The 144,179-nt window shown below is 48.2% G+C and overlaps 1 protein-coding gene across 1 annotated transcript; it reads left to right on the forward strand.

The window, feature by feature from the left end:
- Nucleotides 1-15,752: 15,752 nt before the first annotated feature.
- Nucleotides 15,753-117,545, forward strand: cnih3 (cornichon family AMPA receptor auxiliary protein 3). The gene is made up of 6 exons (XM_067983941.1): nucleotides 15,753-15,922; nucleotides 49,799-49,867; nucleotides 66,720-66,767; nucleotides 72,425-72,537; nucleotides 113,164-113,307; nucleotides 117,291-117,545. The coding sequence occupies exons 1-6, from the start codon at nucleotides 15,842-15,844 to the stop codon at nucleotides 117,316-117,318; spliced, it is 483 nt and encodes a 160-aa protein (XP_067840042.1). The 5' UTR covers nucleotides 15,753-15,841; the 3' UTR covers nucleotides 117,319-117,545.
- Nucleotides 117,546-144,179: the final 26,634 nt, after the last annotated feature.

The raw sequence follows: 144,179 nt of genomic DNA on the forward strand, positions 1-144,179 counted from the left end.
GTCCCACTACGCTCCAAGATCTCTACACTCCTCCAATTCTGGCCTCTTGTGCATCCCTAATTTTAATCGCTCCACCATTGGTGGCCGTGCCTTCAGCTGCCTAGGCCCTTAGCTCTGGAAATCCCTCCCTAAACCTCTTCACCTTTCTACCTCTCTCTCCTTTAAGATGCTCCTCAAAACCTACCTCTTCAACCGAGCTTTTAGTCACCTCTCCTAATATCTCCTTTTTTGGCTTGGTGTCAAAGTTTGTTTGATAATGCTCCTGTGAAGTGCCTTGGGACCTTTTACTATGTTAAAGGTGCTATATAAATGCAAATTGCTCCACAACCAGCTGCGCCTCTAGCTAAGCTGTTCCAGTACAGTTACAACACTAGCATCTACCTGATAATGTAGAAAATTGCCCAGTTATGTTTTGTCCACAAAAAGCAGGACAAATCCAACCTGGCCAATTACAACCGTATCAGTTACTCTCAATCATCAGCAAAATAATGGAAGGAGGCAACGACAGTGCAATCAAGCAGCATGTACTCACCAATAACCTGCTCACCGATGCTCAGTTTGGATTCAGCCAAGATCACTCGGCTCCAGACCTCGTTACAGCCTTGCTCCAAACATGGACACGAGCTGTATTCCACAGGTGAGGTGAGAGTGACTGCACTTGACATCAAGGCAGTATTCGAGCGAGTGTGGCACCAAGGAACCCTAGTAAAATTGAAGTCAATGGGAATCAGGGGGAAAACTCTCCAGTGGAATGAGTCATACCTGGCATAAAGGAAGATGGTTGTAGTTGTGAGACTATTTGTTGACTGCACAGTGTTCAGCTGTATTCCAATTCCTCAGATAATAAAATAGTCCATGCCCGAATGCAGCAAGACCTGCACAACATCCAGGCTTGGCTGATAAGTGCCACACAATTGCCAGGCAATGACCATCTCCAACAAGAGAGAGTTTATCCACCTCCCCATGACATTCAATAACATTACCATCGCCAAATCCCCACCATCAACATCCTGAGGGTCACCATTGACCAGAAACTGAACTGGACCAGCTACATAAATGCCGTGGCTACTAGAGCAGGTTAGAGGCTGGGCATTCTACAGCGAGTGACTCACCTCCTGACTCCCCAAAGCATTTCCATCACCCACAAGGCGCAAGTCAGGAGTGTGATGCAATACTCTCCACCTGCCTGGATGAGTGCAGCTGCAACAACACACAAGAAGCTCAACACCATCCAGGATAAAGCAGTCCGCTTGGTTGGCAGCCCATCCACTGGCTTATGCATCCAGTCCCTCCACCAGCGCACCGTGGCTGTAGTGTGTACTATCTATAGGATGCACTACAGCATCTCGCCAAGGCTTCTTCGACAGCACCTCCAAAACCTGTGATCTCCACCAGCTAGAAGGACAAGGGCAGCAGGAATATCAGAAAGTTCCCCTCCAAGTCACACACATAAAATCAGAATCATAGAATGATACAGCACAGAAAGAGGCCATTCGGCTCACCGTGTCTGTGCCGGCTCTTTGAAAGAGCTACCCAATTAGTCCCATTCCCATGCTCTTTACCCATTGCCTTATTCCTGCATCCCCTTTCAAATTGTACCATTTTGTTTATATTGCCTCTCTTCATTCTTCCTAACAAAATGCAGCACTTCTGTATTATGGAGACAAGGTACAGAAGCCTCTGGGACTGACAGTCTGTGAGAGGTAACTGTGGATTGGCATGAGGTCAGGCAGAGGAGGATATTGTATTGGGTGTTATTTAGTGAAAGCACTCCGCTGTAAGATGCTGCCTCCTTACTCCGGCCGCAGGTGACTGCTCCACCTTCTCTCCTTCCTGCACGTTCTCCTCCTCGTGGGGATGGAGGGTTCTCGCCCTCCTCTTCTCCATCATCACCTTTAACTTCAGCAAGTACTAATCCTTTCTCCATGCGATATCATGCAGGACACAGCAAGCAACAACTGTTAGAATCATAGAATCATAGAATGTTATAGCACAGAAGGTGGCCATTCGACCCATCGTGCCTGTGCTGGCTCTTTGAAGGAGCTATCCAATTAGTCCCATTTCCCTGATCTTTCCCCATAGCCCTGCAAATTTTCCCCTTCAAGTATTTTTCCAATTCCCTTTTGAAAGTTATTATTGAATCTCCTTCCACCAACCTTTCAGACAGTGCATTCCAGATCATAACAACGTGCTGCGTAAAAAAAAATTGTCATCACCTTGCCTCTGGTTCTTTTGCCAATTACCTTCAATCTATGTCCTCTGGTTACTGACCCTCCTGCCAGTGGAAACAGTTTCTCATTATTTGCTCTATCAAAACCCATCATAATTTTCTGTTCCTGCACCCTCTTTAAAATTGTACCATTTAGATTATATTGCCCCGCCTCATTCTACCTACCAAAATGAATCACTTCACACTTCTCTGCATTAAAGTTCATTTGCGATGTGACTGTCCATTTTGCCAGTCTGCCTATGTCCTCCTGAAGTCTGTTACTATCCTCCACACTGTTTACTACTTTCCGAGTTTCGTGTCATCTACAAACTTTGAAATTCTGCCCAGTATACCCAAGTCCAGGTTATTAGTATATATCAAAAAGAGCAGTGGTTCTAATAAGAACATAAGAAATAAGAGTAGGAGTAGGCCATAAGGCCCCTCGAGCCTGCTCCACCATTTAATAAGATCATGGCTGATTTTTGACCTCAACTCCACTTTCCCGCCTGAACCCTATATCCCTTGATTCCCCTGGAGCCCAAAAATCTATCTATCTCAGCCTTGAACATATTCAACAACTCAGCATCCACAGCCTTCTGGGGTAGAGAATTCCAAAGATTCACAACCCTCTGAGTGAAGAAATTCCTCCTCATCTCAGTCTTAAATGGCCGACCCCTTATCCTGAGACTATGTCCCCTAGTTCTAGACTCTCCAGCCAGGGGAAACAACCACTCAGCATCTACCCTGTCAAGCCCCCTCAGATTCTTGTATGTTTCGATGAGATCACCCCTCATTCTTCTAAACTCCAGAGAGTATAGGCCTATTCTACTCAATCTCTCCTCATAGGACAACCCTCTCATCCTGGCCCCTGGGGGACACCATTGTATACTTCCCTCCAATCTGAAAATCAACCGTTCACCACTACTCTCTGCTTTCTGTCCCTTAGCCAATTTCATAACCACACAGCCACTATCCCCATAATCCCATGGGCTTCAATTTTGCTAACAAGTCAATTATGTGGCACTTTTTCAAAAGCCTTTTGAAAGTACATATACAGAACATCAACCGCACTACCCTCATCAACCCTCTCTGTTACTTCATCAAAGAACTCAGTCAAGCACGATTTGCCTTTAACAATGCTGGCTTTCATTTATTAACCCATATTTTATCAAGTGCCAATTAATTTTGTCCCAGATATTGTCTCTAAAGTTTCCCTACCACTGACATTAGGCTGACTGGCCTGTCATTGCCAGGTTTATCTCTCTCCCCTTTTTTGAACAGGGATGTAACATTTGCAATCCTCCAATCCTCCAGCACTATCCCCATATCTAAGGAGGATTGGGAGATTGTGGCCAGAGCCTCTGCAATTTCCACCCTTTCTTCCCTCAGCAATCTAGGATGCATCCCATCCGGACTGGGTGACTTTTCTACTTTGAGCGCTGCCAACCTTTTAAGTACCTCCTCTTTAGCTATTTTTATCCTAACCAATTTCTCCACTACCTCCTCCTTTACTGTGACATTGGCAGCATCCTCTTCTTTAGTGAAGACAGAAGCAAAGTACTCAGCCATGCCCTCTGCCTCCACAAGAAGGCCAATTGGGGACCAAAAAGGTCCCTAATCGGCCCCACCCCTCCTTTTACTATTTATATGTTTATAAAAGACTTTTGGGTTCCCTTTTATGTTATCTACTAATCTATTCTCATACATTCTCTTTGCCCCTCTTATTTCCTTTTTCAGTTCTCCTGTGTACTTTTTATATTCAGCTTGACTCTATTATTTATTGTGAACCCAACATTTATCATAAGCCTCCTTTTTCTGTTTCATTTTAATCTCTATATCTTTAGTCATCCAGGGAGCTCTAGCTTTGGATGCCCTTCCTTTCCCCCTCGTGAGAATGTGTCGAGCTTGTACCCGAACATTTGCAATCCTCCAGTCCTCTGGCACCACTTCCATATCTAAGGAGGATTGGAAGATTGTGACCAGAGCCTCCGCAATTTCCACCCTTACTTCCCTCAGCAATCTAGGATGCCTCCCATTGCTCATTTGTTGTTTTACCTGCCAATCTTTGATTATAATCCACCTGGGCCAGATCCCTTTTCAAATCACTGAAATTAGCCTTCCTCCAGTTGAGTATTCTCACATTTGATTTTTCCTTGTCCTTTTCCATAACTACTCTAAACCTAATGATATTGTGAGCACTGTTTCCCAAATGCTCCCCCACTGAAGCATGCTCCACTTGTCCCACTTCACTTCCTAGAACTAGATCCGGCAATGCTTCCTTTCTCGTTGTGCTGGAAACATACTGATCAAGAAAGTTCTCTTGTATACATTTCAGGAATTCCTCCCCCAGTGTGCCCTTTACACTGTTATTTTCCCAGTCTGTATTAGGATAACGGAAGTGCCCAAATATCACTACTCTATAGTTCTTGCATCTTTCTGTAATTTGCCTGCAAATTTGCTCCTCTACCTCCTTCCCACTATTTGGTGGTCCATAGTATGCATCCAGTGGCATAATAGCTCTTCTATTGTTCCTTAATTCTAACCAAGTAGATTCTGTCTTTGACCCCTCAACTACATCATCCCTTTCCAGTGCTATAATAGTTTATTTGATCAATACTGCCAACACCGTCCTTTCTTTCCTTCCCTATCTTTTCTGAATATCTTGTAACCAGGAATATTAAATACCCACTCCTCCCCTTGTTACCATATTGGTACCAACGACATTGGTAAAAAAAGGGATGAGGTCCTGCAAGGTGAATTTAAGGAGTTAGGAGATAAATTAAAAAGCAGGACTTCAAAGGTAGTGATCTCAGGATTACTACCAGTGCCACGTGCTAGTGAGTATAGGAACAGGAGAATAGACAGGATGAATGCGTGGCTGCAGGGATGGTGTAGGAGGGAGGGATTTAGATTCCTGGGACATTGGGACCGGTTCTGGGGAAGGTGGGACCTGTACAAGCGTGACGGGTTACACCCGAGCAGGACCGGGACCAATGTCCTCGCGGGGGTGTTTGCTAGTGCTGTTGGGGAAGGTTTGAACTAGAGTGGCAGGGGGATGGGAACCTGAGCGGGGAGTCAGAAGAGAATAAAGTTGAGAGCAGCAAGAGAGGGGAAGACCCAAGGGAAATGTACAATACAAATAGTACAAACAGTTGTTCAAGAACAAGTGAAAGGGAAAAGCGTAGAGCAGCGGAAAGAAAGTGTACTTTAGGCACGACAGATAAAATAAAAACTAGAAGGTGTAAGGCGATTAACCGAGCATCCAAGCTGTGGCAGGGGGTTGGGAACCTGAGCAGGGAGACAGAGGAAAGCGTGTCAGGAAGGGACAGAAGGTATGGAGTAAAAGATAAAGTGTTTAAAAAGGTAAAAGCAGGAACTAAGTGTCACAAAACATATTTGAAAGTTCTTTATCTGAATGCACGTAGCATTCGTAACAAAATGGACGAGTTAACGGCACAAATAATTACGTATGGGTATGATCTTGTGGCCATTACAGAAACATGGCTGCAGGGTGACAACGACTGGGAATTAAATATGCCAGGGTATTTAACAATCAGGAAGGACAGGCAGGAAGGAAGGGGAGGTGGGGTGGCTATGTTAATAAAGGAAGGAATCACTGTAATACAGAGAAATGATATTGGGACAAAGGATAATGAAACAGTTTGGCTAGAGATAAGGAATAATAAGGGGAAAAAAACACTAGTGGGCGAGGTATATTGGTCTCCTAATAGTTGCAACTCTGCTGGAAGAAGTATGAATCAGGAAATAGTCGGGGCATGTAATAAGGGAACAGCTATAATTATGGGGGATTTTAACTATCATATTAACTGGAGTCATATTAACTGGACAAATCAAATTGGGCAGGGCAGCCTTGAGGAAGAGTTTATTGAGTGTATTAGGGATGGATTTTTTGAGCAGTATGTAACTGATCCTACGAGGGGGCAGGCAACCTTGGACCTGGTCCTGTGTAATGAGCCAGGATTAATTAATAATGTCCTAGTTAAGGATCCCCTTGGAATGAGTGACCATAACATGGTTACATTCCATATCCAATTAGAGGGTGAGAAGGTTGGTTCTCAAACAAGTGTACTGAGCTTGAATAAAGGAGACTATGATGGTATGAGAGCGGAATTGATTAAAGTGGACTGGGAAAATAGATTAAAGGGTAAGACGGTACATGAACAGTGGTTATTTCAAGGAGTTATTTTACAACTTTCAAAAAAAAAATATTCCATTGAGGAAAAAAGGGTGTAAAAGAAATGACAGCCATCCGTGGCTAAGTAAAGAAATTATCCGACTAAAAACAAGGACATATAAGGTAGCCAAACTTAGTGGGAGGATAGAAGATTGGGAAGTCTTCAAAAGACAGCAAAAAGTAACTAAAGGATTGATTAAGAAAGGGAAGATAGATTATGAAAATAAATTAGCAAAAAATATAAAAACAGATAGCAAGAGTTTCTATAGTTATATAAAAAGAAAAAGGGTGGCTAAGGCAAATGTAGGTCCCTTAGAGGATGGGACCAGGAAATTAATGGTGGGAAACATGGAGATGGCAAAAATGCTGAACAAATATTTTGTTTCAGTCTTTACAGTAGAGGACACTAAGAATATCCCAACACTGGACAAACAGGGGGCTCTGGGGGGGGAGGAGCTAAATACGATTAAAATCACTAAGGAATTGGTACTCAGTAAATTAATGGGACTCAAGGCGGATAAATCCCCTGGACCTGATGGCTTGCATCCTAGGGTCTCGAGGGAAGTGGCAGTAGGGATTGTGGATGCTTTGGTAATAATTTTCCAAAATTCTCTGGACTCGGCAAAGGTCCCGGCAGATTGGAAAACTGCTAATGTAACACCCTTATTTAAAAAGGGTAGTAGGCAGAAGGCTGGAAATTATAGACCAGTTAACCTAACATCTGTGGTGGGTAAAATTTTGGAGTCTATTATTAAGGCGACAGTAGTGGAACATTTGGATAAACATAATTTAATAGGACAAAGTCAGCATGGCTTTACGAAGGGGAAGTCATGTCTGACAAATTTGCTTGAGTCCTTTGAGGACATAACGTACAGGGTGGATAAAGGGGAACCAGTGGACGTAGTGTATTTAGACTTCCAGAAGGCATTCGACAAGGTGCCACATAAAAGATTATTGCTCAAGATAAAGAATCACTGGATTGGGGGTAATATTCTGGCATGGGTGGAGGATTGGTTATCTAACAGGAAGCAGAGAGTTGGGATAAATGGTTCATTCTCGGACTGGCAACCAGTAGCCAGTGGTGTTCCGCAGGGGTCGGTGCTGGGTCCCCAATTCTTTACAATCTATATTAACGATTTGGAGGAGGGGACCGAGTGTAACATATCAAAGTTTGCAGATGATACAAAGATGGGAGGGAAAGTGGAGAGTGAGGAGGACATAAAAAACCTACAGGGGGATATAGACAGGCTGGGTGAGTGGGTGGAGATTTGGCAGATGCAATACAATATTGGAAAATGTGAGGTTATGCACTTTGGCAGGAAAAATCAGAGAGCAAGTTATTATCTTAATGGCGAGAAACTGGAAAGTATGCAGTACAAAGGGATCTGGGGGTCCTCGTGCAAGAAAATCAAAAAGTTAGTATGCAGGTGCAGCAGGTTTCAAGAAGGCCAACGGAATGTTGGCTTTTATTGCTCGGGGGATAGAATATAAAAACAGGGAGGTATTGCTGCAGTTATATAAGGTATTGGTGAGACCGCACCTGGAATACTGCATACAGTTTTGGTGTCCATACTTAAGAAAAGACATACTTGCTCTCGAGGCAGTACAAAGAAGGTTCACTCGGTTAATCCCGGGGATGAGGGGGTGGACATATGAGGAGAGGTTGGGTAGATTGGGACTCTACTCATTGGAGTTCAGAAGAATGAGAGGCGATCTTATTGAAACATATAAGATTGTGAAGGGGCTTGATCGGGTGGATGCGGTAAGGATGTTCCCAAGGATGGGTAAAACTAGAACTAGGGGGCATAATCTTAGAATAAGGGGCTGCTCTTTCAAAACTGAGATGAGGAGAAACTTCTTCACTCAGAGGGTAGTAGGTCTGTGGAATTTGTTGCCCCAGGAAGCTGTGGAAGCCACATCATTAAATAAATTTAAAACAGAAATAGACAGTTTCCTAGAAGTAAAGGGAATTAGGGGTTACAGGGAGTGGGCAGGAAATTGGACGTGAATTTAGATTTGAGGTTAGGATCAGATCAGCCGTGATCTTACTGAATGGCGGAGCAGGCTCGAGGGGCCGATTGGCCTACTTCTGCTCCTATTTCTTATGTTCTTATGTTCTTGTTTGAGCCAGGTCTCTGTTATTGCCACTATGTCATAATCCCATGTGGCTACTTGTGCCTGCAGTTCACCAACCTGATTTACCTCACTACATGCATTTACTCACATGCACTCCAAACCTATCTTAGCCTGCCTCGCATTTCCCCCCTATCTGATCCTTCATATTTATGAACTACTCTTTATTCTAATGCTGTTTGTCCCTCCCAGTCCTGTGTCTACCTTATATCTCCTCTTTAATGTTTCATCCTGATGCTCCTCCCCCGGCCAAATTAGTTTAAACCCTCCACCGCAGCATTAGTTAACCTCCCCGTGAGGACATTGTTCCCAGCTCTGTTGAGGTGCAACCCGTCCATCTTGAACAGGCCCCTCCTGCCCCAGAACTGGTCCCAATGTTCCAGGATTCTGAAGCTCTTCCTCCTTCACCATTTCTTTAGCCATTTGTTAACCTTCTGGAGAGTCTTGCCGTACTGCAGGGCTTCACCAGGTTTATCCAGGCTCCTAAAAAGAGACTTCAGAACACCCGTGGTCTGTCCTATTAAAGTTCTTATAGTCCCATGGCCGCATCATATTTATTTTTCCCCCTCTTTCTGCAGATGCTTTTTTGGAGTCATAAGCCATGACTGCAAAGGGTATCCATGATCATCAACCAACCATCCTGATACATGGTTCTGACTCATCAAGGCTGGTGTAAGAACACTGGGCCCAGTATTCTGACAAATATTTATTAAGATACCAGACAAATCTGCAATCCTTTCTACTTACCCCCCCTGTCGAGGATTTCCCGCACAGCTTAGGCCAAGGAATGAATGATGAACAGATTTGGCTCGCTGAACTCTTTCACATCACCCAGTTCGGATTGAATTCACGTTTACCTCACTGAGTTCCAGTTAGGATACCCGTCAGCTACTGAAAGAATGAATAAACCCTTTCTTGCCAAATCATCAAAGAAGAACAGACAACAAGCCATACAGTAACAATCATTTATAAATTTCCAAATCATGATTAAGTAAGGATATCAAGGGATATGGAGCAATGGCAGGTAAATGGAGTTGAAGTACAGATCAGCCATGATTTAATTGAACGGCAGAACAAGCTCGAGGGGCTGAATGGCCTATTCCTGTTCCTATGTTCCTATTAGCAATACGTAACATTGAGTATGCAAATAATTCATAGCTGAGGTAAACTAACAAAATGAATAACAGGGGCTATAAAGTCAGTTCAGTGGAATCACAGTAATTCAACATTAACTTAGTTGCTGATTATCAATATATAGTGAAATGTCTGAAACTGATATAAATGGGTGAGCTTAATTTGGGATTAAACCCCTTAGATCGCTGACAAGTTAACAGATAGATAGTCTATTGGACAGGTTAGAGTCTATGTGCTGGTGGTTAGCAATGTTTTCAGAACTTATATGACCTTGCCCTTATGAGCTGCCTTGTTGAGCTGGTTGCTCGCCTTCCCCTATGATGGTATTGGTTTCTGGGACGTTGGGGTGATGAGCCTCCTTCTGGAGAGGTGTCACCCATTCCTCTCAATTCCTCTGCTCCCGGTAAATACACCTTACACATTGGTAACTGTAATCGGACTAGCTGGCTTAAATCTCACCTTTCTTGATCTCGGGAAACTGGTACAATTAAGCTTTTTAAAAAATTCATTCTGGGGATATGGGCATCGCTAGCAAGGCCGGCATTAATTGCTCATCACAAGTTGCTTCTAAGATGTTGGTAGTGGGCCTTCTTCTTGAACCTCTGCAGTCCGTGTGGTAAAGATGCTCCCACAGTGCTGTTAGGAAGGGAGTTCCAGGATTTTGACCCAGCGACGATGAAGGAACGGCGATATATGTCTAAGTCGGGATGGTGTGTGACTTGGAGGGGAACTTGAAGGTGATGGCTTTCCCATTGTTCTTCTAGATGGTGGAGGTCGCGGGTTTGGGAGGAGATGTCTAAGGATCCTTGGCGAGTTGGTGCAGTGCATCCTGTAGATATAGAATCATAGAATCATAGAAGTTACAACATGGAAACAGGCCCTTTGGCCCAACATGTCCATGTCGCCCAGTTTATACCACCAAGCTAGTCCCAATTTCCTGCACTTGGCCCATATCCCTCTATACCCATCTTACCCATGTAACTGTCCAAATGCTTTTTAAAAGACAAAATTGTACCCGCCTCTACTACTGCCTCTGGCAGCTCGTTCCACTCACCACCCTTTGAGTGAAAAAATTGCCCCTCTGGACCCTTTTGTATCTCTCCCCTCTCACCTTAAATCTATGCCCCCTCGTTATAGACTCCCCTACCTTTGGGAAAAGATTTTGACTATCTACCTTATCTATGCCCCTCATTATTTTATAGTACATACTGCAGCCACTGTACGCCGACGGTCGAGGGAATGGATGTTTAAGGTTTAGGATGGACTGCTGATCAAGTGGATTGCTATGTTGAGCTTCTTGAATGTTGTTGCAGCTGCACCCATCCAGGCAGGTGGAGAGTATTCCATTACACTCCTGTCTTGTGCCTTGTCGGTGATGGAGGGGTTTTGAAGAGTCAGGAGGTGAGCCACTCGCCACAGAATACCCAGCCTCTGACCTGCTCTAGTAGCCATGAGGTTTATGTGGTCCAGTTGAGTTTCTGGTCAATGGTGACCCTCAGAATATTGATGGTGGGGGATTCGGCGATGGTAATGTCATTGAATGTCAAGAGGAGGTAGTTAGGCTCCTTCTTGTTGGAGATGGTCTTTGCCTGGCAATTGTGTGGCTCAAATGTTACTTGCTGCTTATCAACCCAAGCCTAGATGTTGTTCAGGTCTTGCTGCATGTGGGCATGGACTGCTTCATTATCTGAGGAATTGCGAATGGAACTGAACACTGTTTAATCATAAGCGAACATCCCCATTTCTGACCTTATGATGGAGGGAAGGTCATTGATGAAGCAGCTGAGGAAATTTGGGCCTAGGTCACTGCCCTGAGGGACTCTTGCAGCGATGTCCTGGGGCTGAGATGATTTTTTTTAAAAATTCGTTCACGGGATGTGGGCGTTGCTGGCAAGGCCAGCATTTATTGCCCATCCCTAATTGCCCTCGAGAAGGTGGTGGTGAGCCGCCTTCTTGAACCGCTGCAGTCCGTGTGGTGACGGTTCTCCCACAGTGCTGTTAGGAAGGGAGTTCCAGGATTTTGACCCAGCAACAATGAAGGAACGGCGATATATTTCCAAGTCGGGATGGTGTGTGACTTGGAGGGAAACGTGCAGGTGTTGTTCCCATGTGCCTGCTGCTCTTGTCCTTCTAGGTGGTAGAGGTCGCGGGTTTGGGAGGTGCTGTCGAAGAAGCCTTGGCGAGTTGCTGCAGTGCATCCTGTGGATAGTACACACTGCAGCCACAGTGCGCCGGTGGTGAAGGGAGTGAATGTTTAGTGTGGTGGATGGGGTGCCAATCAAGCGGGCTGCTTTATCTTGGATGGTGTCGAGCTTCTTGAGTGTTGTTGGAGCTGCACTCATCCAAGCAAGTGGAGAGTATTCCATCACACTCTTGACTTGTGCCTTGTAGATGGTGGAAAGGCTTTGGGGAGTCAGGAGGTGAGTCACTCACCGCAGAATACCCAGCCTCTGACCTGCTCTCGTAGCCACAGTATTTATATGGCTGGTCCAGTTCAGTTTCTGGTCAATGGTGACCCCCAGGATGTTGATGGTGGGGGATTCGGTGATGGTAATGCCGTTGAATGTCAGGGGGAGGTGGTTAGACTCTCTCTTGTTGGAGATGGTCATTGCCTGGCACTTATCTGGTGCGAATGTTACTTGCCACTTATGAGCCCAAGCCTGGATGTTGTCCAGGTCTTGCTGCATGCAGGCTCAGACTGCTTCATTATTTGAGGGGTTGCGAATGGAACTAAACACTGTGCAGTCATCAGCGAACATCCCCATTTCTGACCTAATGATGGAGGGAAGGTCATTGATGAAGCAGCTGAAGATGGTTGGGCCTAGGACACTGCCCTGAGGAACTCCTGCAGCAATGTCCTGGGGCTGAGATGATTGGCCTCCATTGACCACAACCATCTTCCTTTGTGCTAGGTATGACTCCAGCCACTGGGGAGTTTTCCCCCTGATCCTCATTGACTTCAGTTTTACGAGGGCTTCTTGGTGCCACACTCAGTCAAATGCTGCCTTGATGTTGAGGGCAGTCACTCTCACCTCACCTTTGGAATTCAGCTCTCATGTCCATGTTTGGTCTGGCAGAACCCAAACTGAACATTGGTGAGCAGGTTATTGATGAGTAACTGCTGTTTGATAGCATTGTTGACAACTCCTTCCAGCGTTCTGCTGATGTTTGGGAGTAGGCTGATACAGTGGTAATTGACTGGGTTGGATTTGTCTTGCTTTTTGTAGACCGGACATACCTGGGTAATTTTCAACATTGTCGGGTAGATGCCAGTTTTGTAGCTGTACTGTCACAGCTTATCTAGAACTGCAGCTAGTTCTTGAGCACAGGTCTTTGGCATTACAACCGTGATATTATTGGGATCTGCATACTTTGCTGTGTCCAGGGCATTTAGCCATTTCTTCATGTCACGTGGAGTGAATCTAGTTGGCTGAAGACTGGCGTCTGTGATGGTGCGGACCTCGCGAGGAGGTTGAGAAGGATCATCGACTTGGCACTTCTGGCTGAAGAAGGTTGCAAAGGCTTCAGCCTCATCTTTTGCACTCATGTGCTGTGCCCTGTAATCATAGGGGATGGGGATGTCCATGGAGCCTTTTCCTCCCATTAGTTACTTAATTGTCCACCACCGTTCATTAACTGGATGTGGCAGGACTGCAGAGCTGATCCATTGGTTGTAGGATTACCTAGCTCTGTCTATAGCATGTCGTCCTTTATTGTAACTTCATCAGATTACGACCTCATTTTCAGCTGCGCCTGGTGCTGCTCATGACTTGCTCTTCTACACTCCTCATTGACGCAGAGTTGATCACATGGTGTGAAGGTGATGGAGGAGTGAGGAATATGCCAGGACATGAGGTTACAGATTGTGGTCATATACAATTCTGCTGCTGTTGATGGCCCACAAAATCTCATGGATGCCCAGTTTTAAGCTGCCAGATTTGTTTTTAATCTATCCCACTTAGCACAGTGATAGTGCCACATAACACGATGGAGGGTGCCCTCAGTGTGAAGACGGGGCTTCGTCTCCACAAGGACTGTGCGGTGGTCACTCCTTCACATACTGTCATGGACAGATGCATCTGCGACAGGTAGATTGGTGAGGACGAGGCCAAGTAGGTTATTCCCTCGTGTTAGTTCTTTCACCACCTGCCACAAGCTCAGTCTGGCAGCTATGTCCTTCAGGACTCGGTCAGTGGTGGTACTACCGAGCCATTCTTGGTGATGGACATTGAAGTCCCCCACCCAGAGTACATTCTGTCCTCAGTGCTTCCTCTGAGTTGTGTTCAACTTGGAGGAATTCTGATTCATCAGCTGGGGGAGGGCAGTCGGTGGTAATCAGCAAGATGTTTCCTGGCCCATGTTTGATCTGAAACCATGAGACTTCATAGGGTCAGGAATCAATGTTGAGGACTCCCAGAGCCACTCCCCCCGACTATATACCACTGTGCCCTCACCTCTGGTGGGTTTGTCCTGCCAGTGTGACAGGGCATACCCAGGTATGGTGTTGGAGTCTGAGACATTGGCTGATAGATATGATTCTGTGAGCATGACTATAGAGTCATAGAGTCATAGAGTTATACAGCACGGATAGAGGCCCTTCGGCCCATCGTGTCCGCGCCAGCCATCAAGCCCTGTCTACTCTAATCCCATATTCCAGCATTTGGTCCGTAGCCTTGTATGCTATGGCATTTCAAGTACTCATCCAAATGCTTCTTGAATGTTGTGAGGGTTCCTGCCTCCACAACCCTTTCAGGCAGTGAGTTCCAGACTCCAACCACCCTCTGGGTGAAAAAGTTCTTTCTCAAATCCCCTCTAAACCTCCCGCCTTTTACCTTGAATCTATGTCCCCTTGTTATAGAACCCTCAACGAAGGGAAAAAGCTCCTTAGTATCCATCCTATCTGTGCCCCTCATAATTTTGTACACCTCAATCATGTCCCCCCTCAGCCTCCTCTGCTCCAAGGAAAACAAACCCAATCTTCCCAGTCTCTCTTCATAGCTGAAGCGCTCCAGCCCTGGTAACATCCTGGTGAATCTCCTCTGCACCCTCTCCAAAGCGATCACATCCTTCCTGTAGTGTGGCGACCAGAACTGCGCACAGTACTCCAGCTGTGGCCTAACCAGTGTTTTATACAGCTCCATCATAACCTCCTTGCTCTTATATTCTATGCCTCGGCTAATAAAGGCAAGTATCCCAGATGCCTTCTTTACCACCTTATCCACCTGTTCCGCTGCCTTCAGGGATCTGTAAACTTGCACACCAAGATCCCTCTGACCCTCTGTCTTGCCTAGGGTCCTCCCATTCATTGTGTATGTCAGGCTGTTGCTTGACTAGTCTGTGGGACAGCTCTCCCAACTTTGGCACCAGTCCCCAGATGTTAGTGAGGAGGATTTTTTCAGGGTCGACTGGGCTGGGCGTGCCTTTGCCGCCTTCAATGCCTGGGTCTGGTATATATAGTTGGGGTTTGGGCTCTCACTATGGTCGGTCTATTTGAGGTGTGTCCTCTCCCTACGGTAGATTTATATGGGATGATCACTCTCTTTCTCTCCATGGTACCAATCCCTCGTTGCTTTGCTGTTCCATGCGGGGACTGCCTGTCTGTGTTTCCTTCTGCTTGTAGCCAATGAGTTGAGTATTGGTGAGAGAGGCGGGCAGGGGCTGCCGCTGTGAGATGGGGAGGAGCAGCAGCTTCATATGGGAGCTGGGGCTGGGGATGGTGTTGGGGCTGGAGCTGGAGCTGGCAGCGATCACTCGCTATCTCCGCCTCACTCCGTTTTCCTGAACCGAGAGGAATTGGATCTCCTAGTTTGAGTTTTATTTTATTTATCTGGGAAAACGCTGACCAGGAATAATCCGGATTGACAAACTCCCAAAGTGTTTCTGTGAAACGGATTTCGCTGTTTTCAGACTCTGGAGAGCTGAGCCCTGGAACTGACGAGGGTTGAAGTGAATGTTTTTGAAACTATGTAAAGGAGTCGGGATCAGACCGGGACTCAGAGGAGAAATCGGTGGAAGTTCCGAGTGGAAATTAAACCTGCGATGTCTGGGCACAGGAGCGGATATTGGCGGTGATCCCTGGAGGAGAATTTCTCGCTGTGGGATTTGCTGTCGGCTGTCGGATTGGGACTGGGATCCGATGGGAATTGGGGCAATTTGGATTGGGGAAGATTATGGCGTTTACATTCGCTGCCTTCTGTTACATGCTTTCTCTGGTCCTCTGCTCTTCTCTCATCTTCTTCGCTATCTGGAACGTAAGTAGGAGCATAATCGGTGATTCTTGCTGAGAGAGAGATTGGGGAGAGAGAGAGGGGGGGGGAGAGAGAGAGAGAGGGGGAGGGGAGAAATACTGGGGAGAGAGAGAGGGGAGAGAGAGAGAGAGAGGGGGGGGGGGGAGAGAGAGAGGGGGGGGGGAGAGAGAGAGAGGGGAGAGAGAGAGAGGGGGGGGGGAGAGAGAGAGAGAGGGGGGGAGAAATACTGGAGAGAGAGAGACCGGGAAGAGAGAGGGGGGAAGACAGAGAGAAGGGGGGGGGGAAGACAGAGAGAGGGGGGGGGAAGACAGAGAGAGGGGGGGGGGAAGACAGAGAGAGGGGGGGGGGGGAAGACAGAGAGAGGGGGGGGGGAAGACAGAGAGAGGGGGGGGGAGGAAGACAGAGAGAGGGGGGGGAAGACAGAGAGAGGGGGGGGAAGACAGAGAGAGGGGGGGGGAAGACAGAGAGAGGGGGGGGGGAAGACAGAGAGAGGGGGGGGGAAGAGAGAGGGGGGGAAGAGAGAGAGACTGGGGGAGAGAAATACTGGAGAGTGAGACCGGGGAGAGAAGGGGGGCGGGGAGAGAAGGGGGGTGGAGAGAAGGGGGGGGGGAGAGAGGGGGGGGGGGGGAGAGTGAGACCAGGGAGAGTGAGACCAGGGAGAGAGAGAGAGACTGAGGAAGAGAAATACTGGAGAGCGAGAGGGAGACTGGGGAGAGAGAGAGACTGGAGAGTGAGACCGGGGAGAGAGATACTGGGGGGAGAGAGAGAGAGACTGGGGAGAGAGATACTGGGGGGAGAGAAATACTGGAGAGAGAGAGAGAGAGAGGAGAAAGAGGCTGGAGAGTGAGACCAGGGAGAGAGAGAGAGACTGAGGAAGAGAAATACTGGAGAGTGAGAGAGGAGAAAGAGGCTGGAGAGTGAGACCAGGGAGAGAGAGAGACTGAGGAAGAGAAATACTGGAGAGAGAGAGAGAGACTGGGGAGAGAAAGAGACTGGGGAAGAGAAATACTGGAGAGAGAGAGAGACTGGGGGAAGAGAAATACTGGGGGGAGAGAGAGAGACTGGGGGGAGATAAATACTGGGGGGGGGGAGAGAGAGACTGGGGGGAGATAAATACTGGGGGGAGAGAGAGAGACTGGGGGGAGATAAATACTGGGGGGAGAGAGAGAGACTGGGGGGAGATAAATACTGGAGGGAGAGAGAGAGACTGGGGGGAGATAAATACTGGAGGGAGAGAGAGAGACTGGGGGGAGAGAAATACTGGGGGGAGAGAAATACTGGGGGGAGAGAGAGAGACTGGGGGGAGATAAATACTGGAGGGAGAGAGACTGGGGGGAGAGAAATACTGGGGGGAGAGAGAGAGACTGGGGGGAGAGAAATACTGGAGAGAGAGAGAGAGAGACTGGGGGGAGAAATACTGGGGGGAGAGAGAGAGACTGGGGGGAGATAAATACTGGGGGGAGAGAGAGAGACTGGGGGGAGATAAATACTGGAGAGAGAGAGAGACTGGGGGGAGAGAAATACTGGGGAGAGAGAGACTGGGGGGAGAGAAATACTGGGGGGTGAGAAATACTGGGGGGAGATAAATACTGGGGGGGGGGAGAGAGAGACTGGGGAGAGAGAGGCTGGGGAAGAGAAATACTGGAGAGAGACTGGGGGAGAGAGAGAGAGAGACTGGGGGAGAGAGAGAGAAAGACTGGGGGAGAGAGAGAGAGAGAGACTGGGGGGGGAGAGAGAGAGAGACTGGGGGGGGGAGAGAGAGAGAGACTGGGGGGGAGAGAGAGAGAGAGACTGGGGGGGAGAGAGAGAGAGACTGGGGGAGAGAGAGAGAGAGACTGGGGGAGAGAGAGAGAGAGACTGGGGGAGAGAGAGAGAGAGACTGGGGGAGAGAGAGAGAGAGACTGGGGGAGAGAGAGAGAGAGAGACTGGGGGAGAGAGAGAGAGAGAGACTGGGGGAGAGAGAGAGAGAGAGAGAGACTGGGGGAGAGAGAGAGACAGAGACTGGGGGAGAGAGAGAGACAGAGACTGGGGGAGAGAGAGAGACAGAGACTGGGGGAGAGAGAGACAGAGACCGGGGAGAGAGAGGCTGGGGAAGAGAAATACTGGAGAGAGACTGGGGAGAGAGAGAGAGAGACTGGGGGAGAGAGAGAGACAGAGACTGGGGGAGAGAGAGAGACAGAGACTGGGGGAGAGAGAGAGACAGAGACTGGGGGAGAGAGAGAGACAGAGACTGGGGGAGAGAGAGAGACAGAGACTGGGGGAGAGAGAGAGACAGAGACTGGGGGAGAGAGAGACAGAGACCAGGGAGAGAGAGGCTGGGGAAGAGAAATACTGGAGAGAGACTGGGGAGAGAGAGAGAGAGACTGTGGGAGAGAGAGCCTGGAGAGATTGGAGGTGGGGAGACTGGAGGGAGAGAGACAGACATATTGGCAAAAGAGAGAGATGAAGAGACAGACTGGAGGGGAGGGACTGGAGAGAAAAATAGATTGATGGTGAGATAATTACTGGAGGGGAAAGAGAGTCCATGGGAAAAAAAGAGTCAGACTGGGGAGAGAAAGTTAGGGAGAGACCAGAGGGAGAGAGAGAGAGAGAGAGATCATGGAGAGGTAGAGAGATTGGAGGAGAAAGGGAGACCAGGGACAGGGTGGGAGTGAGACATTGGGAGAGGAGCCTGGAGAGAGACTGGGAATAAGGAAAGAGAGATGGGATGGGAAAGGAGAGAGAGATTTGAGAGAATGAGATGGAGACTACGGAGAGAGTGAGATACTGGGGAGATGAAGAGATGTAGACCGAAGGAAAAAGAGACAGACGAGCGGGAGAGTCCGAGAAAGACTGAGAACAAGAGGGGGAGAAAAGGCAAATGAAACAGAAAACATTTGAGACAGAGAAAAGAAAGGCAAAGAAATGAAGGCAGAAGAAGAAAAGGGGAAAGTTATAGAAAGATTATACAGGGTACAATCCATTAATCTCCATTATCAATAAAATGTAATTTCTGGCTGGTTAATGATGGTGAAATGTGTTATTGTGCAGGACAGCGCAATTGAGGGAGTGTGAGGCAGTCGGAATAGCCTTGTGTCAGTAAACCCTGTCCAAGCAGAGAGATACTGTGAGGAATCAGCCCGGTGTCTTGTGTCAGTAAACCCTGTCCAAGCAGTGTGATACTGTGAGGAATCAGCCCGGTTTCTTGTGTCAGTAAACCCTGTCCAAGCAGTGTGATACTGTGAGGAATCAGCCCGGTTTCTTGTGTCAGTAAACCCTGTCCAAGCAGTGAGACACTGTGAGGAATCAGCCCAGTTTCTTGTGTCAGTATACCCTGTCCAAGCAGTGAGACACTGTGAGGAATCAGCCCGGTTTCTTGTGTCAGTAAACCCTGTCCAAGCAGTGAGACACAGCGAGGAATCAGCCCGGTTTCTTGTGTCAGTAAACCCTGTCCAAGCAGAGAGATACTGTGAGGAATCAGCCTGGTTTCTTGTGTCAGTAAACCCTGTCCAAGCAGTGTGACACAGCGAGGAATCAGCCCGGTTTCTTGTGTCAGTAAACCCTGTCCAAGCAGTGTGATACTGTGAGGAATCAGCCCGGTTTCTTGTGTCAGTAAACCCTGTCCAAGCAGTGAGACACAGCGAGGAATCAGCCCGGTTTCTTGTGTCAGTAAACCCTGTCCAAGCAGAGAGATACTGTGAGGAATCAGCCTGGTTTCTTGTGTCAGTAAACCCTGTCCAAGCAGTGTGACACAGCGAGGAATCAGCCCGGTTTCTTGTGTCAGTATACCCTGTCCAAGCAGTGAGACACTGTGAGGAATCAGCCCAGTTTCTTGTGTCAGTAAACCCTGTCCAAGCAGTGTGACACTGTGAGGAATCAGCCCGGTTTCTTGTGTCAGTATACCCTGTCCAAGCAGTGTGACACAGCGAGGAATCAGCCCAGTTTCTTGTGTCAGTAAACCCTGTCCAAGCAGTGAGACACTGTGAGGAATCAGCCCGGTTTCTTGTGTCAGTAAACCCTGTCCAAGCAGTGTGACACAGCGAGGAATCAGCCCAGTTTCTTGTGTCAGTAAACCCTGTCCAAGCAGTGTGACACAGCGAGGAATCAGCCCGGTTTCTTGTGTCAGTAATCCCTGTCCAAGCAGTGAGAATTGTAAACAATTTTACAACACCAAGTTATAGTCCAGCAATTTTATTTTAAATTCACAAGCTTTCGGAGGCTACCTCCTTCCTCAGGTGAACGATCATTTCCACATCGTTCACCTGAGGAAGGAGGTAGCCTCCGAAAGCTTGTGAATTTAAAATAAAATTGCTGGACTATAACTTGGTGTTGTAAAGCAGTGAGACACAGCGAGGAATCAGCCCGGTTTCTTGTGTCAGTAAACCCTGTCCAAGCAGTGAGACACTGTGAGGAATCAGCCCAGTTTCTTGTGTCAGTAAACCCTGTCCAAGCAGTGAGACACAGCGAGGAATCAGCCCGGTTTCTTGTGTCAGTAAACCCTGTCCAAGCAGTGTGACACTGTGAGGAATCAGCCCGGTTTCTTGTGTCAGTAAACCCTGTCCAAGCAGTGAGACACTGTGAGGAATCAGCCCGGTTTCTTGTGTCAGTAAACCCTGTCCAAGCAGTGTGACACTGTGAGGAATCAGCCCGGTTTCTTGTGTCAGTAAACCGTGTCCAAGCAGTGTGACACAGCGAGGAATCAGCCCGGTTTCTTGTGTCAGTAAACCCTGTCCAAGCAGTGAGACACTGTGAGGAATCAGCCCGGTTTCTTGTGTCAGTGAATCTTGTCCAAGCAGTGAGACACTGTGAGGAATCAGCCCGGTTTCTTGTGTCAGTAAACCCTGTCCAAGCAGTGTGACACTGTGAGGAATCAGCCCGGTTTCTTGTGTCAGTAAACCCTGTCCAAGCAGTGTGACACAGCGAGGAATCAGCCCAGTTTCTTGTGTCAGTATACCCTGTCCAAGCAGTGTGACACAGCGAGGAATCAGCCCGGTTTCTTGTGTCAGTAAACCCTGTCCAAGCAGTGAGACACAGCGAGGAATCAGCCCGGTTTCTTGTGTCAGTAAACCCTGTCCAAGCAGTGTGACACTGTGAGGAATCAGCCCGGTTTCTTGTGTCAGTGAATCTTGTCCAAGCAGTGTGACACTGTGAGGAATCAGCCCAGTTTCTTGTGTCAGTAAACCCTGTCCAAGCAGTGTGACACTGTAAGGAATCAGCCCAGTTTCTTGTGTCAGTAAACCCTGTCCAAGCAGTGAGACACAGCGAGGAATCAGCCCGGTTTCTTGTGTCAGTAAACCCTGTCCAAGCAGTGTGACACTGTGAGGAATCAGCCCGGTTTCTTGTGTCAGTATACCCTGTCCAAGCAGTGTCACACTGTGAGGAATCAGCCCGGTTTCTTGTGTCAGTAAACCCTGTCCAAGCAGTGTGACACAGCGAGGAATCAGCCCAGTTTCTTGTGTCAGTAAACCCTGTCCAAGCAGTGAGACACTGTGAGGAATCAGCCCAGTTTCTTGTGTCAGTAAACCCTGTCCAAGCAGTGAGACACTGTGAGGAATCAGCCCAGTTTCTTGTGTCAGTAAACCCTGTCCAAGCAGTGTGACACAGCGAGGAATCAGCCCAGTTTCTTGTGTCAGTATACCCTGTCCAAGCAGTGTGACACAGCGAGGAATCAGCCCGGTTTCTTGTGTCAGTAAACCCTGTCCAAGCAGTGAGACACTGTGAGGAATCAGCCCAGTTTCTTGTGTTAGTAAACCCTGTCCAAGCAGTGTGACACTGTGAGGAATCAGCCCGGTTTCTTGTGTCAGTAAACCCTGTCCAAGCAGTGTGACACAGCGAGGAATCGGCAAGTCTTTGTGTACACGTTTAACAATAAGGACTGAGACAATTAATTCTAGGAGTAGGTGGGAGAATAAAACTCGATATGTGACAGAATATATATCATGCACTGTTGAATTATATATAGGTACAGTGTAAGTATGTACATATAGTCCCACTTGCAGGTTGCGGGAATTGGGTGAACTGCTCACAATCCATGAATTCAACAGTATACATTTTATGTATGGAATAACTCATATTTTATGTCATATAAAAATATTAAATCAGCTGTTTACATTTTAAATTGATAGAATTCAATAGTATATATTTTATATATGTAGAATAAATCAACAGCGTACATTTAATATCTAGAATAATGTATATTTATAAAAAAACGTGTATTTTATATAAGGAATGCCATCTTTTTGATTTTGAAATCTATTGTTCCTGAGAAATGAAATACTAACATGCCCAGGGTTGCTTTGGTTTACCTGTCACATTGTGTAATGTTGAGGTTTGGGATTCAGAAACATTTGGTGACATTCATTCTGTGCTGCTTTATATCACAATCGCACTCTCCTGACACAAAATAGCTGAAATATTAAACCACCTTCCTATCTATTTCATACTCCTTGTCCCATTTATGGAAAGCTGTTCAATGTATTTAATGTGTGAGGGAATTAGAGCGCAAGGTGAAATCAGGATTGAAACCCTCTCACGTCTGGTCTAAATGGACCTGACCTGTGCTGGGATTTTTTTGGGGGTGGGTGGGGAGGAATCGTCAAATCAGAGAGACAGCAGCCCTGGGAATTTCTCCTGATTGTCAACACGCAGCACTCCCAGGTCGGGTATATCAGCACAAGTTAAGGTGCAGGGTAAAGCTCTTTCCGCTCTACCCCAGCAACATATCGTAACCACAAGTCTTCAACTGCACCAACATAACATAAAGAAAGAACTCGCATTTATAGAGCTCCTTTCACAACCTCATGATATCCCAAAGCACTTTACAACCAACAAAGTACTTTCTTGAAGTGTAGTCACTGTTGTAATGTAGGAAATGCAGAAGCCATTTGCACATAGCAAGGTGCCATGAGCAGCAATGTAATCAGATATTTTAGTTTTTAGTGATGTTGGTTGCAGGATAAATATTGGCCTATGATACCACTCCCTCAGTACTGCACTGGTCTTGCCAGCCTAAATTCTGTGCTGAAGTCTCTGGATTGGAGACTGTGAACCCGCAACCTTCCAGCTTAAAGGTGAGGGTGCGACCCACTGAGCCACGGTTAACTCCACCAGATTGGCAGTACTTGTGCTATCGCTAAACAAACAGCCAATTTTATCATCATGTGGTGGGCACTTCTGTAGCTGCCCCAAGCAAATTCACACAGTTCCCTCACTGTTGGCAGGAATAGGAGGCTTTCATTATTCTGGGCTAGATTTGACCCCAGGTCCCAGAGGTGAAAGACCAGTGTCGAACCCACTGCCCCACCCAGTGCTCCAGAGTCCCTGAGTTTGAATCTGAAGATGAACCTTATGAGGAAACTCCTATTTAACTTTTTGTTGTTTCTTTGACCCTGCCCTGGCTGTTTGAGCCGTTTTTTCTGTGATACTCTGCTTTTGTGGATGGGTCTGAGGTGGGGGAACGGAGGGGCAATTGAGGCACGCAGCTTTGATATTGCGCTGAAAATTCTGGCCAGCATTGTGGCGGACAAGTAACTTAGACATCCCTCAAGGCCGAGGGTCCTGGGGACATGCTCTCCAGGAAAAATGTTAAAGGAACAGTGTTGTTGGATTGGGGTATTTTTTCCAGCACCTCGAGCCACCTCAATTCCTGAGACAGCCGCGACAGGCCTGCTGCAAGCAGTCTGTGTAAGCATAGATAATGAGTGTTAACAGGCTATTCAGTCACCAAGAGCATCACAGTCAATCCTGGGCGATCCTGTTCTCACCCAGTATCCAGACACTTGCCAGGAGGAGATCAATGGATAGAGATCAGGAGCAGGAATCCCAGTTGATTTTCCATTCGCTCGTTCAGGGGATGCTGAGGCCAAATATCCAAATAAAAGAAAGACTTGCATTTATCCAACAACAACAACTGGCATTTATATAGCGCCTTTAATGTAGTAAAACATCCCAAGACACTTCGCAGGAGCGTTATATAAGTTCCTTTCATGATCTCGGGACATTCCAAAGTGCTTTTCTGCCAATGATGTACTTTTTGAATTGTAGTCACTGTTGTCATATACGAAACACGGGAGCCAATTTGCGCACAGCAAGGTCCCACAAACAGCAATGTAATAATGACCAGATAATCTTTTTTTTATTGTTTGAGGGATAAATATTGGCCAGGACAATGGGGAGAACGCCCCTGCTCTTCTTTGAATGGTACCATGGGATTTTTTTAAGTCCATCCAAGAGGGCAAATGGGATCTCAGTTTAAAGTCTTATCTGAAAGACTTGTTTCACAGCACCTCCCATACCCACGACCTCCACCACTCAGAAGGACAAGGGTAACAGGTCCATGGGAACACCAGCACATCCAAGTTCCCCTCCAAGTTGCACACTATTCGGACTTGGACATGTATCACTGTTTCTTCAACGTCACTGAGTCAAAATCCAGGATACTCCCTACCTAATAGGACTATAGGAGTACTTTCACTACTGCAGACTGCAGCGGTTCAAGAAGCAGGCCCACCACCATCTTGTCAAAGCAACTAGGGATGGGCAATAAATGCTGGTCTTGCCAGTGACGCCCACATCCCAAGAATGAATTAACTAGTGCTGGTTACATAATGTACTAGTACTGATTATACAAGGTACTAATACTGATTACATAATATACTAGTGCTGATTACATAATATACTAGTGCTGATTAGATAATGTACAGGTGCTGATTATATGATGTACTAGTGTTGATTATATTAAGAGCTAGTGCTGATTATAAAATGTACTAGTGTTAATTATATCACATATTAGTGCTGATTACATTACAGTGCTGATTATACTGGATTGTTTTGACCTTCTTGAGTGTTGTTGCGCTTACACCCACCCAGATGAGTGGTGAGTATGCCATCATATTCCTGAATTGAGCCTTGTTGATGATGGAGAGGCTTTGAGGGGTCAGGAAGTGAGCCCCTCGTCGCAGAGTATCCAGTAAGCGCCTGCTGAAAAGTGTGTGTGTGTGTGTATATAATGGGTAAGGATAGGATTGGGCTCGTTTGGGAAGCCTCCTGTAGTCAAATAGCTGACAAAACACACTGTCAAGGATCACACTTTGAATGATGACTGCTTGGCCCTGGCTGTATGGAACTATACCCTAGCAAGGAATCAAATGCTTTCAGGAGAGAAGGGAAAATTCACTCCTAAAGAAAAGACAAAAATTCAAGAAAAAGAAAGGATTAATCATCATCTGCTTTTATTGTGACTCCTCTCCACATTTTTGTCCTTCTGTGGGTCAAAAAAACCATTCCTTCTAACCTCTAGACTTATTTCAGAAGGCACCTTGTGTAACTGTGTCTGTAAACTGGGTGAATCGTTCCTTGGTGGCCAGGACTGGGTGCAGTGAGTGTAGATTGGAAAGGTTTGGGGATTTTCTGGTCACTGAAGCTGGAGACTGCTGCATAGCTAACACCACCTGGAGCGTTGTTTGCTCAAATGCGAATCAACACACAGACAATCCAACAGCGCTGCCTGTGTGATGCCATATCTAAATAAATGAGTGGGCTTCAGCAGTGAACACACGCGAGAGCTGAGATCAGCAAGTGTGTTGTGTGCTGCTAACCCTCATGCTCTTTCTTAATTTCATTTTCAAGTGCTGGTTTGGCTCAGTTGGTAACACTGTCACCTCTGAGTCAGAAGGTCGTGGGTTCTAAGCCCCACTGGCAGGGAAATGGAGTTAAAATACAGATCAGCCATGATCTAATTGAATAGTGGAACAAGCTCAAGGGGCTGAATGGCTTCCTCTTGTCCCTTTAGAATACAAGGGGGTAGAAGTTATGCTACAGCTATACAAAGCTCTGGTTAGACCACACCTGGAGTACTGTGTTCAGTTCTGGACACCGCACCTTAGGAAGGATGTATTGGCCTTTGAGGGTGTGCAGCGTAGATTTACTAGAATGATACCTGGACTCCAAGGGTTAAATTACGAGGAGAGATTACACAAACTAGGGTTGTATTCCCTGGAATTTAGAAGATTAAGGGATGATTTGATCAAAGTTTTCAAGATATTAAGTGGAACAGATAGAGTAAAACTATTTCCACTGGTTGGGGAGTCTAGGACTAGGGGACATAGCCTAAAAATTAGAGCCAGGACTTTCAGGAGTGAAGTAAGAAACACTTCTACACACAGAGGATGATAGAAGTTTGGAACTCTCTTCTGCAAACGACAGTTGATGCCAGCTCAATTAATTTTATATCTGAGATTAATAGATTTTTGTTAACCAAAGGTATTAAGGGATGTGGGGCTATGGTGGGTATATGGAGTTAGTTCACAGATCAGCCATGATCTCAATGAATGGCGGAATAGGCTCTAGGGGCTAAATGGCCTACTCCTGTTCCTATGTTCCACTGTAGGACCTGAGTACATAATCTAGGCTGACACGCCAGTGCAGTACTGAGGGAGTGCTGCACTGTCGGAGGTGCCGTCTTTTGGATGAGACATTAAACTCGGTCCCTGTCTACCCTCTCAGGTGTATGTAAAAGATCCCGAGGCACTATTCAAAGAAGAACAATGCCCTGGGCAATATTTATGCCTCAATCAAAACCACTAAAAAACAGATAACCTGGTCATTTATCCCAGTGCTGTTTGTGGGACCGTGCTGTGCGCATGTTGGCTGTTATGTTAGCACTTCAAAAGTAATTAATTGTGTGTGAAGCACTTATGGATATGAGCAATGCCATATAACTGCAAGTGCTATCTTTCTATCCTTGTTCTCCAGCCCCCTGTCTTGATGGTGCTGACTCCTCACTGGGATACAGTCCAATTGAGCCAGTGCCTTGCCCAAGTGGGCCTTCTGCATGGAATCCTGGAGTGGTAGAGTTTGCAGCATAGAAGGGGAATCCATTGGGCTCACACAGCCCAGTGCCAGTGCCAGCTTTAATCCCACTCCCTGCTCTTTTTCTTCGTATTTTTTCTTTAATTCCCTCTTAAATATGACTGGGCTTTTTTCAACAGCACTTTGTGGTAATGGATTGCATAGTCTGATAACCCCTTGCATGAAAACATTTTTTCTAACCTGCCCCTTTATACTGTGGCTCAGTGGGCGCACTTTTGCCTCTGAGTCAGAAGGTTGTGGGTTCAAGTCCCACTCCATCTGGGCTGATGCTCCAGTGCAGTACTGAGGGAGTGCTGCACTGTCCGAGTTAGAAAGGTTAGAGAAGGACACATGGTTATAGAGAGATACATAGTTAGATAGAAAGTACACTGTTAGGAAGTAAGCATATGGTTAGAGAGAGGGAGACAGTTAAATAGAAAGGGAGATGGTTAGAGAGAGAGAGAGAGAGAGAGACACGGTTAAAGAGAGAGTGAGAGTGAGAGAGACATGCTTAAACGTTTTATCGTCAGTTGTGGGGAAGCTACTAGAATCTGTCATTAAGGATAGAATGACTGAGCACTTGAACAAATATGAGCTGATCAGAGAGCCAGCGTGGCTTTGTTAAAGGTAAGTCATGTCTGACTAATCTAGTTGAATTTTTTTGAAGAGGTCATTAACCATAATATCATAGTAGGTACAGCACAGGAGGAGGACATTCGGCCCTTCGTGCCTGTGCCGGCTCTTTGAAAGAGCTATCCAATTAGTCCCATTCCCCTGTTCTTTCCCCATAGCCCTGTAAAGTTTTTCCCTTCAAGTATTTATCTAATTCCCTTTTGAAAGTTACTATTGAATCTGCTTCCACCACCCTTTCAGGCAGTGCATTCCAGATCATTATAACTCGCTGCGAAAAAAATGTTTCCTCATGTCGCCTTTGGCTCTTTTGCCGATCACCTTAAATCTGTGTCCTCTGGTTACCGACCCTTCTGCCACTGGAAACAGTTTCTCCTTATGTCAAAACTGTTCATGATTTTGAACACCTCTATCAAATCTCCCCTTAACCTTCTCTGTTATAAGGAGAATAACCCCAGCTTCTCCAGTCTCTCCACATAACTGAAGTTCCTCATCCCTGGCATTCTAAATCTATTCTGCACCCTCTCTAAAGCCTTGACATCCTTCCTAAAGTGTGGTGCACAGAATTGAACACAGTGCTCCAGTTGAGGCCTAACCAGTGTTTTATGAAGGTTTACCATAACTTCCTTGCTTTTGTACTCTATGCCTCTATTAATAAATTGTAAACAATTTTACAACACCAAGTTATAGTCCAGCAATTTTATTTTAAATTCACAAGCTTTCGGAGGCTTCCTCCTTCCTCAGGTGAATGAAATAAAATCCATTAATAATGGATTTAAGCTCTATTAATAAAGCCCAGGGTCCCATATGCTTTTTAACAGCCTTCTCAACTTGTCCTGCCACCTTCAAAGATTTGTGTACATACACTCCGGGTCTCTCTGTTCCTGCACCCACTTTCAAATTGTACCATTTAGTTCCTATTGCCTCTCCTCATTCTTCCTACCAAAATGCATCACTTCACACTTCTTTGCATTAAATTTCACCTGCCACATGTCTGCCCATTTCACCAGTCTGACTATGTCCTCCTAAAATCTGTTACTATCCTCCATATTGTTTACTACATTTCCAAGTTTCGTGTCATCTGTAAACTTTGAAATTGTACCCTCTATACCCAAGTCCAGGTCATTAGTATATATCAAAAAGAGCAGTGGTCCTAATACTGACCCCTGGGGACACCACTGTATACTTCCTTCCAGTCTGAAAAACAACCCCTCATCATTACTATCTGCTTTCTGTCCCTTAGCCAATTCTGTATCCATGCTGCCACTGCCCCTTTAATCCCATGGGCTTTAATTTTGCTAACAAGTCTATTATGTGATACTTTATCAAATGCCTTTTGAACGTCCATATACACATCAACTACACTACCCTCATCAACCCTCTCCATAACTTCATTAAAGAACTCAATCAAGTTAGTCAAACACAATTTTCCTTTAACAAATCCGTGCTGACTTTCATTTATTAGCCCATACTTTTCCAAGTGCCAATTTTGTCCCGGATTATTGTCTCTAAAAGTTTCCCCACCACTGACATTAGGCTGACTGGCCTGTTATTGCTGGGTTTATCCCTCTCCCCTTTTTTGAACAGGGGTGTAATATTTGCAATCCTTCAGTCCTCCAGCACTGTCCCCATATCTAAGGAAGATTGGAAGATTTTGGCCAGATCCTTCGCAATTTCCACCCTTACTTCCCTTAGTAACCTAGGATGCATCCCATCTGGACCGGGTGACTTTTCTACTTTGAGTACTGCCAACCTTTTAAGTACCGCCTCATTATCTATTTTTATTCTATCCAATGTCGCTACTACCTTCTCCTTTACTGCTACAATGGCAGCAGCCTCTGCTCTAGTGAAAATGTATGTGAAGTATTCATTTAGCACCTCAGCCATGCCCTCTGTCACCACAAGAAGATCTCCTTTTTAATGAGGTAGACAAAGGAATGCCTTTGGATGTTTATATGAAGTTCCAGAAGGCATTCGATAAGATTCCACACAAAAGATTATCGGCAAAAATGAGAGCGCAGGGAATTGGAGGTAGCCTTTTGATCTGGGTTGGAAATTGGTTGGGAGGTAGGAGACAGAGCATGGGGATAAAGGGTATGTACTCAAATTGGCAGGATGTGACAAGTGGTGTCCCCCAGGGATCAGTTCTGGGATCTCAACTTTTCACCATATTAATGACTTGGATGAAGAAATAGAGAGTTGCATTTCCAAGTTTGCAGATGACACTAAATTAGGAGGGACGGTAAGTAATCCAGATGGGAGAAAGAAATTGCAAAGCGACATAGACAGATTAAGGGAGTGGGCAAAATTATGGTGGATGGAGTTTAATGCGGGCAAGTGTGAGGTCATCCATTTTGACCCAAGAAAGATAAATCAGAGTAGTTTCTATATGGTGAGAAACTAGGAACTGTAGAGGAGCAAAAAGATTTGGGACTTCAAGTACACAAATGATTTAAAGCCCGTAGACAGGTACAAAAAGCAATTGAAAAGTCTAATGGAATGTTGGCCTTTATGTCAAGAGGGCTGGTATACAAAGGTTTGGAAGTTATGTTACAGTTATACAGAGCCTTGGTTAGACCCCATCTGGAGTTTTCAGTTTTGGACACCGCACCTCAGGAAAGATATATTCATCTTGGAGGGGATGCAGCGCAGATTCACCAGAATGATACAGGGCTACAAGGGTGAAATTGAGGACAGGTTTCATAGTCTAGGCTTGTATTCCCTTGAGTTTAGAAGATTAAAGGGTGACTTGAAAGAGGTGTTTAAAATGTTAAAAGAATTTGATAGGGTCGATAGAGAGAACCTATTTCCTCTGGTGGGGGAATCTAGAACAAGGGGGCATCATCTTAAAATTAGAGCGAGGCCATTTAGGAGTGAAATCAGGAAGCACTTTTTCATGAAATCTAGATCTCTCTTCCAAAAGACTATGGATGCTAGGACAATTAGAGTTTTCAAGACTGAGAGAGATAGATTTTTATTGGGTTTGGGTATTAGGGGATAAGCAACAAAGGCGGGTAAATGGAGTTAAAATATTGATCAGCCAGGATCTAATTGAATGGCAGAGAAGGCTTGAGGGGCTGAATGGCCTCCTCCTGTTCCCATCAGAGAGAGAGAATATGCGCCGACAACTGTACCATATTGAGGGGTCTATAAATTGAAGACGAAAAAGGGAAGATAATTGGTGTGAAAACAGAACAGAAAGCAACCAATTATAAGTGAGTCCTGTGGAGTTTCTGGCCCTGCTTCACTCAACGCTTTAAACAATAATGTTTCAGGGCCAGGCTGACAACCTGTGGCTGAAACACACAGATAACAGGGGCAAATCCACAGGACATCATAAAATAATTATCAGCAATTAGCAGAGCAAAAGTAGCATAGAATTATCAAAAGCAAAATACTATGGATGTTGGAAATTGAAATAAAAACAGAAAATGCTGGAGAAGCTCAGCAAGTCAGGCAGCATCTGTGGAGAAAGAAACAGAGTTAACGTTTCAGGTCGATGACCTTTTAGTCAGAACTGGAAGATGTGCCAGTTCTTCCAGTTCTGACGAAAGGCCTTCCGCCTGAAACATTAACTCTGTTTCTTTCTCCACAGATGCTGCCTCACTTGCTGAGCTTCTCCAGCATTTTCTGTTTTTATTGTAACATAGAATTATCATTTGAGTGGTAGTGCAGTGGTCATGTTACTGGACTAGTAATCCAGAGAATGTGAATTCAAATCCCACCATGACAGTTTGTGAGTTTGAATTCAGTTGGAAAAAAAATCTGGAAATAACAAAAATCTGGTATTGGTAAAAGTGACCACGAAGCTGTCAGATTGTCATAAGAACCCAACTGTGTTTATTTGTGTGTATCTTTCAGAATTGGTACATATGTGTATTTGTTGTGCTAATATCTCCTTGGCCTGGCATCCAGTTTTCTGATTATGTCTCATAGAATGTACAGCACAGAGACAGGCCATTCGGCCCAACAGGTCCATGCCAGTGTTTATGCTCCACACCAGCCGCCTCCTTCCCTACTTCATCGAGCCCGATCACCATATCCTTCTATTCCTTGTGTTTGCCTAGCTTCCCCTAAAATGCATCTATGCTTTAATGTCCTTTAGGGAAGGAAACCTGCTGTCCTTACCCGGTCTGGCCGAACAGCACTGTGGGAGAACCTTCACCACACGGACTGCAGCGGTTCAAGAAGTCGGCTCACCACCACCTTATCAAGGGCTGGGCAATAAATGCTGGCCTCGCCAGCGACGCCCACACCCCATCAATGAATTAAAAAAAAACGTTAGTCGCTTCAACTACTCCATCTGGTAGCGAGTTCCAGATATTAAGCGCTCTCTGGGTAAAGAAGTTTTTCCTGAATTCCCTATTGGATTTATTTGTGACTATCTGATATTTATGGCCCCTAGTTCTGATCTCCCCTGCAAGTGGAAACATCATCTCTACGCCTACCCTATCAAACCCTTTCATAATCTTACAGACCTCTATCATGTCATTCCTCAGCATCATAGTATCATAGTAGGCATGCCCAAAGATATTTTATAAATACATTAAGAGCAAGAGGATAACTAAGGAAAGAGTAGAGCCCATGAGAGACCAAAAAGGTAGCCTATGTGTGGAGGCGGAAGATGTGGGTATGGTTCTTAATGAATACTTTGCATCTGTCTTCACAAAAGACGGGGATGATGCAGACATTGTAGTTAAGGAGGAGGAGTGTGAAATATTAGATGGGATAAACATAGTGAGGGAGGAAACATTAAGGGGATTAGCATCTTTGAAAGTAGATAAATCGCCAGGTCCGGATGAAATATATCTCCGGCTGTTAAGAGAAGCAAGGGAGGAAATAACGGAGACTCTGACCATCATTTTCCAATCCTCTCTGGCTACAGGCACGGTGCCGGAGGACTGGAGGACTGCCGACGTTGTACCATTGTTTAAAAAGGGAGAAAGACCAAGTAATTATAGGCCTGTCAGTCGAACCTCGGTAGTGGGCAAATTATTGGAAACAATTCTGAGGGACAGTATTAATCGTCATTTAGAAAGGCACGGATTAATAAAGGACAGTCAGCATGGATTTGTTAAGGAAAGGTCGTGTCTGACTAACTTGATTCAATTTTTTGAGTTGGTAACAAAGAGGGTCGCTGAGGGTAGCGCGTTTGATGTAGGCCACATGGATTTTAGCAAGACTTTTGACAAGGTCCCACATGGCAGACTAGTAAAAGCCCATGGGATCCAAGGGCAAGTGGCGAGTTGGATCCAAAATTGGCTCAGTGGCAAGAAGCAAAGGGTTATGGTCGACAGGTGTTTTTGTGACTGGAAGGCTGTTTCCAGTGGGATTGCGCAGGGCTCAGTACTAGGTCCTTTGCTTTTTGTGGTATATATCAATGATTTAGACTTAAATGAAGGGGGCATGATTAAGAAGCTTGCAAATGATACAAAAATTGGCCATGTGGTCGATAGTGAGGAGGAAAGCTGCAGACTGCAGGAACATAAGAACATAAGAAATAGGAGCAGGAGTAGGCCAATCGGCCCCTCGAGCCTGCTCCGCCATTCAATAAGATCTTGGCTGATCTGATCCTAACCTCAAATCTAAATTCATGTCCAATTTCCTGCCCGCTCCCCGTAACCCCTAATTCCCTTTACTTCTCGGAAACTATCTATTTCTGTTTTAAATTTATTTAATGATGTAGCTTCCACAGCTTCCTGGGGCAGCAAATTCCACAGACCTACTACCCTCTGAGTGAAGAAGTTTCTCCTCATCTCAGTTTTGAAAGAGCAACCCCTTATTCTAAGATTATGCCCCCGAGTTCAAGTTTCACCCATCCTTGGGAACATCCTTACCGCATCCACCCGATCAAGCCCCTTCACAATCTTATATGTTTCAATAAGATCGTCTCTCATTCTTCTGAACTCCAATGAGTAGAGTCCCAATCTACTCAATCTCTCCTCATATGTCCACCCCCTCATCCCCGGGATTAACCGAGTGAACCTTCTTTGTACTGCCTCGAGAGCAAGTATGTCTTTTCTTAAGTATGGACACCAAAACTGTATGCAGTATTCCAGGTGCGGTCTCACCAATACCTTATATAACTGCAGCAATACCTCCCTGTTTTTATATTCTATCCCCCGAGCAATAAAAGCCAACATTCCGTTGGCCTTCTTGATCACCTGCTGTACCTGCGTACTAACTTTTTGATTTTCTTGCACTAGGACCCCCAGATCCCTTTGTACTGCAGTACTTTCCAGTTTCTCGCCATTAAGATAATAACTTGCTCTCTGATTTTTCCTGCCAAAGTGCATAACCTCACATTTTCGAATATTGTATTGCATCTGCCAAATCTCCACCCACTCACCCAGCCTGTCTATATCCCCTTGTAGGTTTTTTATGTCCTCCTCACTCTCTACTTTCCCTCCCATCTTTGTATCATCTGCAAACTTTGATATGTTACACTCGGTCCCCTCCTCTAAATCGTTAATATAGATTGTAAAGAGTTGGGGACCCAGCACCGACCCCTGCGGAACACCACTGGCCACTGGTTGCCAGTCCGAGAATGAACCATTTATCCCAACTCTCTGCTTCCTGTTAGATAACCAATCCTGCACCCATGCCAGAATATTACCCCCAATCCAGTGATTCTTTATCTTGAGCAATAATCTTTTATGTGGCACCTTGTCAAATGCCTTCTGGAAGTCTAAATACACTACGTCCACTGGTTCCCCTTTGTCCACCCTGTACGTTATGTCCTCAAAGAACTCAAGCAAATTTGTCAGACATGACTTCCCCTTCATAAAGCCATGCTGACTTTGTCCTATTAAATTATGTTTATCCAAATGTTCCACTACTGTCTTCTCAATAATAGACTCCAAACTTTTACCCACCACAGATGTTGGGCTAACTGGTCTATAATTTCCAGCCTTCTGCCTGCTACCCTTTTTAAATAAGGGTGTTACATTAGCAGTTTTCCAATCTGCCGGGACCTTTGCTAAGTCCAGAGAATTTTGGAAAATTATTACCAAAGCATCCACAATCCCTACTGCCACTTCCCTCAAGACCCTCGGAAATAAGCCATCAGGTCCAGGGGATTTATCCGCCTTGAGTCCCATTAATTTACTGAGTACCAATTCCTTAGTGATTTTAATCGTATTTAACTCCTCCCCCCCAGAGCCCCCTGTTTGTCCAGTGTTGGGATATTCTTAGTGTCCTCTACTGTAAAGACTGAAACAAAATATTTGTTCAGCATTTTTGCCATCTCCATGTTTCCCACCATTAATTTCCCGGTCTCATCCTCTAAAGGACCTACGTTTGCCTTAGCCACCCTTTTTCTTTTTATATAACTATAGAATCTCTTGCTATCTGTTTTTATATTTTTTGCTAATTTATTTTCATAATCTATCTTCCCTTTCTTAATCAATCCTTTAGTTACTTTTTGCTGTCTTTTGAAGACTTCCCAATCTTCTATCCTCCCACTAAGTTTGGCTCCCTTATGTGTCCTTGTTTTTAGTCGGATACTATCCTTAATTTCTTTACTTAGCCACGGATGGCTGTCATATCTTTTACACCCTTTTTTCCTCAGTGTAATATATATTTTTTGAAAGTTGTAAAATAACTCCTTGAATGAACACCACTGCTCATGTACCGTCTTACCCTTTAATCTATTTTCCCACTCCACTTTAATCAATTCTGCTCTCATACCATCATAGTCTCCTTTATTCAAGCTCAGTACGCTTGTTTGAGAACCAACCTTCTTACCCTCTAATTGGATATGGAATGTAACCATGTTATGGTCACTCATTCCAAGGGGATCCTTAACTAGGACATTATTAATTAATCCTGGCTCATTACACAGGACCAGGTCCAAGGTTGCCTGCCCCCTTGTAGGATCAGTTACATACTGCTCAAGTAATCCATCCCTAATACACTCAATAAACTCTTCCTCAAGGCTGCCCTGCCCAATTTGATTTGTGCAGTTAATATGATAGTTAAAATCCCCCATAATTATAGCTGTTCCCTTATTACATGCCCCGACTATTTCCTGATTCATACTTCTTCCCGCAGAGTTGCAACTATTAGGAGGCCTATATACTACGCCCACTAGTGTTTTTTTCCCCTTATTATTCCTTATCTCTACCCAAACTGTTTCATTGTCCTGATCCTATGTCCCAATATCATTTCTCTGTATTACAGTGATTCCTTCCTTTATTAACATAGCCACCCCACCTCCCTTTCCTTCCTGCCTGTCCTTCCTGATTGTTAAATACCCTGGCATATTTAATTCCCAGTCGTTGTCACCCTGCAGCCATGTTTCTGTAATGGACATAAGAGCATACCCATACGTAGTTATTTGTGCCGTTAACTCGTCCATTTTGTTACGAATGCTACGTGCATTTGACGATCAGGATTCTTTCCCCTCAGTCTGGTTCAGTAAAAACTGAAGTCGAATACATTTTAAAGTTCATCACAACTTTAATAGCAGGTCTTAGTCTGTAGCTTCAATTCAGATTCCTGAGAGAATCCGAACGATTCTAACAGAATAAGGAGACAGAGACAAAGACAAAAACTCATACCTTTATACAGATCGATAGGGGTTGGAACATCATTAACACAAGAGTCAACACCAATCATAAGCCGGGCACAGGTTGCCATGCGAGGTTACATTATTGCCGGCCAATCATAGATCGTCCATGTGCTGACCATGTTGCTGTTAGACATCAAAGGGGATACTTCGTCACCTTCCAACTTGGAATGTTCTTCCCTGTTCCTTCTGTTCCTTATCTCCCAACCTGGAATGTCTTTCAACTTTGGCTAAGTTCGTTACCTATATTGATCTCCCATAAACATGGAGACATTCAGACCAGTCCTTGAATCACATCAAAGACTCTACATTGATAAGACAATGCAAACCTGCTGACTACGCAAACATATGGCCCAGCAGGAGGCCAGGCCACCTGTACCAATCTCAGTTACTAACTAATTAACCCTTTCTAACCATTTTGCATTCTGCTTCTTTGCCACGTAGGCATTTTAATATTTTACCAAACACTGACCACGTAGGGATTCTCACATTCAGATAAAGAACTTTCAAATATCAACGGCTGAGTGCACTGGATACAGCAAAGGCTATGGGCCCTGACAACATCCCGGCTGTAGTGCTGAAGACTTGTGCTCCAGAACTAGCTGCACCGCTAGCCAAGCTGTTCCAGTTCAGCTACAACACTGGCATCTACCCGACAATGTGGAAAATTGCCCAGGTATGTCCTGTCCACAAATAAAAGCAGGACAAATCCAATCCGGCCAATTACCGCCCCATCAGTCTACTCTCAATCATCAGCAAAGTGATGGAAGGTGTCGTCGACAGTGCTATCAAGCGGCACTTACTCACCAAGAACCTGCTCACCAATGCTCAGTTTAGCTTCCGCCAGGACCACTCGGCTCCAGACCTCATTACAGCCTTGGTCCAAACATGGACAAAAGAGCTGAATTTCAGAGCTGAGGTGAGAGTGACTGCCCTTGACATCAAGGCTGCATTTGACCGAGTGAAGATCTCCAGAGGGAAGATATCAATGGACTGTTCAGGTGGGCAGAAAAGTGGAAAATGGAGTTCAATCCAGAGAAGTGTGAGGTAATGCATTTGGGGAGGGCAAACAAGGCAAGGGAATACACAATAAATGGGAGGATACTGAGAGGTGTTGAGGAAGAGAGGGACCTTGGAGTGCATGTCCACAGATCCCTGAAGGTAGCAGGACAGGTAGATAAGGTGGTTAAGAAGGCATATGGGATGCTTCCAACTTAAATTCCGTCCTTCATGTTTTGGATCCAATTTAAATTTCACCCTTTCTGTTTCGGATCCAGCCGTGATTACGGATATCTCCATGATATTCAGCGTTCCTTGAACCACTGCTCTCACCGCTTCCTGAGATCCACGCTCAACGCCATGTGCCGCCATATGCACACTTTCAACCTCTCTCTTCAGCAGCACCGACTCACGCTTTTTCAGAGCTGTCCTAGTCCGCAGTTCATTTCACCCTTTGCCTCATCCAGTGCTTTAACAAAAAACTTTTTGTCTTCCTTTCAGGTGTCAAGGGCTGCAAGCTTCAACAACTCTTAGATACTAACACTCCTCCTGATTCTTCTTCCCCTTCACTATCCTCTGACCCTATCCCTTCCTCCAATCTTACCCTTTGTCGTGTTTTCACTTCTCTGACCCTGAATGATCAGTCCTCAGCAAAGCCCTTAGCTTCATCCCCTTACGCCTCCACCTCAATGAATTTCGAGCTCGACACAATGCTGAGCTCTTCTTCCGTCGCCTTCGCCTCTGTGCCCGCTTCTTTGGCCAGGAGTCTTCCCCCCGCACAGCGGAGCCTTTCTCCCGTCTTCAGAATTCTTGTTCCACCTGGACCCCTCTCTTGATCTTTTCATTGCGAACTGCCAGCGTGACATCGTCCGTCTCAATTTCTCTACTCCCCTCACTCACTCTAACCTACCTCCCTCTGAACTTGCAGCACTCCGTTCTCTCAGGTCCAACCCTGACATTGTCATTAAACCTGCTGACAAGGGCGGCGTGGTGTTTTGTGGCGAACAGACCTCTACCTTGCCAAGGCTGAACACCAACTTTCTGACACCTCCTCCTACCTCCCCCTGGACCATGACCCCACCGCCGAACATCAAGCTATAGTTTCCCAGACCATTACCGACCTCATCTCCTCTGGAGATCGTCCCTCCATGGCCTCAAACCTCATAGTCCTCCAACCCCGCACAGCCCGCTTCTATCTCCTTCCCAAGATCCACAAACAGGACTGCCGTGGGAGATCCTTTGTTTCAGTCTGTTCTTGCCCTACGGCACTTATTTCCTCCTATCTTGACTCTTTTTTCTCCCCTTGTCCAGTCTCTTCCAACCCACATCTGCGACTCTTCTGTCGCCCTCCACCACTTTAACAGTTTCCAGTTCCCCGGCCTTAACCGTCTCCTTTTCACCATGGAATTCCAGTCCCTCTTCACCTCCTTCCCCCACCAAAACGGCCTGCGGGCCCTCTGCTTCTTCCTTGAACGGAAGCCCAACCAGTCCCCATCCACCACCACCTTCCTCCGCCTGGCTGCATTTGTTCTTACGTTGAACAACTTCTCCTTTGACTCCACTCACTTCCTCTAAATAAAGGATGTCGCTATGGGAACCCGTATGCGTCCCAGCTATCCCTGCCTTTTTGTGGGATATGAGGAACATTCCTTGTTCCAGTCCTACTCAGGTCCCGTCCCTCACCTCTTTTTCCGGTACATTGATAACTGTATTGGTGCCGTATTCCTGCTCTTGAACTGGAAAATTTAATCAACTTTGCTTCCAATTTCCACCCCTCCCTCGTCTTCACATGGTCCATTTCCGACTCTTCCCTTCCCTTCCTCAACTTCTCTATCTCCATTTCTGGGAACAGGCTGTCAACCAATATCTGTTATAAGCCCACCGACTCCCACAGCTACTTTGATTGCACTTCCTCCCACCCCGCTTCCTGTAAGGACTCAATTTCCTTCTTGCATTTTCTCCGTCTCCGTTGCATCTGTTCTGATGATACCACCTTCCACACCAGTGTTTCCGATATGTCTTCGTTTTTCCTCAACCGAGGATTCCCCTCCACTGTAGTTGATAGGGCCCTCGACCGTGTCCGTGCCATTTCCTGCACTTCTGCCCTCACCCCTTCCCTTCCCTCCCAGAACCATGATAGGGTCCCCCTTGTCCTCATCTTCCACCCCACCAACCTCCACATTCAATGCATCATCCTCCACCATTTCCGCCACCTCCAGCGCGATCCCACCACCAAACACATCTTCCCCTCCCCTCCCCTTTCACCATTCTGAAGGGACCGCTCCCTCCGTGACACCCTGGTCCACTCTTCCATCACCTCCAACACCTGCTCTCCTCCCCATGGCACAATCCTGCCTCTTCACCTCTTCCCTTCACACCGTCCAGGGCCCCAAACACTCCTTCCAGGTGAAACAGCGATTTACTTGTACTCCTTTCAATATAGTATACTGGATTCGCTGCTCACAATGCGGCCTCCTCCACACTGGGGAGACCAAACACAGACTGGGCGATCGCTTTGCTGAACACCTCCGCTCTGTCCGCAAGCGTGACCCTGATCTGCCGGTCATTTGCCATTTTAATTCCCCTTCCCACTCCTACTCTGATCTCTCTGTCCTCGGCCTCTTACACTGTTCCAATGAAGCTCAAAGGAAGCTCGAGGAACATCACCTCATCTTTCGTTTAGGCACTTTACAACCTTCCGGACTCAACATTGATTTCAATAACTTCATCCCATTTTTTCGGTCAGCCAGTGCTGGTGATGGTTCTGCTGCTGCCATTTACAGCTACTCCTGACCAATCTTTTATTTGTAAACCTGTCCCATTACCACCCTCCTTGCCTTGCACCATCATCCCTTTAGTCATTTAATCACGTTTGCCCTCTACCCTTTCTCAGACCTTCCCTTTTGTTCTTTCCTCCCCCTCCCCTCCCCCTCTTTCCCTGGTTCTGTACTTGCTTAAAAACTTTAACTCTTTAACATCTTCCAGTTCTAACGAAAGGTCTGTGACCTGAAACGTTAACTCTGTTTCTTTCTCCACAGATGCTGCCTCACTTGCTGAGCTTCTCCAGCATTTTCTGTTTTTATTTCAGATGCTCAGTATCTGTAGTATTTTGCTTTTGATATGGGATACTTTCCTTTATTAGCCGCGGCATAGAACATAAGAGCCTGGAAGTTATGCTAGAACTGTATAAAATACTGGTTAGACCACAGCTTGAGAACTGCGAATAGTTCTGGTTACCACATTACAGGAAAGATGTGATTGCACGAGAGGGGGTACAGAGGAGATTTACGAAGATGTTGCCAGAACTAGAAAATTTTAGCTGTGAGGAAAGATTGGATAGGCTGGGGTTGTTTTCTTTGGAACAGAGGAAGCTGAGGAGAGATTTGATTGAGGTGTATAAAATTATGATGGGCCTAGATAGAGTGGATAGGAAGGACCTATTGCCCTCAGCGAGGGATCAATAACCAGGGGGCATAGATTTAAAGTAATTGGTAGAAGGATTAGAGATGAGCTGAGGAGAATGTTTTTCACCCAGAGGGTGGTGGGGGTCTGGAACTCACTGCCTGAAAGGGTGGTCGAGGCAGAAACCCTTATTGCATTTAAAAGGTACTTGGATGTGGACTTGAAGTGCCATAAACTACAGGGCTAGTGACCAAGAGCTGGAAAGTGGGACTAGGCTGGATGGCTCTTTTTCGGCCAGCACAGTCACGGTGGGCCGAATGGCCTCCTCTGAACCATAAATTTCTATGATTCTATGATTTTGTGTACAGCAGAGGAGGAGGCCATTTGACCCATCCTGCCTGTGCCGGTTCTTTGAAAGAACTATCCAATTAGTCCCATTCCCCTGCACTTTCCCCATAGCCTTATAATTTTTTCCCTTCAAGTATTTATCCAATTCCCTTTTGAAAATTACTATTGACCCTGCTTCCACCGCCCTTTCAGGCAGTGCATTCCAGATCATTACAACTCGCTGCGTAAAAAAAATGTTTCCTCATTTCGCCTCTGGTTCTTTTGCCGATCACCGTAAATCTGTGTCCTCTGGTTACCGACGCTTCTACCACTGAAAACAGTTTCTCCTTATTTTCTCTGTCAAAACCGTTCATGATCTTGAACACCTCTATCAAATCTCCCCTTAACCTTCTCTGTTATAAGAAGAACAACCCCTGTCTCTCCACATAACTGAAGTCCCTCATCCCTGGCACCAATCTAAATCTTTTCTGCACCCTCTCGAAGGCCTTGACATCCTTCCTAAAGTGTGGTGCCCAGAATTGAACACAATACTCCAGCTGAGGCCTAACCAGTGTTTTATGAAGGTTTACCATAACTTCCTTGCTTTTGTACTCTATGCCTCTAATAATAAAGCCCAGGATCCCATATGTTTTTTTTAACAGTCTTCTCAACTTGTCCTGCCACCTTCAAAGATTTGTGTAGTACACCCCCAGGTCTCTCTGTTCCTGCACCCACTTTCAAATTGTATCATTCAGTTCATATTGCCTCTCCTCATTCTTCCTACCAAATTGTATCACTTCACACTTCTCTGTTAAATTTCATCTGCCCTATGTCTGTCCATTTCACCAGTCTGTCTATGTCCTCCTGAAATCTGTTACTATCCTCCACATTGTTTACTACATTTCCGAGTTTCGTGACATCTGCAAACTTTAAAATTATACCCTCCATTCCCAAGTCCAGGTCTTTAATATATATCAAAAAGAGCAGTGGTCCTAATACTGACCCCTGGGGGACACCACTGTTTATTTCCCTCCAGTCTGAAAAACAACCCTTCACCACTACTCTCTGCTTTCTGTCCTTTAGCCAATTTTGTATCCACTCTGCCACTGTCCCTTTAATCCCATGGGCTTTAATTTTGCTAACAAGTTTATTATGTGGTACTTTATCAAATGCCTTTTGAAAGTCCATATACACAACATCAACCACACTACCCTCATCAACCCTCTCCGTTACTTCATTAAAGAACTCAACCAAGTTAGTTGAACATGGTTTGCCTTTAACAAATCCGTGCTGACTTTCATTTATTAGCCCAGACTTTTCCAAGTGCCGATTAAATTTGTCCCGGATTATTGTCTCTAAAAGTTTCCCCACCACTGACGTTAGGCTGTCTGGCCTGTAATTGTCAGGTTTATCCCTCTCCCCTTTTTTGAACGGGGATGTAACATTTGCAATTGTCCAGTCCTCCGGCACCTTCCCCATATCTAAGGAGGATTGGGAGATTGTGGCCAGAGCCTCTGCAGTTTCCACCTCAGTAACCTCGGATGTTCCCATCTGGACCGGGTGACTTTTCTACTTTGAGTGCTGCCAATCTTTTAAGTACCTCCTCTATCTATTTTTATCCTATCCAATATTGCTACTACCTCCTCCTTTACTGCTACAAAGGCAGCATCCTCTTCTCTAGTGAAGACGGATGCGAAGTATTCATTTAGTACCTCAGCCTCCACAAGAAGATCTCCTTTTTTGTCCCTAATTGGTCCCATCCTTCCTTTGACTAACCTTTTACTATTTATATGTTGATGAAAGACTTTTGGGTTCCCTTTTATGTTAGCCGTTAATCTATTCTCATACTCTCTCTTTGCCCCTCTTATTCCCTTTTTTAGATCTTCTCTGTACTTTCTGTATTCAGCCTGGTTCTCTACTGTATTATGAACCTTACATTCATCGTAAGCCTCCTTTTTCTATTTCAATTTAATCTCCATAGGGATTTGTCTCTCTGTAACCGAACCAACTCCTCCTCGAAGGCCTCCCATTGTTCAATTCCTGTTTTGCCTGCTGATTTTTAATTCCAATCCACCTAGAATCACAGAATCACAGAAAGGTTACAGCATGGAAGGAGGCCATTTGGCCCATCGAGTCCGCGCCGGCACTATGTAAGAGCAATCTAGCGAGTCCCACTCCCCTGCCCTATTCCCTTTGTCCTGCAAATTATTTCCTTTCAAGTAGTTATCCAGTTCCCTTTTGAAGGCCATGATTGAATCTGCCTCCACCACCCCCTCGGGCAGTGCATGCTGTGTAAAAAAGTTTCTCCTTATGTCACCTTCGGTTCTTTTGCCAATCACATTAAATCCATGTCCTCCGGTCCTTGACCCTTCTGCCAATGGGAACAGTTTCTCTCTGTCTACTCTGTCTGGACCCTTCATGATTTTGAATACCTCGATCAAATCTCCTCGCAATCGTCTCTGTTCCAAGGAGAACAATCCCAGCTTCTCCAGTTTATCCACGTAACTAAAGTCCCTCATCCCTGGAATCATTCGAGTAAATCTCTTCTGCACCCTCTCTAAGGCCTTCACATTTTTCCTAAAGTGCGGTAACCAGAACTGGACACAATATTCCAGTTGTGGTCGAACCAGTGTTTTATAAAGGTTCATCATGACTTCCATACTTTTGTACTCTATGCCTCTATTTATAAAGCCTAGGATCCCGTATGATTTTTTAACCACTTTCTCAACCTGCCCTGCCACCTTCAACGATTTGTGCACATATACCCCCAGATCTCTCTGTTCCTGTACCCCTTTTAGAATTGCGCCCTCCAGTTTATATTGCCTCTCCTTGTTCTTCCAACCAAAATGCATCACTTTGCATATTTCTGTGTTAAATTTCATCTCCCACCTGTCCACCCATGCCACCAGCCGAGCCATATCCTCTTGAAGATTATCACTATCCTCCTCACTGTTTACTACCCTTCCAAGTTTTGTGTCACCTGCAAATTTTGAAATTGTGCCCTGTACACCCAAGTCCAAGTCATTAATATATATCAAGAAAAGCAGTGGTCCCAGGACCAACCCCTGCGGAACAACACTGTACACCTTCCTCCAGTCTGAAAAACAACCGTTCACCATTACTCTCTGTTTCCTGTCACTTAGCCAATTCTGTATCCATGTTGCTACTGCCCCCTTTATTTCATGGGCCGCAATCTTGATGATAAGCCTACCATGTGGCACGTAATCAAACACCTTTTGAAAGTCCATATACACCACATCAACTGCATTGCCCTCATCGACCTTCTCTGTTACCTAATCAAAAAACTCTATCAAGTTAGTTAAACGCGATTTGCCTTCAACTATTCCGTGCTGGCTTTCCCTAATCAATCCACACTCGTCCAAGTGACTCCTAATTCTGTCCCGGATTATCGTTTCTAAAAGTTTCCCTACCACTGAGGTTAAACTGACTGGCCTACAGTTGCTGGGTTTATCCTCACACCCTTTTTTGAACAAGGGTGTAACATTTTCAATTCTCCAGTCCTCTGGCACCACCCCAGTATCTATGGATGTTTGGAAGATTATGGCCAGTACCTCCGCAATTTCCACCCTTACTTCCCTCAGCAAGCTAGGATGCATCCCATCCGGACCGGGTGACTTATCTACTTTAAGTACAGCTAGCCTTTCTAGTACCTTCTCTTTATCAATTTTTAGCCCATCCAGTATCTCAACTATATCATCCTTTACTGAGACTCTGGCAGCATCTTTTTCCTTGGTAAACACAGATGCAAAGTATTCATTTAGTACCTTGGCCATCCTCTCTGCCCCCATGAGTAGATCACCTTTATGGTCCCTAATCAGCCCCACCCCTCCTCTTACTACCCGTTTACTGTTTTTTTTAATTAGTTCATGGGATGTGGGCGTCGCTGGCGAGGCCAGCATTTATTGTCCACCCCTAATTGCCCTTGAGAAGGTGGTGGTGAGCCGCCTTCTTGAACTGCTGCAGTCTGTGTGGTGAAGGTTCTCCCACAGTGCTGTTAGGAAGGGAGTTCCAGGATTTTGACCCAGCGACGATGAAGGAACGGCGATATATTTCCAAGTCGGGATGGTGTGTGACTTGGAGGGAAACGTGCAGGTGGTGTTGTTCCCATGTGCCTGCTGCCCTTGTCCTTCTAGGTGGTAGAGTTCGTGGGTTTGGGAGGTGCTATTGAAGAAGCCTTGGCGAGTTGCTGCAGTGCATCCTGTGGATGGTACACACTGCAGCCACTGTGCGCCGTTGGTGAAGGGAGTGAATGTTTAGGGTGGTGGATGGGGTGCCAATCAAGCGGGCTGCTTTGTCCTGGATGGTGTCGAGCTTCTTGAGTGTTGTTGGAGCTGCACTCATCCAGGCAAGTGGAGAGGATTCCATCACACTCCTGACTTGCGCCTTGTTGATGGTGGAAAGGCTTTGGGAAGACAGGAGGTGAGTCACTCGCCGCAGAATACCCAGCCTCTGACCAGCTCTTGTAGCCACAGTATTTATATGGCTGGTCCAGTTAAGTTTCTGGTCAATGGTGACCCCCAGGATGTTGATGGTGAGGGATTCGGCGATGGTAATGCCATTGAATGTCAAGGGGAGGTGGTTAGACTCTCTCTTGTTGGAGATGGTCATTGCCTGGCATTTGTCCGGCGTGAATGTTACTTGCCACTTATGAGCCCAAGCCTGGATGTTGTCCAGGTCTTGCTGCATGCGGGCACGGACTGCTTCATTATCTGAGGGGTTGCGAATGGAACTGAACACTGTGCAATCGTCAGCCAACCTCCCCATTTCTGACCTTATGATGGAGGGAGGTCATTGATGAAGCAGCTGAAGATGGTTGGGCCTAGGACACTGCCCTGAGGAACTCCTGCAGCAATGTTCTGGGGCTGAGATGATTGACCTCCAACAACCACTACCATCTTCCTTTGCGCTAGGTATGACTCCAGCCACTGGAGAGTTTTCCCCGATTCCCATTGACTTCAATTTTACTAGGGCTCCTTGGTGCCGCACTCAGTCAAATGCTGCCTTGATGTCAAGGGCAGTCACTCTCACCTCACCTCTGGAATTCAGCTCTTTTGTCCATGTTTGGACCAAGGCTGTAATGTGGTCTGGAGCCGAGTGGTTCTGGCGGAACCCAAACTGAACATCGGTGAGCAGGTTATTGGTGAGTAAGTGCCGCTTGATAGTACTGTCGACGACACCTTCCATCACTTTGCTGATGATTGAGAGTGGACTGATGGGGCGGTAATTGGCCGGATTGGATTTGTCCTGCTTTTTTGGACAGGACGTACCTGGGCAATTTTCCACATTGTCGGGTAGATGCCAGTGTTGTAGCTGTACTGGAACAGTTTGGCTAGAGGCGTGGCTAGTTCTGGAGCACAAGTCTTCAGCACTACAGCTGGGATGTCGTCGAGGCCCATCGTCTTTGTTGTATCCAGTGTACTCAGCCGTTTCTTGATATCACGTGGAGTGAATCGAATTGGCTGAAGACTGGCTTCTGTGATGGTGGGGATATCAGGCGGAGGCCGAGATGGATCATCTACTCGGCACTTCTGGCTGAAGATGGTTGCAAATGCTTCAGCCTTGTCTTTTGCACTCACATGCTGGACTCCACCATCATTGAGGATGGGGATGTTTACAGAGCCTCCTCCTCCCGTTAGTTGTTTAATTGTCCACCATCATTCATGACTGAATGTGGCAGGACTGCAGAGCTTTGATCTGATCCGTTGGTTGTGGGATCGCTTAGCTCTGTCTATAGCATGTTGCTTCCGCTGATTAGCATGCATGTAGTCCTGTGTTGTTGCTTCACCAGGTTGGCACCTCATTTTTCGGTACGCCTGGTGCTGCTCCTGGCATGCTCTTCTACACTCCTCATTGAACCATGGTTGATCCCCTGGCTTGTTGGTAATGGTAGAGTGAGGAATATGCCGGGCCATGAGGTTACAGATTGTGCTGGAATACAATTCTGCTGCTGCTGATGGCCCTCAGCGCCTCATGGATGCCCAATTTTAAGCTGCTAGATCTGTTCTGAATCTATCCCATTTAGCACGGTGGTAGTGCCACACAACACGTATTTACATGCCTGTAGAAGACTTTTGGATTCCCTTTTATGTTGGCCGCCAGTCTATTCTCATACTCTCTCTTTGCCCCTCCTATTTCCTTTTTCACTTCCCCTCTGAACTTTCTATATTCTGTCTGGTTCTCACTCGTTTTATCAACCTGACATTTGTCATTCGCCCCTTTTTTCCATTTCATCTTAAGTCATTATCTCTTTTGTCACCCAGGCAGCTCTGGCTTTCGTTATCCGACCTTTCTGCCACGTGGGAATATGCCTAAACTGTACCCAAACCATCTCCTCTTTAAAGGCCGCCCACTGTTCAGTTACAGTTTTGCCTGCCAATCTTTGATTCCAATCTACCCAGTCCAGATCTGTTCTCATCCCATTGAAATTTGCCCTCCTCCAATTGAGTATTTTTACTTTAGATTAGTCTGTGTCCTTTTCCATGGCTACTCTAAACCTTATGATACTATGATCGTTGCTCCCTAAATGCTCCCCCGCTGACACTTGCTCCACTTGGCCCGCCTCATTCCGTCGAACCAAGTCCAGCAACGTGTCCTTCCTCGTTGGGCCGGAAACATACTGCTTAAGAAAGTTATCCTGAACGCATTTCAAATATTCCTTCCCCTCTTTGGCCCTTTTATTATTATTGTTATCCCAGTCTATATTAGGATAGTTGAAGTCCCCAGATATCACTACTCTATAGCTTTTGCACCTCTCTATAATTTCCTTGCAAATTTGCTTCTCTATATCCTTCCCGCTAGTTGGTGACCTATAGAACACACCCAGTAGTGTAATGGCACCTCTTTTATTTCTTAACTCTAACCAAATAGATTCTGACCTTGACCCCTCCAGGACATCCTCTCTCTCCAGTACTGCAATATTCTCCTTAATCAATACTGCCACCCCCCTCCTTTTTTTCCTTCCCTATTTTTCCTGAACACCTTGTATCCAGGAATATTTAATACCCAATCCTGCCCTTTTTTGAGCCAGGTCTCCATTGTCGCCATGACATCGTATTCCCATGTTGCTATTTGTGCCTGCAGCTCACCAAACTTGTTCATCAGGCTTCGTGCGTTTACATGCATGCACTGCAAACTAGTCTTCGACTTTCTTGTACTCTCTCTTAGTCTGATCCTACCTAATACTGTACTATTACTTGCTCTAGTGCTATCTTTCTTCCCCGATCCTTTATGCCCCTTGTTTCTCCTTTCCATTTCTACATCCTGGTGCTCATCCCCCTGCCAAATTAGTTTAATTAATAATCTCCCCCTCACTGCACTAGTGAACCTCCCCACGAGAACATTGGTCCCAGCTCCATTGAGGTGCAACCCATCCGGACTGTACAGGCCCCACCTTCCCCAGAACTGTTGCCAATGCCCCAGGAATTTAAAGCCCCTCCCTCCTGCACCATCTCTCCAGCCTTGCATTCATCTGCTCTATCCTCCTATTTCTATATTCACTAGCGCGTGGCACCGGGAATAATCCGGAGATCACCACCTTTGAGGTCCTGCTTCTTAATCTCTTTCCTAACTGCTTAAAATCTACCTGCAGGACCTCATCTCTCTTTCTACCTATGTCGTTGGTACTGATATGGACCACAACCTCTGGCTGTTCACCCTCCCCCCCTCCCCAGAATGTTCTGCAGCTGCTCAGTGACATCCTTGACCCTGGCACCAGGGAGGCAACATACCATCCTGAACCTGGGCTAGATCCCTTTTCAACTCACAGAAATTTGCCCTCCTCCAGTTAAGCATTTTCACATTTGATTGCTCCTTGTCCTTTTCCATAACTATGCTAAACCTAATGATATTATGATCACTGTTCCCCAAATGCTTCTCCACTGAAATATGCACCATCTGCCCCACTTCATTCCCCAGAACTAGATCCAGCACTGCTTCCTTCCTGGTTGGGCTGGAAACACACTGTTCCAAATTTGCTCCTCCATCTCCTTCCCACTATTTGGTGGCCTATATTATACACCCAGTAGCATAATAGCTCCTCTATTGTTCCTTAATTCTAACCAAATAGATTCTATCTTTGACCCCTCAACTACATCATCCCTTTCTACTATAACAATCTTCTCTTTTCTAGTGAAATGAGCCCCAGCCTACTCAATCTTTCCTGATAAGTACAACCTCTTAGTTCTGGTATCATCCTGGTGAATCTTTTTTTGCAGCATCTTAAGTGCCTTTACATCCTTTTTATAATATGGAGACCAGAACTGTTCAAAATACTCCAATTGTGGTCTAAGCAAGGTTCTATGCAAGATTAACATAACTTCTCTGCTTTTTAATTCTATCCCTCTAGAAATGAACCTCAGTGCTTGGTTTGCTTTTTTTAAAAGGCCTTATTAACCTGCGTTGCTACTTTTATTGATTTCTGTATCTGTACTCCCAGATCCCTCTGCTCCTCTACCCCGTTTAGACTCTTATTTTCCAAGCAGTATGTGGCCTCCTTATTCTTCCTACCAAAATGTAATACCTCACACTTTTCTATACTGAAATTCATTTGCCAATTACACACCCATTCTGCAAGTTTATTAATGTCTTCCTGTATTTTGTCACAGTCCTCCTCAGTATTAACTACACCCCCCAATTTGGTGGCATCAGCAAATTTTTGAAGCATCTGAGGAGGTTTTCTACGATAAAGACACTATATAAATGCAAGTTGTTGTTGTGTCCATCTGTGTCTGTAAATATGTATATCTATGTGTGTACCTTGGTATTTGTATATTGGAGTGTATCTGAGTGTATATAATGTGTGTGTGTGTGTGTGTATATCTGTCTGCGTGTATTTACATTGTATGTGTGTTACTGTTTGTGTACATCTTTCTGAATGTGTGCATATTCATGTATGCTCACATGGAGCATAAACACCAGCATGGACCTGTTAGGCTGAATGGCCTGTTCCTTTGCTGTAGATTCTTTATAATATACTTCTATGTATTTATATCTCCGTGTGCGTACATCTGTCTCAGTCTGTGTGAATGTACCTGTATCTGCTCCTCCCCCTAGAAATGAACCATGAGGAGTTTAATATCTGACTCTTTCTGTTGGTTGTGTTGCAGATAATTGCATTTGATGAATTACGTACAGACCTCAGGAGCCCAATTGACCAGTGCAATCCTCTCCACGCAGTAAGTACATCACAGCCTGCATACGCCATAGGATAGACGGACTGTTCATTACTGCAAAACCCTCTATATCATACTTACTGCATGAGATGGTTGGCACTGTGGCAGGGGGAAAGAGCTTGTACCAAATGTGGGCACTGAGGAGTGAGTCATCTGGGATCTGTACTCTAACTAAATTGTGCTCTCAGCCCCCTGTGCCCACAGCCTATTCTATGTGTCCTCTGCCGCCTCAGCTATGAGAGGCCCAGACCCGCTCCTCCTCAGTGAAAGTAGAGCCCTCTCCCTCCTCTAAGACCCTGATAGAAACACAGCTCCTGTCCCCTCAGATCCTGATTAGGAACATAGGATCAGGAGGAGGCCATACTGCCTCTCGAGCCTGTTCCGCCATTCAATTTGGCCGAATTGTACCTGAACTCCATCGACATGCCTTGGTTCAGTAACTCTTAATACCCTTACCCAATAGGGGACAAGAAGAACTATGAGCCTACCAGGGGCTGAAAGATTAATTTCAGTTTGGAAAGTTTCAACTGAGCCCCATCCACAACAGCTTCTTGTGGGAGAGAGTTCCAGATTTCCACTCCCCTTTGTGTGAAGAAGTGCTTCCTGACATCACCCCTGAACGGCCGAGCTCTAATTTTAAGGTTATGCCCCCTTGTTCTGGGCTCCCCCACTAGAGGAAATAGTTTCTCTCCGTCTACCCTATCAAATCCTTTAATCATCTTAAACACCTCAATTAGATCACCCCTTAATCATCTTTATTCAAAGGAATACAAGTCCAGTCGACGTAACCTGGCCTCATAATTTAAACCTTTTAGCCCTGGTATCATTCTGCACCCCGCTAAAAGGCCAATATATCCTTCCTGAATCACAGCCCCTGTCGCCTCGGACCTTGATTGAACCACAGCTCCTCTCTCCTTCTGTCTCTGTCTGCTCAGTCCCTGGTGGGTCCTCAGTCTCTCTCCCCTCAGTCTCTCTCACCTCAGTCTCACTCCCCTCAGTCTCTCTCCCCTCAGTCTCACTCCCCTCAGTCTCACTCCCCTCAGTCTCTCTCCCCTCAGTCTCTCTCCCCTCAGTCTCTCTCCCCTCAGTCTCACTCCCCTCAGTCCCTGGTGGGTCCTCAGTCTCTCTCCCCTCAGTCTCTCTCCCCTCAGTCACACTCCCCTCAGTCCCTGGTGGTTCCTCAGTCTCACTCCCCTCAGTCTCACTCCCCTCAGTCTCTCTCCCCTCAGTCTCTCTCCTCTCAGTCTCACTCCCCTCAGTCCCTGGTGGGTCCTCAGTCTCTCTCCCCTCAGTCTCTCTCCCCTCAGTCACACTCCCCTCAGTCCCTGGTGGTTCCTCAGTCTCACTCCCCTCAGTCTCACTCCCCTCAGTCTCACTCCCCTCAGTCCCTGGTGGGTCCTCAGTCTCACTCCCCTCAGTCCCTCTCCCCTCAGTCCCTGGTGGGTCCTCAGTCTCACTCCCCTCAGTCTCACTCCCCTCAGTCTCACTCCCCTCAGTCTCACTCCCCTCAACCTCACTCCCCTCAGTCTCACTCCCCTCATTCTCTCTCCCCTCAGTCTCTCTCCCCTCAGTCTCTCTCCCCTCAGTCTCTCTCCCCTCAGTCTCTCTCCCCTCAGTCTCTCTCCCCTCAGTCCCTGGTGCGTCCTCAGTCTCTCTTCCCTCAGTCCCTGGTGGGCCCTCAGTCCCTCTCCCCTCAGTCCCTCTCCCCTCAGTCCCTCTCCCCTCAGTCCCTCTCCCCTCAGTCTCTCTCCCCTCAGTCCTTGGTGGGTCCTCAGTCTCTCTCCCCTCAGTCCCTCTCCCCTCAGTCTCTCTCCCCTCAGTCCCTGGTGGGCCCTCAGTCCCTCTCCCCTCAGTCCCTCTCCCCTCAGTCCCTCTCCCCTCAGTCCCTGGTGGGCCCTCAGTCCCTCTGCCCTCAGTCCCTCTGCCCTCAGTCCCTCTGCCCTCAGTCCCTCTGCCCTCAGTCCCTCTCCCCTTAGTCCCTGGTGGGTCCTCAGTCTCACTCCCCTCAGTCTCACTCCCCTCAGTCTCACTCCCCTCAGTCTCACTCCCCTCAGTCTCACTCCCCTCAGTCTCACTCCCCTCAGCCTCACTCCCCTCAGTCTCACTCCCCTCAGCCTCACTCCCCTCAGCCTCACTCCCCTCAGTCTCTCTCCCTTCAGTCTCTCTCCCCTCAGTCTCTCTCCCCTCAGTCTCTCTCCCCTCAGTCTCTCTCCCCTCAGTCTCTCTCCCCTCAGTCTCTCTCCCCTCAGTTTCTCTCCCCTCAGTCTCTCTCCCCTCAGTCTCTCTCCCCTCAGTCTCTCTCCCCTCAGTCTCTCTCCCCTCAGTCTCTCTCCCCTCAGTCTCTCTCCCCTCAGTCTCTCTCCCCTCAGTCTCTCTCCCCTCAGTCTCTCTCCCCTCAGTCTCACTCCCCTCAGTCTCACTCCCCTCAGTCCCTGGTGCGTCCACAGTCTCTCTCCCCTCAGTCTCTCTCCCCTCAGTCCCTGGTGGGCCCTCAGTCCCTCTCCCCTCAGTCCCTCTCCCCTCAGTCCCTCTCCCCTCAGTCCCTCTCCCCTCAGTCCCTGGTAGGTCCTCAGTCTCTCTCCCCTCAGTCTCACTCCCCTCAGTCCTTGGTGGGTCCTCAGTCCCTCTCCCCTCAGTCCCTCTCCCCTCAGTCCCTCTCCCCTCAGTCCCTGGTAGGTCCTCAGTCTCTCTCCCCTCAGTCTCACTCCCCTCAGTCCTTGGTGGGCCCTCAGTCCCTCTGCCCTCAGTCCCTCTCCCCTCAGTCCCTGCTGGGCCCTCAGTCCCTCTCCCCTCAGTCTCTGGTGGGCCCTCAGTCCCTCTGCCCTCAGTCCCTCTCCCCTCAGTCCCTGGTGGGCCCTCAGTCTCTCTCCCCTCAGTCTCACTCCCCTCAGTCCCTGGTAGGACCTCAGTCTCTCTCCCCTCAGTCTCACTCCCCTCAGTCTCACTCCCCTCAGTCTCTCTCCCCTCTGTCCCTGGTAGGTTCTCAGTCTCTCTCCCCTCAGTCTCACTCCCCTCAGTCCCTGGTAGGACCTCAGTCTCTCTCCCCTCAGTCTCACTCCCCTCAGTCTCTCTCCCCTCAGTCTCTCTCCCCTCTGTCCCTGGTAGGTTCTCAGTCTCTCTCCCCTCAGTCTCTCTCCCCTCATTCTCTCTCCCCTCAGTCTCTCTCCCCTCAGTCTCACTCCCCTCAGTCCATGGTAGGTCCTCAGTCTCACTCCCCTCAGTCTCACTCCCCTCAGTCTCTCTCCCCTCAGTCTCTCTCCCCTCTGTCCCTCTCCCTTCAGTCTCACTCCCCTCAGTCCCTGGTGGGTCCTCAGTCTCTCTCCCCTCACTCTCTCTCCCCTCAGTCTCTCTCCCCTCAGTCTCTCTCCCCTCAGTCTCACTCCCCTCAGTCTCACTCCCCTCAGTCTCTCTCCCCTCAGTCTCTCTCCCCTCAGTCCCTGGTGGGCCCTCAGTCCCTCTCCCCTCAGTCTCACTCCCCTCAGTCCCTGGTAGGTCCTCAGTCTCACTCCCCTCAGTCTCACTCCCCTCAGTCTCTCTCCCCTCAGTCCCTCTCCCTTCAGTCTCTCTCCCCTCAGTCCCTGGTGGGCCCTCAGTCTCTCTCCCCTCAGTCTCTCTCCCCTCAGTCCCTCTCCCCTCAGTCTCTCTCCCCTCAGTCTCTCTCCCCTCAGTCTCTCTCCCCTCAGTCTCTCTCCCCTCAGTCTTTCTCCCCTCAGTCCCTGGTGGGTCCTCAGTCTCTCTCCCCTCAGTCTCTCTCCCCTCAGTCCCTGGTGGGCCCTCAGTCTCTCTCCCCTCAGTCTCTCTCCCCTCAGTCTCTCTCCCCTCAGTCTCTCTCCCCTCAGTCTCTCTCGCCTCAGTCTTTCTCCCCTCAGTCCCTGGTGGGTCCTCAGTCTCTCTCCCCTCAGTCTCTCTCCCCTCAGTCCCTGGTGGGTCCTCAGTCTCTCTCCCCTCAGTCTCACTCCCCTCAGTCTCTCTCCCCTCAGTCTCACTCCCCTTAGTCCCTGGTGGGTTTTCAGTCTCACTCCCCTCAGTCTCACTCCCCTCAGTCTCACTCCCCTCAGTCTCACTCCCCTCAGTCTCACTCCCCTCAGTCCCTGGTGCGTCCTCAGTCTCACTCCCCTCAGTCCCTCTCCACTCAGTCCCTGGTGGGTCCTCAGTTTCACTCCCCTCAGTCTCACTCCCCTCAGTCTCACTCCCCTCAGTCTCACTCCCCTCAGTCTCACTCCCCTCAGTCTCACTCCCCTCAGTCTCACTCCCCTCAGTCCCTGGTGCGTCCTCAGTCTCACTCCCCTCAGTCCCTCTCCCCTCAGTCCCTGGTGCGTCCTCAGTCTCACTCCCCTCAGTCCCTGGTGCGTCCTCAGTCTCACTCCCCTCAGTCCCTGGTGCGTCCTCAGTCTCTCTCCCCTCAGTCTCTCTCCCCTCAGTCTCTCTCCCCTCAGTCTCTCTCCCCTCAGTCTCTCTCCCCTCAGTCTCACTCCCCTCAGTCTCTCTCCCCTCAGTCTCTCTCCCCTCAGTCTCTCTCCCCTCAGTCTCACTCCCCTCAGTCTCTCTCCCCTCAGTCTCTCTCCCCTCAGTCTCTCTCCCCTCAGTCTCTCTCCCCTCAGTCTCTCTCCCCTCAGTCTCACTCCCCTCAGTCTCTCTCCCCTCAGTCTCTCTCCCCTCAGTCTCTCTCCCCTCAGTCTCTCTCCCCTCAGCCTCACTCCCCTCAGTCTCTCTCCCCTCAGTCTCTCTCCCCTCAGTCTCTCTCCCCTCAGTCTCTCTCCCCTCAGTCTCTCTCCCCTCAGTCTCTCTCCCCTCAGTCACTCTCCCCTCAGTCTCTCTCCCCTCAGTCCCTGGTGCGTCCTCAGTCTCTCTCCCCTCAGTCCCTGGTGGGCCCTCAGTCCCTCTCCCCTCAGTCCCTCTCCCCTCAGTCCCTCTCCCCTCAGTCCCTCTCCCCTCAGTCTCTCTCCCCTCAGTCCTTGGTGGGTCCTCAGTCTCTCTCCCCTCAGTCCCTCTCCCCTCAGTCTCTCTCCCCTCAGTCCCTGGTGGGCCCTCAGTCCCTCTCCCCTCAGTCCCTCTCCCCTCAGTCCCTCTCCCCTCAGTCCCTGGTGGGCCCTCAGTCCCTCTGCCCTCAGTCCCTCTGCCCTCAGTCCCTCTGCCCTCAGTCCCTCTGCCCTCAGTCCCTCTCCCCTTAGTCCCTGGTGGGTCCTCAGTCTCACTCCCCTCAGTCTCACTCCCCTCAGTCTCACTCCCCTCAGTCTCACTCCCCTCAGCCTCACTCCCCTCAGCCTCACTCCCCTCAGCCTCACTCCCCTCAGCCTCACTCCCGTCAGTCTCTCTCCCTTCAGTCTCTCTCCCCTCAGTCTCTCTCCCCTCAGTCTCTCTCCCCTCAGTCTCTCTCCCCTCAGTCTCTCTCCCCTCAGTCTCTCTCCCCTCAGTCTCTCTCCCCTCAGTTTCTCTCCCCTCAGTCTCTCTCCCCTCAGTCTCTCTCCCCTCAGTCTCTCTCCCCTCAGTCTCTCTCCCCTCAGTCTCTCTCCCCTCAGTCTCTCTCCCCTCAGTCTCTCTCCCCTCAGTCTCACTCCCCTCAGTCCCTGGTGCGTCCACAGTCTCTCTCCCCTCAGTCTCTCTCCCCTCAGTCCCTGGTGGGCCCTCAGTCCCTCTCCCCTCAGTCCCTCTCCCCTCAGTCCCTCTCCCCTCAGTCCCTCTCCCCTCAGTCCCTGGTAGGTCCTCAGTCTCTCTCCCCTCAGTCTCACTCCCCTCAGTCCTTGGTGGGTCCTCAGTCCCTCTCCCCTCAGTCCCTCTCCCCTCAGTCCCTCTCCCCTCAGTCCCTGGTAGGTCCTCAGTCTCTCTCCCCTCAGTCTCACTCCCCTCAGTCCTTGGTGGGCCCTCAGTCCCTCTGCCCTCAGTCCCTCTCCCCTCAGTCCCTGCTGGGCCCTCAGTCCCTCTCCCCTCAGTCTCTGGTGGGCCCTCAGTCCCTCTGCCCTCAGTCCCTCTCCCCTCAGTCCCTGGTGGGCCCTCAGTCTCTCTCCCCTCAGTCTCACTCCCCTCAGTCCCTGGTAGGACCTCAGTCTCTCTCCCCTCAGTCTCACTCCCCTCAGTCTCACTCCCCTCAGTCTCTCTCCCCTCTGTCCCTGGTAGGTTCTCAGTCTCTCTCCCCTCAGTCTCACTCCCCTCAGTCCCTGGTAGGACCTCAGTCTCTCTCCCCTCAGTCTCACTCCCCTCAGTCTCTCTCCCCTCAGTCTCTCTCCCCTCTGTCCCTGGTAGGTTCTCAGTCTCTCTCCCCTCAGTCTCTCTCCCCTCAGTCTCTCTCCCCTCAGTCTCTCTCCCCTCAGTCTCACTCCCCTCAGTCCATGGTAGGTCCTCAGTCTCACTCCCCTCAGTCTCACTCCCCTCAGTCTCTCTCCCCTCAGTCTCTCTCCCCTCTGTCCCTCTCCCTTCAGTCTCACTCCCCTCAGTCCCTGGTGGGTCCTCAGTCTCTCTCCCCTCACTCTCTCTCCCCTCAGTCTCTCTCCCCTCAGTCTCTCTCCCCTCAGTCTCTCTCCCCTCAGTCTCACTCCCCTCAGTCTCACTCCCCTCAGTCTCTCTCCCCTCAGTCTCTCTCCCCTCAGTCCCTGGTGGGCCCTCAGTCCCTCTCCCCTCAGTCTCACTCCCCTCAGTCCCTGGTAGGTCCTCAGTCTCACTCCCCTCAGTCTCACTCCCCTCAGTCTCACTCCCCTCAGTCTCTCTCCCCTCAGTCCCTCTCCCTTCAGTCTCTCTCCCCTCAGTCCCTGGTGGGCCCTCAGTCTCTCTCCCCTCAGTCTCTCTCCCCTCAGTCCCTCTCCCCTCAGTCTCTCTCCCCTCAGTCTCTCTCCCCTCAGTCTCTCTCCCCTCAGTCTCTCTCCCCTCAGTCTTTCTCCCCTCAGTCCCTGGTGGGTCCTCAGTCTCTCTCCCCTCAGTCTCTCTCCCCTCAGTCTCTCTCCCCTCAGTCTTTCTCCCCTCAGTCCCTGGTGGGTCCTCAGTCTCTCTCCCCTCAGTCTCTCTCCCCTCAGTCCCTGGTGGGCCCTCAGTCTCTCTCCCCTCAGTCTCTATCCCCTCAGTCTCTCTCCCCTCAGTCTCTCTCCCCTCAGTCTCTCTCGCCTCAGTCTTTCTCCCCTCAGTCCCTGGTGGGTCCTCAGTCTCTCTCCCCTCAGTCTCTCTCCCCTCAGTCCCTGGTGGGTCCTCAGTCTCTCTCCCCTCAGTCTCACTCCCCTCAGTCTCTCTCCCCTCAGTCTCACTCCCCTTAGTCCCTGGTGGGTCTTCAGTCTCACTCCCCTCAGTCTCACTCCCCTCAGTCTCACTCCCCTCAGTCTCACTCCCCTCAGTCTCACTCCCCTCAGTCCCTGGTGCGTCCTCAGTCTCACTCCCCTCAGTCCCTCTCCACTCAGTCCCTGGTGGGTCCTCAGTCTCACTCCCCTCAGTCTCACTCCCCTCAGTCTCACTCCCCTCAGTCTCACTCCCCTCAGTCTCACTCCCCTCAGTCTCACTCCCCTCAGTCTCACTCCCCTCAGTCTCACTCCCCTCAGTCCCTGGTGCGTCCTCAGTCTCACTCCCCTCAGTCCCTCTCCCCACAGTCCCTGGTGCGTCCTCAGTCTCACTCCCCTCAGTCCCTGGTGCGTCCTCAGTCTCACTCCCCTCAGTCCCTGGTGCGTCCTCAGTCTCTCTCCCCTCAGTCTCTCTCCCCTCAGTCTCTCTCCCCTCAGTCTCTCTCCCCTCAGTCTCTCTCCCCTCAGTCTCACTCCCCTCAGTCTCTCTCCCCTCAGTCTCTCTCCCCTCAGTCTCTCTCCCCTCAGTCTCTCTCCCCTCAGTCTCACTCCCCTCAGTCTCTCTCCCCTCAGTCTCTCTCCCCTCAGTCTCTCTCCCCTCAGTCTCTCTCCCCTCAGTCTCTCTCCCCTCAGTCTCACTCCCCTCAGTCTCTCTCCCCTCAGTCTCTCTCCCCTCAGTCTCTCTCCCCTCAGTCTCTCTCCCCTCAGCCTCACTCCCCTCAGTCTCTCTCCCCTCAGTCTCTCTCCCCTCAGTCTCTCTCCCCTCAGTCTCTCTCCCCTCAGTCTCTCTCCCCTCAGTCTCTCTCCCCTCAGTCCCTGGTGGGTCCTCAGTCTCTCTCCCCTCAGTCTCTCTCCCCTCAGTCTCTCTCCCCTCAGTCTCTCTCCCCTCAGTCTCTCTCCCCTCAGTCTCACTCTCCTCAGTCTCTCTCCCCTCAGTCTCACTCCCCTCAGTCCATGGTAGGTCCTCAGTCTCACTCCCCTCAGTCTCACACCCCTCAGTCTCTCTCCCCTCAGTCTCTCTCCCCTCTGTCCCTCTCCCTTCAGTCTCACTCCCCTCAGTCCCTGGTGGGTCCTCAGTCTCTCTCCCCTCAGTCTCTCTCCCCTCAGTCTCTCTCCCCTCAGTCTCTCTCCCCTCAGTCTCTCTCCCCTCAGTCTCACTCCCCTCAGTCTCACTCCCCTCAGTCTCTCTCCCCTCAGTCTCTCTCCCCTCAGTCTCTCTCCCCTCAGTCCCTGGTGGGCCCTCAGTCCCTCTCCCCTCATTCTCACTCCCCTCAGTCCCTGGTAGGTCCTCAGTCTCACTCCCCTCAGTCTCACTCCCCTCAGTCTCTCTCCCCTCAGTCCCTCTCCCTTCAGTCTCTCTCCCCTCAGTCCCTGGTGGGCCCTCAGTCTCTCTCCCCTCAGTCTCTCTCCCCTCAGTCCCTCTCCCCTCAGTCTCTCTCCCCTCAGTCTCTCTCCCCTCAGTCTCTCTCCCCTCAGTCTCTCTCCCCTCAGTCTCTCTCCCCTCAGTCTCTCTCCCCTCAGTCTCTCTCCCCTCAGTCTCTCTCCCCTCAGTCTTTCTCCCCTCAGTCCCTGGTGGGTCCTCAGTCTCTCTCCCCTCAGTCTCTCTCCCCTCAGTCTCTCTCCCCTCAGTCTCTCTCCCCTCAGTCTTTCTCCCCTCAGTCCCTGGTGGGTCCTCAGTCTCTCTCCCCTCAGTCTCTCTCCCCTCAGTCCCTGGTGGGCCCTCAGTCTCTCTCCCCTCAGTCTCTCTCCCCTCAGTCTCTCTCCCCTCAGTCTCTCTCCCCTCAGTCTCTCTCCCCTCAGTCTCTCTCCCCTCAGTCTTTCTCCCCTCAGTCCCTGGTGGGTCCTCAGTCTCTCTCCCCTCAGTCTCTCTCCCCTCAGTCCCTGGTGGGTCCTCAGTCTCTCTCCCCTCAGTCTCACTCCCCTCAGTCTCTCTCCCCTCAGTCTCACTCCCCTTAGTCCCTGGTGGGTCTTCAGTCTCACTCCCCTCAGTCTCACTCCCCTCAGTCTCACTCCCCTCAGTCTCACTCCCCTCAGTCTCACTCCCCTCAGTCTCACTCCCCTCAGTCTCACTCCCCTCAGTCTCACTTCCCTCAGTCCCTGGTGCGTCCTCAGTCTCACTCCCCTCAGTCCCTCTCCACTCAGTCCCTGGTGGGTCCTCAGTCTCACTCCCCTCAGTCTCACTCCCCTCAGTCTCACTCCCCTCAGTCTCACTCCCCTCAGTCTCACTCCCCTCAGTCTCACTCCCCTCAGTCCCTGGTGCGTCCTCAGTCTCACTCCCCTCAGTCTCACTCCCCTCAGTCTCACTCCCCTCAGTCTCACTCCCCTCAGTCTCACTCCCCTCAGTCCCTGGTGCGTCCTCAGTCTCACTCCCCTCAGTCCCTCTCCCCTCAGTCCCTGGTGCGTCCTCAGTCTCACTCCCCTCAGTCCCTGGTGCGTCCTCAGTCTCACTCCCCTCAGTCCCTGGTGCGTCCTCAGTCTCTCTCCCCTCAGTCCCTGGTGGGTCCTCAGTCTCTCTCCCCTCAGTCTCACTCCCCTCAGTCTCTCTCCCCTCAGTCTCACTCCCCTTCGTCCCTGGTGGGTCTTCAGTCTCACTCCCCTCAGTCTCACTCCCCTCAGTCTCACTCCCCTCAGTCTCACTCCCCTCAGTCTCACTCCCCTCAGTCTCACTCCCCTCAGTCCCTGGTGCGTCCTCAGTCTCACTCCCCTCAGTCCCTCTCCACTCAGTCCCTGGTGGGTCCTCAGTCTCACTCCCCTCAGTCTCACTCCCCTCAGTCTCACTCCCCTCAGTCTCACTCCCCTCAGTCTCACTCCCCTCAGTCTCACTCCCCTCAGTCTCACTCCCCTCAGTCTCACTCCCCTCAGTCCCTGGTGCGTCCTCAGTCTCACTCCCCTCAGTCTCACTCCCCTCAGTCTCACTCCCCTCAGTCTCACTCCCCTCAGTCTCACTCCCCTCAGTCTCACTCCCCTCAGTCTCACTCCCCTCAGTCTCACTCCCCTCAGTCTCACTCCCCTCAGTCCCTGGTGCGTCCTCAGTCTCACTCCCCTCAGTCCCTCTCCCCTCAGTCCCTGGTGCGTCCTCAGTCTCACTCCCCTCAGTCCCTGGTGCGTCCTCAGTCTCACTCCCCTCAGTCCCTGGTGCGTCCTCAGTCTCTCTCCCCTCAGTCTCTCTCCCCTCAGTCTCTCTCCCCTCAGTCTCTCTCCCCTCAGTCTCTCTCCCCTCAGTCTCTCTCCCCTCAGTCTCACTCCCCTCAGTCTCTCTCCCCTCAGTCTCTCTCCCCTCAGTCTCTCTCCCCTCAGTCTCTCTCCCCTCAGTCTCTCTCCCCTCAGTCTCTCTCCCCTCAGTCTCTCTCCCCTCAGTCTCTCTCCCCTCAGTCTCTCTCCCCTCAGTCTCACTCCCCTCAGTCTCTCTCCCCTCAGTCTCTCTCCCCTCAGTCTCTCTCCCCTCAGCCTCACTCCCCTCAGTCTCTCTCCCCTCAGTCTCTCTCCCCTCAGTCTCTCTCCCCTCAGTCTCTCTCCCCTCAGTCTCTCTCCCCTCAGTCTCTCTCCCCTCAGTCTCTCTCCCCTCAGTCTCTCTCCCCTCAGTCTCTCTCCCCTCAGTCCCTGGTGGGTCCTCAGTCTCTCTCCCCTCAGTCTCTCTCCCCTCAGTCTCTCTCCCCTCAGTCTCTCTCCCCTCAGTCTCACTCTCCTCAGTCTCTCTCCCCTCAGTCTCACTCCCCTCAGTCCTTGGTGGGCCCTCAGTCTCTCTCCCCTCAGTCTCACTCCCCTCAGTCTCTCTCCCCTCAGTCTCACTCCCCTCAGTCTCACTCCCCTCAGTCTCACTCCCCTCAGTCCTTGGTGGGCCCTCAGTCTCTCTCCCCTCAGTCTCACTCCCCTCAGTCTCTCTCCCCTCAGTCTCTCTCCCCTCAGTCTCTCTCCCCTCAGTCTCTCTCCCCTCAGTCTCACTCTCCTCAGTCTCTCTCCCCTCAGTCTCACTCCCCTCAGTCCTTGGTGGGCCCTCAGTCTCTCTCCCCTCAGTCTCACTCCCCTCAGTCTCTCTCCCCTCAGTCTCACTCCCCTCAGTCTCTCTCCCCTCAGTCTCACTCCCCTCAGTCCTTGGTGGGCCCTCAGTCTCTCTCCCCTCAGTCTCTCTCCCCTCAGTCTCTCTCCCCTCAGTCCCACTCCCCTCAGTCTCTCTCCCCTCAGTCTCTCTCCCCTCAGTCTCTCTCCCCTCAGCCTCTCTCCCCTCAGTCCCTGGTGGGCCCTCAGTCCCTCTGCCCTCAGTCCCTCTCCCCTCAGTCCCTCTCCCCTCAGTCCCTCTCCCCTCAGTCCCTCTCCCCTCAGTCCCTCTCCCCTCAGTCTCTCTCCCCTCAGTCTCTCTCCCCTCAGTCTCTCTCCCCTCAGTCTCTCTCCCCTCAGTCTCTCTCCCCTCAGTCTCACTCCCCTCAGTCCATGGTAGGTCCTCAGTCTCACTCCCCTCAGTCTCACTCCCCTCAGTCTCTCTCCCCTCAGTCTCTCTCCCCTCTGTCCCTCTCCCTTCAGTCTCACTCCCCTCAGTCCCTGGTGGGTCCTCAGTCTCTCTCCCCTCAGTCTCTCTCCCCTCAGTCTCTCTCCCCTCAGTCTCACTCCCCTCAGTCTCTCTCCCCTCAGTCTCTCTCCCCTCAGTCTCTCTCCCCTCAGTCCCTGGTGGGCCCTCAGTCTCACTCCCCTCAGTCCCTGGTAGGTCCTCAGTCTCACTCAGTCTCTCTCCCCTCAGTCTCTCTCCCCTCAGTCCCTGGTGGGCCCTCAGTCTCTCTCCCCTCTGTCCCTCTCCCTTCAGTCTCACTCCCCTCAGTCCCTGGTGGGTCCTCAGTCTCTCTCCCCTCAGTCTCTCTCCCCTCAGTCTCTCTCCCCTCAGTCCCTGGTGGGCCCTCAGTCTCTCTCCCCTCAGTCTCTCTCCCCTCAGTCCCTCTCCCCTCAGTCCCTCTCCCCTCAGTCTCTCTCCCCTCAGTCTCTCTCCCCTCAGTCTCTCTCCCCTCAGTCTCTCTCCCCTCAGTCTCTCTCCCCTCAGTCTCTCTCCCCTCAGTCTTTCTCCCCTCAGTCCCTGGTGGGTCCTCAGTCTCTCTCCCCTCAGTCTCTCTCCCCTCAGTCTCTCTCCCCTCAGTCTCTCTCCCCTCAGTCTTTCTCCCCTCAGTCCCTGGTGGGTCCTCAGTCTCTCTCCCCTCAGTCTCTCTCCCCTCAGTCCCTGGTGGGCCCTCAGTCTCTCTCCCCTCAGTCTCTCTCCCCTCAGTCTCTCTCCCCTCAGTCTCTCTCCCCTCAGTCTCTCTCGCCTCAGTCTTTCTCCCCTCAGTCCCTGCTGGGTCCTCAGTCTCTCTCCCCTCAGTCTCTCTCCCCTCAGTCCCTGATGGGTCCTCAGTCTCTCTCCCCTCAGTCTCACTCCCCTCAGTCTCTCTCCCCTCAGTCTCACTCCCCTTAGTCCCTGGTGGGTCTTCAGTCTCACTCCCCTCAGTCTCACTCCCCTCAGTCTCACTCCCCTCAGTCTCACTCCCCTCAGTCTCACTCCCCTCAGTCTCACTCCCCTCAGTCCCTGGTGCGTCCTCAGTCTCACTCCCCTCAGTCCCTCTCCACTCAGTCCCTGGTGGGTCCTCAGTCTCACTCCCCTCAGTCTCACTCCCCTCAGTCTCACTCCCCTCAGTCTCACTCCCCTCAGTCTCACTCCCCTCAGTCTCACTCCCCTCAGTCTCACTCCCCTCAGTCTCACTCCCCTCAGTCTCACTCCCCTCAGTCCCTGGTGCGTCCTCAGTCTCACTCCCCTCAGTCCCTCTCCCCTCAGTCCCTGGTGCGTCCTCAGTCTCACTCCCCTCAGTCCCTGGTGCGTCCTCAGTCTCACTCCCCTCAGTCCCTGGTGCGTCCTCAGTCTCTCTCCCCTCAGTCTCTCTCCCCTCAGTCTCTCTCCCCTCAGTCTCTCTCCCCTCAGTCTCTCTCCCCTCAGTCTCTCTCCCCTCAGTCTCACTCCCCTCAGTCTCTCTCCCCTCAGTCTCTCTCCCCTCAGTCTCTCTCCCCTCAGTCTCTCTCCCCTCAGTCTCACTCCCCTCAGTCTCTCTCCCCTCAGTCTCTCTCCCCTCAGTCTCTCTCCCCTCAGTCTCTCTCCCCTCAGTCTCTCTCCCCTCAGTCTCACTCCCCTCAGTCTCTCTCCCCTCAGTCTCTCTCCCCTCAGTCTCTCTCCCCTCAGTCTCTCTCCCCTCAGTCTCTCTCCCCTCAGCCTCACTCCCCTCAGTCTCTCTCCCCTCAGTCTCTCTCCCCTCAGTCTCTCTCCCCTCAGTCTCTCTCCCCTCAGTCTCTCTCCCCTCAGTCTCTCTCCCCTCAGTCTCTCTCCCCTCAGTCCCTGGTGGGTCCTCAGTCTCTCTCCCCTCAGTCTCTCTCCCCTCAGTCTCTCTCCCCTCAGTCTCACTCTCCTCAGTCTCTCTCCCCTCAGTCTCACTCCCCTCAGTCCATGGTAGGTCCTCAGTCTCACTCCCCTCAGTCTCACTCCCCTCAGTCTCTCTCCCCTCAGTCTCTCTCCCCTCTGTCCCTCTTCCTTCAGTCTCACTCCCCTCAGTCCCTGGTGGGTCCTCAGTCTCTCTCCCCTCAGTCTCTCTCCCCTCAGTCTCTCTCCCCTCAGTCTCTCTCCCCTCAGTCTCACTCCCCTCAGTCTCTCTCCCCTCAGTCTCTCTCCCCTCAGTCTCTCTCCCCTCAGTCCCTGGTGGGCCCTCAGTCCCTCTCCCCTCAGTCTCACTCCCCTCAGTCCCTGGTAGGTCCTCAGTCTCACTCCCCTCAGTCTCACTCCCCTCAGTCTCTCTCCCCTCAGTCCCTCTCCCTTCAGTCTCTCTCCCCTCAGTCCCTGGTGGGCCCTCAGTCTCTCTCCCCTCAGTCCCTCTCCCCTCAGTCTCTCTCCCCTCAGTCTCTCTCCCCTCAGTCTCTCTCCCCTCAGTCTCTCTCCCCTCAGTCTCTCTCCCCTCAGTCTTTCTCCCCTCAGTCCCTGGTGGGTCCTCAGTCTCTCTCCCCTCAGTCTCTCTCCCCTCAGTCTCTCTCCCCTCAGTCTCTCTCCCCTCAGTCTTTCTCCCCTCAGTCCCTGGTGGGTCCTCAGTCTCTCTCCCCTCAGTCTCTCTCCCCTCAGTCCCTGGTGGGCCCTCAGTCTCTCTCCCCTCAGTCTCTCTCCCCTCAGTCTCTCTCCCCTCAGTCTCTCTCCCCTCAGTCTCTCTCCCCTCAGTCTCTCTCCCCTCAGTCTCTCTCCCCTCAGTCTCTCTCCCCTCAGTCTTTCTCCCCTCAGTCCCTGGTGGGTCCTCAGTCTCTCTCCCCTCAGTCTCTCTCCCCTCAGTCCCTGGTGGGTCCTCAGTCTCTCTCCCCTCAGTCTCACTCCCCTCAGTCTCTCTCCCCTCAGTCTCACTCCCCTTAGTCCCTGGTGGGTCTTCAGTCTCACTCCCCTCAGTCTCACTCCCCTCAGTCTCACTCCCCTCAGTCTCACTCCCCTCAGTCTCACTCCCCTCAGTCCCTGGTGCGTCCTCAGTCTCACTCCCCTCAGTCCCTCTCCACTCAGTCCCTGGTGGGTCCTCAGTCTCACTCCCCTCAGTCTCACTCCCCTCAGTCTCACTCCCCTCAGTCTCACTCCCCTCAGTCTCACTCCCCTCAGTCTCACTCCCCTCAGTCTCACTCCCCTCAGTCTCACTCCCCTCAGTCCCTGGTGCGTCCTCTGTCTCACTCCCCTCAGTCCCTCTCCCCTCAGTCCCTGGTGCGTCCTCAGTCTCACTCCCCTCAGTCCCTGGTGCGTCCTCAGTCTCACTCCCCTCAGTCCCTGGTGCGTCCTCAGTCTCTCTCCCCTCAGTCTCTCTCCCCTCAGTCTCTCTCCCCTCAGTCTCTCTCCCCTCAGTCTCTCTCCCCTCAGTCTCTCTCCCCTCAGTCTCACTCCCCTCAGTCTCTCTCCCCTCAGTCTCTCTCGCCTCAGTCTCTCTCCCCTCAGTCTCTCTCCCCTCAGTCTCTCTCCCCTCAGTCTCTCTCCCCTCAGTCTCTCTCCCCTCAGTCTCTCTCCCCTCAGTCTCTCTCCCCTCAGTCTCTCTCCCCTCAGCCTCACTCCCCTCAGTCTCTCTCCCCTCAGTCTCTCTCCCCTCAGTCTCTCTCCCCTCAGTCTCTCTCCCCTCAGTCTCTCTCCCCTCAGTCTCTCTCCCCTCAGTCTCTCTCCCCTCAGTCTCTCTCCCCTCAGTCTCTCTCCCCTCAGTCCCTGGTGGGTCCTCAGTCTCTCTCCCCTCCGTCTCTCTCCCCTCAGTCTCTCTCCCCTCAGTCTCTCTCCCCTCAGTCTCTCTCCCCTCAGTCTCACTCTCCTCAGTCTCTCTCCCCTCAGTCTCACTCCCCTCAGTCCTTGGTGGGCCCTCAGTCTCTCTCCCCTCAGTCTCACTCCCCTCAGTCTCTCTCCCCTCAGTCTCACTCCCCTCAGTCTCACTCCCCTCAGTCTCACTCCCCTCAGTCCTTGGTGGGCCCTCAGTCTCTCTCCCCTCAGTCTCACTCCCCTCAGTCTCTCTCCCCTCAGTCTCACTCCCCTCAGTCTCTCTCCCCTCAGTCTCTCTCCCCTCAGTCTCTCTCCCCTCAGTCTCTCTCCCCTCAGTCTCACTCTCCTAAGTCTCTCTCCCCTCAGTCTCACTCCCCTCAGTCCTTGGTGGGCCCTCAGTCTCTCTCCCCTCAGTCTCACTCCCCTCAGTCTCTCTCCCCTCAGTCTCACTCCCCTCAGTCTCTCTCCCCTCAGTCTCACTCCCCTCAGTCCTTGGTGGGCCCTCAGTCTCTCTCCCCTCAGTCTCTCTCCCCTCAGTCTCTCTCCCCTCAGTCCCACTCCCCTCAGTCTCTCTCCCCTCAGTCTCTCTCCCCTCAGTCTCTCTCCCCTCAGCCTCTCTCCCCTCAGTCCCTGGTGGGCCCTCAGTCCCTCTGCCCTCAGTCCCTCTGCCCTCAGTCCCTCTCCCCTCAGTCCCTCTGCCCTCAGTCCCTCTCCCCTCAGTCCCTCTCCCCTCAGTCCCTCTCCCCTCAGTCTCTCTCCCCTCAGTCTCTCTCCCCTCAGTCTCTCTCCCCTCAGTCTCTCTCCCCTCAGTCTCTCTCCCCTCAGTCTCTCTCCCCTCAGTCTCTCTCCCCTCAGTCCCTGGTGGGCCCTCAGTCCCTCTCCCCTCAGTCCCTCTCCCCTCAGTCCCTCTCCCCTCAGTCCCTGGTGGGTCCTCAGTCTCTCTCCCCTCAGTCCCTCTCCCCTCAGTCCCTGGTGGGTCCTCAGTCTCTCTCCCCTCAGTCTCTCTCCCCTCAGTCTCTCTCCCCTCAGTCTCTCTCCCCTCAGTCTCTCTCCCCTCAGTCTCTCTCCCCTCAGTCTCTCTCCCCTCAGTCTCTCTCCCCTCAGTCTCTCTCCCCTCAGTCTCTCTCCCTTCAGTCTCTCTCCCCTCAGTCTCTCTCCCCTCAGCCTCTCTCCCCTCAGTCCCTGGTGGGCCCTCGGTCCCTTTCCCCTCAGTCCCTGGCGGGCCTTCAGTCCCTCTCCCCTCAATCCCTGGGGGGACCCTCAGCCCCTGCTCTATCCCGAGTATTGACTGTGTTGATTATCATTGGTTCGGCCTGATGGGGTTTATTCTTTTTCCTTTTCCCAGCGAGAGAGGCTGAGAAATATCGAGCGGATCTGCTTCTTACTGCGGAAGGTGAGTGAATTGGTGATAATGACATACTTTCGGGGTCCTCTGCTCTGCACGGGGCTCTGAGACAACGTGGCTGTGTGACAGGACAATGGGCCGGATTTTGCTATGAAATTAACAACAAGCCTAACAGGACTCGCCGTTATTTCAGGGCAAACGGTAGAGCAACTTCCGGCGACCGCACATGCGCAGTTAAATATTCCTCAAAGATGCAACCCTCCTCCGTAAGCTTTGCGAGAATGATATCTCGCCAGCTGACTCCCCATTCAGATGAATGCAACAGTGTGAAGTTCCTGCACTGACCTGATGGACACAAAGTAATCTTGCCCAAAAAAAGGTCGTCGAGTCATTTCAAGTCTAAGCACCCTTTCAATGGTGTGGTAAGTCTTAATGACTGTCAAATAACCTCTCTGGCACTGAAAATTAACTTTTACAAGTGTGCAGTCTTATTCCTTCAGATTTTAATTGTTGTTGGACATATAAAATTTAAAAAAATGTTTAATTTTTATTTTTTTACTTTTTCTTTCTGTCTCTTTTATTTCTGTCTTTTAATTCAATCATTCTTACCCTCTCTTTATTTCGCTTTCTGTACCTGATCTGACGTTGAATTCATTATTCTAACTTACACTTCCTGGTTCTGACTCTTCGCTGCTCATCAGATGCTTTAATCTGTTAGGCTAAGGGGATGGACAGTTGCTTGCCCTGTTCACATAGGTCCAGATGCCCGGGAGAGGGCACCACGCAGGATTCAGTGCCCTTGAGAGGAATTTGCTGTGAAAAGATACAAGTGTAAGTCCAACGAGTAGCAGGCGGTGTTTGTTCGCCGCTCAGAGGAAAATCTGGCCCATTGTGTGACCTGCGGGGCTGAGGGGAGAAATGATGAAACCTGTACCCCAGAGCAAGGGGTCATGGATAACGTGATAACAGGATCAGGAGGCTGCGGGGGTTCAAACCATTTCCACACCAGATATCCAATATTATTACATTTTTAAGTGTGCTCAAAAGAAACAAATTCCACTTTTCTCCCTTTCTGCTTGATAGGTCGTCACTGCCACACAAAGATCCGACTGGGATGGAAGTCTTTTACTGTGTCTCTAACCCATGCTGTACCTGCCCTGGGAGTGTTTGATGAGACAGTGTAGAGGGAGCTTTACTCTGTATCTAACCCGTGCTGTACCTGCCCTGGGAGTGTTTGATGGGACAGTGTAGAGGGAACTTTACTCTGTATCTAACCCGTGCTGTACCTGCCCTGGGAGTGTTTGATGGGACAGTGTAGAGGGAGCTTTACTCTGTATCTAACCCGTGCTGTACCTGCCCTGGGAGTGTTTGATGGGACAGTGTAGAGGGAGCTTTACTCTGTATCTAACCCGTGCTGTACCTGCCCTGGGAGTGTTTGATGGGACAGTGTAGAGGGAACTTTACTCTGTATCTAACCCATGTGATACCTGCCCTGGGAGTGTTTGATGGGACAGTGTAGAGGGAGCTTTACTCTGTATCTAACCCGTGCTGTACCTGCCCTGGGAGTGTTTGATGGGACAGTGTAGAGGGAGCTTTACTCTGTATCTAACCCTGTACCTGCCCTGGGAGTGTTTGATGGGACAGTGTAGAGGGAGCTTTACTCTGTATCTAACCCATGTGATACCTGCCCTGGGAGTGTTTGATGGGACAGTGTAGAGGGAGCATTACTCTGTATCTAACCCATGTGATACCTGCCCTGGGAGTGTTTGATGGGACAGTGTAGAGGGAGCTTTACTCTGTATCTAACCTGTGCTGTACCTGCCCTGGGAGTGTTTGATGGGACAGTGTAGAGGGAGCTTTACTCTATATCTAACCCATACTGTACCTGCCCTGGGAGTGTTTGATGGGACAGTGTAGAGGGAGCTTTACTCTATATCTAACCCATACTGTACCTGCCCTGGGAGTGTTTGATGGGACAGTGTAGAGGGAGCTTTACTCTGTATCTAACCCATACTGTACCTGCCCTGGGAGTGTTTGATGGGACAGTGTAGAGGGAGCTTTACCCTGTATCTAACCCGTGCTGTACCTGCCCTGGGAGTGTTTGATGGGACAGTGTAGAGGGAGCTTTACTCTGTATCTAACCCGTGCTGTACCTGCCCTGGGAGTGTTTGATGGGACAGTGTAGAGGGAACTTTACTCTGTATCTAACCCGTGCTGTACCTGCCCTGGGAGTGTTTGATGGGACAGTGTAGAGGGAGCTTTACTCTATATCTAACCCATACTGTACCTGCCCTGGGAGTGTTTGATGGGACAGTGTAGAGGGAGCTTTACTCTGTATCTAACCCATGCTGCACCTGCCCTGGGAGTGTTTGATGGGACAGTGTGGAGGGAGCTTTACTCTGTATCTGACCCCGTGTTGTACCTGCCCTGGGAGTGTTTGATGGGACAGTGTAGAGGGAGCTTTACTCTGTATCTGACCCCTGCTGTATCTGCCCTGGGAGTGTTTGATGGGACAGTGTAGAGGGAGCTTTACTCTGTCTCTAACCCGTGCTGTACCTGCGCTGGGAGTGTTTGATGGGACAGTGTGGAAGAGCACTGAGCACTGCGTTGTTGTATTTGTGAATGGAGGTGGAGAGGAAAGGTGATGTTTCGAGAGGTTGGAGGCTGGAGGTGAGAGTATGATGGGTTAGCGGATGACAGGCGTGTTTCTGTATTGTATTTGGGAGCACAGTTTACATGAGTATTATTCGATAAATTCTCAAATTGCTCCAAAGATCTCTCCTCGAAGGGTTAGCCTGTGCCCTCTGCTGTGGAAAATATCTAGGTTGATATATTCTTGGAGTGTCATATAGAAATTGCTAATGGCAACTTTGCTGCGTCACCATGGTAACAGGATTTTGAATGTTACCAGTAGCATTGGATGGTAGGGATTACAGTTAACATCAATTAGAGTAGGTCTGTGGGAGGCACTGAAGTATGTGCAGAACCAGTCATTTATATATTGTTAATCTTTTGACTCGTGTCTCTGTGCTGAAGTCTGGCTATTCCACCATGGAGGTCCTCCTCTCTCCTTAACATCCACACTTTCCAGCAGGGATGACTGGTTTGCCCTCTTCCCTGACACCAGCAGTGTTGAGGCTGATTGTAGAATGCCACCTGTCTGAGACCAGCTAACCCAGCACAAACCTGGGTCCAACCCATGGACTTTCTGGTCTGTGCGCTCACGTACAAGGTACGTTCAAGGTATGGTTTCCATCCATGCTTTTGTTACCCCTGGACTTGACTATTCCAATGCTCTCCTGACCAGCCTCCCACCTTGCACCCTCTGCAAACTCAAGCTCATCCAAAATTCTGCTGCCCGTATCCTAACTTGAACCAAGTCCCTCTCACCCATAACCCCTGTGCTCGCATTGGCTCCCAGTCCGGCAATGCCTCGAATTTAAAATTCTCATCCTTGTGTTCAAATCCCTCCATGTCCTCGCCCCTCCCTATCTCTGTAACCTCCTCCAACTAAATAACCCTCCGAAATCTCTGCATTCCTCAAATTCTAGCTTCCTGCCCATCCCCGATTTTAATCGCTCCACCATTGGCGGCCGTGCCTTCAGCTGCCTCGGCCATAAGCTCTGTAATTCCCTCCCTAAACCTCTCCACCTCGCTACCTCTCTCTCCTCCTTTAAGACGCTCCTTAAAACCTACCTCTTTGATCAAGCTTTTGGTCACTTGTTCTAATATCTCCTTATGTGGCTCGGTGTCAAATTCTATCTGATAATCGCCCCTGTGAAACGCCTTGGGTGGTTTTACTATGTTCAAGGCACTATTTTAATGCAAGTTGTTGTTGCAAAAGGTATATTTACTCACAGAACCACCAAGGGGAGCTTCACACACAGATTCGGCCTGTCTGAGGCAGGCATATGGTGCTACTCTGTCCCAGGTGTCCACAGCCCACAGCTGCTCGAACAAACTGCGCCTCTGGGTCCAAACACGTGCCACCTTCGCTGTGAGCAGCTTCGCTAGGGTGTGACATGCCGGGGTTCTTTCTAACCAGGCCCATTGGGCTTCCTCCATCTGCTGCTCCTACTGTGAAGCGGCTCTTGTTAGGAACGCTTGTCGGGAAATTGCGGGATCACGGTGCCTGAGTTTAGGAACGTGGGAAAAGTCGGCCACTCAGCCCCTTGTGCCTGCTCTGCTGTTCAATTAGATCATGGCTGATGTGAACCTCAACTCTATTTACCGCCTTTGCTCCATATCCCTTGACACCCTTACTGTACAAAAATATATCGATCTCAGACTTGAAAATTTCAATTGACCCCCAGCATCCTCAGCCTTATGAAAAGAAAGAACCTGCAATTATATGGCGCCTTTCACTGCCTCAGGATGTCCCAAAGCGCTTTACAGCCAATTAAGTATTTTTGAAATATAGTCACTGTTGTAATGTAGGAAACGCAGCAGCCAATTTGTGCACAGCAAGCTCCCACAAATAGTAATGTAATAATGATCAGATAATCTGGCCCCGAGGCGGGGGATGGAGCGGGGGAATGTGTTTGCCGGGGGTGGGGGGACATGGAAATCCCAGAAATCCTGGGGACACGGAGATGCTGCCAAATTTAACAGCAGGACCTCAATATCATTTTTTTATTCTGTTTCTACCGGGCAGCCGGCCAGATGACAGGCTAGCTGGCTGGGGGGTGGAAAAGCCAGGGGTAGAAGGCCGCAGCCGAGGACCATTGGAGAAAGACTGGGAAAGATCGGGGCTAGGGTGGTGGCGGTGGTTCTGCCCATCGTGGCAGTGAGGATAGGCCACGATCGGCAGAAGGTTTTCTTGAGGGGCCTGGGGTAGCACTCCTGCTCCTCCTATCTCACAAGGAGTGCTCTAAAACGCACTTACCTCCTGCAGCCGGCTGCTTCCGCCTCCATTTCACTGCCGTGTGGCGGCGAGAATGCTACCCACTGAGACACAAATGCTTTTCCAGCGGAGATCATGAGATTGCGATGAGGAGCAGGAAATCTGTCCGATTCTTTCTCTCCCTAACCCAGGGTTGCTGAAGCAAATTGTAACAATCCAACAACTGCCCCAGCTGGGAACAGCTAATTGAACACAGGCCAGGAATTCTGGCCAGTATATCTCAGTACTACATTGGGTGGTGTCTTTATCGTGTCGGCTATTGGGTGACCTATCTGACAAGAGTTGCAGTAGGTTGGTACGGATCACGCTGGGGTTCTCTTCCCGACTCACCTGTTCTCTCTGTGCTGCCCCTTGGTGGAATGACCAACAATCAAAAGTTGACTCTGGGGGTATTCAGTCCTTGCAATCTGCCTCCAGCAAACTGCAACACCGGTTTTAACCAATGATACATCTTCTGGATCGACTCCAGACTCGACCTCTTCACAGCTGGAAATAAGAAGCCACTGGCAGCATTGGAATATTGGAGATTGTACAAACTGTTGCAACCTACTCGTGAGCAGATTGGCACAGCCCTGGGCACAGGTTCGTTCTTTCACTCCGTCTCTCAGTATAACAGTGAGAAGGAGAGAGAGAGGGAGAGAGAGAGCGAGAGAGAGAGAGGTGGGAGCACAGCAGGGGAAAATAAATCTAGAGAAACAAAGGAGAGAGAGAGAGAGAGAGGAAAGGCCTATTGGGAAAATCAATGGGGAGAGTTCTGTTTTTGTCCTTCTGATGTTAATGCCCCTTTTCTTTCCTGATGTAGCTGGTGTTCCCGGAATACTCCATCCACGGATTGTTCTGCATCATGTTCCTGTGTGCACAGGAATGGCTGACACTGGGCCTCAATATCCCTCTGCTCTTCTACAACCTCTGGAGGTGAGTCTAACAATGTCTAATTCCAACCTATTCTCCAGCACGTCAACTCGTGTTATAATGAGGTACACGGGTACGGAAGCATTGTGGTTATTTTACTGGACTCGTAATCCAGAGGCCTGGACTAATAATCTGGAGTCATGAGTTCAAATCCTGCCACGGCAGCTGGGGAATTTAAATTCAATTAATTAAATAAAATCCGGAATAAAAAATAACTATCATCAGTAATGGTGGACATGAAACTGCTGGATTGTCGTAAAAACCCATCTGGTTCACCAATGCCCTTTAGGGAAGGAAACCTGCCGTCCTTACCCGGTCTGGCCTATATGTGACTCCAGACCCATAACAATGTGGTTGATTCTTATTTGCCCTCTGAAATGGCCGAGCAAGCCACTCAGTTGTACAATCTTGCTAAAAAAAGTCATAATAAGAATAAAACCAAACGGACCACCCGGCATTGGACCACTAGGCACAGGACAGGACAAAGGCAAAACAAGCCCAGTCGACCCTGCAAAGCACTCCTCACTAACATCTGGGGACTTGTGCCAAACTTGGGAGAGCTGAAAGAAACAGCCTGACATAGCCATACTCACAGAATCATACCTTTCAGCCAATGTCCCAGACTGTTCCATTACCAGAGGTGGCGGTACAGTGATATACAGTCAGGCGTCCTCAACATTGATTCTGGACCCCGTGAAACCCCATGGACAAGGAAACCTCCTGCTGATTACCACCTACTGCCCTCCCTCAGCTGATGAATCAGTCCTCCTCCATGTTGAGCACCACTTGGAGGAAGCACTTAGGGTAGCAAGGGCACAGAATGTACTCTGGGTGGGGGACTTCAATGTCCATTGCCAAGAGTGGCTCGGTAGCACCACTACTGACCGACCTGGCCGAGTCCTGGACATAACTTCCAGACTGGGCCTGCAGCAGGTGGTGAGTGAACCAACACAAGGGAAAAACCTACTTGACCTCATCCTCACCAATCTACCTGTTGCAGATGCATCTGTCCATGACAGTATTGGTAGGAGTGACCACCGCACAGTCCTTGTGGAGATGAAGTCCCGTCTTCGCACTAAGGACACCATCCAACGTGTTGTGTGGCACTACCACCGTGTTAAATGGGATAGATTCAGAACAGATCTAGCAGCTCAAAACTGGGCATCCATGAGGCGCTGTGGGCCATCAGCAGCAGCAGAATTGTATTCCAGCACAATCTGTAACCTCATGGCCCGGCATATTCCTCACTCTACCATTACCAACAAGCCAGGAGATCAACCCTGGTTCAATGAGGAGTGTAGAAGAGCATGCCAGGAGCAGCATCAGGCGTACCTAAAAATGAGGAGCCAACCTGGTGAAGCTACAGCTCGGGACTACATGTGTGCTAAACAGCGGAAGCAATATGCTATAGACAGAGCTAAGCGATTCCACAACCAACGGATCAGATCAAAGCTCTGCAGTCCTGCCACATCCAGTCGTGAATGGTGGTGAACAATTAAACAACTAACAGGAGGAGGAGGCTCTGTAAACATCCCCATCCTCAATGATGGCGGAGTCCAGCACGTGAGTACAAAAGACAAGGCTGAAGCGTTTGCAACCATCTTCAGCCAGAAGCGCCGAGTGGATGATCCATCTCGGCCTCCTCCCGATATCCCCACCATCACAGAAGCCAGTCTTCAGCCAATTTGATTCACTCCACGTGATATCAAGAAACGGCTGAGTACACTGGATACAACAAAGGCTATGGGCCCCGACAACATCCCGGCTGTAGTGTTGAAGACTTGTGCTTCAGAGCTAGCTGCGTCTCTAGCCAAACTGTTCCAGTACAGCGACAACACTGGCATCTACCCTACAATGTGGAAAATTACCCTATATGGTATGTCCTGTCCACAAAGAGCGGGCCAAATCCAATCCGGCCAATTACCGCCCCATCACGCCACTCTCAATCATCAAAGTGATGGAAGGTGTCGTCGACAGTGCTATCAAGTGGCACTTACCAACAACCTGCTCATCGATGCTCAGTTTAGGTTCTGTCAGGACCATAAGCTCCAGCCCTCATTACAGCCTTGGTCCAAACATGGACAAAAGAGCTGAATTCCAGAGGTGAGGTGAGAGTGACTGCCCTTGACATCAAAGCAGCATTTGACCGAGTGTGGCACCAAGGAGCCCTAGTAAAATGAAATCAATGGGAATCAGGGGGAAAGCTCTCCAGTGGCTGGAGTTATACCGAGCACAAAGGAAGATGGTAGTGGTTGTTGGAGGTCAATCATCTCAGCCCCAGGACATTGCTGCAGGAGCAGCAGTAGGCCATTCGGCCCTTCGAGCCTGCTCCCCCATTCAGTATGATCATGGCTGATCCTCTATCTCAATACCATATTCCCGCTCTCTCCCCATACCCCTTTATGCCTTTTGTGTCTGGAAATCTATCTATCTCCTTCTCAAATATATTCAGTGACTTGGCCTCCACAGCCTTCTTTGGTAGAGAATTCCACAGGTTCACAACCCTCTGAGTGAAGAAATTTCTCCTCATCTCAGTCCTAAATGTCCTACCCCATATCCTGAGACTCTGACCCCTTGTTCCAGAGCCCCCCAGCCAGGGGAAACATCCTCCCTGCATCCAGTCTGTCTAGCCCTGTCAGAATTTCATACGTTTCAATGAGATTCCCCCTCATTCTTCTAAACTCGAGTGAATACAGGCCTAGTCGACTCATTCTCTCCTCATACGACAGTCCTGCCATCCCAGGGATCAGTCTGGTGAACCTTCGCTGAACTCCCTCTATGGCAAGTATATCCTTTCTTAGGTAAGAAGACCAAAACTGCACACAATACTCCAGTGTGGTCTCACCAAGGCTCTGTATAACTGCAGTAAGACATCCTTGCTCCTGTACTCAAATCCTCTTGCAATGAAGGCCAACATACCATTTGCCTTCCTAACTGCTTGCTGCACCTGCATGTTTGCTTTCAGTGACTGGTGTACAAGGACACCCAGGTCCCTTTGTACAAAAACATTTCCCAATCTATCACCATTTAAATAATACTCAGCCTTTCTGTTTTTCCTTCTGAAGTGGATAACTTCTCATTTATCCACATTATACTGCATCTGCCATGTATTTGCCCACCCACTCAACTTGTCTAAATCGCCATGAAGCCTCTTTGCATCCTCCTCACAACTCACAGTCCCACCCCGTTTTGTTTGATCAGCAAATTTGGAAATGTTACACTTGGTTCCCTCATCCAAATCATTGATGTATATTGTGAACAGCTGGGGCCCAAGCACTGATCCCTGCGGTACCCCACTAGTCACTGCCTGCCACCCTAGAAAAGACCCATTTATTCCAACTCTTTGTTTCCTGTCTGTCAACCAATTTTCAATCCATGCCAGTATATTACCCCCAATCCCATGAGCTTTAATTTTGCACACTAACCTCTTATGTGGGACTTTATCAAAGGCCTTCTGAAAATCCAAATAAATCACATCCACTGGTTCTTCCTCATCTATTCCACCAGTTACATCCTCAAAAATCTCCAGTATGTTTGTCAAACACGATTTCCGTTTCATAAATACATGTTGACTTTGTCTAATCCCGTTGATATTTTCCAAGTGTCCTGTTATCACATCCTTTATAATAGACTCTAGCATTTTCCCCACTACTGATGTTAGGCTAACTGGTCTGCAATTCCCTGTTTTCTCTCCCTCCTTTTTTAAATAGTGGGGTTACATTTGCCACCCTCCAATCTGCAGGAACTGTTCCATAATCTATAGAACTTTGGAAGATGACAACCAATGCATCTACTATTTCCATGGCTACCTCTTTTAGTACTCTGGGATGCAGATTATCATGCCCTGGGGATTTATTGGCTTTCAGTCCCATTAATTTCTCCAGCACTATTTTTTTACTAATACTAATTTACTTTAATTCCTCCTTCTCACTAGACCCTTGGTTCCCTAGCGTTTCTGGGAAGTTATTTGTGTCCTCTTCCGTGAAGACAGAACCACAGTATTTGTTTAATTGTTCTGCCATTTCCTTGTTCCCCATTATAAATTCTCCCGTTTCTGACTGTAAGTGACCTACATTTGTCTTCACTAATCTTTTTCTTTTCACATACTTGTAGAAGATTTTACAGTCCACTTTTATGTTCCATGCAGGTTTAATCTCATACTCTACTTTTCCCCTCTTAATCAATCTTTTGGTCCTTTTTTGCTGAATTCTAAACTGCTCCCAATCCTCAGGCTTGCTACATTTTCTGGCATCTTCATAAGACTCCTCTCTGGATCTAATACTATCCTTATTTTCTTTTGTTAGCCATGTTGCCTTCCAGCAACATGCAGTGAATGGGGGATAGTTACATAATACAAATTGATTATTCCTCCAGTAACATGCAGTGAGTGGGGGATAGTTACATAATACAAATTGATTATTCCTCCAGTAACATGCAGTGAGTGGGGGATAGTTACATAATACAAATTGATTATTCCTCCAGTAACACGCAGTGAGTGGGGGATAGTTACATAATACAAATTGATTATTCCCCCAGGAACACGCAGTGAGTGGGGGATAGTTAGATAATACAAATTGATTATTCCCCCAGGAACACGCAGTGAGTGGGGGATAGTTAGATAATACAAATTGATTATTCCTCCAGTAACATGCGGTGAGTGGACGATAGTTACATCATACAAATTGATTATTCCCCCAGTAACATGGAGTGAGTGGGGGATAGTTACATGATACAAATTGATTATTTCTCCAGCAACATGCAATGAGTGGGGAATAGTTACCATACAGACTGCAGTGGTTCAAGAAGGCGGCTCACCACCACCTTCTCAAGGGCAATTTGGGACGGGCAATAAATGCCGGCCTTGCCAGTGATGTCCGCAACCCATGAACAAATATAAAAAAAAGTTACATAATACTAATTAATTATTCCCCCAGTAACATGCAGTGAATGGACGATAGTTACATAATACAAATTGATTATTCCCCCAGCAACACGCAGTGAGTGGGGGATAGTTACATAATACAAATTGATTATTCCTCCAGTAACATGCAGTGAGTGGACGATGGTTACATAATACAAATTGATTATTCCCCCAGTAACATGCAGTGAGTGGGGGATAGTTACATAATACAAATTGATTATTCCCCCAGCAACACGCAGTGAGTGGGGGATAGTTATATAATACAAATTGATTATTCCCCCAGTAACATGCAGTGAGTGGGGGATAGTTACATAATACAAATTGATTATTCCCCCAGTAACATGCGGTGAGTGGACGATGGTTACATAATACAAATTGATTATTCCCCCAGTAACATGCAGTGAGTGGGGGATAGTTACATAATACAAATTGATTATTCCTCCAGCAACATGCAGTGAATGGACGATAGTTATATAATACAAATTGATTATTCCTCCAGCAACATGCAGTGTATTAATAGATAATTATATAATACAAATTGATTATATGTTCCTTGCAAGTTCACTCTCATACTCTATTTTTCCCCTCTTAATCAATCTCTTGGTGCTTTTTTGCTGAATTCTAAACTGCTCGCAATCCTCAGGCTTGCTACTTTTTCTGGCATCTCTATATGACTCCTCTTTGGATCTAATACTATCCTTCATTTCTTTTGTTAGCCATGGTTGGGCCGTTTTTCCTTTTGTGTTTTTGTGCCAGAAAGGAATGTATAATTGTTGCAATTCATGCATTCGTTCCTTAAATGTTAACCATTGCCTATCCACCGTCATGCCTTTTAATGAAGCTTCCCAATCCACCATAGCCAATTCACTCCTCACACCTTCATAGTTTCCTTTGTTTAGATTTAGGACTCTAGTTTCAGATTGGACAGCTTTACTTTCCATCTTAATGAAGAATTCTATCATGTTATGGTCACTCTTCCGTAAAGGACCCCACACAACAAAATTATGAATTAACCCCTTCTCAATGCACAATACCCAATCTAGGATAGCCTGTTCCCTGGTTGGCTCCTCAACGTACTGGTCTAAAAAACCATCTCATACACACTCCAGGAATTCATCCTCCACAGTATTATTGCTAATTTGATTTGGCCCGTCTATATGTAGATTAAAGTCACCCATAATTACTGTGATACCCTTGTTACATGCATCTCTAATGCCATCCCCTACATTACCACTACTGTTTGGAGGCCCATAGACAACTCCCACCAGTGTTTTCTGCCCCTTGGTGCTTCTTAACTCCACCCAAACTGATTCCACATCTTGAGTTTCTGAGCCAATATCCTTTCTCACTATTGCTCTGATTTCATCCTTTACTAACAACGCCACTCCACCTCCTTTTCGTTTTTGCCTGTCCTTCCTAAATATCGAATACCCTCGGATATTCAGCTCCCAGCCTTGGTCACTCTGCAGCCATGTCTCCGTAATTGCAATTATATTGTATCCATTCACATCTATTTGCGCTGTTTATTCGTCTACCTTATTATGAATGCTCCATACATTCAGATACAGTGCCTTCAGATTTGTCTTTTTAACATAATTAGACATCTTAACATTTTTTTTGTACTATGGCCCTATTTGTCTTCTGACCATTTTTTCTTAACCGGACCCTATTTGTTAGTGCACTCTTTTGTTTGTACGCTCTGTCCCTTCCTGACACAATCTGGTTACCCTTACACCAATCACCTTCCTGTACAGCTTCCTTGTCTTTTCTCCATAGCATTGTAGATTTCTCTCCACTGGGACCGTCCCCCGACTTATTTGACGATCGTCCACTCACCGCATGTCACTGGAAGAATAATCAATTTGTATGATGTAACTATCGTCCACTCACTGCATGTTGGTGGACGAACAATCAATTTGTATTATGTAACTATCCCCCACTCACTGCATGTTACTGGAGGAATAATCAGTTTGTATGATGCAACTATCCCCCACTCACTTCATATAACTGGCGGAATAATCAATTTGTATGATGGAACTATCCCCCATTCACGACATGTTACTGGAGGAATAATCAATTTGTAATATGTAACTATCCCCCACTCACTGCATGTTGCTGGGGGAATAATTAATTTGTATTATGTAACTATCCCCCATTCACCGCATGTTACTGGAGAAATAATCAATTTGTATTATGCAACTATCGTCCACTCACGACATGTTACTGGAGGAATAATCAATTTGTATTATGTAACTAACCCCCACTCACTGCATGTCACTGGGGGAATAACCAATTTGTATTATGGAACTATCGTCCACTCACTGCATGTTACTGGAGGAATAATCAATTTGTATCATGTAACTATCGTCCACTCATTGCATGTTACTGGAGGAATAATCAATTTGTATTATGTAACTATCCCCCACTCACTGCATGTTACTGGAGGAATAATCAATTTGTATTATGTAACTATCCCCCACTCACTGCATGTTACTGGGGGAATAATCAATTTGTATTATGTAACTATCCCCCACTCACTGCATGTTACTGGAGGAATAATCAATTTGTATTATGTAACTATCCCCCACTCACTGCATGTTACTGGAGGAATAATCAATTTGTATTATGTAACTATCCCCCACTCACTGCATGTTACTGGAGGAATAATCAATTTGTATTGTGTAACTATCCCCCACTCACTGCATGCAACTGGAGGAATAATCAATTTGTATTAAGTAACTATCGTCCACTCACTGTATGTTACTGGAGAAATAATCAATTTGTATTATGTAACTATCGTCCACTCACTGCATGTTACTGGAGAAATAATCAATTTGTATTATGTAACTATCCTCCACTCACTCCATGTTACTGGGGGAATAATCAATTTGTATTATGTAACTATCCTCCACTCACTCCATGTTACTGGGGGAATAATCAATTTGTATTATGTAACTATCCCCCACTCACTGCATGTTACTGGAGAAATAATCAATTTGTATTATGTAACTATCCCCCACTCACTGCATGTTACTGGAGAAATAATCAATTTGTATTATGTAACTATCGTCCACTCACTGCATGTTACTGGAGAAATAATCAATTTGTATTATGTAACTATCCCCCACTCACTGCATGTTACTGGAGGAATAATCAATTTGTATTATGTAACGATCGTCCAATCACTGCATGTCAGTGGAGGAATAATCAATTTGTATTATGGAACTATCCTCCACTCACTCCATGTTACTGGGGGAATAAGCAATTTGTATTATGTAACTATCCCCCACTCACTGCATGTTACTGGAGGAATAATCAATTTGTATCATGTAACTATCGTCCACTCACTGCATGTTACTGGGGGAATAATCAATTTGTATCATGTAACTATCCCCCACTCACTGCATGTTACTGGGGGAATAATCAATTTGTATTATGTAACTATCCCCCACTCACTGCATGATACTGGGCGAATAATCAATTTGTATTATGTCACTATCCCCCACTCACTGCATGATACTGGGCGAATAATCAATTTGTATTATGTAACTATCCCCCACTCACTGCATGTTACTGGAGGAATAATCAATTTGTATCATGTAACTATCGTCCACTCACTGCATGTTACTGGAGGAATAATCAATTTGTATTATGTAACTAACCCCCACTCACTCCATGTTACTGGAGGAATAATCAATTTGTATTGTGTAACTATCCCCCACTCACTGCATGCAACTGGAGGAATAATCAATTTGTATTAAGTAACTATCGTCCACTCACTGTATGTTACTGGAGAAATAATCAATTTGTATTATGTAACTATCGTCCACTCACTGCATGTTACTGGAGAAATAATCAATTTGTATTATGTAACTATCCTCCACTCACTCCATGTTACTGGGGGAATAATCAATTTGTATTATGTAACTATCCTCCACTCACTCCATGTTACTGGGGGAATAATCAATTTGTATTATGTAACTATCCCCCACTCACTGCATGTTACTGGAGGAATAATCAATTTGTATTAAGTAACTATCGTCCACTCACTGTATGTTACTGGAGAAATAATCAATTTGTATTATGTAACTATCGTCCACTCACTGCATGTTACTGGAGAAATAATCAATTTGTATTATGTAACTATCCCCCACTCACTGCATGTTACTGGGGGAATAATCAATTTGTATTCTGTAACGATCGTCCACTCACTGCATGTCACTGGAGGAATAATCAATTTGTATTATGTAACTATCCTCCACTCACTCCATGTTACTGGGGGAATAAGCAATTTGTATTATGTAACTATCCCCCACTCACTGCATGTTACTGGAGGAATAATCAATTTGTATCATGTAACTATCGTCCACTCACTGCATGTTACTGGGGGAATAATCAATTTGTATCATGTAACTATCCCCCACTCACTGCATGATACTGGGCGAATAATCAATTTGTATTATGTAACTATCCCCCACTCACCGCATGTTGCTGGAGGAATAATCAATTTGTATTATGCAACTATCGTCCACTCACTGCATGTTACTGGGGGAATAATCGATTTGTATTATGGAACTATCCCCCACTCACTGCATGTTACTGGAGGAATAATCAATTTGTATTATGTAACTATCCCCCACTCACTGCATGTTACTGGGGGAATAATCAATTTGTATTATGTAACTATCCCCCACTCACTGCATGTTACTGGGGGAATAATCAATTTGTATTATGTAACTATCCCCCACTCACTGCATGTTACTGGAGGAATAATCAATTTGTATTTGGTAACTATCCCCCACTCACTGCATGTTACTGGGGGAATAATCAATTTGTATTATGTAACTGTCGTCCACTCACTGCATGTTGCTGGAGGAATAATCAATTTGTATCATGTAACTATCGTCCACTCACTGCATGTTACTGGAGGAATAATCAATTTGTATTATGTAACTATCCCCCTCTCACTGCATTTTGGTGGAGAAATAATCAATTTGTATTCTGTAACTATCCCCCACTCACTGCATTTTGGTGGAGAAATAATCAATTTGTATTCTGTAACTATCCCCCACTCACTGCATGTTGCTGGAGGAATAATCAATTTGTATTATGTAACTATCGTCCACTCACTGCATGTTACTGGGGGAATAATCAATTTGTATTATGCAACTATCCCCCTCTCACTGCATTTTGGTGGAGAAACAATCAATTTGTATTCTGTAATTATCCCCCTCTCACTGCATTTTGGTGGAGAAATAATCAATTTGTATTATGTAACTATCGTCCACTCACTGCATGTTACTGGGGGAATAATCAATTTGTATTATGTAACTATCCCCCACTCACTGCATGTAACTGGTGGAATAATCAATTTGTATTATGTAACTATCGTCCACTCACTGCATGTTACTGGGGGAATAATCAATTTGTATTGTGTAACTATCGTCCACTCACTGCATGTTACTGCAGGAATAATCAGTTTGTATTTTGTAACTGTCCCCCACTCACTGCATGTTACTGGGGGAATAATCAATTTGTATTATGCAACTATCCCCCACTCACTGCATGTTACTGGAGGAATAATCAATTTGTATCATGTAACTATCGTCCACTCACTGTATGTTACTGGAGAAATAATCAATTTGTATTATGCAACTATCCCCCTCTCACTGCATTTTGGTGGAGAAATAATCAATTTGTATTCTGTAATTATCCCCCTCTCACTGCATTTTGGTGGAGAAATAATCAATTTGTATTATGTAACGATCCCCCACTCACTGCATTTTACTGGGGGAACAATCAATTTGTATTATGTAACTATCCCCCACTCACTGCATGTTATTGGAGGAATAATCAATTTGTATTCTGTCGCTATCCCCCAGTCACTGCATTTTACTGGGGGAACAATCAATTTGTATTATGTAACTATCCCCCACTCACTGCATGTTACTGGAGGAATAATCAATTTGTATTATGTAACTATCGTCCACTCACTGCATGTTACTGGAGGAACAATCAATTTGTATTATGTAACTATCCCCCACTCACTGCATGTTACTGGAGGAATAATCAATTTGTATTTTGTAACTATCCCTCACTCACTGCATGTTACTGGAGGAATAATCAATTTGTATTTTGTAACTATCCGCCACTCACTGCATGTTACTGGGGGAATAATCAATTTGTATTTTGTAACTATCGTCCACTCACTGCATGTTACTGGGGGAATAATCAATTTATATTATGCAACTATCCCCCACTCACTGCATGTCACTGGAGGAATAATCAATTTGTATTATGTAACTATGCCCCACTCACTGCATTTTGGTGGAGAAATAATCAATTTGTATTATGTAACTATCCCCCACTCACTGCATGTTACTGGAGGAATAATCAATTTGTATGATGTAACTATCCCCCACTCACTGCATGTTATTTGAGGAATAATGAATTCGTATTTTGTAAATATCCCCCACTCACTACATGTTGCTGGGGGAATAATCAATTTGTATGATGTAACTATCGTTCACTCACTGCATGTTACTGGAGGAATTATCAATTTGTATGATGTAACTATCCCCCACTCACTGCATGTTACTGGAGGAAAAATCAATTTGTATTATGTAACTATCCCCCACTCACTGCATGTTACTGGAGGAATAATCAATTTGTATTATGTAACTATCCCCCACTCACTGCATGTTACTGGAGGAATAATCAATTTGTATTATGTAACTGTCGTTGACTCACTGCATGATACTGGAGGAATAATGAATTTGTATTTTGTAACTATCCCCCACTCACTGCATGTTACTGGGGTAATAATGAATTTGTATTTTGTAACTATCCCCCACTCACTGCATGTTGCTGGGGGAATAATCAATTTGTATAATGTAACCATCGTCCTCTCACTGCATGTTACTGGGGGAATAATCAATTTGTATGATGTAACTATCCCCCACTCACTGCATGTTACTGGGGGAATACTCAATTTGTATTATGTAACTGTCGTTCACTCACTGCATGTTACTGGGGGAATAATCAATTTGTATAAAGTAACTATCCCCCACTCACTGCATGTTGCTGGAGGAATAATCAATTTGTATTTTGTAACTATCGTCCACTCACTGCATGTTGCTGGGGGAATAATCAATTTGGATAATGTAACTGTCGTCCATTCACTGCATGTTACTGGGGGAATAATCAATTTGTATTATGTAACTATCCCCCACTCACTGCATGTTACTGGAGGAATAAACAATTTGTATGATGTAACTATCCCCCACTCACTGCATGTTACTGGAGGAATAATCAATTTGTATTATGTAACTATCCCCCTCTCACTGCATGTTACTGGTGGAATAATCAATTTGTATTATGTAACTATCCCCCACTCACTGCATGTTGCTGGAGGAATAATCAATTTGTATTTTGTAACTATCGTCCACTCACTGCATGTTGCTGGGGGAATAATCAATTTGGATAATGTAACTATCGTCCATTCACTGCATGTTACTGGGGGAATAATCAATTTGTATGATGTAACTATCCCCCACTCACTGCATGTTACTGGAGGAATAATGAATTTGTATTATGTAACTATCCCCCACTCACTGCATGTCACTGGAGGAATAATCAATTTGTATTATGTAACTGTCCCCCACTCACTGCATGTTACTGGGGGAATAATCAATTTGTATTATGTAACTATCCCCCACTCACTGCATGTTACTGGAGGAATAATCAATTTGTATTGTGTAACTATCGTCCACTCACTGCATGTTGCTGGAGGAATAATCAATTTGTATTATGTAACTATCCCCCACTCACTGCATGTTACTGGGGGAATAATCAATTTGTATTATGTAACTGTCCCCCACTCACTGCATGTTGCTGGAGGAATAATCAATTTGTATTATGTAACTATCGTCCACTCACTGCATGTTACTGGGGGAATAATCAATTTGTATTGTGTAACTATCCCCCACTCACTGCATGTTACTGGAGGAATAATCAATTTGTATTATGTAACTATCCCCCACTCACTGCATGTTACTGGGGGAATAATCAATTTGTATTATGTAACTATCCCCCACTCACTGCATGTTACTGGAGGAATAATCAATTTGTATTATGTAACTATCCCCCACTCACTGCATGTTACTGGAGGAATAATCAATTTGTATTATGTAACTATCCCCCACTCACTGCATGTTACTGGGGGAATAATCAATTTGTATTATGTAACTATCCACCACTCACCGCATGTGACTGGAGGAATAATCAATTTGTATTATGTAACTGTCGTTGACTCACTGCATGATACTGGAGGAATAATGAATTTGTATTATGTAACTATCCCCCACTCACTGCATGTTACGGGGGGAATAATCAATTTGTATTATGTAACTATCCCCCACTCACTGCATGTTACTGGGGGAATAATGAATTCGTATTTTGTAACTATCCCCCACTCACTGCATGTTGCTGGGGGAATAATCAATTTGTATAATGTAACTATCGTCCACTCACTGCATGTTACTGGAGGAATAATCAATTTGTATTATGTAACTATCCCCCACTCACTGCATGTTACTGGAGGAATAAACAATTTGTATTATGTAACTATCCCCCACTCACTGCATGTTGCTGGAGGAATAATCAATTTGTATTATGTAACTATCGTCCACTCACTGCATGTTACTGGAGGAATAATCAATTTGTATTATGTAACTATCCCCCACTCACTGCATGTTACTGGGGGAATAATCAATTTGTATTATGGAACTATCCCCCACTCACTGCATGTTACTGGAGGAATAATCAATTTGTATTATGTAACTATCCACCACTCACTCAATGTTGTTGGGTGAATAATCAATTTGTATTATGTAACTGTCCCCCACTCACTGCATGTTACTGGGGGAATAATCAATTTGTATTATGTAACTATCCACCACTCACCGCATGTTACTGGAGGAATAATCAATTTGTATTATGTAACTATCCCCCACTCACTGCATGTTACTGGGGGAATAATCAATTTGTATTATGTAACTATCCCCCACTCACTGCATGTTACTGGGGGAATAATCAATTTGTATTATGTAACTATCACCCACTCACTGCATGTTACTGGGGGAATAATCAATTTGTATTATGTAACTATCCCCCACTCACTGCATGTTACTGGGGGAATAATCAATTTGTATTATGTAACTATCCCCCACTCACTGCATGTAACTGGGGGAATAATCAATTTGTATAATGTAACCATCGTCCTCTCACTGCATGTTACTGGGGGAATAATTAATTTGTATTATGTAACTATCCCCCACTCACTGCATGTTACTGGGGGAATAATTAATTTGTATTATGTCACTATCCCCCACTCACCGCATGTTACTGGAGGAATAATCAATTTGTATTATGTAACTATCGTCCTCTCACTGCATGTTACTGGGGGAATAATCAATTTGTATTATGTAACTATCCCCCACTCACCGCATGATACTGGGGGAATAATCAATTTGTATCATGTAACTATCGTCCACTCACTGCATGTTACTGGAGGAATCATGAATTTGTATTTTGTAACTGTCCCCCACTCACTCAATGTTGTTGGGGGAATAATCAATTTGTATAATGTAACTATCCCCCACTCACTGCATGTTACTGGAGGAATAATCAATTTGTATTATGTAACTATCCCCCACTCACTGCATGTTACTGGGGGAATAATCAATTTGTATTATGTAACTATCCCCCACTCACTGCATGTTACTGGGGGAATAATCAATTTGTATTATGTAACTATCCCCCACTCACTGCATGTTACTGGGGGAATAATCAATTTGTATTATGTAACTATCCACCACTCACCGCATGTTACTGGAGGAATAATCAATTTGTATTATGTAACTATCCCCCACTCACTGCATGTTACTGGGGGAATAATCAATTTGTATTATGTAACTATCCCCCACTCACTGCATGTTACTGGGGGAATAATCAATTTGTATTATGTAACTATCCCCCACTCACTGCATGTTACTGTGGGAATAATCAATTTGTATTATGTAACTATCACCCACTCACTGCATGTTACTGGGGGAATAATCAATTTGTATTATGTAACTATCCCCCACTCACTGCATGTAACTGGGGGAATAATCAATTTGTATAATGTAACCATCGTCCTCTCACTGCATGTTACTGGGGGAATAATCAATTTGTATTATGTAACTATCCCCCACTCACCGCATGTTACTGGGGGAATAATCAATTTGTATTATGTAACTATCCCCCACTCACTGCATGTTACTGGGGGAATAATCAATTTGTATTATGTAACTATCCCCCACTCACTGCATGTTACTGGAGGAATAATCAATTTGTATTATGTAACTATCCCCCACTCACTGCATGTTACTGGGGGAATAATCAATTTGTATAATGTCACTATCCCCCACTCACTGCATGTTACTGGAGGAATAATCAATTGGTATTATGTAACTATCCCCCACTCACTGCATATTACTGGAGGAATAATCAATTTGTATTATGTAACTATCCCCCACTCACTGCATGTTACTGGAGGAATAATCAATTTGCATTGTGTAACTATCCCCCTCTCACTGCATGTTTCTGGAGGAATAATCAATTTGTATTATGTAACCATCGTCCTCTCACTGCATGTTACTGGGAGAATAATCAATTTGTATTTTGTAACTATCCCCCACTCACTGCTTGTTACTGGGGGAATAATCAATTTCTATTATGTAACTATCCCCCACTCACTGCATGTTGGTGGAGAAATAATCAATTTGTATTATGTAACTATCGCCCACTCACTGCATGTTACTAGAGGAATAATCAATTTGTGTTATGTAACTATCGTCCACTCACTGCATGTTACTGGAGGAATAAGCAATTTGTATTATGTAACTATCGTCCACTCACTGCATGTTCCTGGGGGAATAATCAATTTGTATGATGTAACTATCGTCCACTCACTGCATTTTACTGGGGGAATAATCAATTTGTGTCATGTAACTATCGTCCACTCACTGCATGTTACTGGAGGAATAATCAATTTGTATTTTGTAACTGTTCCCCACTCACAGCATGTTACTGGAGGAACAATCAATTTGTATTTTGTAACTGTCCCCCACTCTGCATGTTGCTGGGGGAATAATCAATTTGTATTATGTCACTATCCCCCAGTCACTGCATGTTACTGGGGGAATAATCAATTTGTATTATGTAACTATCCCCCACTCACTGCATGTTGCTGGAAGAATAATCAATTTGTATTATGTAACTATGCCGCACTCACTGCATTTTGGTGGAGAAATAATCAATTTGTATTCTGTAACTATCCCCCACTCACTGCATTTTGGTGGAGAAATAATCAATTTGTATTCTGTAACTATCCCCCACTCACTGCATTTTGGTGGAGAAATAATCAGTTTGTATTCTGGAACTATCCCCCACTCACTGCATGTTGCTGGAGGAATCATCAATTTGTATGATGTAACTATCGTCCACTCACTGCATGTGACTGGGGGAATAATCAATTTGTCTTATGTAACTATCCCCCTCTCACTGCATTTTGGTGGAGAAATAATCAATTTGTATTATGTCACTATCCCCCACTCACTGCATGTTGCTGGAGGAATAATCAATTTGTATTATGTAACTATCGTCCACTCACTGCATGTTACTGGAGGAATAATCAATTTGTATTATGTAACTATCGTCCACTCATTGCATGTTACTGGGGGAATAATCAATTTGTATTATGTAACTATCGTCCGCTCACTGCATGTTCCTGGGGGAATAATCAATTTGTATTATGTAACTATCGTCCACTCATTGCATGTTACTGGGGGAATAATCAATTTGTATTATGTAACTATCGTCCACTCACTGCATGTTACTGGAGGAATAATCAATTTGTATTATGTAACTATCCCCCACTCACTGCATGTGACTGGGGGAATAATCAATTTGTATTATGAAACTATCGTCCACTCACTGCATGTTACTGGAGGAATAATCAATTTGTATTATGTCACTATCGTCCACTCACCGCATGTTACTGGGGGAATAATCAATTTGTATTCTGTAACTATCGTCCACTCACTGCATGTTACTGGAGGAATAATCAATTTGTATTATGTAACTATCCCCCACTCACTGCATGTTACAGGAGGAATTATCAATTTGTATTATGTAACTATCCCCCACTCGCTGCATGTTACTGGGGGTATAATCAATTTGTATTATGTAACTATCCCCCACTCACTGCATGTTACTGGGGGAATAATCAATTTGTATTATGTGACTATCCCCCACTCACTGCATGTTGCTGGGGGAATAATCAATTTGTATTTTGTAACTATCGTCCACTCATTACATGTTACTGGAGGAATAATCAATTTGTATTATGTAACCATCGTACACTCACTGCATGTTACTGGAGGAAGAATCAATTTGTATTATGTAACTATCCCCCACTCACTGCATGTTGCTGGAGGAATAATCAATTTGTATTATGTAACTATCCCCCACTCACTGCATGTTACTGGAGGAATAATCAATTTGTATTATGTAACTATCCCCCACTCACCGCATGTTACTGGAGGAATAATCAATTTGTATTATGGAACTATCCCCCACTCACTGCATGTTACTGGGGGAATAATCAATTTGTATTATACAACTATCCCCCACTCACTGCATATTACTGGAGGAATAATCAATTTGTATTGTGTAACTATCCCCCACTCACTGCATGTTACTGGAGGAATAATCAATTTGTATTATGTAACTATCCCCCACTCACTGCATGTTGGTGGAGGAATAATCAATTTGTATTATACAACTATCCCCCACTCACTGCATATTACTGGAGGAATAATCAATTTGTATTATGCAACTATCCCCCACTCACTGCATGTTACTGGAGGAATAATCAATTTGTATTATGTTACGATCCCCCACTCACCGCATGTTGCTGGGGGAATAATCAATTTGTATCATGTAACTATCGTCCACTCACTGCATGTTCCTGGAGGAATAATCAATTTGTATTATGTAACTATCCCCCACTCACTGCATGTTACTGGAGGAATAATCAATTTGTATTATGTAACTATCCCCCACTCACTGCATGTTGCTGGGGGAATAATCAATTTGTATTATGTAACTATCGTCCACTCACTGCATGTTACTGGAGGAATAATCAATTTGTATTATGTAACTGTCCCCCACTCACCGCATGTTACTGGGGGAATAATCAATTTGTATTATGTAACTGTCCCCCACTCACTGCATGTTACTGGGGGAATAATCAATTTGTATGATATAACTGTCCCCCACTCACTGCATGTTCCTGGGGGAATAATCAATTTGTATTATGTAACTGTCCCCCACTCACTGCATGTTACTGGGGGAATAATCAATTTGTATTATGTAACTGTCCCCCACTCACTGCATGTTGCTGGAGGAATAATCAATTTGCATTATGTAACTATCCCCCTCTCACTGCATGTTTCTGGAGGAATAATCAATTTGTATTATGTAACCATCGTCCTCTCACTGCATGTTACTGGGAGAATAATCAATTTGTATTTTGTAACTATCCCCCACTCACTGCATGTTACTGGGGGAATAATCAATTTCTATTATGTAACTATCCCCCACTCACTGCATGTTGGTGGAGAAATAATCAATTTGTATTATGTAACTATCCCCCACTCACTGCATGTTACTAGAGGAATAATCAATTTGTATTATGTAACTATCGTCCACTCACTGCATGTTACTGGAGGAATAAGCAATTTGTATGATGTAACTCTCCCCCACTCACTGCATATTACTGGAGGAATAATCAATTTGTATTATGTAACTATCGTCCACTCACTGCATGTTCCTGGGGGAATAATCAATTTGTATGATGTAACTATCGTCCACTCACTGCATTTTACTGGGGGAATAATCAATTTGTGTTATGTAACTATCGTCCACTCACTGCATGTTACTGGAGGAATAATCAATTTGTATTTTGTAACTGTTCCCCACTCACAGCATGTTACTGGAGGAACAATCAATTTGTATTTTGTAACTGTCCCCCACTCTGCATGTTGCTGGGGGAATAATCAATTTGTATTATGTCACTATCCCCCAGTCACTGCATGTTACTGGGGGAATAATCAATTTGTATTATGTAACTAACCCCCTCTCACTGCATTTTGGTGGAGAAATAATCAATTTGTATTATGTAACTATCACCCACTCACTGCATGTTGCTGGAAGAATAATCAATTTGTATTATGTAACTATGCCGCACTCACTGCATTTTGGTGGAGAAATAATCAATTTGTATTCTGTAACTATCCCCCGCTCACTGCATTTTGGTGGAGAAATAATCAATTTGTATTCTGTAACTATCCCCCACTCACTGCATTTTGGTGGAGAAATAATCAGTTTGTATTCTGGAACTATCCCCCACTCACTGCATGTTGCTGGAGGAATCATCAATTTGTATTATGTAACTATCGTCCACTCACTGCATGTGACTGGGGGAATAATCAATTTGTCTTATGTAACTATCCCCCTCTCACTGCATTTTGGTGGAGAAATAATCAATATGTATTATGTCACTATCCCCCACTCACTGCATGTTGCTGGAGGAATAATCAATTTGTATTATGTAACTATCGTCCACTCACTGCATGTTCCTGGGGGAATAATCAATTTGTATTATGTAACTATCGTCCACTCACTGCATGTTACTGGAGGAATAATCAATTTGTATTATGTAACTATCGTCCACTCACCGCATGTTACTGGGGGAATAATCAATTTGTATTCTGTAACTATCGTCCACTCACTGCATGTTACTGGAGGAATAATCAATTTGTATTATGTAACTATCCCCCACTCACTGCATGTTACAGGAGGAATTATCAATTTGTATTATGTAACTATCCCCCACTCGCTGCATGTTACTGGGGTAATAATCAATTTGTCTTATGTAACTATCCCCCTCTCACTGCATTTTGGTGGAGAAATAATCAATATGTATTATGTCACTATCCCCCACTCACTGCATGTTGCTGGAGGAATAATCAATTTGTATTATGTAACTATCGTCCACTCATTGCATGTTACTGGGGGAATAATCAATTTGTATTATGTAACTATCGTCCACTCACTGCATGTTCCTGGGGGAATAATCAATTTGTATTATGTAACTATCGTCCACTCATTGCATGTTACTGGGGGAATAATCAATTTGTATTATGTAACTATCGTCCACTCACTGCATGTTACTGGAGGAATAATCAATTTGTATTATGTAACTATCCCCCACTCACTGCATGTGACTGGGGGAATAATCAATTTGTATTATGTAACTATCGTCCACTCACTGCATGTTACTGGAGGAATAATCAATTTGTATTATGTAACTATCGTCCACTCACCGCATGTTACTGGGGGAATAATCAATTTGTATTCTGTAACTATCGTCCACTCACTGCATGTTACTGGAGGAATAATCAATTTGTATTATGTAACTATCCCCCACTCACTGCATGTTATGGAGGAATTATCAATTTGTATTATGTAACTATCCCCCACTCGCTGCATGTTACTGGGGGAATAATCAATTTGTATTATGTCACTATCCCCCACTCACTGCATGTTACTGGGGGAATAATCAATTTGTATTATGTAACTATCCCCCACTCACTGCATGTTATTGGAGGAATAATCAATTTGTATTATGTAACCATCGTACACTCACTGCATGTTACTGGAGGAAGAATCAATTTGTATTATGTAACTATCCCCCACTCACTGCATGTTACTGGAGGAATAATCAATTTGTATTTTGTAACTATCGTCCACTCACTGCATGTTACTGGAGGAATAATCAATTTGTATTTTGTAACTATCCCCCACTCACTGCATGTTACTGGAGGAATAATCAATTTGTATTTTGTAACTATCCCCCACTCACTGCATGTTACTGGAGGAATAATCAATTTGTATTTTGTAACTATCCCCCACTCACTGCATTTTACTGGAGGAATAATCAATTTGTATTATGTAACTATCCCCCACTCACTGCATGTTGCTGGAGGAATAATCAATTTGTATTTTGTAACTATCCCCCACTCACTACATGTTACTGGAGGAATAATCAATTTGTATTATGTAACTATCCCCCACTCACTGCATGTTGGTGGGGGAATAATCAATTTGTATTATGTAACTATCCCCCACTCACCGCATGTTACTGGGGGAATAATCAATTTGTATTATGTAACTATCGTCCACTCACCGCATGTTACTGGTGGAATAATCAATTTGTATTATGTAACTATCCCCCACTCACTGCATGTTACTGGAGGAATAATCAATTTGTATTATGTAGCTATCCCCCACTCACTGCATGTTGCTGGGGGAATAATCAATTTGTATTATGTAACTATCCCCCACTCACTGCATGTTACTGGAGGAATAATCAATTTGTATTTTGTAACTATCCCCCACTCACTGCATGTTACTGGGGGAATAATCAATTTGTATTATGTAACTATCCCACACTCACTGCATGTTGGTGGGGGAATAATCAATTTGGATTATGTCACTATCCCCCACTCACTGCATGTTACTGGAGGAATAATCAATTTGTATTGTGTAACTGTCCCCCACTCACTGCATGTTACTGGAGGAATAATCAATTTGTATTATGTAACTATCCCCCACTCACTGCATGTTACTGGAGGAATAATCAATTTGTATTGTGTAACAATCCCCCTCTCACTGCATTTTGTTGGAGAAATAATCAATTTGTATTTTGGAACTATGGTCCACTCACTCCATGTTGCTGGAGGAATAATCAATTTGTATTATGTAACTATCGTCCACTCACTGCATGTTACTGGGGGAATAATCAATTTGTATTATGTAACTATCCCCCACTCACTGCATGTTACTGGGGGAATAATCAATTTGTATTATGTAACTATCCCCCACTCACTGCATGTTATTGGAGGAATAATCAATTTGTATTATGTAACTATCCCCCACTCACTGCATGTTACTGGAGGAATAATCAATTTGTATTATGTAACTATCGTCCACTCACTGCATGTTACTGGGGGAATAATCAATTTGTATTATGTAACTATCCCCCACTCACTGCATGTTACTGGGGGAATAATCAATTTGTATTATGTAACTATCCCCCACTCACTGCATGTTATTGGAGGAATAATCAATTTGTATTATGTAACTATCCTCCACTCACTGCATTTTACTGGGGGAATAATCAATTTGTATTATGTAACTATCCCCCACTCACTGCATGCAACTGGGGGAATAATCAATTTGTATTATGTAACTATCCCCCACTCACTCCATGTCACTGGAGGAATAATCAATTTGTATTCTGTAACTATCCCCCCCTCACTCCATGTTACTTGGGGAATAATGAATTTGTATTTTGTAACTATCCCCCACTCACTGCATGTTTCTGGTGGAATAATCAATTTGTATTATGTAACTATCCCCCACTCACTGCATGTTTCTGGTGGAATAATCAATTTGTATTATGTAACTATCCCCCACTCACTGCATGTTGGTGGAGAAATAATCAATTTGTATTCTGTCACTATCCCCCTCGAACTGCATGTTACTGGGGGAATAATCAATTTGTATTATGTAACTATCGTCCACTCACCGCATGTTACTGGAGGAATAATCAATTTGTATTTTGTAACTGTTGTTCACTCACTGCATGTTCCTGGGGGAAAAATGAATTTGTATTTTGTAACTATCCCCCACTCACTGCATGTTACTGAGGGAATAATCAATTTGTATTATGTGACTGTCGTCCACTCACCGCATGTTACTGGAGGAATAATCAATTTGTATCGTGTAGCTATCGTCCACTCACTGCATGTTACTGGAGGAATAATCAATTTGTATTATGTAACTATCGTCCACTCACTGCATGTTACTGGAGGAATAATCAATTTGTATTATGTAACTATCCCCCACTCACTGCATGTTAATGGGGGAAGAATCAATTTGTATTATGTAACTATCCCCCACTCACTGCATGTTATTGGGGGAATAATCAATTTGTATGATATAACTAACCCCCACTCACCGCATGTTACTGGGGGAATAATCAATTTGTATTGTGTAACTATCGTCCACTCACTGCATGTTACTGGAGGAATAATCAATTTGTATTATGTAACTATCCCCCACTCTGCATGTCACTGGAGGAATAGAGTCATAGCGTCATAGAGTGATACTGCACGGATAGAGGCCCTTCGGCTCATCGTGTCCGCACCGGCCATCAAGCCCTGTCTGCTCTAATCCCATATTCCAGCATTTGGTACGTAGCCTTGTATGCTATGGCATTTCAAGTGCTCATCCAAATGCTTCTTGAATGTTGTGAGGGTTCCTGCCTCCACAACCCTTTCAGGCAGTGAGTTCCAGACTCCAACCACCCTCTGGGTGAAAGAGTTCTTTCTCAAATCCCCTCTAAACCTCCCGCCTTTTACCTTGAATCTATGTCCCCTTGTTATAGAACCCTCAACGAAGGGAAAAAGCTCCTTGGTATCCATCCTATCTGTGCCCCTCATAATTTTGTACACCTCAATCATGTCCCCCCTCAGCCTCCTCTGCTCCAAGGAAAACAAACCCAATCTTCCCAGTCTCTCTTCGTAGCTGAAGCGCTCCAGCCCTGGTAACATCCTGGTGAATCTCCTCTGCACCCTCTCCAAAGCGAACACATCCTTCCTGTAGTGTGGCGACCAGAACTGCACACAGTTCTCCAGCTGTGGCCTAACCAGTGTTTTATACAGCTCCATCATAACCTCCTTGCTCTTATATTCTATGCCTCGGCTAACAAAGGCAAGTATCCCATATGCCTTCTTTACCACCTTATCTACCTGTTCCGCCGCCTTCAGGGATCTGTGAACTTGCACACCAAGATCCCTCTGACCCTCTGTCTTGCCTCGGGTCCTCCCATTCATTGTGTATTCCCTTGCCTTGTTAGTCCCTCCAAAGTGCATCACCTCGCACTTTTCCGGGTTAAATTCCATTTGCCACTGTTCCGCCCATCTGACCAACCCATCTATATCGTCCTGCAGACTGAGGCTATCCTCCTCGTTATTTACCACCCTACCAATTGTTGTATCATCAGCGAACTTACTGATCATACCTTTTACATTCATATCCAAGTCATTAATGTAGACCACAAACAGCAAGGGACCCAGCACCGATCCCTGTGGTACCCCACTGGCCACAGGCTTCCAGTCACAAAAACAACCTTCGACCATCACCCTCTGCCTTCTGCCACTAAGCCAGTTTTGTATCCAAAGTGCCAAGGCACCCTGGATTCCATGGGCTCGTACCTTCTTGACCAGTCTCCTGTGGGGGACTTTATCGAAGGCCTTCCTGAAATCCATGTATACCACATCCACTGCGTTACCCTCATCCACACGCCTAGTCACCCCCTCAAAAAATTCAATCAAATTAGTCAGACATGATCTTCCCTTGACAAAGCCATGTTGACTATCCCTGATTAACCCTTGCTTCTCCAAGTGGAGACTAATTTTGTCCTTCAGAATTTTTTCCAATAATTTTCCTACCACTGATGTTAGGCTCACTGGCCTATAGTTCCCCGGTTTTTCCCTACTCCCCTTCTTGAACAATGGTACTACATTAGCGGTTCTCCAGTCCTCTGGCACATCCCCTGTGGCCAGAGAGGTTCTGAATATATGTGTCAGAGCCCCCGCAATCTCCTCCTTTGCCTCACACAGTAGCCTGGGATACATTTCGTCCGGGCCTGGGGATTTATCCATTTTTAGGCCTGCTAAAACCGCCAATACCTCCTCCTGCTCGATGTTAATATGTTCGAGTATATCACAGTCCCCCTGCCGTATTTCTATGTCTACATCGTCCTTCTCCATAGTGAAAACAGATGCAAAAAATTCATTTAGAACCCCTCCTACATCTGCCGGCTCCACACACAGATTGCCATTTTTGTCCCTAATGGGCCCTATTTTTTCCCTAGTCATCCTCTTACCCTTAATATACTTATAAAACATCTTAGGATTTTCCTTTATTTTGCTCGCCAGTGTTATTTCATGGCCCCTCCTTGATCTCCTGATTTCTTTTTTAAGTATCCCCCTGCACTTTTTGTACTCCTCTAGGGCTTCCTCCGTCTTTAGCCTTTTGTATCTGCCAAAAGCCCTCCTTTTTTTCCTAATCCATTCTCGTATATCCCCTGACATCCAAGGTTCCCTGGAGTTCTTGGAACCACCCTTGACCTTTACGGGAACATGTTGCCATTATATGGTCTCAATCTCCCTTCTGAAAGACTCCCATTGCTCCGATGCGGATTTTCCTACAAGCAGCTGATCCCAGTCCATTTTGGCCAGATCCTGCCTTATCCTATTAAAATCGGCCTTCCCCCAATTTAGAACCTTTATTTCCGGCCCCTCCCTATCCTTTTCCATGACCACCTGAAAATCTCACCGAATTATAGTCACTGTCACCAAAGTGCTCACCTACTAGCACTTCTTCCACTTGGCCGGCCACATTCCCTAGAATTAGATCCAGTACCGCCCCCTCTCTAGTAGGACTTTCGACAAATAATCAATTTGTATTATGTAACTATCGTCCACTCACTGCATGTTGCTGGAGGAATTATCAATTTGTATTATGTAACTATCGTCCACTCACTGCATGTTACTGGGGGAATAATCAATTTGTATTTTGTAACTATCGTCCACTCACTGCATGTTACTGGAGGAATAATCAATTTGTATTATGTAACTATCCCTCACTCACTGCATGTTACTGGAGGAATAATCAATTTGTATTATGTAACTATCGTCCACTCACTGCATGTTACTGGAGGAATAATCAATTTGTATTATGTAACTATCCCCCACTCACCGCCTGTTACTGAAGGAATAATCAATTTGTATTATGTAACTATCCCCCACTCACTGCATGTTACTGGAGGAATAATCAATTTGTATTATGTAACTATCGTCCACTCACTGCATGTTACTGGAGGAATAATCAATTTGTATTATGTAACTATCGTCCACTCACTGCATGTTACTGGAGGAATAATCAATTTGTATTATGCAACTATCCCCCACTCACTGCATGTTACTGGAGGAATAATCAATTTGTATTATGTAACTATCGTCCACTCACTGCATGTTACTGGAGGAATAATCAATTTGTATTATGCAACTATCCCCCACTCACTGCATGTTACTGGAGGAATAATCAATTTGTATTATGCAACTATCCCCCACTCACTGCATGTTACTGGGGGAATAATCAATTTGTATTATGTAACTATCGTCCACTCACTGCATGTTCCTGGAGGAATAATCAATTTGTATTATGTAACTATCGTCCACTCACTGCATGTTACTGGTGGAATAATCAATTTGTATTATGTAACTATCCCCCACTCACTGCATTTTACTGGAGGAATAATCAATTTGTATTATGTAACTATCCCCCACTCACTGCATGTTACTGGAGGAATAATCAATTTGTATTTTGTAACTATCGTCCACTCACTGCATGTTGCTGGGGGAATTATCAATTTGTATTATGTAACTATCCCCCACTCACTGCATGTTACTGGAGGAATAATCAATTTGTATTTTGTAACTATCGTCCACTCACTGCATGTTACTGGAGGAATAATCAATTTGTATTATGTAACTATCCCCCACTCACTGCATGTTGCTGGGGGAATAATCAATTTGTATTATGTAACTATCCCCCACTCACCGCCTGTTACTGGAGGAATAATCAATTTGTATTATGTAACTATCCCCCACTCACTGCATGTTACTGGAGGAATAATCAATTTGTATTATGTAACTGTCCCCCACTCACTGCATGTTACTGGGGGAATAATCAATTTGTATTATGTAACTATCCCCCACTCACTGCATGTTACTGGAGGAATAATCAATTTGTATTATGTAACTATCGTCCACTCACTGCATGTTACTGGAGGAATAATCAATTTGTATCATGTAACTATCGTCCACTCACTGCATGTTACTGGGGGAATAATCAATTTGTATTATGTAACTATCCCCCACTCACTGCATGTTACTGGAGGAATAATCAATTTGTATTATGATACTATCGTCCACTCACTGCATGTTACTGGAGGAATAATCAATTTGTATTATGTAACTATCGTCCACTCACTGCATGTTACTGGAGGAATAATCAATTTGTATCATGTAACTATCGTCCACTCAGTGCATGTTACTGGGGGAATAATCAATTTGTATTATGTAACTGTCCCCCACTCACTGCATGTTACTGGGGGAATAATCAATTTGTATTATGTAACTATCCCCCACTCACTGCATGTTACTGGAGGAATAATCAATTTGTATTATGTAACTATCGTCCACTCACTGCATGTTACTGGAGGAATAATCAATTTGTATCATGTAACTATCGTCCACTCACTGCATGTTACTGGGGGAATAATCAATTTGTATTATGTAACTATCCCCCACTCACTGCATGTTACTGGAGGAATAATCAATTTGTATTATGTAACTATCGTCCACTCACTGCATGTTACTGGAGGAATAATCAATTTGTATTATGTAACTATCGTCCACTCACTGCATGTTACTGGAGGAATAATCAATTTGTATTTTGTAACTGTCCCCCACTCACTGCATGTTACTGGGGGAATAATCAATTTGTATTATGTAACTATCCCCCACTCACTGCATGTTACTGGAGGAATAATCAGTTTGTATTATGTAACTATCGTCCACTCACTGCATGTTACTGGAGGAATAATCAATTTGTATTATGTAACTATCCCCCACTCACTGCATGTTCCTGGGGGAATAATCAATTTGTATTATGTAACTATCCCCCACTCACTGCATGTTACTGGGGGAATAATCAATTTGTATTATGTAACTATCGTCCACTCACTGCATGTTACTGGAGGAATAATCAATTTGTATTATGTAACTATCCCCCACTCACTGCATGTTACTGGGGGAATAATCAATTTGTATTATGTAACTATCGTCCACTCACTGCATGTTACTGGAGGAATAATCAATTTGTATTATGTAACTATCGTCCACTCACTGCATGTTACTGGAGGAATAATCAATTTGTATTATGTAACTATCCCCCATTCACTGCATGTTACTGGGGGAATAATCAATTTGTATTCTGTAACTATCGTCCACTCACTGCATGTTACTGGAGGAATAATCAATTTGTATTATGTAACTATCGTCCACTCACTGCATGTTACTGGGGGAATAATCAATTTGTATTATGTAACTATCCCCCACTCACTGCATGTTCCTGGGGGAATAATCAATTTGTATTATGTAACTATCCCCACTCACTGCATGTTACTGGGGGAATAATCAATTTGTATTATGTAACTATCCCCCACTCACTGCATGTTATTGGGGGAATAATCAATTTGTATTGTGTAACTATCCCCCACTCACTGCATGTTCCTGGACGAATAATCAATTTGTTTTTTTTTCAAAAAATATACTTTATTCATAAAATTTTCAGCAATACATACAATACAGTTGTCATTTCACATTCCAAACGTACACAATACAGATCATACAATTTTCAGGTTACATCGAGTACAGTTCAATGAACACATTGGACATAATTACAGTTCATGACACTCTCATCTGCCCGATTGCATTACACTCAATGCAGATTGTTGATAACAGGTACGTTACAGATTCTTTACAGGTTCATTACAGATTCATTACAGTTACATTACATCAATTAGAATTTTACATTCTGCCCGGGGGGGGTTTTCCCTGATTGCAGCCCCTCGCTGTGCAATGGCGGGAAGGCTCTCAATGGTTGCCTTTCCCCACAGAGCCTTTGCGGCGGCCGCACCCATCCTCAGTGCGTCCCTCAGCACGTAGTCCTGGACCTTGGAATGTGCCAGTCTGCAACACTCGGTCGAGGACAGCTCCTTGCACTGGAAGACCAGCAAGTTTTGGGCAGACCAAAGGGCGTCTTTCACCGAGTTGATGGTCTTCCAGCCGCAGTTGATGTCCATCTCTGTGTGCGTCCCCGGGAACAGCACAGAATCCTGTGTTACGGAACTGCTGGAGACGAACCTGGACAGATACCACTGCATCTCTCTCCAGACCTTCTTTGCAAACGCACATTCCAGAAGGAGATGGCTGACGGTCTCGTCTCCAGTGCAGCCTCCTCTGGGACAGCGCGCGGTGGCGCTGAGAGTCCGGGAGTGCATGAAGGATCTGACGGGAAGGGCCCTTCTCACCACCAGCCAAGCTAGGTCTTGGTGCTTGTTTGAAAGCTCTGGCGATGAGGCATTCTGCCAAATGACATTGACAGTCTGCTCGGGGAACCAACCGACAGGATCCACCATCTCCTTTTCCTTCAGGGTCTCGAGGACTTTACATGCGGACCACTTGCTGATCGCCTTGTGGTCAAAGGTGTTTATCTGCACAAACTTTTCCACGAAGGACAGGTGGGGCGGAACAGTCCAACTGGATGGAGCGTTCCGTGGCAGCATGGCCAGGCCCATCCTTCTCAACACCGGGGACAGGTAGAACCTCAGCACGTAGTGACACTTTGTGTTTGCGTACCGAGGGTCTACGCACAGTTTGATGCAGCCGCACACAAAAGTGGCTTTCAGGATGAGGGCCACGTTGGGCATGCCTTTCCCCCATTTCTCTGGCGATTTGTACATCGTGACCCTGCGGACACGGTCCATTTTTGATCTCCAGACAAAGCGGAAGATGGCTCGGGTGACTGTCGCGGCGCACGAGCGAGGTATGGGCCAGACCTGCGCCACGTACAGCAACACCGAGAGTACCTCGCACCTGATGACCAGGTTCTTGCCCACGATCGAGAGGGATCGTCGATCCCACAGTCCCAGTTTCTGCTTAACCTTGGAAATACGCTCCTCCCAGTTTTTGGTGCACGCCCCGGCCCCCTCGAACCAGATCCCCAGTACCTTCAGGTAATCCGACCTGACGGTGAAGGGGACAAAGGATCAGTCGGTCCAGTTCCCAATGAACATGGCCTCGCTCTTGCTACGATTTACCCTGGCCCCCGAGGCCAGTTCGAACTGGTCGCAGATGCTCATCAATCTGCGGACCGACAGCTGATCCGAGCAAAAGACGGCGACGTCGTCCATGTACAGGGAGGCCTTGACCTGAGTGCCTTCGCTGCCTGGGATTGTCACCTCTCTTATGCCCGCATCCCTTCTGATGGACTCAGCAAAGGGCTCGATGCAACACACGAACAAGACGGAGGAGAGAGGACAGCCCTGCCTGACTCCAGATTTGATCGGAAAGCTTTCTGATTCCCACCCGTTGATTGAAACTGCGCTACTGATGTCTGTGTAGAGCAGTTGGATCCAATTGTGGATTCCCTCCCCAAACCCCATTTTGGAGAGCACGTCCATCATGTACGTGTGGGATATTCTGTCAAAGGCCTTCTCCTGGTCCAGGCTGATCAGGCAGGTGTTAACCCCCCTGTCCTGTACGTAGGCGATCGTATCCCTGAATAGCGCCAGGCTATCAGAGATCTTCCTGCCGGGTACGGCGCAGGTCTGATCGGGGTGGATCACCACCTCCAGGGCTGACTTGACCCGATTGGCGATGACCTTGGACAGAATTTTATAGTCCACGTTAAGTAGTGAGATGGGTCGCCAATTTTTGATTTCTTCCCTCTCCCCCTTCCGCTTGTAGATGAGGGTGATGATGCCTTTCCTCATGGAGTCTGACATGCTGCCTGCCAGAAGCATACCCCCGTACACTTCCAGCAGGTCTGGGCCTATCCAGTCCCACAGAGCCGAGTACAACTCTACCGGTAAGCCGTCGCTTCCGGGAGTCTTACTCTTCTCGAAGGAACGGACGGCCTTTGTCAGTTCATCCAGAGTTAGCGGGTGATCCAGACTCTTCCGCTTGCTGTCGTCTAGAACGTCCGTGATAGACGACAAGAAGGACTGGGAGGCTGCGCTGTCTGTGGGCTTCGCGTCGTACAGTCGGCATAAAAGGATTTGCAGATCCTCAGTATGTCGTGCTGCGAGGACGTGACCGAGCCATCCTCTTCCTTCAGGCTGCTGATCACAGAGCTCTCTCTGTGCATCTTTTGGAAGAAGAAGCGCGAGCAAGTCTCGTCCTGCTCCACGGAGCAGACTCTGGACCGGAAGATGATCTTGGAGGCCTCGGAGGCAAAGAGCAAGGCTTGCTGGTCCTTCACCTCTCTGAGTTCCTCCCCGACATCGATCCCCATCGACTGCAGCAGGAGAAGATTCTGCATGCTTTTCTGGAGTCGGGACGTTTCCCTCTGCCTCTCTCTCGCCTTCTGAACACCTTTGAGGATGAAGAACCTCTTGATGTTCGCCTTGATGGCTTCCCACCAGTGCACTGGGGAATCAAAGAGGGGCTTTACGGTTCTCCAACCTTTGTGATCCCTCGTCAGTTCCTCAATGTTTCCCGGGGTCAACAGTTTCACGTTCAGCTTCCATGTCCCCCTGCCCACTCTCTGATCGTCCTGTAGGTGACAGTCAGCCAGGAGGAGGCAGTGGTCAGAGAAGAACACCGGTGTGACCTTGGTGGATCTGACCTTGAGCTTCGGGGACACAAACAGGAAGTCTATCCTGGAACGGACGGACCCGTCTGGTCTGGACCAGGTGTATTGACGCGCCGCTCCGTCTGCAGGGTTGCTGAAGACGTCGCACAGCTTGGCGTCTTTCACGGCTTCTATCAGGAGTTTGGACGTGGTGTCCAGTTTGCTGTCGGCTCTGCCGGATCATCCAGCCGCATCGATGATGCAGTTGAAGTCACCGCCGAGAAGGACCGGCTTGGACGTCGCCAGCAGCAGTGGGAGCTGCTGGAAGACGGCCAGCCGCTCGCTCTTCAGAGCCGGGGCGTACACGTTGATCAGCCGGAGCAGAGCGTTTTTGTACATTACGTCTGCTACGAGGAGACGACCCCCCACCACCTCCTTTACTTTGGTGATGGTGAAGTTGCCCCCCCGCAGCAGAATCCCCAGGCCGGAGGCACGATTATCGTTGCCTCCCAACCAGATCGACGGCCCGTGGGCCCAGCGCTGCGACCATTGCCTGTAATTGCTGAGGTGCGGCGCACTCCTGTAAGAACAGCAGGTCGCTCTTGACCTTGGCCAGGTAGTCCAAGGTCGACACACATCGCGTAGTGCATTTAACGCTACGCACGTTAATGGATGCGACTTTCAGACCCATTTTAACAACAGTTTAATGTCTCACCCGACAGTCCGTTTGCTGTTTCCAGCTCTTGGCCATGTCCCTGCGTCCCTGTGCAAAATGTTCCACGCTCCCTGAGCTGAGGTACGAGTTCTGTTCTGCCTCAGAGAGGGGGTCGTCGTTCCGCCGGGGTGACATTGGCGGCGTGGTTTCGGGTGAAGAGTCCGTGTGATCCTCGATCGGTTGGGGCTCCTCGTTGTTGCTGCTCCCGGTTTCCCGGAGCCGTTCTTCGCTGTCTGTGGTGCTGCTCCCGGTGTCCCGGAGCTGGTGTGCGCTGGGCACTACGATGCTGCCGGTGTCCCGGAGCTGGAGGGTACTGGCGATGGGGGCTGCCGATCGTGTCGGTGTCACCTTGGACATTTTGCCGCTTTCGGTGGGACGTCAGACCGCTTCGCTGCTGTCGTCCCTCTTCGTCAGACACGGGGTAGTCGCTGCAGTCCGACTGCGACTCGAGTGCTCTTTTACCCCTGGTTGCAGTGTCGGCAGGGTCTCGTTTAATTTCCTCTGGCTTCCTCTTTCTGTTTTTCATGCTCACCAGCTGTCATTCTCCCTCTGCTGCCTCCTCGTCCATGGACTCTGTCGTCTGGTGGGGAGGCTCGGAGCTGGGTGTCGGGGTCTGGCAGTTTTCAGCTTGACCCTTTCCTCGCTCCTTGTCTTCCTGGGCCAGGGACTTCTTGGAGGAGGTCGCGGCCGGGCGAGGACTCTTGGCCTTTTTTGGGGCAGCCTTGCTTGTTGCCCCCTCCTCCTCCGCTGTGTTGCTCTTGGCCGCCTGGGCGTAGCTGAAGCTGCGTTTGGGGCAGGCCCTGTAGAGATGGCCTACCTCCCCGCACAGGTTGCAGCGCTTGCTCTCCTTGCAGTCCTTAGTCTGGTGTCCTTCCTGCTTGCAGTTCTTGCAGACGGTTGCAGTGCAGGAGGCCGCCACGTGGCCGGATTTGCCGCAGGTGCGACAGACTCTGGGTTGCCCCACGTACTTGATGTACCCTCGACTTCCTCCGATGGCGAAGCTGGAGGGAGGGTGGAGGATGTTGCCGTGGGCGTCCACTCTCAATGTTGCCGTGACCTCCCTCTTGCTGGTCCAGATCCCGAACTGGTCGGTGACGTCAACGCTGTTCTCCGCCCCGTTGACGTATCTGGCGAGGAACGACAGCACATCGACGACCGGGACGTGTGGGTTGCACATGTGTACAATCAGCTTCCGATTCCTCTGCGTTGGGAGGGTGAAGAGCGGCCCCGCAGTGAGAATGGCCAGCAGTCGTTCGCTCCCCTTCTCCTCGAAGACCTGAAGAAGCTTCTGGCATCCAGCGACGGTCTTAAAGGTGACGTCAAAATATCCGCTTCGAGGGAAATCCTGCAGGCAGAAGATGTCCGTTGCTTTGAATCCACAGCAGTCGACAAAAACTCGTTTGACGAAAAACACACGATCCATCGGCGTAACATTCAACTGTCGTTGCCGTCACCCTGACGGTGTTTGGCACACCATGGCCGAGTGCCCGGGTGCCCATCCCTGCCATTGCAGTATTGATGTGGTCTCCATACAAATTTAGGGGTGGAGCCAGCACACGAATCGACCAATTACAGCAAAATCCGCACTTTGCGAGCGCATGAGGTCGCAGCCAGCGTTCGATTCCGCTCAGATCCAAATAAGCCCGAATAGGAACACACTTGATCTCAGCCAAAAGGCCGAGAAGCGAAACAATAAAATAAAATCATAAAAATAAAATCAATTTGTATAATGTAACTATCCCCCAGTCAATTCATGTCACTGGAGGAATAATCAATTTGTATTATGTAACAATCCCCCACTCACGGCATGTTACTGGAGGAATAATCAATTTGTATTATGTAACTATCCCCCACTCACTGCATGTTACTGGAGGAATAATCAATTTGTATTATGTAACTATCCCCCACTCACTGCATGTTATTGGAGGAATAATCAATTTGTATTATGTAACTATCCCCCACTCACTGCATGTTACTGGAGGAATAATCAATTTGTATTATGTAACTATCCCCCACTCACTGCATGTCACTGGGGGAATAATCAATTTGTATTATGTAACTATCGTCCACTCACTGCATGTAACTGGAGGAATAATCAATTTGTATTATGTAACTATCGTCCACTCACTGCATGTTACTGGAGGAATAATCAATTTGTATTATGTAACTATCGTCCACTCACTGCATGTTACTGGAGGAATAATCAATTTGTATTATGTAACTATCGTCCACTCACTGCATGTTACTGGAGGAATAATCAATTTGTATTATGTAACTGTCCCCCACTCACTGCATGTTACTGGAGGAATAATCAATTTGTATTATGCAACTATCGTCCACTCACTGCATGTTACTGGAGGAATAATCAATTTGTATTATGTAACTATCCCCCATTCACTGCATGTTACTGGAGGAATAATCAATTTGTATTATGTAACTGTCCCCCATTCACTGCATGTTACTGGAGGAATAATCAATTTGTATTATGTAACTATCCCCCACTCACTGCATGTTACTGGAGGAATAATCAATTTGTATTATGTAACTATCCCCCACTCACTGCATGTTACTGGAGGAATAATCAATTTGTATTATGTAACTATCGTCCACTCACCGCATGTTACTGGGGGAATAATCAATTTGTATTATGTAACTATCGTCCACTCACCGCATGTTACTGGGGGAATAATCAATTTGTATTATGTAACTATCCCCCACTCACTGCATGTTACTGGAGGAATAATCAATTTGTATTATGTAACTATCGTCCACTCACCGCATGTTACTGGGGGAATAATCAATTTGTATTATGTAACTATCGTCCACTCACTCCATGTTACTGGAGGAATAATCAATTTGTATTATGTAACTATCCCCCACTCACTGCATGTTACTGGGGGAATAATCAATTTGTATTATGTAACTATCGTCCACTCACTCCATGTTACTGGAGGAATAATCAATTTGTATTATGTAACTATCGTCCACTCACTGCATGTTACTGGGGGAATAATCAATTTGTATTATGTAACTGTCGTCCACTCACTCCATGTTACTGGAGGAATAATCAATTTGTATTATGTAACTATCCCCACTCACTGCATGTTACTGGAGGAATAATCAATTTGTATTATGTAACTATCGTCCACTCACTGCATGTTACTGGGGGAATAATCAATTTGTATTATGTAACTATCCCCCACTCACTGCATGTTACTGGGGGAATAATCAATTTGTATTATGTAACTATCCCCCACTCACTGCATGTTACTGGGGGAATAATCAATTTGTATTATGTAACTATCGTCCACTCACTGCATGTTACTGGAGGAATAATCAATTTGTATTATGGAACTATCCCCACTCACTGCATGTTACTGGAGGAATAATCAATTTGTATTATGTAACTATCCCCACTCACTGCATGTTACTGGAGGAATAATCAATTTGTATTATGTAACTATCGTCCTCTCACTGCATGTTACTGGGGGAATAATCAATTTGTATTATGTAACTATCCCCCACTCACTGCATGTTACTGGGGGAATAATCAATTTGTATTATGTAACTATCCCCACTCACTGCATGTTACTGGAGGAATAATCAATTTGTATTATGTAACTATCGTCCACTCACTGCATGTTACTGGAGGAATAATCAATTTGTATTATGTAACTATCCCCACTCACTGCATGTTACTGGAGGAATAATCAATTTGTATTATGTAACTATCGTCCTCTCACTGCATGTTACTGGGGGAATAATCAATTTGTATTATGTAACTATCCCCCACTCACTGCATGTTACTGGGGGAATAATCAATTTGTATTATGTAACTATCGTCCTCTCACTGCATGTTACTGGGGGAATAATCAATTTGTATTATGTAACTATCCCCCACTCACTGCATGTTGCTGGAGGAATAATCAATTTGTATTATGTAACTATCCCCCACTCACTGCATGTTACTGGAGGAATAATCAATTTGTATTATGTAACTATCGTCCACTCACTGCATGTTACTGGAGGAATTATCAATTTGTATTATGTAACTATCCCACACTCACTGCATGTTACTGGAGGAATAATCAATTTGTATTATGTAACTATCCCCACTCACTGCATGTTACTGGAGGAATAATCAATTTGGATAATGTAACTATCGTCCACTCACTGCATGTTACTGGAGGAATAATCAATTTGTATTATGTAACTATCGTCCACTCACTGCATGTTACTGGGGGAATAATCAATTTGTATTATGTAACTATCCCCCACTCACTGCATGTTACTGGAGGAATAATCAATTTGTATTATGTAACTATCGTCCACTCACTGCATGTTACTGGGGGAATAATCAATTTGTATTATGTAACTATCCCCCACTCACTGCATGTTACTGGAGGAATAATCAATTTGTATTATGTAACTATCGTCCACTCACTGCATGTTACTGGGGGAATAATCAATTTGTATTATGTAACTATCGTCCACTCACTGCATGTTACTGGGGGAATAATCAATTTGTATTATGTAACTATCGTCCACTCACCGCATGTTACTGGAGGAATAATCAATTTGTATTTTGTAACTATCGTCCACTCACTGCATGTTACTGGAGGAATAATCAATTTGTATTATGTAACTATCCCCCACTCACTGCATGTTACTGGGGGAATAATCAATTTGTATTATGTAACTATCCCCCACTCACTGCATGTTACTGGAGGAATAATCAATTTGTATTATGTAACTATCGTCCACTCACTGCATGTTACTGGAGGAATAATCAATTTGTATTATGTAACTATCCCCCACTCACTGCATGTTACTGGGGGAATAATCAATTTGTATTATGTAACTATCCCCACTCACTGCATGTTACTGGAGGAATAATCAATTTGTATTATGTAACTATCCCCCACTCACTGCATGTTACTGGAGGAACAATCAATTTGTATTATGTAACTATCCCCCACTCACTGCATGTTACTGGAGGAATAATCAATTTGTATTATGTAACTATCCCCCACTCACTGCATGTTACTGGAGGAATAATCAATTTGTATTATGTAACTATCCCCCACTCACTGCATGTTACTGGAGGAATAATCAATTTGTATTATGTAACTATCGTCCACTCACTGCATGTTACTGGAGGAACAATCAATTTGTATTATGTAACTATCCCCCACTCACTGCATGTTACTGGAGGAATAATCAATTTGTATTATGTAACTATCCCCCACTCACTGCATGTTACTGGAGGAATAATCAATTTGTATTATGTAACTATCCCCCACTCACTGCATGTTACTGGAGGAACAATCAATTTGTATTATGTAACTATCCCCCACTCACTGCATGTTGCTGGAGGAATAATCAATTTGTATTATGTAACTATCCCCCACTCACTGCATATTTCTGGAGGAATAATCAATTTGTATTTTGTAACTATCCCCCACTCACTCCATGTTACTGGAGGAATAATCAATTTGTATTATGTCACTATCCCCCACTCACTGCATGTTACTGGAGGAATAATCAATTTGTATTTTGTAACTATCCCACACTCACTGCATGTTGCTGGAGGAATAATCAATTTGTATTATGTAACTATCCCCCATTCACTGCATGTTACTGGAGGAATAATCAATTTGTATTATGTAACTATCCCCCACTCACTGCATGTTACTGGAGGAATAATCAATTTGTATTGTGTAACTATCGTCCACTCACTGCATGTTACTGGAGGAATAATCAATTTGTATTATGTAACTATCCCCCACTCACTGCATGATGCTGGAGGAATAATCAATTTGTATTATGTAACTATCGTCCACTCACTGCATGTTACTGGAGGAATAATCAATTTGTATTATGTAACTATCGTCCACTCACTGCATGTTACTGGGGGAATAATCAATTTGTATTATGTAACTATCCCCCACTCACTGCATGTTACTGGGGGAATAATCAATTTGTATTATGTAACTATCGTCCACTCACTGCATGTTACTGGGGGAATAATGAATTTGTATTATGTAACTATCCCCCATTCACTGCATGTTACTTGGGGAATAATCAATTTGTATTTTGTAACTATCCCACACTCACTGCATGTTGCTGGAGGAATAATCAATTTGTATTTTGTAACTATCCCACACTCACTGCATGTTACTGGGGGAATAATCAATTTGTATTTTGTAACTATCCCCCACTCACTGCATGTTACTGGAGGAATAATCAATTTGTATTTTGTAACTATCGTCCTCTCACTGCATGTTACTGGAGGAATAATCAATTTGTATTATGTAACTATCGTCCACTCACTGCATGTTACTGGGGGAATAATCAATTTGTATTATGTAACTATCCCACACTCACTGCATGTTACTGGGGGAATAATCAATTTGTATTATGTAACTATCGTCCACTCACTGCATGTTACTGGGGGAATAATCAATTTGTATTATGTAACTATCCCACACTCACTGCATGTTACTGGGGGAATAATCAATTTGTATTATGTAACTATCCCCCACTCACTGCATGTTACTGGGGGAATAATCAATTTGTATTTTGTAACTATCCCACACTCACTGCATGTTACTGGAGGAATAATCAATTTGTATCATGTAACTATCCCCCACTCACTGCATGTTACTGGAGGAATAATCAATTTGTATTATGTAACTATTGTCCACTCACTGCATGTTACTGGAGGAATAATCAATTTGTATTTTGTAACTATCCCCCACTCACTGCATGTTACTGGAGGAATAATCAATTTGTATTTTGTAACTATCCCCCACTCACTGCATGTTACTGGGGGAATAATCAATTTGTATTATGTAACTATCCCCCACTCACTGCATGTTACTGGAGGAATAATCAATTTGTATTTTGTAACTATCCCACACTCACTGCATGTTACTGGGGGAATAATCAATTTGTATTTTGTAACTATCCCACACTCACTGCATGTTACTGGAGGAATAATCAATTTGTATTTTGTAACTATCGTCCACTCACTGCATGTTACTGGAGGAATAATCAATTTGTATTTTGTAACTATCCCCCACTCACTGCATGTTACTGGAGGAATAATCAATTTGTATTATGTAACTATCCCCCACTCACTGCATGTTACTGGAGGAATAATCAATTTGTATTATGTAACTATCCCCCACTCACTGCATGTTACTGGGGGAATAATCAATTTGTATTGTGTAACTATCCCCCACTCACTGCATGTTACTGGAGGAATAATCAATTTGTATTATGTAACTATCCCCCATTCACTCCATGTTACTGGGGGAATAATCAATTTGTATTTTGTAACTATCCCACACTCACTGCATGTGGCTGCAGGAATAATCAATTTGTATTACGTAACTGTCGTGTACTCACTGCATTTTCCTGGATAAATAATCCAATCGGGATTTCAGGAGAAATTTCTTTACCCGGAGAATGGAGGGAATGTGGAACTCGTTGCCACAAGGAGTAGTTGAGGCGAAAAGCATAGATGCATTTCAGGGGAAGCTGGATAAACACAAGAGGCAGAAAGAAATGGAAGGATATACTGGTCGGGTTCGATGAAGTACGGAGGGAGGAGGCTTATGTGGAGCATAAACACCGGCGAAGGCTTCTTGGGCCAAATGGCCTGTTTCTGTGCTGTACATTCTCCGTGATTCTGTGTAATGTAATTCTTTATGATCAATTTGTATTACGTTACTGTCCTCCACTCACTGCATTTTGTTAGAGAAATCATCCTGCATCTATCAGGAGACATTGCTGTAGTTTCAGTCATGAGTTTTTTTTCTGTGGTTCACAGAGACTCTTTTTAAATAGACTGTGTCGACTCTTTGCTGTCGTGCACTATTTTAACAGACTCTGTTTGCTGAGTAAATAGACAGATTGCTGTAAAATAGACTCTATTTGCTGAGAGTCCTGCCATAAGTCCCACCCCACCTCCAACTCATTGGCTTTCACAGTGGTGTCAATAGACATTCTGGAATAGCATTTTCAGGTCAACAATTCAACACATTTAGCCACATAATAAAGCATGAGATGAGAAACGTCATTCAGCCATCAAACCCACTCCTTCCAGCTCCCACCTACCTTATTACAGGCTCTACCCCACCCATTTGAAATGGACACTGAGCCAAAGAAGCAGAGATGGGGAGGGGTGGCCAAAGGATGGTCATAGAATGGCATTAAGGAGGGTCTTAAAGGAGGGATGGGAGGTGAAGAGGGGGAGGGATTTATGGAGGGAATTTCAAAGAGGCAAATCCCAGCTGGTGTTTCTCTTCTTTGTGTGTTGCAGATATTTTCACAGCCCCACGGACAGTAATGAGTTAATGTACGATCCAGCCACAGTGATGAACGACGATACTCTTAACTACTGCCAGAAGGAAGCTTGGTGCAAGATGTCCTTCTATCTGATGTCCTTTTTCTACTATCTGTACTGGTAAGGAGGGTCTCTCATTGATCCACATGCCGATTGAAAGGAGCTGGACTTCTGGGGTTGCAATTACCCTGTGGGTAACACCTAGCAGGGGTGGGGGCAAGATGAGCCTTCAAAGGTGTGGACGACTGTGGGGACTGGGGAGCGTGTCAGGGAGTTAGCGTAAAGTGGAGAATGTACACAGGCTGCAGCCTTCATGGAAAAGATTTAGGGGCAGCTTTGTGCAGTTTAACTTTTGTACCGCGCACGTGAACCGTGATCCAATTACCAGGATCCTTTACTTGGACCGGCAGAGGATAAACTGTTCTACAGTCTGTAGTTTCAATATTCTACACTCTCTGACCAAAGTCGCAGGTCTCCCTCTCCACTCATTGCAAAGCGTAGCAAGAAATGACTAATTTGATTGCATTTCTTAAGCTACCTAATGTACTGTGAGTTGCCTGCTCGTGACTGGGAGGTGCCTGTGGCACCGTTGTCGGTCTCTGCACTGCGTTGCAGAGTGAATCCGTCCGATATTAGCACGGCGGGAATCTCGGGGCCTTTGGGTGACAGATCGTGCCCAGGGATACGTTTGTGTTTTTTTTTTGCTGCACGAGATCGTAGAATTATATTACAGAATCTCACTGACTTGGGACTCCCACCTCCAACCTCCTCACTGAGAAAATTCAAGGCACAAAATTCTGCCCGTTCCCTTTCACAACGGCGCAACCTTTATATGTAATACGTTAAAAATCTTGTCCTAGAAATCCGATTGTGCCCAAAAATGCCCGCTGCACCCGCCTGTTGGTGTTGGCCCAATACTAACTTGGCAGGGGGATGGGATACAGAGTGGAGCTACAATAGGGGGTGATGTGCAGCCAAATATAGAGAAAAAAACAAGTCAGCTTGGAAGACAGGGCAAATATGTGAGGGCAAGGCTGGATGGCATCTATTTTAATGCAAGGAGTCTTGCGAATAAGGTGGATGAACTGAAGGTGTTGATAAACACATGGGAGTATGATATTGTTGCTGTCACAGAGACATGGTTGAGGGAGGGGCAAGACTGGCAGCTCAATATTCCGGGGTACAGAATCTTCAGGCGAGACAGAGGGGGAGGTATAAGAGGAGGGGGGTCGCAATATTAATTAAAGAATCAATTACTGCCATAAGGAGGGATGATATATTAGCAGGTTCCTCTAATGAGGCCATATGGGTGGAGCTTAAAAACAAAAAGGGGGCAAGCACTTTGATGGGAGTGTACTATAGGCCCCCAAACAGTCAGGGGGAGATAGAGGAACAGATATGTAGGCAAATCTCAGAAAATTGTGCAAATAATAGGGTAATAATAGTGGGGGATTTCAACTTCCCCAATATTAACTGGGATACTCAGAGTGTAAAAGGCTTAGAGGGTACAAAATTCTTAACGTGCATCCAGGAGAGCTTTTTGAGCCAGCATGTAGAAAGTCCTACAAGAGAGGGGGGCGGTACTGGACCTAATTCTAGGGAATGTGGCCGGCCAAGTGGAAGAAGTGCTAGTAGGTGAGCACTTTGGTGACAGTGACTATAATTCGGTGAGATTTAAGGTGGTCATGGAAAAGGATAGGGAGGGGCCGGAAATAAAGGTTCTAAATTGGGGGAAGGCCGATTTTAATAGGATAAGGCAGGATCTGGCCAAAATGGACTGGGATCAGCTGCTTGTAGGAAAATCCGCATCGGAGCAATGGGAGTCTTTCAGAAGGGAGATTGAGACCATACAATGGCAACATGTTCCCGTAAAGGTCAAGGGTGGTTCCAAGAACTCCAGGGAACCTTGGATGTCAGGGGATATACGAGAATGGATTAGGAAAAAAAGGAGGGCTTTTGGCAGATACAAAAGGCTAAAGACGGAGGAAGCCCTAGAGGAGTACAAAAAGTGCAGGGGGATACTTAAAAAAGAAATTAGGAGATCAAGGAGAGGCCATGAAATAACACTGGCGAGCAAAATAAAGGAAAATCCTAAGATGTTTTATAAGTATATTAAGGGTAAGAGGATGACTAGGGAAAAAATAGGGCCCATTAGGGACAAAAATGGCAATCTGTGTGTGGAGCCGGCAGATGTAGGAGGGGTTCTAAATGAATTTTTTGCATCTGTTTTCACTATGGAGAAGGACGATGTAGACATAGAAATACGGCAGGGGGACTGTGATATACTCGAACATATTAACATCGAGCGGGAGGAGGTATTGGCGGTTTTAGCAGGCCTAAAAATGGATAAATCCCCAGGCCCGGACGAAATGTATCCCAGGCTACTGTGTGAGGCAAAGGAGGAGATTGCGGGGGCTCTGACACATATATTCAGAACCTCTCTGGCCACAGGGGATGTGCCAGAGGACTGGAGGACCGCTAATGTAATACCATTATTCAAGAAGGGGAGTAGGGAAAAACCGGGGAACTACAGGCCAGTGAGCCTAACATCAGTGGTAGGAAAATTATTGGAAAAAATTCTGAAGGACAAAATTAGTCTCCACTTGGAGAAGCAAGGATTAATCAGGGATAGTCAACATGGCTTTGTCAAGGGAAGATCATGTCTGACTAATTTGATTGAATTTTTTGAGGGGGTGACTAGGCGTGTGGATGAGGGTAACGCAGTGGATGTGGTATACATGGATTTCAGTAAGGCCTTCGATAAAGTCCCCCACAGGAGACTGGTCAAGAAGGTACGAGCCCATGGAATCCAGGGTGCCTTGGCACTTTGGATACAAAACTGGCTTAGTGGCAGAAGGCAGAGGGTGATGGTCGAAGGTTGTTTTTGTGACTGGAAGCCTGTGGCCAGTGGGGTACCACAGGGATCGGTGCTGGGTCCCTTGCTGTTTGTGGTCTACATTAATGACTTGGATATGAATGTAAAAGGTATGATCAGTAAGTTCGCTGATGATACAAAAATTGGTAGGGTGGTAAATAGCGAGGAGGATAGCCTCAGTCTGCAGGACGATATAGATGGGTTGGTCAGATGGGCGGAACAGTGGCAAATGGAATTTAACCCGGAAAAGTGCGAGGTGATGCACTTTGGAGGGACTAACAAGGCAAGGGAATACACAATGAATGGGAGGACCCGAGGCAAGACAGAGGGTCAGAGGGATCTTGGTGTGCAAGTTCACAGATCCCTGAAGGCGGCGGAACAGGTAGATAAGGTGGTAAAGAAGGCATCTGGGATACTTGCCTTTATTAGCCGAGGCATAGAATATAAGAGCAAGGAGGTTATGATGGAGCTGTATAAAACACTGGTTAGGCCACAGCTGGAGTACTGTGTGCAGTTCTGGTCGCCACACTACAGGAAGGATGTGATCGCTTTGGAGAGGGTGCAGAGGAGATTCACCAGGATGTTACCAGGGCTGGAGCGCTTCAGCTATGAAGAGAGACTGGGAAGATTGGGTTTGTTTTCCTTGGAGCAGAGGAGGCTGAGGGGGGACATGATTGAGGTGTACAAAATTATGAGGGGCACAGATAGGATGGATACTAAGGAGCTTTTTCCCTTCGTTGAGGGTACTATAACAAGGGGACATAGATTCAAGGTAAAAGGCGGGAGGTTTAGAGGGGATTTGAGAAAGAACTTTTTCACCCAGAGGGTGGTTGGAGTCTGGAACTCACTGCCTGAAAGGGTTGTGGAGGCAGGAACCCTCACAACATTCAAGAAGCATTTGGATGAGCACTTGAAATGCCATAGCATACAAGGCTACGGACCAAATGCTGGAATATGGGATTAGAGTAGACAGGGCTGATGGCCGGCGCGGACACGATGGGCCGAAGGGCCTCTATCCGTGCTGTATAACTCTATGACTCTATGACTCTATGAATAGAGGGATATACTGATAGGGTTAGATGAGGTAGGGAGGGAGGAGGCTCGAGTGGAGTATAAACACTGGCATGGACCAGTTGGGCCGAATGGCCTGTTTCTGTGCTGTAAATTCTATGTAAATGTGACCATAAAATGAAAGCTCACCTTCTGGATTTTCTCTCTCCTCCCACAGTATGATTGACACGTTGGTCAGCATCTAACCAGGAGGGCACGGGGCAAATCAAATCCAGCAGGGACAGAGAGACTGTCATATCAGAGATACTGAATTCAAACCCCGCCCCGTCCCTTCCCACATCCCCACCAAACAGTGGAGCAGCGGCTCAGAGACTGACCCTCACTCCCTCGACTGGCGTCAGTGGAAGGGTGAAGAGAACGTACCGAGTGGTGACCGATTCCTGAGCTCGACATGCCTGCCTCTTAAATGGATGTACAGTCTTAAAGTTTACAATTCTTTAATCAGCTGTGATGTCTGTCCGATTGTTTTATTTATCTATTGATTTACAGCAGGAGTCTTTCAGGACCCCCCTCAGTGAGGGGATTCCCTCCATCAGGCCCCCCCTTCAGTGAGGGGATTCTTTCCATCAGGACCCCCCTCAGTGAGGGGATTCCCTCCATCAGGCCCCCCCTTCAGTGAGGGGATTCTTCCCATCCGGACCCCCCTCAGAGGGGATTCTCTCCATCAGGACCTCCCTCACTGAGGGGATTCTCTCCATCAGGACCCCCCTCAGAAGGGATTCTCTCCATCAGGACCCCCCTCAGAGGGGATTCTCTCCATCAGGACCCCCCTCAGTGAGTGGATTCTCTCCATCAGGACCCCCCTCAGTGAGGGGATTCTCTCCATCAGGACCCCCCTCAGTGAGGGGATTCTCTCCATCAGGACCCCCCTCAGTGAGGGGATTCTCTCCATCAGGACCCCCCTCAGTGAGGGGATTCTCTCCATCAGGACCCTGCTCAGTGAGGGGATTCCCTCCATCAGGACCCTGCTCAGTGAGGGGATTTCCTCCATCAGGACCCCCCTCAGTGAGGGGATTCTCTCCATCAGGACCCCCCTCAGTGAGGGGATTCTCTCCATCAGGACCCCCCTCAGTGAGGGGATTCTCTCCATCAGGACCCCCCTCAGAAGGGATTCTCTCCATCAGGACCCCCCTCAGTGGGGATTCTCTCCATCAGGACCCCCCTCGGTGAGTGGATTCTCTCCATCAGGACCCCCCTCAGTGAGTGGATTCTCTCCATCAGGACCCCCCTCAGTGAGGGGATTCTCTCCATCAGGACCCCCCTCAGTGAGTGGATTCTCTCCATCAGGACCCCCCTCAGTGAGGGGATTCTCTCCATCGGGACCCCCCTCAGAGGGGATTCTCTCCATCGGGACCCCCCCTCAGTGAGGGGATTCTCTCCATCAGGACCCCCCTCAGTGGGGATTCTCTCCATCAGGACCCCCCTCGGTGAGTGGATTCTCTCCATCAGGACCCCCCTCAGTGAGTGGATTCTCTCCATCAGGACCCCCCTCAGTGAGGGGATTCTCTCCATCAGGACCCCCCTCAGTGAGTGGATTCTCTCCATCAGGACCCCCCTCAGTGAGGGGATTCTCTCCATCGGGACCCCCCTCAGAGGGGATTCTCTCCATCGGGACCCCCCCTCAGTGAGGGGATTCTCTCCATCGGGACCCCCCTCAGTGAGGAGATTCTCTCCATCAGGACCCTCCTCAGAGGGGACTCTCCATCGGGCCCCCTTGCAGTGAGTGGGGTCTCCATCGGAACCCCTTGCAGTGAGGGGGGTCTCCATCGGGCCCCCTTGCAGTGAGGGGGGTCTCCATCGGGACCCCTTGCAGTGAGGGATTCTCAGCTCCAGGACGCCCCAGCTTGTGTTGTATATTTGCCTGGTGTTGAGGTTTCACCTGGTGTTCATTTTATTGTGTTTCCGTTTAAACAATGAAGATTGATGACATCATAGTATTTTTGCTCGAAAATAATTCCTTGCAATTTGCAAATGGAGGTGAAAGTGAGTCTTTGTAACAAAAAAATGGGGTCCTGAGAGTGAGCATCCTCTTCAAAGGGGGTCCTGAGAGTGAGCATCCTCTTCAAAGGGGGTCCCGACAGTGAGCATCCTCTTCAAAGGGGGTCCCGACAGTGAGCATCCTCTTCAAAGGGGGTCCCGACAGTGAGCACCCTCTTCAAAGCGGGTCCCGACAGTGAGCATCCTCTTCAAAGGGGGTCCCGACAGTGAGCCTTCTCTTCAAAGGGGGTCCTGACAGTGAGCATCCTCTTCAAAGGGGGTCCCGACAGTGAGCCTTCTCTTCAAAGGGGGTCATGACAGTGAGCATCCTCTTCAAAGGGGGTCCCGACAGTGAGCATCCTCTTCAAAGGGGGTCCTGACAGTGAGCATCCTCTTCAAAGGGGGTCCCGACAGTGAGCCTTCTCTTCAAAGGGGGTCATGACAGTGAGCATCCTCTTCAAAGGGGGTCCTGACAGTGAGCATCCTCTTCTAAGGGGGTCCCGACAGTGAGCATCCTCTTCAAAGGGGGTCCCGACAGTGAGCATCCTCTTCAAAGGGGGTCCCGACAGTGAGCATCCTCGACAAAGGGTGTCCCGACAGTGAGCACCCTCTTCAAAGCGGGCCCCGACAGTGAGCTTCCTCTTCAAAGGGGATCCTGACAGTGAGCTTTCTCTTCAAAGGGGGTCCTGACAGTGAGCTTTCTCTTCAAAGGGGGTCCTGACAATGAGCTTTCTCTTCAAAGGTGGTCCTGACAGTGAGCTTTCTCTTGAAAGGGGGTCCTGACAGTGAGCATCCTCTTCAAAGGGGGTCCCGACAGTGAGCACCCTCTTCAAAGCGGGTCCTGAGAGTGAGCATCCTCTTCAAAGGGGGTCCCGACAGTGAGCATCCTCTTCAAAGGGGGTCCCGACAGTGAGCATCCTCTTCAAAGGGGGTCCCGACAGTGAGCACCCTCTTCAAAGCGGGTCCCGACAGTGAGCATCCTCTTCAAAGGGGGTCCCGACAGTGAGCCTTCTCTTCAAAGGGGGTCCTGACAGTGAGCATCCTCTTCAAAGGGGGTCCCGACAGTGAGCCTTCTCTTCAAAGGGGGTCATGACAGTGAGCATCCTCTTCAAAGGGGGTCCCGACAGTGAGCATCCTCTTCAAAGGGGGTCCTGACAGTGAGCTTTCTCTTCAAAGGGGGTCCTGACAGTGAGCTTTCTCTTCAAAGGGGGTCCTGACAGTGAGCTTTCTCTTCAAAGGGGGTCCTGACAGTGAGCTTTCTCTTCAAAGGGGGTCCTGACAGTGAGCATCCTCTTCAAAGGGGGCCCCGACAGTGAGCACCCTCTTCAAAGCGGGTCCCGACAGTGAGCATCCTCTTCAAAGGGGGTCCTGACAGTGAGCATCCTCTTCAAAGGGGGTCCCGACAGTGAGCATCCTCTTCAAAGGGGGTCCTGACAGTGAGCATCCTCTTCAAAGGGGGTCCTGACAGTGAGCACCCTCTTCAAAGGGGGTCCTGACAGTGAGCTTTCTCTTCAAAGGGGGTCCCGACAGTGAGCATCCTCTTCAAAGGGGGTCCCGACAGTGAGCACCCTCTTCAAAGCGGGTCCCGACAGTGAGCCTTCTCTTCAAAGGGGGTCATGACAGTGAGCCTTCTCTTCAAAGGGGGTCCTGACAGTGAGCCTTCTCTTCAAAGGGGGTCATGACAGTGAGCCTTCTCTTCAAAGGGGGTCCCGACAGTGAGCATCCTCTTCAAAGGGGGTCCTGACAGTGAGCTTTCTCTTCAAAGGGGGTCATGACAGTGAGCATCCTCTTCAAAGGGGGTCCTGACAGTGAGCCTTCTCTTCAAAGGGGGTCCTGACAGTGAGCATCCTCTTCAAAGGGGGTCCTGACAGTGAGCATCCTCTTCAAAGGGGGTCCCGACAGTGAGCCTTCTCTTCAAAGGGGGTCCTGACAGTGAGCCTTCTCTTCAAAGGGGGTCATGACAGTGAGCATCCTCTTCAAAGGGGGTCCCGACAGTGAGCTTTCTCTTCAAAGGGGGTCCTGACAGTGAGCTTTCTCTTCAAAGGGGGTCCTGACAGTGAGCTTTCTCTTCAAAGGGGGTCCTGACAGTGAGCTTTCTCTTCAAAGGGGGTCCTGACAGTGAGCATCCTCTTCAAAGGGGGTCCCAACAGTGAGCATCCTCTTCAAAGGGGATCCCGACAGTGAACATCCTCTTCAAAGGGGGTCCTGACAGTGAGCTTTCTCTTCAAAGGGGGTCCTGACAGTGAGCTTTCTCTTCAAAGGGGGTCCTGACAGTGAGCTTTCTCTTCAAAGGGGGTCCTGACAGTGAGCTTTCTCTTCAAAGGGGGTCCTGACAGTGAGCTTTCTCTTCAAAGGGGGTCCTGACAGTGAGCTTTCTCTTCAAAGGGGGTCCTGACAGTGAGCTTTCTCTTCAAAGGGGGTCCTGACAGTGTGCATCCTCTTCAAAGGAGGTCCTGACAGTGAGCATCCTCCTCAAAGGGGGTCCTGACAGTGAGCATCCTCTTCAAAGGGGGTCCTGACAGTGAGCATCCTCTTCAAAGGGGGTCCCGACAGTGAGCCTTCTCTTCAAAGGGGGTCCCGACAGTGAGCCTTCTCTTCAAAGGGGGTCCCGACAGTGAGCTTTCTCTTCAAAGGGGGTCATGACAGTGAGCATCCTCTTCAAAGGAGGTCCTGACAGTGAGCATCCTCTTCAAAGGGGGTCCTGACAGTGAGCATCCTCTTCAAAGGGGGTCCTGACAGTGAGCATCCTCTTCAAAGGGGTTCCTGACAGTGAGCATCCTCTTCAAAGGGGGTCCTGACAGTGAGCCTTCTGTTCCGAGGTTACAGCGTTGAGCTCAGTCCCGATGGTCTGAGGGTGAAGGGAAGGAGCACCCACTGTATACAGAGTCTGCGATGGGTATTCAGCAGTTTATGTGGAATCCAAGCACACGGGCACTAAGATCGAAAAACCCCAGGCTGACCAGAACTCTTTCACAGATGATCAATAATACTGGAGGGAACAGTTTAATTGGGCAGCACAGCGAGATTCCCGAGTGTGCGATCGGTCTCAGGCCAGTGAGGTTGTAGTTGGAAAAGTCGGGTCTGGAGCTGAAAAAGGGGAGGTTGAAGGCTTCAGTGGGGATGGGTCACAGTACAGCAACTCTATCAAATAACTCCAACTCGTAAAATCAGTCAGTGCCCAGAAATTCATAGAAAATAAACCACCGTGGATTCAGGTTTGAGTCATTTTTCTCACCCTGGGTTATGCACCAGCACTGATCCTCCATCTCGCTGCTTTGTCGGAGGCTGTGGGAAAGAGAAGCTAACAGTTATTGTAAACAACAACAACAACTTGCATTTATATAGTGCCTTTAATGTAGTAAAACGTCCCAAGGCGCTTCACAGGAGCTTAATCAAACAAAATTTGACACCAAGCCACATGAGGGGAGATATTGGGACAGGTCACCAAAAACTTGGTCAAAGGGGTAGGTTTTATGGAGTGACTTAAAGGAGGAGAGAGAGAGAGAGATAGAGGTTTAGAGAGGGAATCCCAGAACAGGTTAACACTGTGGTGGGCGGAGGCTATTGATGGACAGGAATCTTTTGGCTGATCGTAACTCACAGGCTCGACCATGTTCCACCACTGAGAAGGAGAACGTGTTCAGGTGGGCCATTCAACCCAACCTCTCGACAGCGTCTGACTAAAATATGAAATTAAACCTAACACTTTAAGGGAAAAGGTAAGCTCCCTTTTTACTGATGGTATTAGGGCTTGTCTGTTGAGCTCAGGGGATCTTTGCAGGGCTCACGTTCGCAACTCCTCACAATACAGCACGACAACAGTCGTGGCGGACAGGGAGACTGTCGTTGACTGTCCCAACCATGGCAGGGGAGTGGGAGGTCAACCGGGCCCAAATACTGCAGGCTGCCCTCCCCCGCCCCCACCCGCCCCCATCCGCCCCCATGTCACTCGGAGAAACCCAACGGATGGCTCCACCTAAGCTCCTCCCCAAGGTCACAGCGGAGCTGTCTCTGCATCGAACGGGGTTTTATGGGCACGTTCCGCACTCAACTACCCGTATCTAGCAAAAAAATACACCAATAGCGTTTGGTGCCGTTCTGAAGTTGATTAGTGAACAATGAGATTTATATTCAAAACCTGTGGATGACCAGATCTTTTTTATACCGCTTTAGATATTAGTGATTTGTTCAGCTTCTCGGCAGTGAGAGAAGGCTGCGATAGTCTTAATAGCATCGTGACACCGGTTAAGGCGTATGTCACAACGGCACCTTTAAGGGGCAGATCCACAGGTGACAGTTGTGTCTTAAGGAGCCTACAGACAAATCGGAGAGAAATGATCATGTGATTAAGTATTCTTGTACTGGAGATTTGTAATATACTCTGACAAATAAACATTGCATACAGGTGACCTGTATGTGACTGAATGTGAGCTCGCGCCAGAACTTGAAATCTTTCATGACTATGGGATTGTTTAACTCACGTGGTTTAACTCAAAGGGGGTGAAATTTATCTTGGGCGATGGTGAATCGGCAGCCCGTTTTACACTCCACCAAATTTTCTTCTCCATCGATTGTATTTCCAACTGCCTTCAGCTTCTTCAATGACTTTCCCTCCATCATAAGGTCAGAAGTGAGGCTGTTTGCTGATTGCACAGGGTTGAGCTCCATTCGCAATTCCTCAGGTAATGAAGCAGGCCATGTTTGCATGCAGCAAGACCTGAACAACATCTAGGTTTGGGCTGATGAGTGGTAAGTAACAATCACACCACACAATTGTCAGGCAATAAGTATCTCCAATAAGTGAGAGCATAACCACCTCATCTTGATATTCAATGGCATGACCATCACTGAGTCCCCCACACCCTATTTAAAGATTCTATGGCCCTATTTAAAGATTCTATGGCCCTATTTGATGATCCCATCTGAAGAAAACAGACAGTTCTCCACAGGGCCTGGTCTCAATCAACACCATCAAAAACACTCATCTCAATGCTGGCAGTGCGATCTTGCTGTGTGAAAAATGGATTCTGTTTGGCTACATAACAATGACTGCTCTTCAAAGTAATTCACTATCTGTGAAGGGCTAAGAGATGTGGTAAGACTTTATATAAAAAGGCAAGTCTTTCTTGCTTTCCCTGCATTTATTGGTTGTTAGTTTGGTGCTGTGTCCAAATAAAGCTCTGGGGCCTGGTTATTGAACCTCTGAAATATGCTGAGCGTCACTGGGAGAAACTGTGGTCAGTGTGTAAACCCATCTCCAACAGACAGCTCATCCTCCTGATTCATGAGCTGCACCAGGTTCAGTGTCAGGCAGATGTCTTGCCCCAGGCCTGTGTCTGGCCGTCCGATCACAGCTGAATGGACTGTCAGGGAAATGAGGAGCTCGCTGGCCTCTCAACCTCAGCATCTCCCTCGCTCAGTTAGCAACAGTTGTTCCTTTGCTCAGTCGAGCTGACGGACTCAAGTGACCTGGTGCTCCCTGATCTAATTTTTTTAATTGAAGATACGCAGCGACAGCGCTGGAAATGCTCACTGCCGCTCGCTGTGAATCTCTAAAACCCCACAGAGGGTGTCGGCACCACGTCATACCTGGCTGGAATTGTGCTGTGTCGACACGTTCCTGCACCATGCCTCTAATAATAAAGCCCAGGATCCCTTATGCCTTTTTAAACAGTCTTCTCAACTTGCCCTGCCATCTTCAAAGATTTGTGTACATACACCCCAAGATCTCTCTGCTCCTGCACCCCCATTAAAATTGTACCATTGAGTTTATATTGCCTCTCCTCATTCTTCCTATTAAAATGTATCATTTCACACTTCTCTGTGTTAAATTTCATCTGCCCTATGTCTGCCTATTTCACCAGTCTGTCTATGTCCTCCTGAAATCTGTTACTATCCTCCTCATTGTTTACTACATTTCCGAGTTTCGTGACATCTGCAAACTTTAAAATTATACCCTCCATTCCCAAGTCCAGGTCATTAATATATATCAAAAAGAGCAGTGGTCCTAATACTGACCCCTGGGGAATACCACTGTATACTTCCCTCCAGTCTGAAAAACAACCCTTCACCACTACTCTTTGCTTTCTGTCCCTTAGACAATTTTGTATCCACACTGTCTCTGTCCCTTTAATCCCAATTTTTCTGACAAATCTATTATGTGGTACTTTATCAACAGCCTTTTGAAAGTCTATATACACAATATCAACCACACTACCCTCATCAATCTTCATCAAAGAACTCAATCAAGTTAGTCAAACACGATTTTCCTTTAACAAATCCGTGCTGACTTTCATTTATTAGCCCAGACTTTTCCAAGCGCCAATTAATTTTGTCCTGAATTATTGTCTCTAAAAGTTTCTCCACCACCGACATTAGGCTGTCTGGTCTGTAGTCATCGGGTTTATCCCTCTCTCCTTTATTGAATAGGGGTGTAACATTTGTAGTCCTTTGGCACTACTCCCATATCTAAGAAGGATTGGAAGATTGTGGCCAGATCCTCCGCAATTTCCACCCTTCAGTAACCTCGGATGCAGCCCATCCCGGACCGGGTGACTTTTCTACTTTGAGCGCTGCCAACCTTTTAAGTACCTCCTCTTCATCTATTATTATCCTATCCAATTTCTCTACTACCTCCTCCTTTACTGTGACATTGGCAGCATCCTCTTTAGTGAAGACGGATGCGAAGTACTCATTTAATACCTCAGCCATGCCCTCTGCCTCCACAAGAAGATCTCCTTTTGTACAAGAACAACAACGACAACTTGCATTTATATAGTGCCTATAATGTAGTAAAACGTCCCAAGGCGTTTCACAGGAGCGTTATCAGACAAAATTTGACACCAAGCCACATAAGGTGGTATTAGGTCAGTTGAGATAGGTTTTAAGGAGTGTCGTAAAGGAGGAGAGAGAGGAAGAGAGGCGGAGAGGTTTGGGGAGGGAATTCCAGAGCTTAGAGCCGAGGCAGCTGAAGGCACGGCCGCCAATGGTGGAGCGATTAAAATCGGGGATGTGCAAGAGTCCAAGGACAAAGAGGTGATGCTCTTCCAATGCAGGTCATTGGTTAGGCAGCTGGAACATTTAGTGAGATTTTCCACACCCATGCCTGCAGGAATCGAGGGCAGGGGCAGAGCCCCCGGAATGCGCCAGGTGTGTATTTTCAGACCAGGCAGTGCTGATGCAGGAGGGCCCAGGGCACGAGCCTCATTATAGCTCCGAACATCATGCACGAGGCTCCATGTACCTGCGTCAATTGTATGATGGCAGCAGAGTCTGCCTGTATAAAGAGGACCGTACCGGATCACCCCGCCCCGTACCACACTGTACCGGATCACCCTGCACCGTACCGGATCACCCCGCACCGTACCACACTGTACCGGAACACCCCGCACCGTACCACACTGTACCGGATCACCCTGCACTGCACAGGATCACCCCACACCGTACCACACTGTACCGGATCACCCTGCACCGTACCGGATCACCCCACACCGTACCGGATCACCCCGCACTGTACCACACTGTACCGGATCACCCTGCACTGTACCGGATCACCCCGCCCCGTACCACACTGTACCGGATCACCCCGCACCGTACCGGATCACCCCACACCGTACCACACTGTACCGGATCACCCTGCACTGTACCGGATCACCCCGCCCCGTACCACACTGTACCGGATCACCCTGCACCATACCACACTGTACCGGATCACCCTGCACTGCACCGGATCACCCTGCACCGTACCGGATCACCCCACACCGTACCACACTGTACCGGAACACCCCGCCCAGTACCGGATCACCCCGCACTGTACCACACCGTACCGGATCACACTGCACTGCACCGGATCACCCCGCACTGTACCGGATCACCCTGCACTGTACCGGACCACCCTGCACCGTACCGGATCACCCCGCACTGTACCACACCGTACCGGATCACCCCGCACTGCACCGGATGACCCCGCACTGTACCGGATCACCCTGCACCGTACCGGATCACCCCGCACTGTACCACACCGTACCGGATCACCCCGCACTGCACCGGATCACCCCACACCGTACCGGATCACCCCGCACCGTACCACACTGTACCGGAACACCCCGCCCAGTACCGGATCATCCCGCACTGTACCAGACCACCCCGTACCGTACCGGATCACCCTGCACTGTACTGGATCACCCTGCACCGTACCACACCGTACCGGATCACCCCGCACCGTACCGGATCACCCCGCACCGTACCGGATCACCCCGCACCATACCACACCGTACCGGATCACCCCGCACTGTACCAGATCACCCCGCACCATACCGGATCACCCTGCACCGTACCACACTGTATCAGATCACCCCGCACCCTACTGGATCACCCCGCACTGTACCGGATCACCCCGCACCGTACCGGATCAAACTGTACTGTACCGGATCACCCTGCATCGTACCACACTGTATCAGATCACCCCGCACCTTACTGGATCACCCCGCACCGTACCGGATCACCCCGCACTGTACCAGACCACCCCGTACCGTACCGGATCACCCTGCACTGTACTGGATCACCCTGCACTGTACCGGATCACCCCGCACTGTACCAGATCACTCCACATCGTACCACACTGTACCGGATCACCCTGCACTGTACCGGACCACCCCGTACCGTACCGGATCACCCTGCACTGTACTGGATCACCCTGTACCGTACTGGATCACCCCGCACCGTACTGGATCACCCCGCACTGTACCGGATCACCCCACATCGTACCACACAGTACCGGATCATCCCGCACTGTACCAGATCACCCCACACCGTACTACACCGTACCGGATCACCACGCACCATACCGGATCACCCTGCACCGTACTGGAACACCCCGCACCGTACCAGATCACCCCGTACCGTACCGGATCACCCCGCATCGTACCGGATAACACTGCACTGTACCGGATCACCCCGCACCGTACCGGATCACCCCGCACCGTACCGGATCACCCCGCACCGTACCACACCGTACCGGATCACCCCGCACCGTACCACACCGTACCGGATCACCCCGCACCGTACCGGATCACCCCGCACCGTACCACACCGTACCGGATCACCCCGCACCGTACCGGATCACCCCGCACCGTACCACACCGTACCGGATCACCCTGCATCGTACCGGATAACACTGCACTGTACCGGATAACACTGCACCGTACCGGATCACCCCGCTCCGTACCGGATCACCCCGCACCGTACCGGATCACCCCGCACCGTACCACACCGTACCGGATCACCCCGCACCGTACCACACCGTACCGGATCACCCCGCACCGTACCACACCGTACCGGATCACCCCGCACTGTACCAGATCACCCCGCACCATACCACACCGTACCGGATCACCCCGCACTGTACCAGATCACCCCACACCATACCACACCGTACCGGATCACCCCGCACTGTACCAGATCACCCCGCACCATACCGGATCACCCTGCACCATACCACACTGTATCAGATCACCCCGCACCTTACTGGATCACCCCGCACTGTACCGGATCACCCCGCACCGTACCGGATCAAACTGTACTGTATCGGATCACCCCGCACCGTACTGGATCACCCCGCACTGTACCAGATCACCCAGCACCATACTGGATCACCCCACACTGTACCAGATCACCCCGCACCGTACCAGATCACCCAGCACCGTACCGGATCACCACGCACCGTATCAGATCACCCCGCACCGTACCGGAACACCCTGCACCGTACCGGATCACCCCGCACTGTACCATATCACCCCGCACCATACCGGATCACCCTGCATCGTACCGGATCACCCCGCACTGTACCACACTGTACCGGATCACCCCGCACCGTACCGGATCACCCCGCACCGTACCGGATCAACCCGCACCATACCGGATCACCCCGCACTGTACCGGATCACCCCGCACCGTACCGGATCACCCTGAACCGTACCGGATCACCCCGCACCGTACCGGATCACCCCGCACCATACCGGATCACCCTGCACTGTACCACACTGTACCGGATCACCCTGCACTGTACCGGATCACCCCGCACCGTACCACACTGTACCGGATCACCCCGCACTGTACCGGATCACCACGCACTGTACCGGATCACCCCGCACCGTACCGGATCACCCTGCACCGTACCGGATCACCCCGCACTGTACCACACTGTACCGGATCACCCCGCACTGTACCGGATCACCCCGCACCGTACCACACTGTACCGGATCACCCCGCACTGTACCGGATCACCACGCACTGTACCGGATCACCCCGCACCGTACCGGATCACCCTGCACCGTACCGGATCACCCCACACTGTACCACACTGTATCGGATCACCCCGCACCGTACCGGATCACCCCGCACCGTACCGGATCACCCTGCACCGTACCGGATCACCCTGCACTGTACCGGATCACCCCGCACTGTACCGAATCACCCCGCACCGTACCGGATCACCCCGCACTGTACCACGCTGTATCGGATCACCCCACACTGTACCACACTGTACCGGATCACCCCGCACCGTACTGGATCACCCCGCACTGTACCACGCTGTATCGGATCACCCCACACTGTACCACACTGTACCGGATCACCCCGCACCGTACTGGATCACCCCGCACTGTACCACGCTGTATCGGATCACCCCACACTGTACCACACTGTACCGGATCACCCCGCACCGTACTGGATCACCCCGCACTGTACCACGCTGTATCGGATCACCCCACACTGTACCACACTGTACCACACTGTACCGGATCACCCCGCACCGTACCGGATCACCCCGCACTGTACCACGCTGTATCGGATCACCCCACACTGTATCACACTGTACCGGATCACCCCGCACCGTACCGGAACACCCTGCACCGTACCGGATCACCCCGCACTGTACCACACTGTATCGGATCACCCCACACTGTATCACACTGTACCGGATCACCCCGCACCGTACTGGATCACCCCGCACTGTACCACGCTGTATCGGATCACCCCACACTGTATCACACTGTATCGGATCACCCCGCACCGTACCGGAACACCCTGTACCGTACCGGATCACCCCGCACTGTACCACACTGTATCGGATCACCCCACACTGTATCACACTGTACCGGATCACCCCGCACTGTACCACGCTGTATCGGATCACCCCACACTGTATCACACTGTACCGGATCACCCCGCACCGTACCGGAACACCCTGCACCGTACCGGATCACCCCGCACTGTACCACGCTGTATCGGATCACCCCGCACCGTACCGGATCACCCCGCACCGTACCGGATCACCCCACACTGTACCACACTGTATCGGATCACCCCGCACCGTACCGGATCACCCCGCACCGTACCGGATCACCCCACACTGTACCACACTGTATCGGATCACCCCGCACCGTACCGGATCACCCCGCACCGTACCGGATCACCCCGCACTGTACCACGCTGTATCGGATCACCCCGCACCGTACCGGATCACCCCGCACCGTACCACACTGTATCGGATCACCCTGCACCGTACCGGATCACCCCACACTGTACCACGCTGTATCGGATCACACTGCACAGGATAGAAACATAGAAAATAGGTGCAGGAGTAGGCCATTCGGCCCTTCGAGCCTGCTCTGCCATTCAATATGATCATGGCTGATCCTCTATCTCAATACCATATTCCTGCTCTCTCCCCATACCCCTTGATTCCTTTTGTGTCTAGAAATCTATCTAGCTCCTTCTTAAATACATTCAGTGACTTGGCCTCCACAGCCTCCTGTGGTAGAGAATTCCACAGGTTCACCACCCTCTGAGGGAAGAAATTTCTCCTCATCTCAGTCCTAAATGTCCTATCCCGTATCCTGAGACTGTGACCCCTTGCTCGAGACACCCCAAGCCAGGGGAAACATCCTCCCTGCATCCAGTCTGTCTAGCCCTGTCAGAATTTTATATGTTTCAATGAGATCCCCTCTCATTCTTCTAAACTCGAGTGAATACAGGCCGAGTCGACCCAATCTCTCCTCATATGACAGTCCTGCCATCCCAGGAATCAGTCTGGTGAACCTTCACTGCACTCCCTCTATGGCAAGTATATCCTTTCTTAGGTAAGGAGACCAAAACTGCACACAATACTCCAGGTGTGGTCTGACCAAGGCCCTGTATAACTGCAGTAAGACATCCATGCTCCTATACTCAAATCCTCTTGCAATGAAGGCCAACATACCATTTGCCTTCCTAACTGCTTGCTGCACCTGCATGTTTGCTTTCAGTGACTGGTGTACAAGGACACCCAGGTCCCTTTGTACAAAAACATTTCCCAATCTATCACCATTTAAATAATACTCTACCTTTCTGTTTTTCCTTCTGAAGAGGATAACTTCACATTTATCCACATTATACTGCATCTGCCATGTATTTGCCCACTCACTCAACTTGTCTAAATCGCCATGAAGCCTCTTTGCATTCTCCTCACAACTCACGATCCCACCTAGTTTTATGTCGTCAGCAAACTTGGAAATATTACATTTGGTTCCCTCATCCAAATCATTGATATATATTGTGAATAGCTGGGGCCCAAGCACAGATCCCTGCGGTACCCCACTAGTCACTGCCTGCCACCCAAAAAAGACCCATTTATTCCTACTCTTTGTTTCCTGTCTGTTAACCAACTCTCAATCCATGCCAGTATATTACCCCAATCCCATGTGCTTTAATTTTGCACACTAACCTCTTATGTGGGACTTTATCAAAGGCCTTCTGAAAATCCAAATAAACCACATCCACTGGTTCTCCCTTATCTATTCTACCATCACACCGCACCGTACGGGATCACACCACACCAAACGGGATCACACCGTACGGGATCACACCGTACGGGATCACACCACACCAAACGGGATCACACCGTACGGGATCACACCGTACGGGATCACACCACACCAAACGGGATCACACCGTACGGGATCACACCACACCAAACGGGATCACACCGTACGGGATCACACCACACCAAACGGGATCACACCACACCAAACGGGATCACACCGCACCGTACGGGATCACACCGTACGGGATCACACCACGCCGTACGGGATCACACCACACCAAACGGGATCACACCGTACGGGATCACACCGCACCGTACGGGATCACACCAAACGGGATCACACCGTACGGGATCACACCGCACCGTACGGGATCACACCACACCAAACGGGATCACACCACACCAAACGGGATCACACCGTACGGGATCACACCGTACGGGATCACACCGCACCGTACGGGATCACACCACACCAAACGGGATCACACCGTACGGGATCACACCGTACGGGATCACACGGTACGGGATCACACCGCACCGTACGGGATCACACCACACCGTACGGGATCACACCACACCGTACGGGATCACACCGTACGGGATCACACCACACCGTACGGGATCACACCGTACGGGATCACACGGTACGGGATCACACCGTACGGGATCACACGGTACGGGATCACACCACACCGTACGGGATCACACGGTACGGGATCACACGGTACGGGATCACACCGTACGGGATCACACGGTACGGGATCACACCGTACGGGATCACACCACACCAAACGGGATCACACCGTACGGGATCACACGGTACGGGATCACACCGCACCGTACGGGATCACACCACACCGTACGGGATCACACGGTACGGGATCACACCACACCGTACGGGATCACACCGCACCGTACGGGATCACACCACACCGTACGGGATCACACCACATCGTACGGGATCACACCACACCGTACGGGATCACACCGCACTGTATGGGATCACACCTGAAGGGATTCGCAAAATTTCACATGTTCCCCCCACCCCGAAGATTTATTGGAGTTATTAAAGAAACCCTGGTGTGACTGTTTTAAAAAAGCCAAGGTCTCTCAAAATGGCTGCAGTCAGACACATGGCCGAGGACCGGCAGATTTGAAATTGCATTCTCAACAACTCGGCAGGCTTCGTGTCTCAGACAGGTTTCTTTAAACAATGCAGCTGCATTCTAGCCCTGAGGCAAGCTATCAACATGGCCGGCCAACACATCAAAATTCGAGCAGGAAGTGATCGCAGGACAAAAGGTGAACCATCAAGGTACATTCGGAACAATGGTAAAGCAGTTAGCAAACAGATCGATACAGGCAATGGCCATTAATGTAAATGGGCCAGAGATGGGGTCCTTTGTCTTACGTTTCGTGCTTAAATCAAACAATGAAGCAAGCTGATAAGGTATGAAAAAACCTGTTACCAAGAGGGTATAACTGGGGCTGCCCAGTATCTCTCTCTAGCTGCTCTCTTCGCCTGGTGGCCGGGGTCCTGCTGCTCACTAGCTCAGACTTGAGAAGGAAGGCCATCCAAAAAACCTCGCAAACGCAGCAGGAGGCCAGGCCTTTTTCATCTGTTTCACCGGTGAGCATTAATTTTCTGGCCGCCACAAGACAACCGAGCATAAGTGTAATGGTGGGGGTTAAGGGATATTGCTAAACTTGTGATTTTAGAATTTTCCCTCGATGTGTCCGTTTCTTTCAACCCGATAAGTGTAAGACTGTATTACATCCATAGCGATTTCTTTATCTTCTGTATTATACTGTTTACCTTGTAGTTTTAGTTTTCTTATTAATAAACATTGGTTTTCCTTGTACCAATCCACTGGTCTGTTTGTCTGTCTTTGTTACCACTCGATAAGTCCTCAGCTCAGAATCAGGAAGGGGTAAGCGATTCGCAACCGCACTGCGGGCAGGGCAGCTCAGGAAAAACATAACTGGCTGACCTATTATAAGCCCGAGAAACAGTAAAAAAGAAACCCCTTACACACCAAACGGGATCACACCGTACGGGATCACACCGCACCGTACGGGATCACACCGTACGGGATCACACCGCACCGTACGGGATCACACCGTACGGGATCACACCGCACCGTACGGGATCACACCGTACGGGATCACACCGCACCGTACGGGATCACACCACACCGTACGGGATCACACCGTACGGGATCACACCGCACCGTACGGGATCACACCACACCGTACGGGATCACACCGTACGGGATCACACCACACCGTTGGGGATCACACCACACCGTACGGGATCACACCGTACGGGATCACACCGTACGGGATCACACCACACCGTACGGGATCACACCACACCGTACGGGATCACACCGTACGGGATCACACCGTACGGGATCACACCACACCAAACGGGATCACACCGTACGGGATCACAACACACCAAACGGGATCACACCGTACGGGATCACACCGTACGGGATCACACCACACCAAACGGGATCACACCGTACGGGATCACACCACACCAAACGGGATCACACCGTACGGGATCACACCACACCAAACGGGATCACACCATACGGGATCACACCGCACCGTACGGGATCACACCGTACGGGATCACACCACACCGTACGGGATCACACCGTACGGGATCACACCGTACGGGATCACACCACACCAAACGGGATCACACCACACCGTACGGGATCACACCGTACGGGATCACACCGTACGGAATCACACCGCACCGTACGGGATCACACCACACCGTACGGGATCACACCGTACGGGATCACACCACACCAAACGGGATCACACCACACCGTACGGGATCACACCGTACGGGATCACACCAAACGGGATCACACCGCAGCGTACGGGATCACACCGTACGGGATCACACCACACCGTACGGGATCACACCGCACCGTACGGGATCACACCGTACGGGATCACACCGCACCGTACGGGATCACACCGTACGGGATCACACCACACCAAACGGGATCACACCACACCAAACGGGATCACACCGTACGGGATCACACCGCACCGTACGGGATCACACCACACCAAACGGGATCACACCGTACGGGATCACACCACACCAAACGGGATCACACCGTACGGGATCACACCACACCAAACGGGATCACACCACACCAAACGGGATCACACCGCACCGTACGGGATCACACCACACCAAACGGGATCACACCGTACGGGATCACACCACACCAAACGGGATCACACCGTACGGGATCACACCGCACCAAACGGGATCACACCGTACGGGATCACACCACACCAAACGGGATCACACCGTACGGGATCACACCACACCAAACGGGATCACACCGCACCGTACGGGATCACACCACACCAAACGGGATCACACCGTACGGGATCACACCACACCAAACGGGATCACACCGTACGGGATCACACCACACCAAACGGGATCACACCGTACGGGATCACACAACACCGTACGGGATCACACCACACCAAACGGGATCACACCGTACGGGATCACACCACACCAAACGGGATCACACCGTACAGGATCACACCGCACCAAACGGGATCACACCGTACGGGATCACACCGCACCGTACGGGATCACACCGCACCGTACGGGATCACACCGTACGGGATCACACCGTACGGGATCACACCGCACCGTACGGGATCACACCGTATGGGATCACACCGCACCGTACGGGATCACACCACACCGTACGGGATCACACCGTACGGGATCACACCGTACGGGATCACACCGCACCGTACGGGATCACACCGTACGGGATCACAACACACCAAACGGGATCACACCGTACGGGATCACACCACACCAAACGGAATCACACCGTACGGGATCACACCACACCAAACGGGATCACACCGTACGGGATCACACCGTACGGGATCACACCACACCAAACGGGATCACACCGTACGGGATCACACCACACCAAACGGGATCACACCATACGGGATCACACCGCACCGTACGGGATCACACCGTACGGGATCACACCACACCGTACGGGATCACACCGTACGGGATCACACCGTACGGGATCACACCACACCAAACGGGATCACACCACACCGTACGGGATCACACCGTACGGGATCACACCGTACGGGATCACACCGCACCGTACGGGATCACACCACACCGTACGGGATCACACCGTACGGGATCACACCACACCAAACGGGATCACACCACACCGTACGGGATCACACCGTACGGGATCACACCAAACGGGATCACACCGCAGCGTACGGGATCACACCGTACGGGATCACACCACACCGTACGGGATCACACCGCACCGTACGGGATCACACCGTACGGGATCACACCGCACCGTACGGGATCACACCGTACGGGATCACACCACACCAAACGGGATCACACCACACCAAACGGGATCACACCGTACGGGATCACACCGCACCGTACGGGATCACACCACACCAAACGGGATCACACCGTACGGGATCACACCACACCAAACGGGATCACACCGTACGGGATCACACCACACCAAACGGGATCACACCACACCAAACGGGATCACACCGCACCGTACGGGATCACACCACACCAAACGGGATCACACCGTACGGGATCACACCACACCAAACGGGATCACACCGTACGGGATCACACCGCACCAAACGGGATCACACCGTACGGGATCACACCACACCAAACGGGATCACACCGTACGGGATCACACCACACCAAACGGGATCACACCGCACCGTACGGGATCACACCACACCAAACGGGATCACACCGTACGGGATCACACCACACCAAACGGGATCACACCGTACGGGATCACACCACACCAAACGGGATCACACCGTACGGGATCACACAACACCGTACGGGATCACACCACACCAAACGGGATCACACCGTACGGGATCACACCACACCAAACGGGATCACACCGTACAGGATCACACCGCACCAAACGGGATCACACCGTACGGGATCACACCGCACCGTACGGGATCACACCGCACCGTACGGGATCACACCGCACCGTACGGGATCACACCGTACGGGATCACACCGTACGGGATCACACCGCACCGTACGGGATCACACCGTATGGGATCACACCGCACCGTACGGGATCACACCACACCGTACGGGATCACACCGTACGGGATCACACCGTACGGGATCACACCGCACCGTACGGGATCACACCGTACGGGATCACAACACACCAAACGGGATCACACCGTACGGGATCACACCACACCAAACGGAATCACACCGTACGGGATCACACCACACCAAACGGGATCACACCGTACGGGATCACACCGTACGGGATCACAACACACCAAACGGGATCACACCGTACGGGATCACACCACACCGTACGGGATCACACCGTACGGGATCACACCGTACGGGATCACACCACACCAAACGGGATCACACCGTACGGGATCACACCGTACGGGATCACAACACACCAAACTGGATCACACCGTACGGGATCACACCACACCAAACGGGATCACACCGTACGGGATCACACCGTACGGGATCACACCACACCAAACGGGATCACACCGCACCGTACGGGATCACACCGCACCGTACGGGATCACACCGTACGGGATCACACCGCACCGTACGGGATCACACCGTACGGGATCACACCGTACGGGATCACACCGCACCGTACGGGATCACACCGTACGGGATCACACCACACCAAACGGGATCACACCGTACGGGATCACACCACACCAAACGGGATCACACCGCACCAAACGGGATCACACCGCACCGTACGGGATCACACCGTACAGGATCACACCACACCAAACGGGATCACACCGTACGGGATCACACCGCACCGTAAGGGATCACACCGTACGGGATCACACCACACCAAACGGGATCACACCGTACGGGATCACACCGTACGGGATCACACCGTACGGGATCACACCACACCAAACGGGATCACACCGTACGGGATCACACCACACCAAACGGGATCACACCGTACGGGATCACACCGCACCGTACGGGATCACACCACACCAAACGGGATCACACCACACCAAACGGGATCACACCGTACGGGATCACACCGCACCGTACGGGATCACACCGTACGGGATCACACCGTACGGGATCACACCACACCAAACGGGATCACACCGTACGGGATCACACCACACCAAACGGGATCACACCGTACGGGATCACACCGTACGGGATCACACCACACCAAACGGGATCACACCGTACGGGATCACACCACACCAAACGGGATCACACCATATGGGATCACAACACACCAAACGGGATCACACCGTACGGGATCACACCGTACGGGATCACACCGTACGGGATCACACCACACCAAACGGGATCACACCGTACGGGATCACACCGTACGGGATCACACCGCACCAAACGGGATCACACCATACGGGATCACAGCACACCGTACGGGATCACACCGTACGGGATCACACCGTACGGGATCACACCGCACCGTACGGGATCACACCATACGGGATCACACCACACCGTACGGGATCACACCGTACGGGATCACACCACACCAAACGGGATCACACCGTACGGGATCACACCACACCAAACGGGATCACACCGTACGGGATCACACCGTACGGGATCACACCATACCAAACGGGATCACACCGTACGGGATCACACCGTACGGGATCACACCACACCAAACGGGATCACACCGTACGGGATCACAACACACCAAACGGGATCACAACACACCAAACGGGATCACACCGCACTGCATCGGATCACACCGCACTGCATCGGATCACACCGCACTGTACTGGATCACACCGCACTGCATCGGATCACACCGCACTGTACTGGATCACACTGCACTGCATCGGATCACAATGCACTGAACGGGATCACACCGCACTGTACTGGATCACACCGCACTGCATCGGATCACACCGCACTGTACTGGATCACACCGCACTGCATCGGATCACAATGCACCGAACGGGATCACACTGCACTGCATCGGATCACAATGCACTGAACGGGATCACACCGCACTGTACTGGATCACACTGCACTGCATCGGATCACACCGCACTGTACTGGATCACACCGCACTGCATCGGATCACAATGCACTGAACGGGATCACACTGCACTGTACTGGATCAGACCGCACTGCATTGGATCACAATGCACTGTACTGGATCACACTGCACTGCATCGGATCACAATGCACTGAATGGGATCACACTGCACTGTACTGGATCAGACCGCACTGCATTGGATCACACCGCACCATATGGGGTTACACCGCACTGAACGGGAATCACACCGCACTGCATCGGATCACACCGCACTGTACTGGATCACACCGCACTGCATCGGATCACACCGCACTGTACTGGATCACACCGCACTGCATCGGATCACACCGCACTGTACTGGATCACACCGCACTGCATCGGATCACACCGCACTGTACTGGATCACACCACACTGCATCGGATCACACCGCCCTGTACTGGATCACACTGCACTGCATCGGATCACAATGCACTGAACGGGATCACACCGCACTGTACTGGATCACACCGCACTGCATCGGATCACACCGCACTGTACTGGATCACACTGCACTGCATCGGATCACAATGCACTGAATGGGATCACACCGCACTGTACTGGATCACACCGCACTGCATCGGATCACACCGCACTGTACTGGATCACACCGCACTGCATCGTATCACACCGCACTGTACTGGATCACAACGCACTGCATCGGATCACAATGCACCGAACGGGATCACACTGCACTGTACTGGATCACACCGCACTGCATCGGATCACACCGCACTGTACTGGATCACACCGCACTGCATCGGATCACACCGCACTGTACTGGATCACACCGCACTGCATCGGATCACACCGCACTGTACTGGATCACATCGCACTGCATCGGATCACACCGCACTGTACTGGATCACACCGCACTGCATCGGATCACACCGCACGGTACTGGATCACACCGCACTGCATCGGATCACAATGCACTGAATGGGATCACACCGCACTGTACTGGATCACACCGCACTGCATCGGATCACACCGCACTGTACTGGATCACACTGCACTGCATCGGATCACAATGCACCGAACGGGATCACACTGCACTGTACTGGATCACACCGCACTGCATCGGATCACACCGCACTGTACTGGATCACACCGCACTGCATCAGATCACAATGCACCGAACGGGATCACACTGCACTGCATCGGATCACACCGCACTGTACTGGATCACACCGCACTGTACTGGATCACACCGCACTGCATCGGATCACAATGCACTGTACTGGATCACACTGCACTGCATCGGATCACAATGCACCGAACGGGATCACACTGCACTGCATCGGATCACAATGCACTGAACGGGATCACACCGCACTGTACTGGATCACACCGCGCTGCATCGGATCACACCGCACTGTACTGGATCACACTGCACTGCATCGGATCACAATGCACTGAACGGGATCACACCGCACTGTACTGGATCACACCGCACTGCATCGGATCACACCGCACTGTACTGGATCACACCGCACTGCATCGGATCACACCGCACTGTACTGGATCACACCGCACTGCATCGGATCACAATGCACCGAACGGGATCACACTGCACTGTACTGGATCACACCGCACTGCATCGGATCACACCACACTGTACTGGATCACACTGCACTGCATCGGATCACACCGCACTGTACTGGATCACACCGCACTGCATCGGATCACTCCGCACTGTACTGGATCACACCGCACTGCATCGGATCACACCGCACTGTACTGGATCACACTGCACTGAACGGGATCACACCGCACTGTACTGGATCACACCGCACTGCATCGGATCACACCGCACTGTACTGGATCACACCGCACTGCATCGGATCACAATGCACCGAACGGGATCACACTGCACTGCATCGGATCACAATGCACTGAACGGGATCACACCGCACTGTACTGGATCACACGGCACTGCATCGGATCACACCGCACTGTACTGGATCACACCGCACTGCATCGGATCACAATGCACTGAACGGGATCACACTGCACTGTACTGGATCAGACCGCACTGCATTGGATCACAATGCACTGTACTGGATCACACTGCACTGCATCGGATCACAATGCACTGAATGGGATCACACTGCACTGTACTGGATCAGACCGCACTGCATTGGATCACACCGCACCATATGGGGTTACACCGCACTGAACGGGAATCACACCGCACTGCATCGGATCACACCGCACTGTACTGGATCACACCGCACTGCATCGGATCACACCGCACTGTACTGGATCACACCGCACTGCATCGGATCACACCGCACTGTACTGGATCACACCGCACTGCATCGGATCACACCGCACTGTACTGGATCACACCGCACTGCATCGGATCACAATGCACCGAACGGGATCACACTGCACTGCATCGGATCACAATGCACTGAACGGGATCACACCGCACTGTACTGGATCACACCGCACTGCATCGGATCACAATGCACTGTACTGGATCACACTGCACTGCATCGGATCACAATGCACCGAACGGGATCACACTGCACTGCATCGGATCACAATGCACTGAACGGGATCACACCGCACTGTACTGGATCACACCGCACTGCATCGGATCACAATGCACCGAACGGGATCACACTGCACTGCATCGGATCACACCGCACTGTACTGGATCACACCGCACTGCATCGGATCACAATGCACCGAACGGGATCACACTGCACTGCATCGGATCACAATGCACTGAACGGGATCACACTGCACTGTACTGGATCAGACCGCACTGCATTGGATCACACCGCACCATATGGGGTTACACCGCACCGAACGGGAATCACACCGCACTGCATCGGATCACACCGCACTGTACTGGATCACACCGCACTGCATCGGATCACACCGCACTGTACTGGATCACACCGCACTGCATCGGATCACACCGCACTGTACTGGATCACACCGCACTGCATCGGATCACACCGCACTGTACTGGATCACACCGCACTGCATCGGATCACACCGCACTGTACTGGATCACACCGCACTGCATCGGATCACACCGCACTGTACTGGATCACACCGCACTGCATCGGATCACACCGCACTGTACTGGATCACACCGCACTGCATCGGATCACACCGCACTGTACTGGATCACACCGCACTGCATCGGATCACACCGCACTGTACTGGATCACACTGCACTGCATCGGATCACAATGCACTGAACGGGATCACACCGCACTGTACTGGATCAGACCGCACTGCATCGGATCACACCGCACTGTACTGGATCACACCGCACTGTACTGGATCACATCGCACTGCATCGGATCACACCGCACTGTACTGGATCACACCGCACTGTACTGGATCACACCGCACTGTATCGGATCACACCGCACCATATGGGGTTACACCGCACCGAACGGGAATCACAACACACCGTACCAAATCACACTGCACCGTACGGGATTGCACCACACTGTATCAGATCACACCGCCTCGTATAGGATCACACCGCATTGTATAGGATCACACCGCATTGTATAGGATCACACCGCATCGTATAGGATCACACCGCATTGTACGGGATCACACCGCATCGTATAGGATCACACCGCATTGTACGGGATCACACCGCATCGTATAGGATCACACCGCATTGTACGGGATCACACCGCATCGTATAGGATCACACCGCATTGTACAGGATCACACCGCATCGTACGGGATCACACCGCATCGTACGGGATCACACCGCACCGTACGGGATCACACTACACTGTATTGGATCACACCGCATCGTATAGGATCACACCGCATCGTACGGGATCACACTACACTGTATTGGATCACACCGCATCGTATAGGATCACACCGCATCGTACGGGATCACACTACACTGTATTGGATCACACCGCATCGTATAGGATCACACCGCATCGTACGGGATCACAACACACTGTATCAGATCACACCGCATCGTATAGGATCACACCGCATCGTACGGGATCACACTACACTGTATTGGATCACACCGCATCGTATAGAATCACACCACATCGTACGGGATCGCACCGCACCGTACCACACTTTATCGGATCACACTGCACTGAACGGGAAAAACACGCATCGTACCAGATCACACCGCACCGTACAGGTTCGCACCTTTAGGGATCACACCGCACTGTACTGGATCACACCGCATCGTATGGGATCACACCGCATCGTATGGGATCACACTACACTGTATTGGATCACACCACATCGTATGGGATCACACCGCATCGTATGGGATCACACTACACTGTATTGGATCACACCGCATTGTATGGGATCACACTACACTGTATTGGATCACATCGCATCGTACGGGATCACACCACATCGTACGGGATCACACCACATCGTATGGGATCACACCGCACCATAGGGGATCACACCACATCGTACGGGATCACACCACATCGTATGGGATCACACTACACTGTATTGGATCACATCGCATCGTACGGGATCACACCACATTGTATGGGATCACATCGCACTGTATTGGATCACACCGCATCATACGGGATCACACCACATCATACGGGATCACACCACATCGTATGGGATCACACCGCACCATAGGGGATCACACCACATCGTACGGGATCACACCACATCGTATGGGATCACATCGCACTGTATCGGATCACACCACATTGTATGGGATCACACCGCATCGTATGGGATCACACTACACTGTATTGGATCACATCGCATCGTACGGGATCACACCACATTGTATGGGATCACATCGCACTGTATTGGATCACATCGCATCGTACGGGATCACACCACATTGTATGGGATCACATCGCACTGTATTGGATCACACCGCATCATACGGGATCACACCACATCATACGGGATCACACCACATCGTATGGGATCACACCGCACCATAGGGGATCACACCACATCGTACGGGATCACACCACATCGTATGGGATCACATCG

This window comes from Heptranchias perlo, chromosome 5, assembly GCF_035084215.1.
Source record: "Heptranchias perlo isolate sHepPer1 chromosome 5, sHepPer1.hap1, whole genome shotgun sequence".
Lineage (NCBI taxonomy): Eukaryota > Metazoa > Chordata > Chondrichthyes > Hexanchiformes > Hexanchidae > Heptranchias > Heptranchias perlo.

What these genes read in the sequence shown, in the direction of transcription:
- cnih3 (XM_067983941.1), top strand. Translation starts at nt 15,842, where the DNA reads ATGGCGTTTACATTCGCTGCCTTCTGTTACATGCTTTCTCTGGTCCTC. An exon ending in TCTGCTTCTTACTGCGGAAG is followed by an intron (nt 66,768 to 72,424) that starts GTGAGTGAATTG and finishes TTCCTGATGTAG; the next exon opens with CTGGTGTTCCCGGAATACTC. An exon ending in TTTTTCTACTATCTGTACTG is followed by an intron (nt 113,308 to 117,290) that starts GTAAGGAGGGTC and finishes CTCCTCCCACAG; the next exon opens with TATGATTGACACGTTGGTCA.